Source organism: Xiphophorus hellerii, chromosome 15 (assembly GCF_003331165.1).
Source record: "Xiphophorus hellerii strain 12219 chromosome 15, Xiphophorus_hellerii-4.1, whole genome shotgun sequence".
Lineage (NCBI taxonomy): Eukaryota > Metazoa > Chordata > Actinopteri > Cyprinodontiformes > Poeciliidae > Xiphophorus > Xiphophorus hellerii.
The window spans coordinates 14,515,612-14,637,507 of record NC_045686.1 but is presented as its reverse complement, the minus strand read 5'-3'; the positions used below and the strand labels follow the sequence as shown (position 1 = coordinate 14,637,507).

At 39.3% G+C, this 121,896-nt stretch overlaps 8 protein-coding genes across 12 annotated transcripts; 6 read left to right on the top strand and 2 right to left on the bottom strand.

Annotated features, from left to right (window-relative positions):
* Positions 1-12,508: 12,508 nt before the first annotated feature.
* On the bottom strand, positions 12,509-36,119 carry tmem200a (transmembrane protein 200A). Its single transcript, XM_032585834.1, has 5 exons — positions 35,094-36,119; positions 17,681-17,809; positions 16,927-17,144; positions 16,671-16,834; positions 12,509-15,531 (listed from the first exon to the last, which is right to left on the bottom strand). The coding sequence occupies exons 2-5, from the start codon at positions 17,800-17,802 to the stop codon at positions 14,419-14,421; spliced, it is 1,617 nt and encodes a 538-aa protein (XP_032441725.1). The 5' UTR covers positions 17,803-17,809; positions 35,094-36,119; the 3' UTR covers positions 12,509-14,418.
* Positions 36,120-36,996: 877 nt separating this feature from the next.
* Positions 36,997-44,302, top strand: tmem244 (transmembrane protein 244). Of its 2 annotated transcripts, none has more exons than XM_032585839.1 (6): positions 36,997-39,323; positions 41,733-41,818; positions 41,941-42,017; positions 43,115-43,204; positions 43,423-43,467; positions 43,704-44,302. In XM_032585839.1, the coding sequence occupies exons 1-6, from the start codon at positions 39,192-39,194 to the stop codon at positions 43,799-43,801; spliced, it is 528 nt and encodes a 175-aa protein (XP_032441730.1). In that variant the 5' UTR covers positions 36,997-39,191; the 3' UTR covers positions 43,802-44,302. The 2 variants fall into 2 exon arrangements, with proteins under 2 accessions (XP_032441730.1, XP_032441729.1); XM_032585838.1 differs by having other exon boundaries at positions 43,079-43,204.
* An 83-nt stretch (positions 44,303-44,385) lies between these two features.
* Positions 44,386-49,001, top strand: fkbp6 (FKBP prolyl isomerase 6). 3 transcript variants are annotated; one of them, XM_032585837.1, is made up of 8 exons: positions 44,386-45,396; positions 46,248-46,365; positions 46,459-46,548; positions 46,647-46,849; positions 47,227-47,346; positions 47,421-47,618; positions 47,819-47,928; positions 48,777-49,001. In XM_032585837.1, the coding sequence occupies exons 1-8, from the start codon at positions 45,340-45,342 to the stop codon at positions 48,865-48,867; spliced, it is 987 nt and encodes a 328-aa protein (XP_032441728.1). In that variant the 5' UTR covers positions 44,386-45,339; the 3' UTR covers positions 48,868-49,001. The 3 variants fall into 3 exon arrangements, with proteins under 3 accessions (XP_032441728.1, XP_032441727.1, XP_032441726.1); XM_032585836.1 differs by adding an exon at positions 48,081-48,164 and having other exon boundaries at positions 44,386-46,365; XM_032585835.1 differs by adding an exon at positions 48,081-48,164 and having other exon boundaries at positions 44,386-46,548.
* A 2,912-nt stretch (positions 49,002-51,913) lies between these two features.
* arhgap18 (Rho GTPase activating protein 18) lies at positions 51,914-71,503 on the top strand. Of its 2 annotated transcripts, XM_032585525.1 has the most exons (19): positions 51,914-52,295; positions 56,988-57,011; positions 61,518-61,755; positions 62,890-63,022; positions 63,790-63,869; positions 63,971-64,123; positions 64,618-64,672; positions 65,237-65,355; positions 65,824-65,895; positions 66,008-66,101; positions 66,533-66,624; positions 66,905-66,982; positions 67,081-67,240; positions 67,321-67,403; positions 67,900-68,106; positions 68,231-68,365; positions 69,192-69,313; positions 69,403-69,458; positions 69,598-71,503. In XM_032585525.1, the coding sequence occupies exons 1-19, from the start codon at positions 52,159-52,161 to the stop codon at positions 69,687-69,689; spliced, it is 2,130 nt and encodes a 709-aa protein (XP_032441416.1). In that variant the 5' UTR covers positions 51,914-52,158; the 3' UTR covers positions 69,690-71,503. The 2 variants fall into 2 exon arrangements, with proteins under 2 accessions (XP_032441416.1, XP_032441417.1); XM_032585526.1 differs by lacking the exon at positions 56,988-57,011 and having other exon boundaries at positions 51,916-52,295.
* A 1,081-nt stretch (positions 71,504-72,584) lies between these two features.
* sel1l (SEL1L adaptor subunit of SYVN1 ubiquitin ligase) lies at positions 72,585-82,456 on the top strand. Its single transcript, XM_032584684.1, has 21 exons — positions 72,585-73,128; positions 73,275-73,312; positions 74,176-74,368; positions 74,833-75,000; positions 75,381-75,486; positions 76,860-77,022; positions 77,127-77,180; positions 77,271-77,330; positions 77,422-77,503; positions 77,611-77,765; positions 78,345-78,401; positions 78,495-78,563; positions 78,792-78,869; positions 78,993-79,055; positions 79,194-79,281; positions 79,370-79,518; positions 79,642-79,807; positions 79,913-79,987; positions 80,744-80,916; positions 81,052-81,180; positions 81,323-82,456. Exons 1-21 carry the CDS (start codon positions 73,041-73,043, stop codon positions 81,617-81,619), a joined length of 2,451 nt encoding a protein of 816 aa, XP_032440575.1. The 5' UTR covers positions 72,585-73,040; the 3' UTR covers positions 81,620-82,456.
* Positions 82,457-82,525: 69 nt separating this feature from the next.
* On the top strand, positions 82,526-90,111 carry LOC116733821 (phospholipase B1, membrane-associated). The gene is made up of 15 exons (XM_032584685.1): positions 82,526-83,853; positions 84,900-84,990; positions 85,079-85,137; positions 85,290-85,357; positions 85,461-85,504; positions 85,592-85,712; positions 85,833-85,884; positions 85,969-86,049; positions 86,146-86,211; positions 86,308-86,399; positions 87,421-87,502; positions 87,817-87,918; positions 88,176-88,271; positions 88,671-88,742; positions 89,168-90,111. The coding sequence occupies exons 2-15, from the start codon at positions 84,924-84,926 to the stop codon at positions 89,306-89,308; spliced, it is 1,143 nt and encodes a 380-aa protein (XP_032440576.1). The 5' UTR covers positions 82,526-83,853; positions 84,900-84,923; the 3' UTR covers positions 89,309-90,111.
* Positions 90,112-91,807: 1,696 nt separating this feature from the next.
* chga (chromogranin A) lies at positions 91,808-100,508 on the top strand. The gene is made up of 8 exons (XM_032584686.1): positions 91,808-92,071; positions 92,319-92,368; positions 93,886-93,979; positions 96,492-96,560; positions 96,679-96,765; positions 97,874-98,092; positions 98,763-99,172; positions 99,796-100,508. The coding sequence occupies exons 1-8, from the start codon at positions 92,026-92,028 to the stop codon at positions 99,877-99,879; spliced, it is 1,059 nt and encodes a 352-aa protein (XP_032440577.1). The 5' UTR covers positions 91,808-92,025; the 3' UTR covers positions 99,880-100,508.
* Positions 100,509-103,352: 2,844 nt separating this feature from the next.
* ccn2a (cellular communication network factor 2a) lies at positions 103,353-105,762 on the bottom strand. The gene is made up of 5 exons (XM_032584688.1): positions 105,482-105,762; positions 105,108-105,324; positions 104,773-105,024; positions 104,466-104,677; positions 103,353-104,363 (listed from the first exon to the last, which is right to left on the bottom strand). The coding sequence occupies exons 1-5, from the start codon at positions 105,542-105,544 to the stop codon at positions 104,067-104,069; spliced, it is 1,041 nt and encodes a 346-aa protein (XP_032440579.1). The 5' UTR covers positions 105,545-105,762; the 3' UTR covers positions 103,353-104,066.
* Positions 105,763-121,896: the final 16,134 nt, after the last annotated feature.

Below are 121,896 nucleotides of genomic sequence, written 5' to 3'. Positions count from 1 at the left end.
GATGCAAGAATGACACTGTCTGATGGGGTCTGGACACGAAATTTGTGCTAACATGAATCTGTCTGACCTAGGATGGTTGCACCAACGGGACAATTACACGCCATTGTCCTTCTGCTGTAAGAATCAAAGCCTTCTGTGCGCTGGGTGTCAGATGCTCTCTTTGGTCCTCTTCCTGTAACACACACATGCAGTTCTCACACATACACACGGAGGGGCTTTTAAGCTCTGTGTAGGCTGCTCTGTGGATAATTTATAACTGTAAATGGAGTCATGTGTGTGTGTGCATTTGAGAGAGGGGATGTAGAAAATACAGCAAAGGAAGGGAAACAGGGAAAGCTTTCAATGGCATGTCTTTGTGCTAAAAAAGCTAATATCGCTTCAAAATGTCTTGAAGTGAAAATTCAGATGTCATACTTCTATGCTTTTCATTTTTCTTTCCTGTGTGATTTTGTTATGTCAAAAACAACATAGCTTCCAGTTGTGAAAAAGACTTTATTAGCCGTTTGATTCAAAGCAGATGCTCCAAAGCTGTGACTCAGAGATCAGTCGTTCCCAACAACTGAGCACGAAGAAACTGTACATGTGCAGTGTGTGAACACATTTGCCTACAGAATAATCATTAAATCACAGAAAACACTACAAACACAAGCTGTGAGCACAAGGTAGTTTAACTGTGGGGTATGTGTAGTTCAATAATAACATTAAAGTTATATCCAAACATATAAAAGACAAAACGTTTTCTAACCTTTGTAAAGAGCTGGGGAGTTAGGCAGTGGAAAATTTAATCTGAGATCATTTAACAGATAAATAGTTCAGTTATGGAGCCATTTCGTACCCAATGTTTCCCAGATCAAAAAAGAAAATTAGAGGCTAAAGTGAAGGTTAAAGCTCTGCGGTTTTTCTTCCAGCAAATTCTGAAAACAGAGCAAAATGAAATGGTTTTGCTTTGTGCTAACATGAGCACAAGTTGTGTCTGGGCAAAAGTACAAAAATTGACACAATTTTCTCTTCAGTGTTTGTTTCTTTTTGTTTTGTTTTGGGATTTTTTTAGGTGAAAATTTGCACTCTAATCAAAAGTACAAGAGCTGCACTTCAAAAATATAAATATATCGGTTCATGTTTTTTGTCTTTGCATTGGCTGTATGGATATTTTGTAAGAGTTCATGAAAAGTCTTCTGTTTAAACTTTCTAATCAGTGTTACCAGGGTTACTATTCATCCATGGTCTGCTTCCCAGTTTGTCATGCTAAGTGCCTGATAAAAATCTATTTCGTGTTTCTGAACATTTTGGTGCAGCAGTGGAGAAAACAGGTAAACACTGCTAAAGGAGAAGGAGAAAGACCTAAAAGGATGTAGTGGAAAAGCTTTTATTAATTGATCTTTTTCTTGTTATGTCACAAGAGGATAGTGTACTTTATAAAGAGTTTGATTATACGTCGACTCCTTAACTCGTGTCAACGACTTTGATGTTAACAATTCTTTATTCTCAGTGCTTTAAGTATTTAGATGAGACATATCTCACAAAGCCTGGCAAGTTTAAACAGATGTGGTTGTTACACTCGATAAATGCGACATTGCATGCAGATTAGACTGCGTTTAGCGAACAGATCGTATCCCATTGTGAGGTAATTACTGCAGGCAGCTGGGAAACTTGCCGATATGGTTCATTGTTAAGATAATCAAAAGAAATTCAGACCCTTTATATCCTCCACACACTAATCTTTGACTCAAAAGCCGTGCAAAATATTTTAAATAGAGACATCATTACGGTCACACTCTGATGGAGATGTGAGAAATTGATCTTGGTGGCCTTAAAGGCTTCAGGATATCTTTTATATTTCTAAATTATTGCACTTTAATACTGCATTAGATTACCTCATTCCATTAAACACAACAAATCTTCCTTCATTTCTATTGAATTCAGTTTTTTGTAGAGCATTGATTCATAGCAAATGCCTTTTTATGGTTATTTGCAAGATAAACACCCTATTTACAAATGTACAGATGTATTTAATCCAATCATGTTGACATTTTAAATACACTTCAACTGGATCCCAGTTTTGATGCAATGAAGAAGTTAGCATTAGCTTGTCTCTTGCTCATACGTTGGGTTCTTTGGTGGCCACATCAGTACTCATCGTCCCTATAATCCACAAAAGACGGTGCTCTGCGCCGAGGCTTGCTTTCACATGTTAGTTGAAGTAAGAAAACCTCAACATGTCTCTGCAACAGTTTGCACAGTCAACGCAAGTCATGTTGGTGTCATGGACTGAAGCTGCAAAAGCCCATTTTTTCAACCCACCGTCAACATGTTTGGACAGAATTTGGGATTCATTGCTCCATTTGGACCTCCAGTCATTTGCTTGTTTTTGCATTTTATTCTTAGCTTGGTCTTCTATTGCTGTCCATCTGCCTGAGCATGACGAGAAGAGCTGTTTGTTTGGAGATGATGTGTTCCACTTTCGTGATTCTGCTGGGATGGTATTTACAGGCGTAATCAGCCACCTGTCATGTGGAAGAATGTGCGTCGCCTTCATCTGATCCCTGCGGATCTTAGACATGGATTGTTCTCCTGATGGTAGTCCACGTGAAATGTCTCTAATATGGTTTGTAAAAAAATGGCAATGAGATCAGTGAACCCTGCTAGGGTGGTATGTTGAAGGACGATATTGTTATATTACGCAGGATTTTTCTCATAGTTTATGGTTTCTGCAAAGACACTTTACCCTTGCTGCAATCTATCATAATCACATGCAGGTGTTGGTCCGATCAAATTAGGACTTTCTAGAACTTTCAGCACCAACTATTACGAGCTTCACTTGAATGCATGTTGTTTAAGTTGCATGTATCATGAAACATGTTTGGGGAAAATGCATCATGAATTCAAACTCAAGTACTTTTTAAAAATTATTTATAGGTGTACCTTGTGTATCCATCAATCGAGTCTATTTGTATAGCACATTTCAGCAACAAGGCAGTTAAAGTGCTTTACATTATTAAAAAAAAGACAAATATAAAAAGTCATAAACACAGCATACAGTCAACAATTGTGAAAACCAGAGACATTACATTTTAACAAGTGCCATCATCAAAATCATCAGTTGCGTGTCAAATATATTGTTCAATGTTCCATTTATTACGGTTCAAAAGCATCTCTGAGTTCCTTTAAAGCAAGGTTTTTAGGAACTCAGTGTTTCAGTGTAATCATTATTCTTTGAAAATGAATAATGATTGTAAAATGAGTGTAAAATTGTAAAGTGTTGGAAATAAATCTCTTACCCTAATTATTTTTTACAGCTGTTAAAATATCATGCTTTAAATGAGATTTAGAGTAATCAGTTCATTTTTCAAATTTTGAGCTCACAACAGACCTTCCCACATGACATCCTGTGATGACTATTATGGGCTATTATATTCTTTTACATCGTCGCAACAAGATACTTGACTGATGAGCACAATTAAGCACCCCAAAGAGCAAAGGGAAGCTCGGGCGCACTTACAAAGGATGGAAAGGAGAGACATAAATTGTGAGAAAACGAGGAACGGGAACTAAAAGGACAGCTAAAGAGAAATAAAGAAGGAGCAATGCACCTTAGGTATCGCATTTGTGAAGATGAGAGCAGGAATAACATACAGAATAGCCTGTTAGAGGAGGAAATGAAGAGGAGCACGAAGGACAGGGGGTGTTGGTGCCCCGAGGTCGTTCCTTTCAGTAAAACTAATTTAATTGCCTCGTTAAGAGAGATCTGGGTTCTTTCCTCTTGATTGGTTGGCTAAACAGACAAGTCCTGCTAAAGCAAGAAATACAGGATCCATTTGAACTTAAAACATTTGAAAAACACACAGCGGCCACACAGACTGGCACAGATTGCTTTACATATGAAGGAACATGTGAATGAGCATATGTGTTTAGGTCATAAATTTCCATATATGGAAGGGGAGACATAAATGTGGACAAACACACAAAATTTGTCAGACAGACGTTTGCCAGCTTTATATTAATGCTCTCCTTCATTTACACACAAACACTGTAATTCTGCATTCACTGCAGTTTATAAATGAGAACTGAGACCAAACAGCTGTCAGTGTGTGTGTGTGTGGGTGTGTGTAGTGTGCAGTGTGTTTCAGATACAGACAGTGATCTGTGTTTAGTGAAAAAGCTTTTAGTTTCAGGAGTCTTGAGGGGAACCCAACTTGAAGATTACACAAACTCACACACACACACACCCACACATGCACACACACCACATGTTTTCACAGCTATCTTTGCGAGGACTTTCCATTGACTTCCATTCATTTCTACATCCTAAACCTTATGCTTACCCTTACCCTAACCCTACCCATTACATACCTAACCCTAACCAAAATTCAATTCACACCTTAGTTCTAAATCTGACCCCTGACCCAAAAACAGCATTTCCCCTTGTGGGGACCAGGCTTCGGTCCCCACAAGGAGCAGTGTGTCCCCACAAATTAGTATATGTCAGGAAAATGGTTCCCACAAGGTATTAGAAACAAATGCACGCCCTCACACACACACACGCAGACAGCTGTGTGACCTCTCTATCACTCCACCTACGCTCCTTCCCTGCGTACCCACGGACAGCTTTGTCCACAAACTCCCTGCAACATTTTAATTTCCCACAAGTCTCTTCCGCTCTCTGTCTTCGTTCCTTCAGTCCCTATCGAAAGACGGTTCAAGTGAATGCATTGCTGTTCATTTCCGTTGCGCTGCACATGTGTTCTTGATTAAAACCAAAGCCAGAAAATAGAGAGACTGCATAAACATTTGATTAATAAACTTTCATGGTGGAAATTTGCCTTTGGATAAAACCACCAATAGTTTGCAGACTCTTTCCAGTGAAAGGTAAGCGGTTTTCAAAATTCTTTGCAAATTAAAATGAGAAATTATTGTGTGCCTTTGTATTTAACTCCATGTTATTTAATGTGAGTCCAAGGCACATTTGTGGTCATTACTATAAATGCATAGCATAACGAGCCATTAAAATTGCGCAGTCGGCAAACATCACAGTCTATTACATCAAGCACATTCCTTACACGCGGACTTGTTTTCACTCCTGATCACGAGACAAAGATCGTTTATAAGGCTTGAGTATCAGACACCGAGTCCGAGTCAAGTCTTGGAAAAAACTAGCTGGTATATCTGGTTCTGTTTTGCTGTAGTTGCTCTCATACTCGTCTGACAGATCAGCTCTCTTGGCTACATCCACTTACAGATCCCATGCCAGTCCCATCCAGTTAGGTGTCCCACAGGGTTCTGTTCTGGGCCCATTGTGTCATCTTTCACTGACAGCTATCACTGTTATGCAGACGACATACAGTTGTATATTTCTTTTCTTCCCCTTGAAGTTTCAAAACAGCACATTTTGCTAAAAGTCCTGGATTCAATTAAAAGCTGAATATCTGGGAGTTATTTGCAATTAAATTAAAGGAAAAAAATGGAAAAAAGTGCTCTTTGCAGTGGAAGACATGGCTGTAAAAATAAAGTTGATCGTTGGGCTACTTGCTGTTTTAGTAAAATGTTAGAAACCTTGGGGTGACCTTCGACTTAGGTTTTACACTTAAAAATCATGTCAAATCTCCGGTTTGATCCTATTTCTATCAATTAAGAAATACAGCCAAACTTAACCCCATTGTCTCTCATCCTGAAATGGAAATCTGAATTCATGCTTCTGTTTTATTATTATTTTATTACTATTGTGATGCACGTTACACACGTCTAACCAAGACTTCCCTGGACTTGTTGCAGTCTGTACAAAATGAGGCGGACAACAAAATGAACTATTTATCTTTTCCCCTGCACTTTACAGTGATGCACATCCAAGTAAAAACACACCAAGGGTTTAGGTAGTGTAAAGGAAAATGATTATTTTGGTGTTTAATGCAGTTAATCTTACGACATGTGTAAAGGTATAGCCAACACTCTTATTTGGAACAGTTTTCTGTTGAACATGTGGGAACTGATATAGCAGACAGTTAAACAAGCAGGGCCCTTTTGCCTCCCCCATACACAGAGCAATAAAGTTACATTCCGATGGGGCAGAAGAGACTTTTTGGCGCCAGGGATCTTCCGTATCAGGCAGAGATGACCACGGGGTAGTCCGCCCTTTGCTTAGATAAAAAACAGACACCTTTGCTATAAATCAGGGAGTCCCAACTTTCTCTGGGGGCCTGAGGGAGTTCTAATTGGTCGAAGAGCAGAACGCCTACTTTGCATATATTAAATAGGGAAACGCCTCTTTAGTTAAAATTCCAGGTCAGCACCGGAGAGTCGCAGAGTTTTTTCCATCTTTTCTCCACGTTGGGCGCCCTTTTGTCTGTCTTTGTGTTTCGTGTTGTCTGTTTACCCTTGTCTGTATAAAATGTATATCTCTGTATCTCTGCAGCTTTGTTGTCGATTGCTTTTGTATGAATTAAACTCTGTGATCTGTGACGTCATTGTGCCTCGCCGTCTCCTTGCCAGCTGTGACGACATCTGCTCGGGACCCGGCTAACAGGAGGAAAAGGAGAGCCATGCTTTTTCCAAAATTTAAGCTAACCTAATAACTTTCCTCCTTAACAGTAGCAAAACAAAATGCGGGAATGTCACTTTAAAATAAGACTTTTAACCTGCAGCTTAATATTTTACTTGTTAAACGGGCTTCGAAAACGTCACCGAATTGCTTTTGCATTGCAGAGGCATTTCACTCGCAGATTCTCATACACATAACACTCAGTTCATCTTTACAATCAAGCCAAATTATCCATTTGTAAGTGTGTACTTCCTGTATTTATCTGCCACAAATTAATTTCAATCAGATAATATTGATTATCTAATTAGCGGGGATAAACATCCACACTGAGGAACCAAGCGGGTGATGCGTTGCTGCTCTAAGAGAATTGTTTCAGAGCTCTTCTCATTAGCATCTCTTTCCACCTGTCTGTCTCAGCGCCACTCACTGCAGAGAAACTAACATTTTTAAAGCCATCCTTAACACAAAGGAGGGAAGCTGAGCCCAGGCAGATACAGGGGTGGGAGAGAATGAGGGGATCAGAGAGACAGAGCCAGAAAATATAAAAAATATGAGGGAATACGTAAACAGGGTGCAGTGTGAGGGGAGGACATAATTGAAAAGCTCAAGAAACGGATGAGGGGATGATGAAGGTAGAGCGCAAACTAGGTAGAAGTGAAGATGGGGGAACAATGAAAGATGAAGGAGGCAGATGGGTGAGGGAAGAGAAAGACAGAAACCAAATTTCAATATAAAGCAGATGCAAAGCTCGCCGGTGACTCACCTGGCGCTGACGCTGGATGTGTTTGGTTTAATCAGCTTTACTGAGGAGGAATTGGGCTTGGTATGAATCAGAAAAATCTCACACATCACAGTTGTGTGCACAAAAACTTTGTATTTTATTTACTATTTCAAGATGGCTTCTGCCATCTTGAGATTCTTGAATTTGCAATTTCATACCACCTTTAATTACTTAGACTGAAGAGCAGAAGAAGATTCGTGACAGTGCCGAAGATGTAGCACCAAGTTGAAACTTACTTAGACACCAGTTTTCATGTGTTTATGTTAATCAACCTCAGTTCTGTTCAAGCTTGATTTGTGCATCTTCCACTTCAAAGTGACGTTGAAAGCAGAGAGGTAATCCATAGTCTGAGAAGCAAACATAAAACAAAGACAGGATAATGATCTCTCTCTTCAGGTTGAGAAACCTCAGCATTGGTGGCAGGTTTGGATGTTTTAGATCAATTACTGGCATTTCCCTGGGATCTGTGATTACATGCTGATGTCTGCTGGAAATTAGAAATTAGTTGTTCCTGAAATACATGATGGAAACTTTTAAAGCCTATTTCAGGTGTTGGATTATTACATCAGCTTGTATTTCATTCTTGCTGCCAGTGAAAATGCTCACATGTCAGCTTAGTTACAAGGACATGAGGACAGGATGGATTTTCGACCAATGTTTGCAACTATGTTTGTATAATCAGCTCATAGCTTTTCCTCCCATCAGCACATCGAGGTCAATGCATCACATAAACTCTGCTGACCTCAGTCGGTATTTCTGTTATCTCTGTGGCAGTCACAGAGTCAATTGGTTGAACCCCACCAAATTACTGCTCGGTTTAGCTTTTTCCTGGAGGGTGTAGGGGGGGTGGAGGGGTGAGCGTTTCTTTTAAAAGCTCGATTTGTGCTCGTGTGTGTTTACTCCTCAGGCAGGGGTCCAGAGCACATTTCACGCTGCTATGGCAACTGGGCCGGCACCCCCCATCTCTCCTTCGTGGCAAGTGCGCTAACCCACAGACAAATGAGCACACGCTAAGACAAGCACCATAAGGCTCTTCTCGGTGATGCACTCAGTTTTCAACTTGATTACAGAGGATTTGCTACACTGGGACAGGAAGTGACACGAGAGAGGTTAATAGGACAAACAGTGGCAGAGCCACTGAAGCACTTGTGATGTTAATCTGTAACTGTATCTGAACATCTACAAACACAACACATTTCGAAAACGTTCACTTGTTTTTCCACTTGATTAAAAAAAAAAGAAAATAAAGACTTGAGCGTTCACTTGCTCTGGACGCCAATATGTTTCTGAGCGGATGACTCACTTCCATTACTAATTCAGCGTTGCTCATCCAAACCACAACGCTCTGCTTTTATCTGTGACAGTTCTGCTGATGCAGTACACCCCTGCTGCCAGCCAGCCTCCACTCTGCACACCATTTCATTTGGCCTCCAGATGTGTCGTAGTAATTAGTCTGTTTAATGGCTGAGGATGTGAGTGAAGTGCCCACATTGCTACTGTTTAGTTTTTTTTTTAGGGGGGAAAGGGGAGGCAAAATCAACAGGAGCCTAATACACAAAACACCTACTTCTCCCCCCCACCCTCTCCAGCCAATTAGAGAAAAAACACAAAAGGTTTCAAACAAGCAAATAAAAGCTCATGACGTGAAACTTAATTTAATGTTGGTTTTGTGGCTGATGTGTTTACATCATCTTTTTCTGCGACTATGATTTCTTTTCTTTGTGACTTTTTAAAAAGCCTTTCAAGACTTTATTTGGCTGTCACCAGCTGAATGTAAATCATTAGAAAAGGTCAGAACTGACAGGCTTGTCTAGCGAACCTGAAATGAACTTTATAAATGTTATTTCACATAAAGTGCACATTTCTTTGTGCATGTCTATACAGAAAAACAAAACTTTGTTGTAGTTTAGTAAAAACTGTATGTACACACACACATAGTTTAGATGACTTAACCACAAGGTGAAATTTGTGTCAGTTTGTTTTATTTTCTAAAGAAGGAGCAAGGAAAGTCAGTAAATCTTTTTTTTTTTAATCTATTGTAAAGTTCTCAGTTAGATTACAATATCCAACACTGCTGCACTTTGTTGATTTGGTTTTTTTGACCAAAGGTCTCTTTTAAATTCATGTATATGCATCTTTTACTATCACCAGGCTTGGCCTAAAGCCTAAAGGTAAACGTATGGGGCAGTCATCATCTAATACAACAGATAAAGTAAATATTGAACATTTCAATATTTTCTTTGTTTAAATAATTCTAATTTAAAGCTCACACTAGAAGTAGACAACATCCAGTGGATCAACACAAACAAAGGAACCAAAGCAAATTTAAAAAATCAGATTGGCACAGACAATAAGTATTAACACGGTTGTCCAAATCTTTACTCAAGCTCAAGGTTTTCTTCTGCAGTGGAGAATTACAGCATGAGTGTGCACCGAGGTTTATTCCTTATCTAGTTTTCGGTGAAAATCTGCTATTTCCAGGTCTTTTTGAAGCCCCCTCGAGTGTCTAATAAAACAACTCTTATTCCTTTGACTCTCTGTGAAAAATCTCATGAGGTGCACCTGGCGGTGGCTGCTTTCTGACTACAGCTCCAACAGAGCTCACTCCAGAAGTTTAGAAATGCAAAAGAAAGCATTACCGTTAATATAATTTGATTCCTCTCACCACTTATTTATTTTCAAGTGTGCAGATTACTTGGGTTGTTGCCAAAAACAAACGATGTTAATTGTATGTCAGTGGCCCCATCAGAACGCTAGAGACCGAGAAAACACATCAATGTGTCCGACGCATATTTTACCCACTGTTTAAATGCAGGGGACGTCTCGTGTAAATGCACTTTTGAAAAATTAAACATTGGGCTGACTAGAAATTACTTAAATGTCAACAGCTCTTCAAAGTGTGCGAGAAGGCCTGGGAGATGGGAAAGGTCTGCCTGTGGGATACTCAGATGATGGAGAGTGATAAAATGAATGCAAGTGGTGCTGAAGCACGGAGAAAGAGAGACAGACAGAGAGGGAGTTGAGATTGGTCTGCCCCCCCCCCCTGTCGGAAGATTGAGGATTAACCATGGAAAGGCACTTTTCTGGATTAATTTCAGTGGCTAGAGTGAATCATTTTGAAGCACTTTATTCAGATGCGTGCGCATCATTTAGCCATCTGTTCTTTCGGGACAAACTTAAGTGATGTCATTCGCAACTAAACTTTCGATGGAAGAGGTTGATTCCCGTATTCCCTGCCAGCTGTAGAAGCCTGAGGGTAGTGCATGGAGGATACAGAGAGAACAAGTTGTTCATTGAAATGTCTAAATCTGTGTGATCATTATTATAATTATTGTTTGTGAGATAACGAACCAGAATGAACTTTTAGAGTCTGATCATATGAGTTCAGATTTCTCTGGCCTCCTCCCACAGTAGAAAAACATGCATGTTAGGTTAAATAGCTTTTCTAAACTCCAGTTAGGAGCGATGGTGTTGTCCTGTGTGTCTCTGTATCCATGTGAGGGACTTGCGACCTGTTGAGTCCCTCCACAGCCCTGCATCGATTAGCAGGTAAAGACAGTGTAAACGACGTTCAGCTGATGCTGTTCTAACCTTTATTTCATTTTTTACCTAATTTCTGTCCGTTGGTCTTTTGTCATCCACTCCCACACATCAGGTAATTCTTTGTACTTTCCCAGATAATTGTTTCTCATTGTTTATTTGTTCCCTTTCTCTTTCCCCCTCCAGGGTGTTTTCTGTTTTCTTGGTAGTCGTCTGTTTTTGGACTCGGTGTGTGGGTGTTTTTTTTCTTCATGTTGTTTTTCTTGAAAGAAAAATCTACTCTTTTTTTTTTTAAAGTTTATTCAAATTCCTGTGACATGCCGTAGTAAAAATGCAACAGGAATGCAATATCACAATGTTTTTCTGGTTTGTCTTTGTAGCTGATTTCAGCAAGTTCTTGTGAGATGTGTTGCGTTACTAGGCTAATGCATGTTTGCAAAGTAATGATGTCCAACTAATTTGAAGCCTTATTACACAAGAACATGGATTACATGCAATACAATTGCACACAAAGAGAAAGGAAGATGGATTTCTGTGAAATGTAATACCAAATACTGTATGTGTTACCAGGAGGCAGAGCCAAGATCCCAGAGATGGCCAGAAAGTTAATTGTACCATTGTCTGATACAGAAATAGGAAAACAGCCTAGCATCCCCTGGGGATCAATGCCTCTGTACCAAAAACAGAAAACTATTGTGAGTCCAGGCCAATAAAAAGGCAGACTGGGGTCCAGTAAATCCCAAAGGCAGCTACGTTTCTGCAAGCTCCCAGTTCATGCCTCAAAATATGCAGACATGTTAGTAATATTAAAAGGTTATCCATTTTAACAGGAAACACAATTCTATTTATCTAAGAACGCGTACGACTTGAGATTTTTACAGTCCGTTCTTCTCTATGACACTGACAGATTAACAGGCAATTGCATAGTTAGTTCATAACCTGTAACATTTGAAAATGTCAAGCCATTCGTCATCAAGAGCAGAGACGGAATCTGGGAAGTTTCAATATACAGTCATATTCAATAGAGGATTATTGAAAAAGTGTACTTATTTCAGTAACAAACTGCTTTTTTAAGCATGTATTTTTGCTATTTATGATTATTTTCTACTTAAAGCTTATGAAAACACAAAGATTTAAGATTAGAATATTACACCAGAGCAAAAAGAAATCACACTTTTAAAACAGAAACATGGACTAGGTTTCATACTTGTGACTTTAAAAAAAAAAAAAAATTATTGTAATTTGAGAAACCTGATCCGAATGCATATTCTAATTTATTAAACACGACTGAATGTGACAGCTACATACCTAGTGTGTTTAATGGTGACAATGACATATTTCCAGTAATTTCTATCTTATGATACAGACTGTATGTAAGGCTTATCACAAACATACTTAGCAGCAGAGTACAGCAAATATTTGTATCCTTCTGCTGCTGTGGCTTAACAATGAGAACAGAAGCATGGCCCAATATAAAAAAAAGTTTCACCAAACTCTTTAATAAAACCAAAAAAAAAAAAAAATCTACAAAGATATGGTTTCATTATTAGTACAGGTACAATAATTTCCAAAATTATTATAAGGCTTTAAGTAAAAAGCTGGATGGATGGAGATACTTATGTTTTAATTCTCTTCATTTTTTTTATTATTAACAGTTAACATGTTAACACGGATGCTCTTCCACCACATATGGTGCTGCTGTAAAACCAGACATGCCAGCTGCTGACTTAAAATTCACTTCCTGTGGTTTGAATTTTCTGATGTCGCAGCAAAATCAATCTTTCACTGTCATCTGCAGCCCACAGCCGCTAAAAAGCATCCATTTCTATGTCCCTGCAGAAACAGATGTTATTTTAAGTAAGAAGAACAACGCTTTTCAGAGAAAATAAATTTTATTCTGAGAAAAAAAACAAAACAAAATTGAACAGTGACTCACAGACCACTAGGAACTAGTTCATCTGAAAAAGATTCTCAACACACATCAGACTGTAAAACAATTTTACTATTCGACCTTAGTGGTTCAAATGTAGCGGAAAATGCTACAATAAAAGACGTTTACAGAGGTGTCAACAAAGATGGCCGCCATAACGCGTCTCGTGACTTTTATCTAGCAGCCCAAACCAAGTTTAAAAAAGATAAGTAACATCATCAAGAATTGATTTTATTTCAGTAATTCAGTCAAAAAAAGCGAAACTCCTCTTATCATATGAATCCTCTTTTTTATCGCCCTTTTTCCTTCCACTCAACTTTCCATCTACCGAATTGGATACACCTCACCTGGCAGTGATTTTTTTGTGACTTTTTTGGAGAATGTCTGCTGGATAATTATCAGTCAACGTCATGATTGTGTGGCTTTCTTCTGTGTCTGTTGTTGATGTTTATTTGTCGCAATGTTTGGATATTCATATTCTAGTTTTCCAATAAACATAATTTTGCTTTATAATTGACAAGAATTAAATAAGTAAAGGTGAAATAAATAAAAACATTAACAGAAGAAGTAGCTGCATTGCTCTACTTTCTGTTTTCAAGGACAGTTTCAGCTGCTTCATGAATTCTTATGTTCCATTTGCTTTCAGTTTAATGGAAGAAAATGCGCGACGACAACTTGTGATGGGACAAAAATATTTACATGTGCCAATCTTTGGAAACTAATGTGTGAAAAAAATGCTTCAAATGGTGATTTATGAAAACACGACCAGAAACACTGAGGAGTCTTCAGTCTCACATAATTTCTTTTTAGTCCTGACTGACATTGCCATTCCAGATACAGCTGGAAGTACAGTTAAAGAAAAATATTCCCTTAAATCTTTTTTATTTATTTTCTTTGTAGATGAGATTGGGTTCATATATGGTTATTAAACCATAGCCAAATGACTTAATAAATGTGTGCATTTGGTTTTATGAATTAAACAGTAAGGCAGGAAAAGATCTTGTTTCAGAGATGTTCATTTCTTTCAGGAGTTATTGCAAAAATGTTTCTGAAAATATTCCTCAATCAATGACACAATCATTACTAATAAAACAAGAGATTTTCTGCACTCCAAGTGGGTTTGTGGCCATATGTAGAGATGACTAATCCTGAGTAAAATCTAACCTAGCAGTTAGTTGAAAATGCCCCTAGCAGAGCCACTGCCACAGATACCAAACTGTTGGTATTTGCAGCCATCTTTGTACTGAAGTTCCTGGGAAAGGTCAATAGTACATGGCCACAGGGCAATGAGGGCCTCTTTGTTGTATTTATTTGTAGGCCACCGTCTTCATTTAACTTCGCTGTCTGAAGCCTGGTCCAGATTGTTAAACACCACAGCATATTCGTGTAATTTGAAGTCGTTGCATTGATCCCTGCAGGGAGCTTCTCCTTCAACAAGAGTCAGCTGTAAAGCAGCACCTCTACTGCCGTAAAGTAGGCCTGTGGGGTCAGACAGCCATTTAAGTGCAAACCTTCTTGCTGTGCAGGTTCTACTGTTACTTACTGGTGCTATTGCTCCTTGTTCCAAAAACCTGTTTTAAAATCACAACTTAGTCTCATAGTCATCAACTAAGACAGTTGGTGCTACCTCTTCCTTCAGAATCGAGTTTCCGAGCTTCCTCTCTTCAGCGTGCTGCTATTAAACTCATCCTGCTCGAAGCTCAGATTATTATGCGACCTGGATATCATGAGCAGCTTCTCTCGCTTGCTGTAGTCGCGTCTGTCTGTCGGGGACGCCGACGCGTCCGAGAGCCGCTCCGCCTGCTCTTCCCGGTCCTCCAGGCGCGTGTATCCCTTGCTGCTGCCTCTGTTCCCGCTGTGGCTGCGGCTGCTGTTGCTGCGGTCGAGCCGCGGCCAGCTGGGGTGCTTCCGCTGTTCCGAGCGCACGCTCAGCACGCTGGGCCCACGCTCCAGGTCCAGGGATTTGGAGTGGCTGTGGCTGTTCAGCATGTGCAGGGAGGAGTTGGAGCCAAAGTCGCTCCTCGCCGCTCCCGGCGAGAGCCAGCAGCCTGAGGTAGAGGAGGGAGCCGGGGAGAGGCTGCACGAGGAGAAGGGAGAGCAGCGGGAGGAAGAGGACGCCGAGTGGCTGCGTTGCAAGCCCGGTGGCTTGGAGGCCTTGGCGACAGATGCTACCGGCACCACCAGAGACTCCATGGAGCACAGAGGCGCTGGCCTCTCTCCCTCCCTCCTCTCGCCTCCTCTGTCCTCTTCGGTAATTGCCTCCATTTCTGGTTCATCAATTACGCAGTTGTTTAGCTTAATAACGGGGAGAGTAAAGGCAGAGATGGAGGAGGAGACAATAGACCCCGCATGGTGTCCTCCCTTCTCCCCGTCTCCGTCCACTGACCACTGGTGTCGCACTGAGTCGGACTGCGACAACCCAAGCCCGGCGCCGTAAAAGGGCCCGTCTTTGTACAAGGGCGCCAGCAGTCCCGCAAAGCTGCAATCCAACCTGGCCTGCTCTCTGTGTCTGTGGAACTCTTCATCCCCAAGCAGCACCTCCTCCTCCTCAGTGGACCCAACCCTGCTTCCAGAACGAGAGGAGAAGCCCAGGAGGGAGTTGCTGGCCAGGCGCGCTGCTGAGTCAGCCCCAAAACCTCGACGATCGCCCACGTCCCGCGCACACACGCTGCTGCGGTGATGGTACTCCCTCTGCCGGAGGCGATGGATGTCGATGACCGTGGAGTACATGTCCCTCATGTGGATTATCTAATGCAGAGGACAGCTGGGTTAGCTGGAATCACCTGCGGTCGTTTGCCACATTTAGGCCTCGTCCACATAATAGCTGGATCTCTGAGAAACCGAAGATGTTTTAGGTGATTTGGCACGTGAACTCTATTTAACATGACTTAAAACGCTTATTAAAAACTCTGACCAACGTGGAGATTTGAGAATTCTCCTTATTCGCATTTGGGTGTGTGCAATGGAAATCGGAGACTTAGAGGTCGACGCATTTCAAGCCCTTTTTGCTTGTTCGTTTGCACAATCCCAGCTGCACCAAAATGTTGAGCTGCAGAGGAGGAAGACCACTTAGAGGCCTCCTCTTTTCCAGCAGATGTCCCTCCCAGTGTGCAGGCACAGTGCAGCTCAACGTCCACATGCGTTCGCACACTTGCTTTGACATGATTCCCAATTAACATTATCCTGTGTTTTATTAACTTTATATTCTAACACGGTATTTAAAAGTAGTTCAACTTCTCTGCCTGTCCACGCAAATGAACTTCCTGGCGCCATATTTCGGTCCTAACAGCAAGTCGTGGTTGTTTTTGAAGGATTGTGATTGGTTGACATACATTGTAGCTTTACGCTACACTGCCCCCTTTGGGTTTGACATGTTTAAAACAACGCCCAGTGGCGTAATTCAGCAGGTTTGCGTGGATCCCGTGTGTACGATATTATTTATTCAAACGATCAGGAGACCGATACTCGTTTATTTAAAGACTCGGCTACATGTGTACGAGGCCTCAATTGCAATAGATTACTCAGCACATTTGGATAAGTAGGAAAGGGAGATGCTGAGAAGAGGGGTTTGATCAAATCAAGGAGGGGAAGAAAAGACCAGATGAGACGAGAAAATGTCATCAAAAGCAAATTGCAGACATAAAAGTGAAAGCAGGTCCAAAGAAATCAAATCTGGGTGTTAGTGGGGTTGCGGTACATGCTGAGAGCAGAGTACATGCTTTTCACTTTATAAAGAGACAGAAATAAGAGAAATGGGAATATGGGACTGGCAAGGAATAATTTAAATCATTACTTATCCACAAAGTAAAATCGGCTTGCAAGCGTTATTTAACTTATTTGATCCAAATGGAAAATTGATGAATGATCTGAGAAAATTTCACCCCCACCTTAGTCTCCCTGTCTCTGTTTTCATGAAGTATTGCATTAGCGCAGATGAAGATAAAAATCCCTATGCCCATGGTGAAAGGCCCCAGCATCTTCATCCTCTCAGAGTGAAGGTGTTGTTCCAGAAACCGCATCAGAGCGCCGCCCGTCTGCTTTGAAGGCGAGTCTAAAATCAGAGGACAGAGAAGAACGAGTAAAAAGAGTTTAAAGGAATCAGGCTTGGAGCAGCTTTGTGAACTCACCCAGAGCTAATGTTACCTTGAACATTATGGCTTGCGTTGGTCACACCCTTCCCCACCTTCACTTCGTTTCCTCCTCCTGTCGGTACGGCTTTATTGTGCGGCCAGTAACCTAGGGTCGCCATACCGATCCCTACTGCCAAGATGATGAGTCCCAGGAAGAGAAAAAAGCCAGAAGCTGAGTAGAGTCGAAGCCTTCCTCGGACCACCACGACGTCTGTGCGTCGCTTCCGCTTTCTAAGAGAAACATTAGAGGCATAAAATATTGATTTATATTTTGGTTCAAAGCAACCATACTATCTTCTACTCTTTTGTTGGTCTTGGACAACATTTCTGGAACATATTTGTAAGATTTTGCTTAGAGTTCAATGGCTTTTTCAATCAGAAATCTAAAGCAGCTTTTGTGTTTGAGAGAGTTGGATATGAGGCTTTTTCATTTGTTCATTTGTTTCTTACTTTCCAGGTAAATTTTTAATCGCACACTGCGGAACATAATGTCAGGTGCGAGTAAGAATGAGGTAAAAAGGCAAAAATCCTGATGAAATATTCATCAAGACCACTTCAAAGTGTATTCTTTGAAGGAACATTTGAGCAATTGAGAAAGTTTTATAAGGTTTCAAACTTGAAATTTACTGAAAAAAAAGCTACCAAGCCATTAACAGAAGCCCCTCATTTGTCAAAAAAAAAAATCTGTTGCCGAATTCTTTAACTCAACAGAAAAAGTTGCTCAGCAGAAAGAAAATTTGTGTTTGAAATTCCTAAAGAAACATCACCTGGGCGCGCCCTCGTTAGCCAAGCCTTGTGATGCGGGTGGTATGGGCCGATGCTGAGAGCGGGCCGAGTCCTGGCGCTTGAGCTTGGCCAAGCCTGTCAGTACACCTGCTGCTGCAGTCATCCTTTACCTGCAGACACACATCAAGAGGTCGTTGAGTTAATTAGTGGTGCTTAATTTAAAATATATATATATATATTCTAATCATTCAACATGACAGATGATAAATTCACTGGAAAAGCCGTTTTCTAATCAGTTTAATTCTGCAAAATCATGCCATCCCAATACCTGAAAGTGTCATTGCTAAATCTACAACGCACCAGGAATGCATGGAAACAAATGAATACATTCATTTGAAATGAAAATGCAGTTTTTTTATGGTTAGAGTAGATCTAGGCATTTTTCTTTTACAGTCTACAGCAGGGCAAACAGATATTTGCAGCAACTTCAAACGCGTTCACTCAGCAAACATGAACTTGGTTGAGTCGTGCTCCTGAAGTCTGCGCCCGGCTATCAGCAGAAAAAGACCATTTCTTTCCACCTTTCTGCTTAATCAAAAGCCATAAATCAGCCAACTTCAGGATAACCAGTACATAGAAGACGAAAGCTGATAAGAGGAGAGAGAAATTTCTGCAGAACAGTGATAAAAGTACATCATTCCATTAATAATGGTTGAATTCATACAATGGATGACCAGCCTGGAACGTTTTATCCATTATTTATATTTTCTTTGAAGCTGTCCAGTCTATTTTCTCTTTATCCAAACTACACTAAAAGATGCTCACTTGCTCCCATCTCTCCATTCTATAATATATCTTCTAAACATAAATAAATGAGTCAAATTCCTTTAAAAAAAATACTGGTTGAAACCACCTTTCTGTGTATTATTGATTGTGGTGATATACAGTAGTGTTCATGTATTCATGTATCCACTTTAAGGAGCCTTGATTCGGTGCAACTGACTTCTTCACATTTCAGTTCAAGTGTAGAATCTGACTCATCACTGCATTGTCTGTGACGTGGTCGGTTTAACCAGCAGCAGACGGCGGCATTGGCATGTTTTTATTTATCAGGATCAACCAAGTGAACTCCCACTTTACCCCAGTAATCTACTCTGTCGGCTTGAGTAGGCTCTCATCAGTTGTTTCTGAATGTTTCTAGGGTTTTCAGAAATTTGAGCTTTTTTTTTTCGCCGCACCATGCCACATTCACATCCGCGAACATTTCATGTGTTTCATAAAATAAACTTTAAAGGGGGAGTATTATGTAAATGTGTTTGTTATTACATATTTATTTTATTTACTTCTGATTTGTGTGGTTGTGATCTGGGCCAAGTCTCCCATGTGAAATAAATTTCTAATCTCAATGGGACTTCCTGGATATATAAATGTAGAAAAATAAAATAAAAAAATTAATGGATGTATATACTTGTGCGAGATACAGTAGCGTTGTTGCACCCCAAACTGACTCCCACCTTTTTTATACCCTAAAGGCGCAACATGTTTTGCAGGCATGAATCTCTTAAACCAGGTAACATAAAGCAGAGAAGAAAGGGGATGTTAGATACGACACATTCGCATCATTCTTTGTAGTAATGCGAAGAATATTAGCAATACAGTAGATGAAAAGGGGCTCCCGGCGCGTTACGCATCTAACAAGCGTCAGCTGGCTGTGCAGAGGGACTCTTCTACCCGGCACAGCATCCCTCCCACTAAATGGAGCGGCACTGATCTGAATAACTTCATTGTACCTGCAAGCTTCGAATTGAGAGCCAGGGAGGACACTGAAGCACAAAGACATTTCATTTGGCATCCTGAGGGGCAGACGTCAAGAAAACTAAAAAAAAAACTGGAGTCTGGATGTTGCAGACAGACAAGAATTACAAAAATTTAAAACAGGTACACATATTAGCAAAGAGAAAACAGACTACCAGCTGCTTTGATGAGCAGATATCCGTGGATGTGCATCTGCAGTGTTCAGAATGCTCTACAGACACAAGGGCACTTAATAATCAGAGTATAGCCTTTCTCACAACGCTGCCGAACTTTGTTGTAAGGGATCATAACTGCATTTGTCTGTGTGGTTCAGCCAGTGCAAATGAAACGTACATGGTGCACAGATTTGCACAGCGAGCACAACAATTTGCGCTTATTGCAAGCAATGTCATGTTTTAGGTAGCCAGCCTCAGGACAACATGACTTTGCAGAAGCTGTGTAAATTTAATTAGAGTTCTCCTGCAAGGGGGTTTTTAAAGATAGAAAAGTACAAATAGTCACCAAAACCAGATCAGCTCCTAAGTCCCAGTCAAACCTTGTTTTTGTTACATTTCAGTTTTTGTTGCTTTCCTTATGTATCATTAAGTTATGCAAATGTAACAGCGTTTAAATGAACCCTCAGCGCTGCTCTCCACCAGCTCTGATGTCTATTAATAGCTATTAAAAGAAGAGAGCTTGAAAGAAACACCAGATTATGTTTAAGAGCCTTCATTTGGGTTCAAATATTCTATGATCTGGTTTCAGACGAACATTATCTTTGTCCTTGTGGAGGATTAAATTGACTGTTTTTAATTCTGAGTAACTTGAGTGTTGCATTCCACCAGAAATGCTAAATATTTATCTTGAATGTCTAAAATTATTTGTACATTTGCAGTTGCTGCATTGTTCATGACATTGTCGTAAGGCCGGGAATCTACATTTAAATACATAATAGCAAACATTGTTTCACAAAAGTGTCATCCCTCAACAATCCCAAACAGCTAACGGCACGATAACAGGAGCCGTTCGCCATTAGGGAATTATCAGAGGTCGTGATCACTCAGTTTCCTTGTGCGAACATTTGGCTCAGTGCTTAGAGTTTGTGCATTGCAAAGTTGTTTTATGTGTTGTTGTGTCCTTTGGCAGGGGGCTTGACCTCATGCATATATTGGTGTCTAGTCCATTCATCAATATGTGTGAGTTCAGGTATTTCATCAACAGAACCCTCCAAAAAAAAAACTCACAATCAACAATTTTTTTATGCAATCTTTAGTCCTAAATTGAACTCTGGACCAGAAAGCACGACTTCATCTTGTGAAAGCAGTCTGTGTCATAAGCGGAGATCGAGACACTCAAGCTGTCAGTCTGTCATTAGGCGAACATGAGGAGAAAAAGAAGAAGAAGAAGAAGCAGCGCTCTCTCTTATACATTTTAAGCAGGTTAGACTTTCATAATCCTGTTAAAGTTTAATGAATATTACAAGGAAATGAAAGTAGAACAACCAGGGCAGTTGTTGCTTAGTTACATTAACCTCATTCTAAAGGTATTTTACCATTCTGATCTCTAAAGGCCCCTAAAACCAAACTATGAAGGCTTTTTGAATCACCTTAACTTCATGTAGCAATGATCAATTATTACAAATACTTAACAAGTGTTACCAATTCTTTGAGATGCACACCGTTCAGTATATGTGTGTTTTCAGGGGACAATTATTGCTGCTTGCTTGCATTCAGTGAGAAAATTCGGAGATAACGAACAAAGGTATTGTAAAGAAGTATTTCCTTCTTACAATTTTTATTCTGCGTTGGCTTCTTGTCACACTGACATCCTTCAGGTGATCAAATTTTTCAATATTGCACACAACATTGTGTCCAATATTAAATTTAATGGTAACTGAATTTCTTGAGGGAAACCAGCACCCCCCCATGTGGAAATCTGCACAATTAATCTCAAATTTATTGTTATTTCATCTTCATTGTAATCAGAAATATTACAAAGAACTGCTTGGTCAGCAATAAATATCTAATTACTTAATCACTATGTAGTCAGGTGTGCATGAGGTAACATTTGTTGTTGCTAATAGGTTGTTTCATTGCCCCGACAGTACAGAAACAACATTTTAAATAAAACCTGACTGAAATGAATATTGATTTTTACCCAAGAAGCACATGAAGTTATTTTTCCCTCGAATCCTCTCATCGAAGTCTCAGCACAGCTACCCAGTTGGTTAGACTGATCCTAGTTTTCAAATGGTCATTTGAAAACTTTTTGCGTGGACTCGGATTATCCTTGTCTGATATTAAAATAAGCTTAAAGGTCTGAACATTTCCATCCCAGATCTAGTTTCACGTTGTTTATCTCGCTTCCCCTCCCATCTCGTGTCGTCTTCTCATTCTATTTTTATCCTTTCTCTAATTTTAAATCAGTCTAATTTGGTCACTCCTTGTTCTTCTTCTTTCGTTCCCTTTCTCCTCTGCCCTAAAGGAATAATCAAAGCGCTAACAAATCTAAGGAAGCCAAAAATTGCCTAGCACCCGAGGGTCTCTCCTCCTACCCATCTTTTCTCCTTCAGCCATATATATATATATATATATATATATATATGTATATTTATCTTGTCAATCATCCTTTCAGTTACCAAAGAGGGCTTTATCACAGATGGTGAATCACACACAAGGATAAACACAAGCAGCCACTTTTCTCGGGATTGATCTGGTTCAGCTCTCTCCTTTTTGCTCCTCGATGTGCGTCAAACATGAACCCACACAGCGTTTTCCAGCAACAGGAGAGATTTCTTTCGTTCACTTGTTCCAGGAATAAGAGGCTAACGGCTGACAATAGAGAACAAGAAAGAGAAAATTGACTGAGTGAGGAAAGGAAGGGGGAACAGAGAGGGGACAAGGAAGTGCTTTCATCCTTGCACCTGCCAAGGTGCAACAATGAGTCATGACCTAAACCTCGCCGAAAAAAAGCTCCTCCGAGACAAAGTGGAGGCAAGCAAGGGAAGCGAGATCTGGCGATCAACAAGATAAGAGAGAGAGAGAGAAATGCCTTTTTTTTGGGAAAATGAGGGGAATCAAGCCTGGTGCGTTTTGTACTGTAGTCTTAACGAGTCTGGAGTGAGAAACACGCAGAGCGGAGAGGAAGAACTGTTGCTGAAACAGACACGCCAGAAGCCTAACGAGAAACCACTCTGGCTCTGACACAATGAGCCGAGAGCCTAAATCAAATGGAGAGCCAATATTCAGAGAGCGAGCTCGACGGCTAACAGACAGTCAGTTCATCTGCGCCCATCATGCATATTAAACGTTCTCCGAAGGCACAGGATTTAGTTGTTTAAAAATAACCACATCCCATCAGTTCTGCGATTACATTATGCTTTGTGTTTGAATTCATGACCCTTTTCTCCCCCTTAGCTAATAAAAATGTGAAATCTCCATTTGGTGAATAATGAATTAGCCGTGCGATCGCCTCAGTATAATGAATAAATTGCTCTCGTTGTTAATCTGCGCACACTCACAGTCAGGCAGGGATGATATTAAAGCCATTCGACATCCTCAAACATTTTCTTTTACACAACTCACTCAAACATCTTGAGAAATGTTTCCCACCCTGTGTTGTATCTTTTCCTCACAGCGCCGTCACCCGCTGCATTTCAACACGTCTATGTTTACCCTGCACTTATTATGTCTTTGAGCAATGACAGGTGTTTTTAAGGATTACCACAAATTCCCAGTTCCATATGACACATCGCACAAGATTATTGTCCCTATAGCAACTACATCTGCTGCTAGGTGACATGTTTCTATAGCAACGAACCAGCTGTGTGCACAGGACTCACAACTACAGACAAGGAGTAAAAGTGAGCCATCTCTCCTCTTTATCTTTGTTTTGCAGTGAAGAGATGTCCCTTTGTTTCAGTTACAATTCAAAGTGGGCCTGTCTGAACTTTACGACGGCTCTTACCAGCTGCTTACTGCCTGCTTAACTTTATTAAGGTGCTTAACCTTTGTCACCAAGAAAACATGAAACGCAGCGTAAACAATGGGCAGCCTGACATAACAGACGACTTCGCAAAAAGTCTATGTGACATTGGATGTTTAAAGGTATACCACATATTTCTGGATGGATGGATGGAATCATAAAATTGACATTCTTGTATACTTATTTTTATACATCCTGGACAATGTTTCCTACTTTTCCACACTCCAAAAGATGTTCAAACACTTTCTTCAAAACTCGCAGAAGTCACATTTCAGCAGCATTCTTAAAAAAAAAAAAATTGAAAAAGTGTGACACAACTGCAGTTAGCCTCGCAGCACAGCTGGCTGCTGCAAGACACGAGGAATGTGAATCATGAACAAATCCTTTTAAATATGAGTCCCGTTCTGTAACTTTTATGGTGTAAAATAAAAATTTGGAATGAAACGGTTGCCATCCTCTTATCAGTTGGAAACGGGTACGGCTGAGAGGAGAAGGAGGAGAAAAGGAGGCGACGCCAAAGGAAACTGACAAGAAACAAGGGGGTGGGTGTACAGAGGCGCACGGATCTGGCAACGGATGCGACGTGAATAGAGGTGATGGTGAAAGAGAGACCTAGATTCAGGTTGTTAATTACATCTCTTTTGGATTTGCGCCAGAGCTCTAGATTTACGCAGTCTCCAGCTCCTTGCTTTAGGAAGAAAAGTGGAAAGGGAAGTGAGGACAACAGTTGGGATAGTACTCAAAAAAGGAAATGGGGGGGGGGGGTGGAGAGGTTGAAACCAGACGGAGGCAGCACGAGGATAAAGACAGAAACGGCTATTCTACATGTGATTTTATAAAACACACTGACAGACTTTTCATTCTCTGTACACAGACTTTGTTATTTGCTTCAATAAACTGCGTGCACAGATGTCATAGAGTAAGGCGAACTGAGATTTAAAAGAAAGAGAAAGACACAGAAGGTGTGACAAAAGCCTGGCAAAACAGAAGCTCTCCACTGAAAGACGTGCTTCACAAAACATCCCAAGCAAATCTTATACCTTTAAGTTTAACTGCCTGGGAATCTGTCCAAATAAGCACTTCAGATTACACACCAAGCAACTCACGATTTTAAAAACCAGTGTTTTAATTCAATTAGAATGATAGGAATCGGTTATGCTTTATGTTTAACATGTGCGTCGGAGAACCCAAGTAAGGTTTAGTTTTCAGAGGCAGATATTGAGAGGGACACCGAGGTAGCTGGAAGGAGACCTTTTGTTCCAGAACAATAACAACTAGATCTGACAGGAGGGAACACACAAAGCAAGAATAACATCAGAATCTGACAAAGAATAAACACCCAGGGAGTAGTTTATGTTGAAAATATGGCTAAAAAAAATCACAGATTGACATCAAATATTGTCCTTTTTCAACATGTTTTGGGGTTACCTATTAGAAGTCCAAATATAGATCTGAGTTTGACAAGATAATACAAAAAAAAAAACAACAACCCAGAACTGGGTTCTGAGTTCGAACTCAGAATTTTGAATTAGTAACGCGCCGTCTTTACTTGATGAAAAATGCAATTACCCTCCCTCACAATAGTCAGTAGAATACAAGTCCAGACTTCCCCCTTTCACTAGTTGGATATATTTTTATTGCTAGAGAATTAATGTATTTTAATTACAAAGACATAACCCTGCGACAGACTGGCGACCTGTCCAGGGTGAAACCCGCCTCTCACCTGGAACGTAGCTGGAGATAGGCACCGGCAACCCTCCCGACCCCATTAGGGACAAAGGGTGAACAGAAAATGGATGGATGGATGGAAGACATACTGCACCGACATACATTTGCATTATTGCCGCAGTATTACAGCAGAATAAAATGACTAAATTCATTTGCACAGAACAAAGCGAAGTCTAAGCACAGATTCCTTTTAGACCATGGGAATCATTAGAACCTGTCCCAGCTTTCATTGGGCAGCCATTGTATGCCAGCATGAAACACACACACCCACCTTAACTCTTAAGGGCAGAACACATAAACACCACAAGCTGTGTAAGAGTGCTACCCCTCTATTAGTTTATACTACCAACCAACCACCGGTGTGGGTGTGTTCAGCGAGGTTCCAATAGATTTGAGCACATGAAGTTCTTGTGTTTTCATTCTTTGCCAGGCTCATCGTATGTTTGATTCTGCTTCTAGCCATGTATCGCGTATCAGGATTTTGAAAAGTTAGCTGGGAAACAAATAAAAGGATCTGCCACTTAATTGCCATTATTAGGTTTAAATGTGTTTTAATTAGATGAGTTAGTGCCAGAATGGCTCAGATCTTCTCTAGCTGAATGAAGCAAACAGTAACACAACTCTCCTCCCTTTACCACCTGTTGTTATGGCCTCCCACCTCTTATCTTGCTTTAAAAAAACAAAACCTAAAGTCTGCTGGTTTGGAGTTTATGGTGGGAAACTAAAGGAAGGCAAATATATATATATTTTTCAGAAAGACTTGGCTGTGAGGGGCACGCTTGTAAAGAGGTGGATTCCAGACTGGTAGTCAAAGCAGATAGCTCAACTAAAGGAACCAGCTAACATCAACTTGTTTGACTTCTTGCAATACCCGTTCAAGAGCAATAGTCTTGTTTACATAAAAAAACAACAGAGAAGTCTATCAACATGACTGCAAATATTTCTGAATATACACAGCACAGGAAACTCTTAAATTTTCCTCCACATACAGGAAGAAACGAAGTGAGTGCTGACAGTCCTTAGAGATGCATGGGGCATCAATGTTGCCCAAATTAGTGGCCATTCTGCTTGGGCCTGGGCCTAGTACACAATACACACTCTGACACTTTTCCATTCACGAGAACTCGTGCACACCCAGCAGCAGAAACGTGAAAACTCTACGTAGAAAGGAAGATTCAACTCCACCACCTTCTTGCTATAATGTTTTCCTTCAGCATCGCAAAGTTTCTCCATCCGCAAAAAAGTCAAACACTTCTTCTCAGTTGTGTTCATAACGCCAAAGAAGCGGATGTCTCACAGAAAACATCAACTCCACATCACGTTGTCTTGGTTTGAATTTGTTCTACAACCTGTGTGACGGAGATCTGTCTCTTACACGCGGTGTGAAACTACCCAGGCTTTAAATATAAATAATTTATGACTGTGTGCTCACAGGAGTATGATTAGGAAAAAATGTGTCAAAAGCTATTACCTAAGTGTTTTAAGGGGAAAAAACCCCAAAATGGGCAAAAAGTTATCAGCAGGTAAAAGATGTGTAAAACCTAGAGCTTGGAAATCAGCCATAAAATTTCAGATGTTGCTGATGTTTTGTGGTTATGTTATGTGGTTATGTTTTCCAAACATAAGGAAGAAGAAGACAGAATCATGTTTAAAAGTGTTTAATGAAAAAGTTAAGTTTCCATTAAGGGAGCACAAAGGAAACACCAGCAAGTAAACATGTGGAGCAACAGCTGGATCTGAATGAAGTATTTGCACTGAAAACTGAATGCGATGAAACTGAGTTTGGAAATGAACTAAGATGAAAATAGCAAGAATTTGTTACAGTTGGAAACAGGAAAATGGCTGAACAGATTAATCACGGGGAAGTAAATAACCCCAAAACACAACATAAGTTCTAAAGAATGAATCGAACGCAGAGAACTGATTAAGCCATAAACACCAAAAATGAAAAAAATCTACATTTTCTGTATTTTCAATATAAAATTGTAAATATTTGCAGAGAAATTTGTGCACCATTATTAGGGAATTCGTCAAAGCTGACTTTCCTGTTCTGTCAGTGAGTATCATCAGTCAGGGAAATATTGTGCCACGCAGAAGCAGAAAATCTCTACCCTGGTAGTCAGATGTTTTGTTCCTGATTCACTTTAACTACAGTAAGAAGGTCAAAGGTGAAGTCTAGCTGCACAGATGTTGCCCAAATGAGGCTTCAGTCATGCTTTTTACTTAATACTGCTGTATGTACTTTGCTTTATTTAGCCTGGAAGAGAACATGAGGTAACCCAAATCCTCTAAGGGTCATCATTCAGTCTTTATAATTTAAAAAAAGTCCAAGTCATTTAGAGGCATCCACAGTTCCCACAGAGATTTCTCACTGATCCAACACTAAGTTTGAAATTTAAAAAAGACATAACTAGCACTGGATGCACAGCATTTGTCTGACAAGATACAATATTTCTTTATTCAATTTTTAAAAAAAATATTTCCAGATTGAGAGATTACAGATCTCAGATTTCCTTTTTCTGGACAATTACAACTCAAATGTAGTTGCAAGGTCAGTAATCTGTAACTTTAATGGTGGCAAGGTGAAAGGACATGATCTGCCCTCTGCCCAGAGAGGGCAAAACGTGAAGCGCATAGGGGGGGGGGGGGGACTGTCTGGCAAGGGTAGAACAATTTCCCGTTAGCTCTTCCAACTCTGTCGTTCTTTGTGTTTGTCAGTGTTGTTTCATTTTAAAACTGATCTCGGTAATTATGCAGCCGCTGCGTTGCCATTTCAGCTTAGACGACTGGCAATTCTCGTCAGAACGAGTGTCAGGGACAAAAAAAAAAAAAAAAAAGCAAGCCAAGGCAAAAGCAGATAATGAGCGAGCGCTTGTGCTGTTCTCGTACGGGCTGGCGGTCACGGGTGAGTCATCTGTCTGGAGGATATGTCACTACGTGTTTTCACACTGACCTTTTGGAAGCATATTTTCTGATGTAACCACTTAAGTGTCAAATCCTGCACTCCCTTCAATATCATTCTATTTTTTTAACCCTCATTAGATTGATGAAACAAGCTGTTTTTTTCTTAAACGACTCGTATCGATCACACTTAATAAGAAATACAACCTCATATGAGGAATGGAGCTCCATGCTACTAAATTACCCTTCGGATTGACAAGCCCCCTGTTGATTCCAGTCAAATGACAATTTTTTTTTTGTCATCCCAGCAATCCTGACTGCCAGCTGGCCACACGTTTGTCCAAACTACTCCAGGCATTTAACCAGGAACCAATAAGCCCCATCTGAACTGAAGCAGTAACGAACATCTAAGGTTTTGATATCCATATGCTCTCTTTTTGTTGTTGAAAAATTGCAAATCTCATCGGTGTTTCTTTGAAAAATTCACACTCTTGTCATCTTTTTGGGCTCTTAAGAGTGACAGTGAAGAAACTGCTGACCTATTGCGACAGAGGTTCTTCAACAGGATTATCCAGACTGCTTGATATCACCGAAGGAGGATTAGCAAGCAAGTCACTTGACTTTCTAATGATTCTTAAATCCAAGCTCTCTGAGGATGTCTTATTATGATTCATTTGGCTCAATGAGTAACTCTGTTTTTCTGTAAACAGGTCCCAAGGTTACAGTGACTCTTGATTTAACATAATTCAGCTAATTCTGAAAAAATAAACCAACAACTGAGCATCTGTTGTTACAAAGCGCCTCTCCGTTTAGAGGTGCTGGCTTATCGGTTCTTCTTTTATTGTTTGACTTTCTCCACAGAAAAAGGAATCTGCTGGTTGTACAGCTTCATTTTTTTGTTCATTAGTGTTTTTTGTCTCAATTTTTAATTAGAAAGATCCATCCAGGGAAAATTCATTTAAAAGTCCATTGTTATTACAATTATGATATATTTTGTCTTCAAATTGCACTCCTCAAATTAGTGGCTAATTTTAAATTACATTTGGAAAGAATTTTCAAAAACTGTGAAAAATACAAACAAGTGGATTCAGAGTGCCCAACAAATACCCAACAAAATATGATAACTTAACACAGACTGGTATCAACCTGTACTAGTTCATAAATTATGGACTACTTATTCTTAAACATGGATTTATACTTTTTTATTTTCTTTTTTCTTCTTTTGCTCTCTCCTTTGGTTTGTTGCTTTGTCGTATTTCCTTCTAATTCATGAAAAGCACTTTGAATTGCCTTGTTGCTGAAATGTACTATATAAATAAAAGTACCTTACCTTACCAACCCAAATCTAAACCAATGATGTTCCAGCGGTAAAGGAAATTTTTTTAAACTTCGTAGTACAGCTCTAGTTCACCTGTCAATTTTTAGTTATTTTAGACACTGCAATTTTTTTTATTCATTATGTAATTTTCAAAACTGACATAATCCTTGCAGGGTCGGTGGATGAAGAGTAGGGTACGATCTGGACCAGTGTTGCCACTGTGTGTATGTGTTTACATGTGTGCGCGAATTGAGCCATTTGAAGGGGGAATAAATGTGTTACATTATGCAGAAGAAACTTAAACATGCAATTGTCCAAATTCAGACTGTTGTAGGTTCTCCTGACTTTTTCACAACATGTCAAAGCAGTGTCCAATCCGGGGCTGTTGCAGCTCCTCCTACAGCCATTTGATTGGGTGTTGGTGAATTCCTGTGGAGAGACTTGTTCCAGGTGTGTCTTACACATCTTGATCTTCACGCTTTGAACCTTGCAGAGACTAAATTTAAATCAGGCATATCTTGCGCAAAAGTTAAAATCTATTCATAGTTGGTGATGCTTTACAGTTAGTATTCCTGTGGTTGCCCATCATATTTCCTGGATGCTGTGCTGGGTCCAAAACGAAGAAGGTTATTCCGATTAAATTAGACTCTGTGCTGCTCTGTTAGTGTAAAACTGAATATTTTGTATAATTACACGTCCCTCCAGTATGGGGATAACTTTGTGCCAGGGGCTGGTGATGCATTGCCACTTTAGTGCATAACCTTGTCACAAATCTTTATTCATCATTAGAAATCCATGCAGCCTGAGTTAATAATTGATGTCTTAAGCATGGTAGCATGCACTTAAACTATCCCAGTCATGTTGAGTCATTTCACTTTTAATGAAGCTTTAATCCTGGTCTTGTTTTCAGGACATAGTCAGATGGATGGTGAAGAGCTTTTTTCTTTAAAAGGATGGATGGTAGAGCTTATTAACGATAGATGATCTAATTATTGAGTGTTGCAAATGTTAGAAAAGAGGCATTTGTTTTTATAATGACATCAAATTGACATTTGATTCAGTTTTACAAAGTTGTGTTGTTTGAACATCCAGTTCTGTCCAACATATGGACAGAATCAGATGTTGATTCTGATTCTGTCAGAATCAGAATCAGGCGAGACTGCCGAAATCTGGCTTTCATGGACCCCTTTCCTTCATTGATTTATTTCCTTTAAATAAATAAATCTTTTTGGAGGCAACAAAAAGATTTGTTTTTGTTGCCTCCTACAAATTTTATCTGAAGGAAATGTCCTGATTATTTTTTGTTTTGTCTTAACTGTTCATTAATTGGATGAGAAGATGCCCTATTTTTCTTCTTTCCCTAATATAGAGTGCCTTTCTCATTCAAACTGTTAATAGCACCTTTGATAGAGAATGCTTGCGACTATATTCAACCACACGCAGTGTAAAAAGTAGTAGATTGATTGTCAAATACATCAGTATAGCTTAAAGAGTGTCTCTTAACATTTAAAACTGCACTACTGGCATGAATGAAAAGCAAACTAAGGCAAGACATTGATTACGTACTAAAAGGGAGATTTAAATTCAGTATTCCAAAATTGCAAAACGAAATTTGACAATTTATAAAAACAATGAAGCTATTCTTGCTGTTTATAAAGAGACATGCACTACAATGTTTTCCATTAATTTGACCATGTCAGTGTTATGAAAAAGCAACAGATGGTTTAGTTGTTCCAAATTATTTCAACATAAAACCACATCGATCTGATTCAAGACACAAAGCAGCATCTTTTACAAAACAAATTCTTTACTTTATAGGCGAGGAAACTCATTTCAACTTTTTTTATTTCAGTCTTTTGGTCAGGAATGTTGGACCCACCAAAAACATCTGCTTACGACATGGAGGAGCTGAGGTTCCACTCAGAGGTTTTCTCCCTGTCTGTGTGACTGAAGGCCATTTCAGCTCCAGGATATTATTCTCTGTCATGATTCATATGCCATTACGCTAGGTGAGGGCAGGAACACAGATGAACCAGTAAATCAACAGCTTTGCTTTTTAGCTGAGCTCCTTTTTTCACCACAACAGACATCCAAGACATATAAACTCTTTCTATTGAGGCAGGGAGGAACAGTTATGTCAACGACAAACTGGTTCAAAGTAAAATGCACCACTGAACTTGCTAACATTTTCAGAAATAACAAGATAAGGCTGCCTGATCTTACCCAGCTGAAGGCTGAAAGCCGTCAGCGTTCAGCAAGGAAGAACACCTACCGGTCAGACCTGGGAATAGCATGTACTGAACACATTGCCTTGTTTGTCCAAAGCTCAAATGCTAAATGTGATTTTATGGTTCGGCTGCACAGCGGCGCAGTTGGTAGCACTGTGGCCTTGCAGCAAGAAGGTCCTGGGTTCGATTCCCGGCCCGGGGTCTTTGCACGTTCTCCCTGTGCATGCAAATTATTGGTGAATTGGTCTCTCTAAATTCTCCCAAGGTGTGTGTGTGCATGGTTGTTTGTCCTGTCTGCCTTTGTGTTGCCCTGCGACAAACTGGCAACCTGTCCAGGGTGAACCCCGCCTCTCGCCCGACATGTTCGCTGGAGATGGGAACAGAAAATGGATGGATGAATGGATTTTTATGGTCGTATACTATAACTTTGTTATAAATATATTCAAAACAGCAACTTGAGAAAGGTAAAGACCTCATTTGCTCGTTAAGACAATGAAGTAATCCAAAAATGTTTTTAAACCACTGCTAACACATTTTGACCTGGTTGAGCCTGGTTGTGTTTCTGCACTAGTTTAGTTGCCAGATCTCAGTTCAATCTTTAGACAGCTGAACGGCTATTCAGTCCAGAGAGCAATCACAGAGGCATAGCATCAAATCAGTGTGCACCTCTGTTCCAGCATTCAGTTCACTTTAAGTAAAATCAACCTTGAAACTTTCCAGATTATTCGGAGAACCTGCACTGAACGTCTGTACAGGCTTATTCATCATTATTTAAGAACATTAAGAACATCCAATTAATATCCATTACTGTCTTCTTATACCTGAAATGAATTTTAACAACTAACCAATAAAGTTTGGTGCAATTTTATTTGCAATTTTATGTGCTCTGCCCCTCTTAAGATTTGGCCAAACTCATAAAAGTTGGCACAGTACATTAGTCTCTTGGTAGAAAAAGAAAAGAAAACAAAAAAATCTGCATCAGGATATCACAACTTCTCACAGAAAATAGATAAGCTTGGAAAAAATGTACATTTAGGCCAAAAAACACTTGATTTGATCAAGTACAACCAATATTTAATACTTTAGACCTGAGGAGTACTGAAGTGTTTCAACTGTTTATCCAGACTCCAAAACTGCACGTTGAATTAATAGATAGAAAACATGAACAGCATTCAATAAAAATCCACTCTGGCTGATTAAATGTTAGCCTGTGGAGCCAAAATAAAATTAGAAATAGGGAACTGATGAATCTGTGCACCATCATAGAGCAGTAATGAGCAGAATGTACCCTAGCGATGATAAGATCTTTGCATTGGCATATCAGCAGCCACTTCTAATCCCTCTTGATCTAACTTTGCAAGATTGCCCAACTTTAAATAGTCCCACCTAAAAACTTACTTATTCCAAAAGAAAAATAAAATAAAATCAGAATCTTGCCACATATCACATATTTAAAGGTCACCTAAAATATTAATGAGCGAATTTCTGTTTCTACACATGGCAGTTTTAATATTTTTACTTGTAGGATGTTAAATCCCATGCCCAAACACTGTTGTAGCTGATTCCCTGGGACCAACAAAACAGCCTGCTAGTCTGGAACAGGTTTTCTTAAATTACATGTGTTTACAATTGCTAAAAACTGGCTGAATATTGGGAACTGGCTGTGAAAACATTGCATGTCTAAACTTATGAGTCAGTCCAAAAGGGAAATGTCCCGGTGGTTTATGTCAGGCAAAGGTCAGTGCTGACACTCTCTTAACAAGTGGTAACAAAACAAACAACCTTAAATGGAAAAAAAAAAAGATAATTTCACACAAAGACAAACACATTTTTATTTTATTTTAAAGTGGAGTTAGAGTGCTGGCCATATATATGAGGAGAGAAGAAGAGGATGAATGTTTATCTTTTAACAGCACACTGGGAACAAAAGATAGGTGAAAAATCTCCAACGCTAACTCGCTTGAGAGCTGCGGAAAAGAGTAACATCTCGGGGTCACAAAGCCACCATAGCAACCATCTACATGCCAACCAGCTGTTTCCAGCTGCATGCCAGAAACAAAATAAGCATTTTCTGTATAAACATACACATTTGGAGTTTGCTCAACTCTGCTGGGATTTAGACTGGAACTGTTTGCTTTTGTCAGATGAGACTAAGATTGATCTTTTGAGAGGCAAACAGTCCAGGTCGGTTTGGAGGATTGTGATGCTCTGGGTTTGTTTGCTTTACAAAGGCAATAGATGTACAGTGTATGACACCATGAGCACTTTAAAATGTAACAGAATTTTAAATAAAAAAAATGCTTTCTGCACCAAATTGAGAAAGTGTTAAAGCAGAAGAATCAATGATGGCTCACTTGAAAAAGGGGGATATACAAAAGGGGCACCAAAAATTGTGATCACATCTAAAGCAATTTTGCCTTCACAGATGATTTCCTTCCTCACTGAATAATTAAAATCTCACGATTAAAGGTTAGATTTTCTAGAACTTTAATTGAACTTTAATATGCAACTGCAATGAAAGGTACTTTTATCTACTGCAATTTCGAACACATTGTTATCTGTGAATGTCTGAATGTGTTTAGTCGTGTGTTGTATGTTGCACACACATAAAGCTGAACTAAATTCAGAGCTACAATGGAACGGTTTAGATCAAAGGATGTCTGAATGTTTGTATGTAGACCAAAGATTTCATTTTGGTCTCATGTGGCCAGAGCACCTCCTGCAGTGTGTTTGCTTTGCCCTCTATGTGGCTTGTAGCAGATCCAAAAGGGGACTTTTTATGGCATTCTTTCTCTCTTTTTATTTTTTCTTGATACTCTTCCAGGAGGGTCAGATTTGTAAATTGTGAATTCTGGTGGGGTTTTTTTGTTTTTCTTCAGAAAGCCACTTTGTTCTCAAATAAACCTTTGAGGCATTCACAGAAAAGACGAATGAATGGGATTGAATTACTTTTGTTAACTCATTTGGTTGGGCTGGATTTTATTTATGAGTACCAGAGTAAAGGGGGACTGAACACATATCTGTAGAGTGTTTTATATTTTTAGTTTTGCTTTCCACCTCACAATTATACACTACTTGAGTTGATCATCATATAAAATTTGAATAAAGTTTGTGGAGTTAGTACGACAACATGTGGAAAAAATAAAACTTCAAGGGTCACGTTTCTCATTAAGAATCGTTAAAATATAGAAGAAATCCTAAGTTTATATATATGTGTTGTATGTTGCAAATATATATATATATATATATATATATATATATATATATATATATATATATATATATATATATATATATATATATATATAAAGTATATACGTGTATATATATATATACAGTATATACGTATATATATATATATATATATATATATATATATATATATATATATATATATATATATATATATATATATATATATATATATCATAAAAAGCATGCAGGGCAGTCAGCTTTAATTGTTGGATCAGAAGTTGGATCAGAAGCCCAGTCGGTTCCTACCTTACTGAAAGACAAGTTTCCACTGTCTGTGTAATCAGGCATGCAGAGGGATTACGCTTTGTATCCTGGGGGAAAGTCAAAAGCCATCTTCCACACTGAAGCCTGCTACTTCCAGCGAGATGATGCCACGCCGTGGAGAACTAAGATGACAGCTCGCTCCCATGCAGCCTTTTGGAAACAGCAGCAGCCGTCACCCGCATCCCAGCTCCTTCAAGGCAGACCAACACGCGTCATTTCGACAGTTTCCTTGCCTCAAATTAGGACTTGAGCGATAAGAAGCGTCGATTTGTGCGCGGAACACTTTTTTTACGCCTGGTGGAGAGCACAGTACGCGCGTAGAGGAGATGAGGGCGGAGAAACACGCTAATTAAAGGAAATCATTTTCCCCCTCCTCGTTCGGATTATTTAGATGAGTAAAAGCTTGCATTGTAATAAATAGATTACAATGCAAAAAAAGAAGAAGACGACGATGAAGAAGCTAAAGAAAAGCGGTCAATGTGACGCCCTCTGTGTTTGCCTGATGCGTAAAAGTCGTTTTGTGGAGCGTTCGGGTCCAAAACTTGATTGCGCGTCCAAACAAAAAACAAAGTACTATAAAAAGGTCAGATGGAGAATTTCCGTTTTAAGAAGTCCAGGTTCAAACGAGATAATGGTTTGTTTTGTTTTTATAATCCAATGATTAGAATCGAGCAGCAGCTCCATCCAGGTCTTCTGAAAGCGTTTACACTCGTGAGAATGCGCGAGAGAGGAAGGAGCAGAGAGAGAGAGAGAGAGAGAGAGAGATGTAGAAGGGGATGTATTATCTGCATGTACGCCCAGGAGGAAGAGCATGCATGCGTGTTTCATTTATATTTAAGAGGAATAACAAGTCAGGGAGCAAATCCTTGCAGGGAGCAGATAACGCCAAAGAGAGAACGCTTTGTGACGTCTTTGTTAATATCCATATCCTTGGAGAGAAATAAATGCAGCAAACACAAAACATATAAAATACAAAAAAGTCATTGTGAAGCTAAAATTGTGTATGACTGTACAAGTAATTTGTCTACTTGGCTGCAACGCACAGTCTGTGTCTTATCTATCCGTTATTTCCAGCACTGCTTTGTTCAACTTTCCTCCCTCCTTTCTCCTCCTCACAAACTCATGAACACACCAACACACCCAAACACACCCACACACACACACACGCACGCCCACCCATACACATCAGGGCAGCGGCAAAAAAAAAGCGGTGCAGATGTTGGCATTCGTGTCATTTCCTGTGTTTACATGCAGGAAGTGATTCAGTGAAAACACAGCAGCTTGTAGCTGAGGCGAGGGAATGTTAGCAAAGATGCATTATTTCAACAACAAGCTGTGCGTTAAAGAGAGAGCCAGAAACTCCCTATCATTTATTTTAAGTGGCTTGGATTCGATTCATGAGAAAAAAAGAAAGAAAGAAAGAAAGACCCCAAAGGCAGCTGAGCACGCACATGGACAAACGGAGAGGTTAGGCTTGGACACGACTGAGGCGTTTCAGTTGGTCTGTAAAATGTTTTCCTTGACCTTAAATGTGACAGTGACATTCACACCTTTACACTTACTAAAACGTCCCCCATCTCACACATTCGCATTCTGTGAAATGCTAAAAAAACAAAAATAGTTAACAAAATAGACAGGATCAGCAGAAAGCTGAGATCCCTGCTGAAGCCTCTGGTCAGTTCACAGCTTATGTATTTACATTCCATGCAGGAAAGAAAATGAAAACATACAGAGGCGACAGAAAGGAGCAGAACACGAGGAAGATATAGACAGAGTGTGGGAAAAAGGCAAAGTGAGGAGGGGGGAGTGGGGGAGAGAAACAAAGCGTTGCATTGTTAGCTGTTATATTTGTTGTTTACAAGCCTGCAGAGAGTCGTGAGAATTGCAAAAAAAAAAAAATGTTGTTGCACTTATTGTGTGCAGCTGTGGATGGGAGTGTTCAGTGGAACAATTAAAAGGAAAAAGTGTTACTTAATCGAGGAGTGATAAGTGAAGAAAAGACACCAGAGAAACACAGGGGGAAATAATTTGAACAAAGTGTTGTTCTGAATGGTCGTTTTTGGATTTTAGAATATTGAAATGAGAACATGGGAAACCAAAGAGAGATGCACAAGGGTCATATTGACTAATGCATTTCTCTCTGTTAGTGTGCACCCAGTAGTTTAATTAAAGCACCTCTACCCCTTAGACGCCCCTCATTGACATTTACAGTGGGTCAATGAGCCTTAATGTTCCCCAGAGTATCTCTTCCTCTCCAGATGCTTTACTTTTTACAAACCTTAAAATAAATCCAATCTGGGAGAAAGACGTTCCTGTCTCTGCAGATGGAAACTTATTGCTTAAACTCCCTACTTCTGTAAATAGAGACTCCCGTTTACCTGTCTCTATCAGTCCCCTTTTTTAAACTGCAGGCCTCCAGATTTACTGTGTGATTTATTTTTCGGATTTTTAAGTGATGAATCAGACAAATACCTCCTCAAATTTTTCCAGCTTGGAAAAGATCTAAACAGAGATCACACTTTTACAATTTTCTTGCTTCCAAAACTTCAAGGTTATCCTTTTCAGCTTATTTACTTCCAGCTGCCACACATCCACTTTACCTGTTGTAGCTTTCAATGTTGCAGCTGATTGGTGACTATAAAAGAATGTGTTAATTACTAAGCTTTAGTGGTTTTATGTTTTTTTTATTTCATCTTTAGAGCGCTCTACTAGCTCTTTTTGAGTCTGTCTCTCTTAAAAACTAGTCGGATAGTGTTAAGAAGTCCAGAGATATCTTTTTTTTCCTGCAAAGAAAAAATTTGGTAAACTTTATGGCAACATAAAGTCTAATTAATCCGTTAGTGGATTTGCTGGCATAAATTTGCATGAAAGGTGGGGAACAGCAAAATTTCTAAGTGATTGTTTTTTATTTTGTCCAACAAATCCAGAGTATTGTTTTTTATAAAATCTTGATCCAGGTATGTAATTATCAGTCTGCTATTGTAGCTGCTGCTTTTTCACTGCTTGTTTTTTTTTTTTTTTTTCATTGCTATTACAGAAAATACCTAAAACACATGCATCTCCGGATAAAACCACATCAATGCTGTCTGGCATCTTGACAATATCCAGCATGATGCAGAGGAATAAAATAAAGATTAGCGTGAGTCGCTCCTCGTCAGTCGCAGAGCAACAAAATATGGCACGGTTCACACAGTGTGTACACACAGAGGGATGCTCGACTATGACGCCTACCTTACTCCTCATGGAACCCCCTCTTCCTTTTCCTCTGCTCTGCCGTCACCATGGATACAATGATGCAGGTTACCGTGGCAGCCGAGTGAACCCCAAACCCACACAAAGGAGCACGTGCATTTGCTTTACGTACGCATGTTATGACGTCAAACGGTTAAGTTTCTTTTGGCTATTTCCGGAGGGGACGGGGGGCAACAGAAAACGGCAGTGTTCATATTTATATTGGTCACTATGGTTTCTGTGTTGAGAAATCACTTTTCGTCGCTTCACACTTTTCAGCTTTAATCTGGGCAAATAATAGGAATAAAATCTTTATGATCCAAATTCCATCTATAGTCGTCAAAACTGTGCATATGTGAGTCTTGAAATGAATTGTTCTTGTGTTTATTCCACTGGATGGAGTTTTCTAAAGGTTTGCAGGCTATCCTGCCATCTAGTGTTCATGTTGCTTATGGTTGATTTAATGTTCAGATCAGGAGCTTTCAAGCTTGCAGACATGATCAGACATCAAAATAAAGCCAAATTGTACCAAATTCCACTTGTAAATTATATTTAAGGCAAATGTTTGACTGTCATGCATGGCATAAGTTGTCTTATTTTATTCTCTTTAAATTATTTAAATGTCTGACTCCTGTTGAGGATCAAACTGAAGTTTGTGTGCCATTGCACATGTGAAACAAAGCATTGAAGCCAACTACCTAATTGTGGGTTATGAGTATTTGTCCACACAAGCATTATGTGTCTTATCCCATGTGGGATTTACTCCAACTTCTTAGCAGTAATCTCATTTCATCCAATCCCGCCTTCCTTGCTTCCCTACAAGATGCTCTCAGGGACTCATAAACACACATGAAGGCTGCTTTTACTCATTTAGACCGGCAAACATTCATGTTGTTGGACTACTGCTGTCGTTGCTGTGGAGTCACACTCATAAAACGCCATGGACCCTTCTTCCTCAAGACTACACCCAGCGACACCTGGGTAAGGATAGAAAACCATATAGCAGAGAGCTATATAAAAATGGAGGATTGAAGAAAAAGTTACTTATTCACAAATAAAATGTTATCATAGTTTCAATGTTGGTTTGAGAGGACTCTGTGGACATTTGTATCGATACTATTGATGGTAAACATCGGTTTTAGCCAACGATTATTGTTTTAGTTGTGTTTATATTAATGCATGTTACCCTTGCATGTATTAGGTAATTCCGTTTTGTTAACTTTAATTACAGAAGTTAATCCTCATTATACTTGTAGACTGTAGCAAACAGCAAACAAGTGTATGATACAGTGTTTTTCAAACATCCAATAATGGATAGGTTTTTATGAAGGATTCTGTCGATATAACTTGGAAGAACGTTAGAATTTTATCTGAAAATTTTGTTCCTAGGTTTTTTTTTTTTTTTTTAAAGAAAAGCTGCAAAGTCTATTATTGAGATGGCAGACAAACAAAACAAAGAGTTAGCCAAAGGTGTTTAGCTGTCTGAAGGCATTAGCATTTCGTGGTTTTACAAACACCCACACATTTGTAGCTGTTAAAACCAGAGTCAATTTGGGACAGCATTCACTTTTGCCTTATGCAGTTTATTTCTTTCAACTCTTAAACCTTTGAACAGTGGTGTGCTTACTATAGTCTAAAAAATGAAATAACAGCAAAAATGTTCAAACTGAAATCGTCAGTCTGCTATATTAGCATCATGCAGAGGAATTAAACAAATAATTAGTATTGCAAATGTAAACTTATTTTTAGGTTAGGTGAGATTTTTCTGGAAATGCTGCCTGCTTCCAGCTACCTGTTGGCACCTACACCAGTTGACCATTTTGCATTATCTTCTGTCTAAGCTACAACTAAATGTGAATGAACAGTGAAAAATGAAAGACTTAGAGAGGCAAACTAACTTTGAGTGTGTTTGTTTTGGCTAAAACTGGGCCTGAACAAGTTCAGCTCCCATTTTTCAGAATGGGAGCAGAAAAAGCTTGCATTCAATTTTGACGTCTAAATTTGACCAGCCAGCTTGACAAACACAGCTCCAGAGTTTGGCGAGTTGTGTTCATGCTTTGAAAAATGCATGTTATGAGCAGGTTATATAGTGACATTTTTATTTACCTGCTGTAGGTGTCTTACACATTCCCCTATAATCCTCTAAATACAATTTATTTTTAATCCAAGGTGCTCAATTTCTATTAACTTAAACATGCTAATTGTCACCAATTAACGATAAACACAACAATTATCTTGTGCAGTTTCTTTGTTTATATTTAATTTTCTTAATCCGTACATAGTTTTATGTTTTCATAGAAATGTTAATCTTAATAAAATAAACATAATACAAGGCTTTAAATGTAAAAGTAAAAATATCAGACCCTACAATACAATTAATAAGTGATAGATGGCTATATTTGACCTAGAAAACTGTAAGGTCTACTCTGTTCACCCTGCATCACAGTAGACATTTGACTTGTCCCAGCAGGAAATCACAAGTGTAACTAATAAGATTACCGGTGACCCCCATTCCATCAAGGTGCGCCGATAAGCCAGAGAGGCCTGGCACCGAACCACCCGAGTGGAATGGAGCTCATTAATAAAATAATTAGTTACACCTGTGTTTAGCCACCTGAAATGTCAGCCACGAGAAAAGGGCTTTTATCTCTGCTCCCGGGGAGTCATGTAGCTCATTTCCTGTTAGGGCTGAAGGCAGCCATCTATGAAAGCAGGATTTAGCTGGACATTGACTGTCTCCTGTCAGGAGTGTATGTTTTCTAGGTCACTTAGAATAGGGGAAATGGAGGTGCATACATTTTCTGTCAGCTTGGGGCATACATAAGACATTGGGTGTATATGGATTAAGTATTAAATATGTCAAATCATTGTTTATATAAAGCAGATTTGATGTTTGGCTTCTTTTATTTGCTTGTTATTTACGCTTAGTACAGAAAACAATGGTATATAGAGTTAAATTCAGCTTTATTGTACCTCTAAACCCAATAAATAGTTTTTCAGGAAGACATTTCCAGGGTTTCCCCCAGTGTTTTATAAGCCTGGCGGGCCACCAGGCTTTACTTGTGCCCCCACCAGCCTAAGCTTTGCTTATTTACTTAAGTATTTTTAAAATATTTGCATGTTTGAAGATTTCATTGTTCGTGTTCAGGTATTAATCTTCCAATCTTTCAATAACACATAATTATCAAGTGATATTTTCATATTTCCTGTCAAATTTAAACATTTTTTAACTAAAAAGACACGACGGGGCGCTGGAAGAACGACTGCCCTAGCACCCAACCACTGGGCTTAGCAAGATTTCTGGGGGAAACCTTGTATTTATTACATTTTTACTCAATATGACACTACCAGATAGGTCACCATCGCTCTCACTGCCTTCTCTCTTCGCAGGTTGTTCTGCAGAATCTGCTAATGTGCATGGTGTGCTTCTACTCTCTCTACTACATTGTGGTCAGTCTTTGCATTGGACTCTTCAGGTACACACACTCACATACAAATGGTGATGCCAATGGAAAAAAGGCCAGGTTGAAAAGGAACAGATAAAGTTCTTCTAAACAAACTGGACATGCTTGACGATGTTCTCTTGTCATTTCTTTAGGGTTCACGAGATCAACAGCTTGTTAACGCCATTTGACTACACGACGCAACCATCATGGCAGAACCCCAAATACTTGGGTGAGTTGCAGTTGTGGATTCAACAATAGATAACACATGAGTATTTAGAGAAGTGTGTTACTTCCAATTCTCCTACCACTCATGCTTGACAAAACATCATAGCCGCAAATTTATTAGAAACAGCTGTTAGAACACAAATAGCAACACTGCCAATCACTTGGCAGCAACTCAGTGCTTTTTGATGTCATAAAGACGACAGGCTGAAGTAATGGAAAAGAAAGGAGGTTTAAATAAATTTCAATGTAGCATGGCTAATTATGCCAGACATTGTTGATCAACTGGGATTTTAAGCATAACCAGCTGCTAGGTTTTTAAAAAATGGTATGAAAAAGAAAGAAAATCCAGACAGCAGGCTGTTGTGTGGATAAAAATGTCTTATTGATGTCATAGGTCAGAGGAGAACGGCAATGTTCTAATGACTGCTTCCGAAAACGTAACGCAACGCGCCGCAAATCGTCTCCATCTTGGTTTTAGAGCATGTGAATGGGTTTTCTTCATCCAGTCCTTGTTTGGGATGAGGTCGAATGGGAATGGCAACTTACATAGACGTGCAGCCAACAAATCTGCAGGAATTGTGTGATGTTTTTATTTCAAATTCTCAGATGTTTCCGACAATTTGCTACATCAATGCTACCAAACATAAGAGCAGTTTCAAAGGCTAATAGCGCTCTGGTAGGTGTATGTCTTTAACTAAGAACCATTTAAACAGAAATAGTTTTAAGTGCAGATCATCAAAGAAAGCACCACTGATATTTGATATGAAAAATTAATGATAAGTCCCTTCCAGTGTTGAGGTTGCTAAAGATTGATGATATATTTTGCATGGATAGCCGGCAAGAGCAGTTTCTATAATTGCTGCTAAAATACATCCACACACTTCAACAATCCAAGAAGTAGAAAACATTTGCATATTTGGCAGACATTGAATTAAAAAACAATACATTGAAGACCTTTTAGGGTCAGTTAAAGACACAGAGATCCGTTTCCATTCTGTAATGGCATGACAAGAGAATGTCGAACGAAATTTCTGTGTAATTAAGTAAAATATTTCTTCCTTCTAGTTGGGGTCATTTCCACAGAAGTGACTTATGTTTTAGGAGGGCTGGTGTTCGCGTGGATTGTGGAGGAGTGGGTCTGGGATTATGCAATAACTGTCACGCTGCTGCACGTTGGGATGACTGTAGCAGGTAAACACACACGTGCGCACACAAGTGGATGAGTAGGCCAGGACAACTGATAGGATTGCAGACCTGATTATATAAGCAGCTGTCATTAGCAGAGATACACACACAAAGAGTTAAAAAAAAATAATTAAGAAATTGCACTAGGATAAGACAGTTATAATGTAATAGTTTTGATATTTGTTTGTCATTTTCAAACCCATTATCTTGATGCGTTTTTGCAGTGATGTCAGATTTCCCTTCTGCCGAGCATTGGTGGATCGCTCTGGGTAAGGATTTTATTTTCCTATGCATGTCAACTTCTGCCTTCTTATCAGTTTTTCGATCCCTTTTGGACAGCACACACAAAAAAATCTCTCTATCGCTGTCTCTCTGTCTGAGGAAGATATGACATTTTCCCCTGACTCATCCAACACACCTCCAAATTCATCTGCTGCTGCTGACCTTTCAAGCTCCCTCTTTATTGGTCGCCTTCTGCCATTTATCTCCTTCCATCTCTCTGCAGGTTCTGGCCTGGTCATGATGATATTCGGAGGGCAGCTCCTGGCCTACAAACTCTTCAGGAACAACTTTGTCTATCCTGCTGAACTGCAGAACTTCTAATAAAAACAAGGAAAGCTTTTAACTGGCTTAATGGGTAATCCCAGGTCAGAAGTGTGCCAGTCAGTTCTCTTTCTGTTTCACTGTTTAATTCATGTTTATAATGGTGTAGCAAAGTAAAGCCTTTCGGATAAGAACATAAAAGAAAACGTGCATGTATATTGTTTGTACTTCATAACATGGATTAGGCAGTAGGTTGCTCCGAACTGTTAAAATGGCTTCACTTTGCCTATTGAACGCCACTTTTTTACTCATTAAAGGTATTATTTTGTATTGTTTATTTTCAGACATCTTTCAATAAGCCAACTTTGACAGAACCAGGTAATATTTTATAGCTGAAACATTTGTACGGTTATATAAATCTATTGATAATTATTTGCTAATGTATATTTCTGACATCATTGTACTTAGGAATATAACTCATAACAGACTTACATTTTGTAATAAAATATCAGGTGTACATAAAGAAAGACGTGGGCAATAAAATCTGTTATGTGGCAATGAGTCAGAATGTTTTATAGTTCAATTTCTTTGCGTTTAAAAATGACTGCGTTCAGCAGCATTATGAAAAGTTTATCATGTTCTAGTAGTGTGTTCTCTTGTCTTTCTCATTTTGAAAAGTGGGCAAGAGAAATGATTCATACAATGATTCAATGGCTGCATACTTTATAGAACTTGTTTTAGGATTACCACGAGTGGTATGAGCACCAGAGGTGCTGTATGCGCAGTGTGGTATGCTAATTTAATTATAATAAACTGATGCAGACAGACAAAAATAAATGTATGTCCAAATTCTAAACGTTTAGCTTAGTGCTTTACAATGATAATTAACATAGCTCAAATCATTAAGATGGAATTAGTCGTTGAATTCAAAGTACTTACACTGCGTCTTTCTTACAGCCAAGTGTAAAACAAAAATACTTTACAGGCATAAAACCATAAGAGACACACACATTAAAATGACTACACTAAGGAAGAACAAATAGTTATAAAATTGGCGATAAAACTGAAGAATTAGACAGATGTAAGTTTACTAATCATAAGAAATTCATCATCCACATAAGGTCCAACCAATTGTTTCTCCATCTATGGGTCCATTTTGCTTCATTCCTTCTGTCCAGTCTTGGTTCCCCGCAGTTTCTGTATTTATTGCATTTTGGGTCGTCATGATATGTTGTAAACTTTTCAACAAGTTAAGGAAACATAATTTGGGGAGGGGGTATTGTAATTTAATCTCAATTTGTTAAAATAGTATTTTGAGTATGCTGTTAACTTGAGACGCTGAGTGCAAAGTGACAACTTGATATAAAAATATTTCCATAAACCCTGAATCATTAAGATGATTGGTCAGTAAACTGAGCAGGAAGTTGTTGAACCAGCCCTACTCGTGCAAGGAGTCAGCTGAACCAATTAGCTTAAACCAGAAAAAAACAGAAGAAAACATATTACTCCTCTTTACATCTCGAGTAACATTTTTTATACTGTCTGGACAACTCTGAAGACGGTTGTAGGATTTTTTTTTTTTTTTTATCAGACGCTAAATGTCAGGAAACGGGTTAGTACCGAGCATCGGGAGGCGGCTAACGATGAGCACGCTGGTAAGTCAACATGTTGGGCTAATTAGCATTTCTAAAAGATCACATATAAACCAATACACTAAAATTAACGTATATCCCCTTGTGTTAACGTTACTACGTTAAGCTACGTGGTTGTAGATAAATTTCAATGTATGCGCTATATTTGCTATATAGCGCGGATGATTGCTAAACTTAACTTTGATGCTAATCTGTAACCTCTTTACATGAGGAGACTAAATCGGTTCCCATAACAACTTCGAACTTATTTACTATTGTGGGAACCTTTGTATTTAAGCATTACAATAAACTGGAGTCTCGCATATGGACCACTTCAAATAATATTAATTGTATATTTTTAAGCACATTATTTAACGCCCAATTCCCATTTATTTTGGTTCTGGTTTTTTTAACAGCTGACTCTTATTAAATATGACCCTAATTGAACCAATAGAGCTCAGAGACCTCATGTTTATATGTGTTTATTGGAATCATTAAAGGAATTTGCTGATAATAGATTTAGTTTATCATAAAAGTCAGAACAATTACTGAATAAATTTTGATGGCGCCTACCGCTTGATGCATGGCCTGTCTCAATAAAGGTTTTATTGCTTTGAGTCAGGCCCAGTTGGATTTAGAACTGAATAGGAATCCAGGACCTATAAAACGGCACAAAACAGTTTTTTGAAAAAACAAAACACTTTGTAAAACTTTCTTTTTTTTTTTTAATTAATAGTAATGTGGAAGCTACGTTTGAAATACTGGTTCTTGTACTGGACCAGAAGGAATTTCTACCCTAACCTTTTAATAATCCAACACCTGTTAATTTTATTTTGATAGTCCTAGCTATCTATCCTTCCGCCTCTATTTTATAGAGTCCTTTCGATCAGCTCAGTCGGCGGATGTATGACATCTTGGGCGATGGAGGAATCCTGAAGGAGGTGGTCCAGCCTGGAGAGGGCCCACCTGTGCCTCAAAACGCCTCAGTAATAAGTAGCTACAATGCAAAAAAACAATCTAAAACCTTTATATGGGATTCATGCTCTATTTCTCAGCTGGTGTTTAGCATGTTGTATCCTCTTCCAGTGTATTACTCGGGTTACTTGGAGTATTCTAATCAACCTTTTGAAAGCACCTCACACCTCCAGTACCCTCCAATGATGAAGCTGGGAAGGGGTATGATTTATGTATTTATTTTTTTTAAATTTTTAATGTAACTTTCCATCTTTGTCTGATTAGAAGATAATTTTTTCTATCGAAATCCTAATTTGCAGATGTGACTCTAGCCGGACTGGAGCTGGGGCTGTTGACCATGAAGAAAGGGGAGTTCTCTCGGTTCCTGCTCCAACCGCAGTACGCGTACGGAGAAATGGGCTGTCCGCCCTTCATCCCGGCTGCTGCTGCTATTCTGTATGAGGTTCACGTCCTGGACTACCTCGACTCGGGTCAAGTGGATGAGTTTATTGCAATGAGCTCGGTGGGATTTCGTTGAAGGACTCTGTGCATAAAGGCTTTGTTTTCCCACTTTAATGCGGGGCTTCCATACAGTCAGGAAAAGTGTGGAATTTGATTAATGAACATGGGAGATTTGGAAGCAAACGGAAAAAAAAAACAAAAAAACATTCTGTTTTCAGGCTTTATTCCCTAACTTATTGCACATTAATTGTCTATCACTCCATTTTATCAGAACTGATAACTGTGGAAATGTTAGACTAGAAAAGAATAGCATTTTGGGGCATTAAAGAGCTGCAGGAACGTTGTAGAGTATTTTTAGTCGAGTTACAGAAATCCAAGGACCGTTACTTCAAGAACAAGTTTACAACAAATCGTGGATCTGCCTGCTTTTGTCCCCAGGAGGAGCAGAGCAGCGTTCCTCTATCCACACTTGTTGAAGTCATCAACACACTTCGCAGCTTTGGCAACCGCTTCTTCAATCAAAGCCGATACGACCACGCCAAGGATCGCTACAAACAGGTACTGTAAAAGTCAGTCGGTGTCTGGTAGCGAAGCACTGTGCCTCGTTCATATGTGCTCTGGTTTGCCAACAGGCGATAATTCTCCTGAGAAATTGGGACTCGCAAAATGAGCCTGACAAGGAGAAGATCCAGGTGGCTCTGCTTCCGCTCTACATGAACCTTTCGCTCGCCGAGCTCCGACTGGAGAATCCCCAAAAAGCCCTAAAGTATGGCAAAAAGGCCTTGGAGATCGACTCAGCCAACACAAAGGCCCTGTTCCGCTGTGGACAGGTCAGGATGGAGCTTTGCTTTTGAAGCATGGAGATAAAACTTCGCAGTGTCTGGAAAGCGGGAGATAAATCTGCCGTTAAGCAGAGAGCCTGGATTTTTATCTGCTTCCTCAGTTGCTTCTGTTAAGAGTAAACTTTAGAGCAGATCAGCGCGTGCAGCGATTTATTTGTTGGTTATTTTGTTTATATTTTTTCTCGCAGGCTTACCACGAGCTGCAGGAGTTTGAGAGCGCTCAGGATTGCCTCATAGCGGCTCAGTCGAAGAAGCCGTTCGATAGTGACATCAACAACCTCCTGAAGAAAGTAGCGCTGTAAGCCGATATTGTTGCTTAGAGTTTTTCAGGAACTTTTTTTTGTCGTAAGCGTATATACCTCTGAAAGCTGGGTTTGATACTAAAATCTTTGATTTCTGATTGGGCTTCTGTATGTAGTTTTTCTTTTTGTTTGTTTGTTTTCATCCTAGGGCTTATAAAGATGGTTTGGATAAAGAAAAAGATATGTACTCCAAGATGTTTAGGGAGCTGAGGAGCTCAGAGCAATGATTGTGGTGAGGAATCCCGCTAATTAGCCTTTTGACTTTCTGCTTATCATGAGAAATATGGAAAATGTGATTGGGTTTGAATACCTTCCCAAGACACTGCATAAGAAGGGCTTCACTGTGATTAGTTTTTGTGTTAAAAGTCTTGCTAACTGACTGAAACTGCAAATAATGTAACTGAATACCTGATCTACTTCATTTGCTGTTGGTAAATGTATGCCTAAAGAAGACTTGGAGAGCTCCAGTAATATTTACTGAGAACTCTTAAAACTTGGTTTAGTTTTCATCAGTCATCCACTTTTATTTTTAATAAGTTGTTGAAGAAGTTGTCTGCTTTTGGGTCTTACTTTACTGATTAAACTGGAGGCGAGTTATAGAAATCTTGAAACTTGACATTATGATTTCAGGTGTAAAAATGAACTTTTATGAGAAATTACTAAGGTTCTTGTTTTTTCCTGCTAATTTAGTTTGGGAAGAAGGAGCTCACACAGTTTCCACTGTATCAAAACCTCATTGGACTAAAGAATTTGGACAAATTAACCAGCCCTTGTTGACAAATGACGGGTGTTGTGAGCGTTTTAAGGAAATTTACTAAAATCATGTTTTTATTCCCTTTTGCAGGTGTGAAGATTTAACAGCTTGCTTGTTGTTCATGTCCCCCTCTTCCAGCTGTATAAGTAGTTTTTGCTCACGTTGTTCATTCATTTCTTAATGAGTAGGATTGTTGCTTTTTGGTTGCTGTTCTTTGTAATATATATGCTCATGTTTTCTTTCTTGCCAAAGTCAGACGTTTGCATTACCTTGAATCATTCCTGAGGTTAATTTAAATAAAATAAAAAAAATGCACTTTTCCTGACTTCTCAGATTTTCCTTTCGGTTCTTTAAATGCTGAGTAAAGTATGGAATATGAGTTATTAAAAAATCCAAACAATTATGGGACGGGGTGGATATTTATTCTGAATTATATTTATATGAAATTATTTATGTTTAGTTTGGTGCATCAGAATGTCATGTTCAACTGGACTGTTCCTGTGTTTGAGTTGCTGTTTTTGGGGATGTAGACAGTTGACTACCTTCTGTTCTGAAACTGGGTCCAGGCTGGGTGCCATACAAAGCATTAATACTTTAGATTTTTCACTACAAGAAATCAGACTGATCTAAGGTTGGAATAACATATATTGTAAGATTATTTTTCAACCTGTACAGACTTTTTGAAAAGTGTCGAAAGTTAGTTCAGATGCCCCCCCCAAAAAATCTGTGAAATACCTCACAATGATAAATCTCATGTTTCGTAATGTTTTGAACTTGAAAGTAACGAAACCTAAATGTGTTTATGTCAGGTGTATGAAAATGAAAATCCTGGAAAAGTCTAAAAGTCAATCCAAATCTGGAAGAATCAGACATTTTTAAATGTAATATTAATGGAAACCTTGAGTACAAAGAAGAGAGTTGAATTTTACAAACCCTGCTTTAATAATGCAGCCTGTTCAAAAGAGTCGCAAACACACCTGGGAGACTTTGTTTGGACCGACTCAGTCTGCATCTATTCTCCGTCGTCCCACGTAGCTGTAGACATGTAACTGAAGCCTCAGTTTTTCATTTGGCTTTTCATTGTCCTCATATCGTCAGTAAGGGGAGCTGTTTGAGCTGTTCAGTTTGTTTAAAACTGTCACAAAGTTTCTTTGCGTACCAACAAGTATGAGGAGTATACCAGAGCCACAACTCACAGCAAACCTCTAATATTTTTGCTTCAGTTTAAACGCCAACAGAGGGGATCTGGAGTTTTGTTGCTTTTGATTTTACATTTCATTAAGATGAATCATTTCATTTTGACAGCAGTCATCAATCTTTTAAACAGTGTAGGCCTGATGCCTCCTTATTTACCAAATGCATGATTGTGACCTTTTCAGCGAGGCTGATAACATCTTTAAGAAGGTATGGGAGTTACTGGGCCAACTGGGAATACTGGAACCAAAGAAGTTGGAGTGACAAAGGATCAGAGACTGGGAGGAGCAGAAAAAAAAAATAATCTGATTGACCTTGCTGGTTAATCCGCTTGCCACAGTGTCTCTGTGTGAGTGTTTTACCACCATTTACCAGAACATGGCCTGTAACCCAGACGATTGGACTTCGAGACAGACGGACAGAATGGTCTCCAGGATCACGGAGTGCCTCCATTTTAGGTAAGCAGGTCTAAGCCAAGCTGTTTGTGTTTCAAGGCTTCTGTGTACAAACCAGTGTGTGAACATGCAAGTCTGGCTTTAATCACTGTCCCATGGCTCTGACCCATGTGTTGTTCCCCAGACTTTTTTTTTTTTTGTAGTCAGTAATGTTCTCAAGGATTAAAATTATTTAATTCTTAATCCACAAAATCTTGTTTCTTCGTACAAAAATAATTATATCCAATTGAGTTTTACTGTACACTTTTTGCTTTTGCTGCTCTCTATCTTGTTTTTTTTCCTGTTTTGTAGAAATTGAAGGATTCTGGTTGTAGTTGGTGGTAGAGTGGTCAGCAAAATAGTTTTAAACACACATCTGTGCTCATGTTGTACAGTGTCACACCACCGAGTACGTTTCTAGTTGTTGCAGATGGAGGTTGGACTTCATAAACGGAGGTTTCATTTAACTGGACTGATTAAACAATTGTGCAGAAATAAAAATCTGTCTTTGCTTAATAAATAAAATAAACTGTTTTTGATGAAGATGTTCAGTTTATGAATTTATACAAAGTATTCATCCTGTTGGGATGCCAACAGGGCTAGTGTTTTGTTTAGGGTGATATGGCTCACCGCCCAGGGTGCCATTTCATTTGGGGGGAGCAGACAGTTCAAACAGGCCAACTTGATCATAAGTTACATTTTGGTTGTTACAGTATAAGCAGTTTAAGAAAGTCTGGCCATGAACCACCAGAGACTATGACGCTAAAGTTTGTAGCTAAGCTGTAACTTTTTATCGTATGATAATGTGAAGGGATATTTCACCCCCTTTTTTTTTTAAAGAAATCCAGACTACATTTGATAATATGTAATTTAAAATATGAAAGACTAAGACACATGACTGATCTCTACTAAAGAGAAAATATTTAAAACAGTTTAGAACATTGTTCTGATTTTCAATACTCAACAAAAAACTTAAAACTTGTTCAATGTCTTCTTGACACTGGGTTCATCTTAGATTGAGACGAGGATCCAAACCAGACTATATAGACAAGCCACTCAACGACCTTGCATGAACAGTGGATTATGAGAACTATGTATTCTCTTGTTTTTCTGTATGAGCATATCAAGGTCCCAGCAGGTTCAGTGATGTGGTCAAAAACACTTTGGCACATTGAGGTTTTTTTGTGGGCTAGTCATTGAATTATTCTAATATATCTTGGGTATGCCAATAAAAGTCTAATCATTTTAATTTGCTCATGGCATGCATTACATTTTTTCTCTTCAATTTAAAACTATGACAGTACAGCGAGTGAAAGAAATTGCACAGTTAAATCCAAGCATATTCATAATCCTGGCAGATTTAACATATTTTTAATTTCCAGTGAAACATCATTTATTGGTTGAGTGAAGCTTAAATCTGCCAGGGGTACGAATAATTTTGGGGTTCTCTCACTGCATACATGCATACAGTACATGCCTCTGGGATGCGGACTTCTGCCAGCAGGAAATTGTCAGTACTCTCTTCCACCAGGAGGGGGCGGTGTTGTCTCTGGAAAGTTGACCTGCTGATTCGGCCAATCCCTGATCTGCGGTCAGCGTGTAATCCAGCCCCAGTCCTGCTCCTCCGCTCCGGGAGAGGACACACCAGAGGAAACGAGACAAGGGGTCCGGACGGAGAGGAGTTTTGAGTCCGCATGAGTCGGTAACAGAGAAGTCCAGCAATGGAAAGCCTCCGCAGATAGGACCTTAAACACACTCAGAAGCGGAGGCGGAGCTCATCTATAGATTATAGTTCGGATGTCAGCCGTGTACGAGACAGACGGAAGAAGAAAAAGGGGAGAAACATGAGTCGGCACCAGTCTCAGGGAGTGGTTTTAACGGGTTACCACAGCAACGCCGAGCTGCTACCGCAAACGGAACTATGTGGTGGTTCCACTTCCAGCTGTCCGGCTGTACCGAACCGGGAGCCCGACTTGCTCAGGTGGGAAATGTGACCTGGTATTGTCACTTTAATTCATTTCTTCAGGGGGAGCCGAACGGAGCTACGTGTGTCTTGTGTGTTTACGAGCAAGTGGGCAAAGGTCAGCGTGATGGCGCACTTTTTCTCATTTTGCAGCCTGAGTGGCGTGGATGTGCTGACATTGCAGGAAAGTTATACTTCTCGGCATGCGAAGTGGATCCTGCAAAAAGCAGTCAGAGCAGTGTGTAAACCCGCTAAGCTGCACCACAGGCAGGCACTTTTTATTGTAGCTCCTGGGATCACGCAGCTCCACCCTTGGGCTCGGGTTTATGTTTTTCCTTTACCTCATTTCTAATCAGCAGGTTCACCTTGACTTTGTCACACTGTGCTAGATTATACAAAGGTGGCTAATTTAAAGCTTCCACACACACCTGCAGGTCTATGGTTAATTAGATTTATTGTTCCTTAAGTCCAAGGTTGTGTAATTCTTGTGTAGTTTGACATAATTATAGACTCATTCTGTATGGATGATTTGAGCGGTATGGTCATTTATTTCTGTCTCTGTGAAAAAAAACAATAAATGAAAACCAATATTGGCTGAAGGAAATGTCGGTGCTCATATTAAATGAAAACGGTGTACACCAGCAATTCTATGGTGACTAGGAATTTTAAGACTTTTAATGAAAATAATTTAAACAAAAAACATTCCTTGTCATTTATCTAACTGTGGGACTTGCTTTAGCCATGACTTATTTCAGAACAAAACTATGTATTTTGTGTATTTCCACATCTACAGCCATGTTTTATTTATTAAGCCAACACAAAGTAGTGCATAATCGTGAAACAGTAGGCTGATTATTGCATTTATGTTAAGACCTCATAGATCATCCATGAAAGCAAAGTATGGCACTAACCTGGTCACTGCTTTTTATGGAGTGGGGAAAGTGTCAAGAAGTTCCATTTAAAGTTTACTGGGTGCCTTCTAGAGAAAAAGGCATAAATGGGGAAGAAGTGTTATAAAACAAACTTTGAACTTTCTAGCAAAACCCTATATGTACGTGGCTGAAAACTACACATCATCTTGACCACATCAAACCTAGTGGTGTTAGCATCATGCTGTGGGGTGTTTTTCCATCAGCACAGACAAGAACCAGAAGAGCTTTGATAGGAAGACAATGCCTGAAGCTAAATATGGGGTAATCCTGGAGGACAACCTACTAGAGCCAGAGCTACAATGGCGTTTGTTAGACCGAAGGATTTATGTTAGAACGTCCCAGTCAAAGTTGTCACTTCATTCCATTGAAAATCCATGGCAAGGCTTTTGTGAAGAGTTTAAAGGGAGATAAAAACTTTGCCACAGCTCCAAAACAGGATGCCTGAAATAGTGAGAATATTGCACTGTTGAAGGAAAGAGATGACCAAGCATACTGACTATACTAAACATTTCATCACCCAAAAAGGAAGGAAAGAGCGCTGAAGTGTCTTCCTTCATAGCTGGCTGGAATATTTCTCTTCCTATTTATTCTGTGGGCCTTCTGTCGATTTTACTAATTCAGTGTTATTCTCTTGAAATAACGTTGTTAAATGTTGTCCGTACATTTAGACCCCTCTTCGCCCTCTATTAAAAAAAAATCACAAACTTTCAGTACAGACTTGCTGATTCAAAATTGTGAATCAATTATTCTTGCGTTGAGCGACGACCTTAATTTTAGGACGTTGCTCAAATTGTTACATACAATTTGAGTCCTACGTTTATACGATATCCTCATCTGTTCATCCTCGTGCAAGATGTGAAGATGGCGCATCAGCAAAACAATCTGTGATGTGGTAAAGTTTAGAAAACAACTACCCTTTTGGTTTATATTGGTACATCAACCACTGTGAGTGTGCGGTAGATAAAATGGAGATGCGTGTGTTCCAGATGGCTTGCTTACCTTGCTAAAAAGAAAAGAGTCACATTACAGACTTCCTTTGTCTCACCTCTGTCAGCAGAGTGTGTGAGTCCCGTCTAGGCTGACCTGTGTGAGGCTAAGTTTGGAGGCCATTGTTCCCCTCGGGTCAGGAAACGTAAAACAAACAGACTGCAAGCTTCTGGCCTCGCACCAGCTAGACATCCTACCTACGGAGCCTCGGGTTGCGTGTCTGCTCGGAGTCTTGCACTCCGAGGACAAAGACACGGTGTTGTCTTTGTCCTTTAAATGGAAGGAAGTGTGGAAATTGGGCAGAGAGGTTTTGTTTTTCGGTTCCCTGCAGTGACCAGAGTTTCCAAAGTCTATTTGTCTGACTTTAAAGGGCTAACTTAAGCTCAATCACTTGTATTAATTCGGACGCATAAAATGGAGTCAAGCAAGATGATCAAGAATGGTAAACTGTCTGGGATGTTAGGAGTTTTCCGTCACACAAGGATGAATTGTATGTTACAGATTCATCCGATCTGAAGGGCAGATTGTATACTGAAGCATTTGGTCATCGTTGAGGCTAGTAGCTGTGGCGGTGGGGGGTGGGGAATGGACAGAGACATGCTCTGTCTTCAAATGCGCCAGCTGACATCTGTTGATCTAAATGCACATGCTAAGTTTTGAGGCCATTGTGGACGGGGACAAGCAGTACTTATCCCCTTCATAAATTTCCTACACTCTCCCATTCTTTGCTAGTAAACTGTAGCTGTACAATCACATAGCTATTCATGAAGGCTATTTGAGAAGCCCTAGACCCCGTGTCCACTGAAATGGACATAGTATATTTCTAAACCAAAAAGAGCAAATTACTTTATCATTTAAATAATGCTTGACACTGATTGCTTGCTGATTAACCAATGACAATGAAGAATAATTTTAACTTTGTAGGAGAACACATCCAACAAGACATATCTCTGAAACCAGTGACGGCAAGAAGCAAGAAGCTATCAATCAACAATCTTTTATTTGGATTTTCCACTGGTTGGCATTAATTCATTCCAGGTCCTGGTTCTGGTTAAGAAGTCAGGGTTTGATTATATTGTGAAGTAAAACTGACTTATTGTTGATTGTTTAGGGAAATGAAATCAAAACTGACTTTTTCTGCTCTGTTTGGAAGAGTGTGTGTTTTTTATTTATTGAACTTTGGCTTGAAAGGAAACAGATTTGAATTCTCAACTAAGTTATATTTTAACTTTATCAAGTTACTAAGTATGTTAATGATTAAACTTAAGAAAAAAAACTTGAATTATTTTTTTATGTTTACTTGTAGATCTTATTTGAATAATAGTGATCCTGGAAAGTCTTAGAATTGATGTTCTGGAAATTGCAGGTCTCTTGTCATTTCTCACAATTTTGGTTAATACCGTGTTATTTTAAACTCTATGCTAGCAGAGTTGGCACTAATAACTTAATTCCCTTGAGAATGCAGACCCTTTCCTTAATTCAGATTTGAAATAGATGGCCAAATTTTAGGGTTATGGTAGGGTTCAGCTTGTACAGAAATTGGAAGTTCATAAACAGATCAACTTTAATAAGTTCAACCTTCCTGTTAGCTACTGCTTAAAAGTAGCACCCTGAATGAACATATCTGTAAATTCACCAACAAGATTCTCAGGGCATTTGTAGAGGTTCATAGCACCACAGGTCCCCCCAGTGTACCTAACAGTAGACACGATATGCCTCTTCACATGCTAGATCTTCTTAATAATTTTTGCTTCCAAAAATTCAATCTTAGCGACATCTGATCAAATCACATGGTCACAGCTGAAGTCATGCAGCAATTGGCAAGCCTGGCAGGTTTACAGTTACCTTGTAAACTGCTTATAGTGGTTTTCATAGAGACGTGGTACATTTTGTCATAATTTTTAAGCTTCTCACTAGTACAAAAAACTGCAAACGTTTGAGTTTTCGTTCCTCAGTAACAACTTTCACAGTGAGGAGTGTTTTTATCGCTAAATGTTAGCGCTTTGGTTAAGCCCAGTATTATTCACACCCCTTGCAGGTTTAGGTTTCGACTTGATTCTGAAAGAAAGTCTGTGGAAGAAGTTAAAGATTAAGGTGATGGCAACATCAGACGAAAGTCTTTATTCATCTCAAGTAACAAGTCAAAACTTTTAATGTTTTTCTCACAGTGAGATAAAATCAAAGTAACAAATTTAATCTGCATTGTCGATGTAAGCTTCAAAGAAAACTGACAATAGTTATCAGTAACAGGAAAGCCAGGTGGAAACACCTTCACCCAAGAAGTCACACAAACTGATAATTGGCATTGAACAGTCTGGGCAAGGCGTTTCCTCAGATCCCAACTTATGTTCCTGTCACCAGTGTTGAAATTATTGTTTGCTAGATGAAAGGGTTTCCTCTCTGCTCCCCCCACTCACACACCCAGACACACCGACTTGCTTACACCCTCCATCTAGCTGATCAAAGGTGTGTGGTTGAAGAAGGTACAAAGTTTAGAGCAACTGCGCATCCAGCTGCATCTCCGTTGTCCTTTTTCGGTCATCTCTACTCGGAAGTGTGAAACTGTTGGCTTTATTCACAAGAGCAGCACTCATAACCTCTGTCAGGTTTAGGACTGTAAACATATTGTTGTCACAATAAACCTTTAAACTTATAAAAATTGTGCCCAGTGTATTGATAACCTTATTTCTAAAAGGAAGACTTGCATGCACTCTGGCTTTCATTTTCTCATATGTTAACATGTTAAACTCCCGTTTTAACACAGTTTAAATTCATATTTTCTATACAACAGGGGGAAACTTAAACAGTCATTAAGGTAGGAAAGTCTTGTCCAATCAGAATGCTTGGATGGTCTGTATCGAATTGAACATTTTGCTTGTTTCTTTTGTCAGCCTTGGGTTTGTTTTTGACTAACCATGCTTGTACCTCTGTTATTCTCTTATTTAGGAAATACCTATCACCCATGTCTATCATTTTTAATATAAAATAAGGTTAAAAATACCTCTCTCATTAGATCAATACACATATTGTTAAATATCAAACTTTTAATTATGCTGTCTCCATGTTGCGTATGCTCAGACGCCACAAAAACCCTGACAAAATTTCCTGAAATTTGTGACTAGGCGAGGGATGGTATGATATTCTCTTATCCTCAACATATCGCCGCAGTCTTTTACACTAAAAGCTAACAAAAACATTTAAAATGATGTATAGTCTTTTATTTTAAACTGAAGAGCAAGATCATTTCCTCTCCTGCTAAAATAAAATGACTTCCTTATGGTTTGTACTTTTATGGTGCTTCATCTTCTGACTCTCTGCATATCCTATTGAGTGGAAATGTTTCAGATGGTGGAACAGATTTGGTGTGTCCCCGCCTCTAGTTGGCACGACTCTCCGGCACATTTTGAAGCGCACCGAAGCCTGATGTTGATCAGATCTTAGATAGCCGGCCCACTTCCATACAATCAAATTAATCTTCTTTTCTCTTATCAACTATTTCGTCGTCTGACTCTTTGCTTGTGGAAGCTTGTTCAGTCACATTTGAATTACAGTCATGGATGTTTTGTCCATGACTAAAATACATTTTGTAGCTAAAACTTACTATGTTGGAGCTTAGCTTAGCTTAGCCTAGTGCTGCTAGGCACAGGCTCCTTGTTGTGGTGTAACTCACTCACGTAGCCAATGTAGTGTGGCTTTTTCTCTTGTGAAAAATGTTGTAACCATAGACTATAATGGATATCAAAATATCAGAAATGTGTTTAAAAATCATACTACCTTTGTTGAATAAATTTATGATGGGATATATATTGTTATTGAATTATTTTCCAGTCCTAATTTGTTGTTTGACAATCTGATGAAGAGGATACTCGGAGCTATTTTTTCCAGTTCTTCCACGGTAATCCCCAGAACAGAACCAGCCTTCTTTATTAGGTTGTTGAGCTTTTTGAAATTCCTGGTTTCTGATGCAGCTATGCCCCAACAGATTACAGCAGAAAAGATGACATTCTCCATAGCAGACATATATGTTCTGTCCCTTCTTGTAGACAGCATTAGTCCAGCATATTATCCAGATGAACACTGAGGAATTAATTTTCCTCAACCACCTCCACTTCTTCCATGAAGCAAATAATGTTTGACCTAATCCTGTTTCTCCTGAAATCTACAATCATGTCATTTGATTTGCAGTAGCGTTACTTGGTTCAGATAAAGACAAACTATAGGATTGAAATAACTGCCTATTCATGGCATAATAATGTTTTTTTATTTAATTCCAAGAAGTTTTGTTGGTTTGACTTTTTACAATCTACTCCCGTCTTTACAGCTTGTAAAAAAAAAAAAAAGCAAAAAAACCCTTCTTTCTATCTTAACAGCTTTTCCCCACTATTGTTCCTTATTTTTGGAACATTATTTCTATTTATTACATGCACACTCGAGGTACAGTTGATACACTTTAAGATCTGTTGGACAAGAAAACGCATGCTTTATGCAGTCCGGGAAGAGGCAGAGTTAGTGAATCATTCTTGCTCATTATTTCCTGACTTTATTCTGCCCTTTTATGCCATCCAATGAAACATGGTAACTTCCAAGAGACTCATCTAGATTTCTGCCAGTAAGAGTTTTTATTCCTGACTCGTCAACAACAGAAAAGTTGTAGAAGTCAAACTGCAGACTCTGAGGTGAACAGCTGAGGATCCGTTAGCTGTTATTGTATTCTTCTTTTTTGAAAGCATGCACATGTGATGGCCAAATTAATGAATGAGAAACTAACACGGCTTGATGTGTCCATTTGCAAGCCTGATTTATAATTTAAACAAAGTACCTTTAAAGCTTGGTGAATGTAAATGATTAACTCGCGTTTGAGTGAGCTGGCGTGTGTTGATTAGATTTAAACCAAATATTCTGCAGTAAACCAGCAAAACATGAACATTTTTGCAATTCCATTCAAGTGAAAGCACTTCAGCTGGAGCCACACAGATCAGAGCAAGTTTATGTAATTAGGAGCGCAGAGGAGGACACGGATCACATAAACTCAACTAAATCTCAGTGGGTGGATGGAGATAAGAAGAGGAGGAGGAGAAATATTTGAAATGAAGGAGCTGTGAACGAAAAGGAATGGTAATGATCTGGGGTTTAATCTGATGTCTGTCAGAGTTTTACTGTAAGTTAAACAGAGTTTGGTGGAGGGTCTGCTGTGGTATGTGGCCTCACTCTGTGAACTTTCAGATTAATGCTCTCTCCTGGTAATTCCAAGTTAATTAATACAGTACATCAAGTCACAGTGCTGTCCTTCTCATGCATTACCTTGATGAACTTTTATAACTCCAACAAAATGTTTCTTTCCTACATAAAACCTCTTGTGGATCAGTGTGCAGCATGGACTATTTTCGAACACCAGAGCTTACAGTCCGAATTTTTTATTTTAAAGTGAAAAACTTGCCGGTGTTTTTCCTGTAACTTGTAGTAACCCAAGTCTCACCGATTCCTCCAGTTTATGTTGTTTACGTGTCCCAGGATTTTCTTTTTAACAACTAGGCTGACGAGTGTGGTTGTTGGTGATGGTGTGTTTGACTAGATCATATGCAAATAGATGGACACGACAGGTGAAAACCCGCGTTCAGCAGCTGTTGATGGAAAAATGACGGAGGCCACGCAGAGCTGTGGGAAGCTACATCATCTGCTCTGCAACAGCTGCAACTGCAGGGCATGAACAAGCCTGTTCTACCCTTGGCAGCAACAACTGTCATTACATGAAGCATTTGGGATGAATGACAGAGTGACACATCACAGTGGAGAAATTTTGCCCCCATGCTCTTTGCATAATTATTTTTATATAGTCACATTTGACGATTTTTGAGCATAAACAGCCTGATTAAGGTAATCAAATTTAAGTTCACACTTTGACAAGGCCTTTCCAAACTTGTACTGATTGTGCTTAAGGTCACAAACTAATGGCTGGCCATTCGTTTTTATACAGTACTAGATGCAAAACAGTATGGTTCTATAAATTACAACAAGTCGTCCAGATCCAACAAATCACTTTGTAGACAACCACACCGCTACCTTTGTGTTTTACTATCAGTATGATCCTTTTACCAAATGCTGAATTAGGATTGTGACAGAAGTAATGGAGCACAAAATCCTCAAAAGTGGTCCATTTTGGTCTTGTCAGTCCATAGAGGATTTTACCAAAAGTTATCATTAGGGAATCTTTAACATCCTGAGTCCTTGATACACTTTCAGTCATTTTTGTAGACCAGCCACTCCACTGTTAAGGTTCACGACTCTGTTTAAGGATAGTGGTTCTCACTGTGGTTTGCCTTAGTCCCAATATGTCAGAAACATCTTTCCTAGTGCGTTGCAGATGCCAGTAGCTTTGTTCTTGAATTTCTCTGAAATGGTGCAGGAAGTTTTGCTTTTTGAGATCTTTTCCTTGATTTCTTATTGAAATAATCAGATATGAGTGTAGCTCATGAAATTTAACTCAACTTTCAACATAGGATGGTAACTCAGTTATAATTTATAATTTTTGTTTTCCGACAAAAGAACAGGTTGATTCAGGTGGCTTTTTTTCGCTGCTAAAAAACTAAATCATGATTTAGAAATGGCTATTTGGATTTACCTGGATTATTTTTTAACTTTTATTAAAATTAGTTTGATCTGAAACATGCAAGTATAACATTACTCTTGTATTTGCATTCCTTTTATTTTTAGCTGTGCAAACATCGTTGAGTTGTTTGCTAAATGTTGTTGTTTGTGCTTGGGTGGTTTCACTTGCTAAATGATGTCACTCTGTTATTCTTAGCAGGGCCACTCTGTCTTGTCTGTGCTAAGCAACATTAATGTACTCCTCAGCAATGGACCGACTAAGATTTATGTGTTTATCTATAGTGAAGCGAAGGTTGAGGGGCACAAGGTGTGCTATTTTTGTTCCCCGGCAGATGTTACCGTCATTAGCAGCCTGGTTGAAAATTCAACATGTTTATTGGTTTTTCTGTGCTTTCGACCTTTGGCAAACCCTCCTCTGTTTGACACACACTCACAGATTTGTGTTGAACACATTTACTGCAAGTCCAAGAAGACATGACTGAATGTAACAGCTTTGACACAACACAACACTTCTAACCAAGGAATGGAATAGTTTTATGATCGGTGTGTATCTTTTATCATGTCTGATAAACATGGTGCAAAGTACACAGCTACAAGTGAAACAAAAATTCATTTCCAGCTGGAATGTTTGCAAGAAGTTTAGCTATACATATGCACATATTATATATTTCTTCTTCTTAATCATTTTTTTCCTCTTTTTGTGTTTATTTAACAGTCGCAAAACAGGCCACTACAGTCTTGAACATAACCAAAGCACACAACAACAAGAAGATAGATATGGACCTTCGTTGGTCACCAGTGGTACAGGAGCGAACAACACTGAATCAGGTTCAAGTTCTGCTGCTCATCCCGGGTCTCAGCCTTCCTCCAGCCCTAAGCTGGGCTCCAGTCCGAGGCACAGTCCCAACTCCAAACCCAGAAAACAGCCCACATGCCAGCGCAGCTTCTCTCAGGTAAGAAGGGAAGGAATATAGTGGGTTGGCTTGTTGTTAACCATTTAAACTTTTGTAGTCTACAAACCAGTGCATGATATAGAGAAAAAGCTATTTTTGGTGAAGTAGATATACTTGAGTGAAGAAATATTTAGGTCAGTTGTTTAAAAAAAAAAAAGTCAGGATGAGCACAAAGAAGAAGAATGCTTTTTAAATCTAACCTGCATGTTGAGGCACATCTGTGACTAATTTAGTCTACGAAAGAGAGAGCAATGACTTTGAACAGAAAACAGGAAGGCTGAACATATTATATATGTTTTATCTGTTTCACCTCTCAACCTGTGTCTGTTCTCGATTAGGCTAGATTTTTAAATGTCAACACAATATCCTGAAGCAGGTTTAAAATATTTAAAACTGGAGATCACTAATTGGATTGATGTATCTCTAATGTTTCATCTATCGCAAGTCATATCACCATCAACATCTCTAATGCATTTTGTATTTAAATGTTTCACAGTCCTATATTATGTACTTTGGGGCTAGCTATGCCAGGGGTTCACACTCCTGTTCAATAGGGGGCGACTGTGAGTTGTTTTGTTAACTGTGTGACCAACAAAGTGGTTTCTCTTCATGCTTTGACACATTTGTGTCTGTGTTCTCAATTGTGCAAATGTTTTTCAGCATTTTTCTCAGTGGGTCTTCCAGAAACAACCATACTTGCTTGTAGTTTAACTTGAGCCGCTATTTGTTCTTGTTTCCTCAGCGCAGCTTTTTGAATGGGAGTTTATTTTGGGAAGCTCATTAGCCAGCCATTTTTAATTATCCTAAGTGACAAATGGCTCCATTAAAAATTAATTCTTTGCGTTATAATGAGTGTCATAAAATTTAGGAGGATTACGTAAAAATATATTTTTGTTTTAATGATGGGAACTCTGATGATGGGAAAACTGCATGAGGCTTGTTCTGACAGGCTGTGCTTGTTTTTTTTTTGTTTTTTTTCCTTTCTACCGTTAACTTGTTGCGTCAGGTCCTGAAGGGTTTTTCGTGTGTGAAAATATCAAGGAAGACAACCTCAGCTGAGGACGGAAACGAGAACAACGTCTCGAAGCTGTAAATGTTCACATCCCAGTCCCTGAGTGTTTGCACTTCCCACAGGACTCCCTGGATGAGCTGGAGATGGACGACTACTGGACGGAGATTGAGAACATCAAGAGTTCAGGGGAAGGACATGGGAGGGGGGGAGGAGAAGGAGAAACTCAAGAGGAGGAGCAGCAGAAAGCTCCTGAAGGTGGGATATTCTATTTTTATTGACGGGATGTAAATAAAACTTTATTTTCCTACATGTCCAAGAATATGCAGATATTTTTCTACTGGTAGTTGGGGCATGTGTGTGTAGTTCAGTTTCTGTCATGATCTGAATATTAGATATGAACTTGGAAAAATGCCCTTTGTCTGCCTTATGGAAACATGCTGGCAGCAAGCTTGTTTGACATTTTGTATTTCTTTTAGCGAAACTTTGTTGCCGAATCAGAACTTACTGTCTGAACTGTGCATGTGATGCATCAAAAAGACTGTTGCTCTTTAGTTTTTGCAATTTTTGTCCTTGAATTGGATAATTTTGTTTCATTGGAGACATTTACTGAAACATGCTTTAAAGCTGAGGACTAAGTGAAAGTCAGCTATGACGTATGCAGACTGTTTTCATGCCATTGCTCATTAGGAATTAAATATTTGTCTGTCTTTTTCCTGTTATATTTAGCCTACTAGTCTGTTGTTCTCAGGAGGCTTTTTCCTGTATGATTTCTTTGTTCACTTATCTTTGTTATTAATCTTTTCCATGTAATAGAATTATTTAACTGTTTTCCACCAGAACAAACTATGCCCATTTTAGTCATTTTTATGTAAAACATATTTTTATAGGCTGGAAAAAGAAGACTAAGTATCGAATATTATTTCTCTATTTTATAACCTTTCCCATTTTCTTTCCTTCCTTCTTCGTCCTTTTGGTCCTTCGTGTCCGAAACCATTTTAAAATGACTTTTTCTCCTTCTTTAGAAGGAGAGCATGAGGAGGCGTGGCTTACAGAGACGGGGCTAGTACGACTGGTTGACGATTCCTTGGCAGCTGAGGATCATGTGAGCAGATAAACAACCCGTATAGATTCACAGATCAATGAGAATCGGGACAATACACGAGCAAATATCTTCCTCTATTTTTGGTTCCTATTGGTTGACAGGAAGAAGACAGCGCCGTGTTCCTGTCCACCCTCACCAGAACGCAGGCCGCCGCTGTGCAGCTTCGCGTGTCGTCTTATCAGCAGACACTGCTCCGGCGACGCAACCGCCAACACTTCCCTGATGTTCGGGATATATTCAGACCTCATGAAAAGGTGATCAGATGAACGTCACAGCAGCATGACAAACACGCTAGAAACCTTAAAATAAAGACTTTGAAAAAGTTACAATTTTTTCCCTGCCTCTCTATTGTAGTTTCTGATCTTGAGCATTTATACATATATATAGTATATCAGTTCGTTCTTTTTGTAGACAGTTTTCAGATTTTACTTATTTATTTTTTTTGACTTAGTTTTGTAATTTCGTTTACATTGAAGATTTTCAAACAGAAAAAGTATATGGATTTGGCTCAAATATACACGTACATTTTGCAAAACGGGTGCAAAAGAGGAGCGGCAAAAACAAATGAGATGGATTAGCAGTTCTTGCCAACAACAGGTCCTGCTATGAGTTACAACATTTAATTTCCTTTAAGAATAAATACACTATAGCAGTTTTGAGTTGGGTTGAGTTGATTATATATATGTAGCGTGTTGCTCTGTGTTATAACGTCTTGTGCTGCACTGTCTCACTGTTATGCTTGTTACAGAATGAAGAGCCTCCAAAACTGAAAGAGGAAAGTGACAAAGATGCAACTACTGTTGGTATGAGCAGCTCACTCCTTTAAAATAAAACACATTCTGGATTCTTCAGTATGGATTTTATGAAACCGGGCCCAAATAAATGTCTGCCTTGGAACTGAGATTTAGTCTCAGCGTGAAAGAAACCAAATCCGTAGGATTCTGTTTAATATAGTCATCTATAATAGGAATTGAGTCAGGATAGAAGCAGAAGTCTGTGCTGCATTTTAGAGGAAGTGATCTCAATGACTGATGCATCAAAGGAAATGTTTAGGGAAGCTGATTAGATTCAGATCAAAATACTGACTTGCGTCTGAAAAACAGGGCATGAATACAGGTGAGCGTAGCATTTCTGCAAATAGTTGGAAGTTATGCGACTCCTTGTAAATGCGGGTTAATTTTCTATCACAGTAGTTGAAAGTCAACAGACCCCTCTTACTTCCTTTTTGTGGTCTGCAATGACTAACACGCAGGGAGATGAAACGACACTTTTTTTCCTGCCTCGTGGTTTCAGATCATCAGCACAAAAACATTCAAATTGAGCCACCTGTTGGGCATATTATTTTATTTCTCCGTACTTCTCTGCAGAAACGGAGACGGAACTGAATGTAGAAGTGGCGTTTTCGGAGCAGGCGCTCTCTTACCGGGACAATAATCAGAGGTTGAAGGTCAACAGCAGCCTTAACTCCTCTGATGACAAACTTCCAGTGAGTCATAAAATTGTACACAATGGCTGTAGCGTATCTACATGTATACTTATGCTTTCAGCACGTCAGCGTTTGTTTAAAAGCTTGAACTTTGAATATATACATACCACATTAAGAGCCTACGTAAATTGATCATGTTTTGTATTCAATAGTTGTTAATCATTAACAGTAATTATGTTTTTTTTTTTTTTTACATAGATAACGTTCGAATAAATAGCAACATTACTCTGCTTTGTTACATCATGTTGATTACAAGCAGAGAGCAAGGTTGTCTGTTATTCCGAGTCCTCACTGACTGTAGTGACATCTGGTGGTTGATGTTTGAATAGCAGTTAAACTCATTCATAAAGACAACGTTGTAGAGACTTTGTACCTGGTTTAAATGCAGGCATTTTTTTCTTTCTTTTTTTTTTTTTTTAGATACTGAAAACTCTGTGCCCTAATGTTATTGCTTTTGTTTTGCTTCAGAACTTTAAGCTCCTTCAGGATAAAACGGGTCAGACCAGAGTGGGAGATCTTTCTCCTTTGGATATGAAAAAGGTAAAAACCCCGTAACAGGGTGATCTATGGACACACAATTAAAGATCAGGTTTTTTTAGATGGCAGACTGATAGTTTTGTGTGTATATTTGTTTTTTAACACAATCTTTCAGGTGCACAGACTTGTTCTGGTAGAGATGACTGCTCTGTTTGACACAGCTGGGATAGATGTCAAGGCCAATAAACCTGGCAGAGTGAAAAGCAAAGGTATTGTTGTCCAAGAAGCAAAAAAAAACAAACAAAAAAAAACCCCGCCAGTGTGTCCCAAAGCTGTTTATATCCCCGGAAATTTCTCATTTCTCAACAGCAAACTTTTCATTAGAATTTTATGTGTGAGACCAACATAGTGTGGCGTGTAATTGTAAAGTGGACAGAAAACAGTACACATCGTAGTTTAGAAAAGAAAAGTGTTTGTATTTTACCTAATGAGTGGATCAATCCTTTGTAGAACTTTTACTATTGCTATTCTTGCTGTGCTAAATAGCTAGTTCAAACCCCATTAAAGTATATAGATTTTTGCAATTTAACATGAGAAAATATGGGGTTTCAAAGGTTGTGAATACTTTTGCAAGGCCCTGTAGCGTGTATTAATGTGTTTAAACACATTTTGTTCACTCTGTATGTGTTTGTGTGTGCAGAAAGTGGCCTTTTTGGTGTTCCTCTGATAACTCTTTTGGATCAAGACCACCGACAGGTTTCTGGGACCAAAGTGCCACTTATTCTGCAGAGGGTGAGCATCCTGTCATTCATTCATTCACTTAGAGCCATGCAAAGGTTATGATAGTAATGAAGGACAATGTTAATTACTCATTTTTAATCTAAAGTTTTAAATCTTTTTAATTTCTCTTTAGGATAAATAAGTTACTTTTGAGCTGAATTGAATTGAAACCACAATACAATTGCACTATAATGTGTATTGTAGCTCTCATTGCTTTCACGGTTTGATATAAAACTTTTTTTTACTTCTTTACCCTTGTGGATGTTCTGTAATGCCATTTGTCTATTTTCAGCTCATCAGTCATGTAGAGGAGGAGGGATTAGACACTGAAGGTTTGCTACGTATCCCTGGATCAGCCACTAGAGTCAAGGTATTTTGTTGCATGAACACTATATATTTCTAGATTATTTTACACTAGATTTCACCCCAATTCACATCGCCTGCTGGTGTGTCTTCACCCAAATTCAGTCACTGTGCCAGGAGCTCGAGTCGTCTTTCTACGACAGGACGTTTCAGTGGAAGCAGGTGAAGCAGCACGATGCTGCGAGCCTGTTGAAGCTGTTCATCAGGGAGCTGCCCCATCCACTGCTCACTGTGGAGTACCTCAATGCTTTTATTGCAGTCAACAGTGTGTATCAGGTCTGTTTTCACGATTTATGTGACATAGTGTGAGGTCTGACCGTGCTGTTGTGCTTTGTGTTGTGAAAGAGCTTCCCACAAAGAAGCAACAGCTTCAGGCTTTGAACCTGCTGGTGCTTTTGTTGCCTGAGGCCAATCGGGATACTTTGAAGGTAGGTTTATTTGTATAGCACTATACATGCACAAGGGAACTCAAATCACTGTACCGAAAAAATTAGATGAAGAGAATTGCATTGAAAACCTGAAATATGGTATGCAATACTATGCAACAGTACAAGCACCATTTATAATAATAATAATAAAAAAACATGTTTAAAACAAACAATTAAGGGATGATTAAAGAACTTCAACAGAAATTCTAGCAACTCTTTATTCTGAAAATGTTATGTAATTACCAGATGACACAAGGTATTCCCATTCTGAAGTATTTGCAATTTACAATATGTCAAATGCCATGCAGCTAATTAATCTTGATAAACCTATACTTCTGGAGGCACAGGATACATGATCAACCTATCAGAGGTGAAGGTTTGTACTCCATGTCTTAGTCTTTGAAGCTAGTAGCACACTCCCCTCTAAATTCACATTGCAGATGTGTCTTTCTTCAACAAAAGAACTTTTTTTTTTAAAGTCAATTTCCTTTTGCAGGCACTGGTGGAATTTTTCCAGCGTGTCATCAATCATCAGGTCAAAAACAAGATGACTCTAAACAATGTCTCTGTTGTCATGGCACCCAACATCTTCATGTTCAAAGGCTTTCGATCCAAGGTGACGGAGCAGCAGGAGTTCTCCATGGCAACCAGCACAGCCAACATCGTCCGGCTGCTCATAAGATACCAAAATCTCCTTTGGACGGTAACTGAAGATGTTAAACATGACTGTAATCAGCAATGGAGATGCTTTTTAATGTGTCCTGATTGCTCCTAAAAACAGCATCTTCTAAAAGACAGTTTTATCTCTCTATTACCATCTACTTCAGATCCCAAAGTTCATTTTGACTCAGGTCAGGCAACAAAATATGGAAAACCAGCGAAAACTGTACAAGGACAGAGCTGTAAGGAAGCTGCTGAAGAAGATAACCACTGACAGACCAATTGATAAAGCTATCCCAGAGGTAGGAGAGGATTTCTGGAATAAGCTGCTTTTATTTATCTATTTTTAGCAATATCTAGTAATTATTAAGTAATTATCAAATAATTAACTCATAAAAGTGGTCACCTTGTGTAATTGTCATTTTTGAAATTCTTTTCTAAGTTGAAACAGAACAAATTTATCATTTTGAAAGCAGAAAGTGGAACATTTTGATTAAGTTTTAAAAATGGGTTGTAACACTGACAACAAACACAAAAAATTGGGTGGTCATTATATTAAGTGAGATAAAAATTATAGTAAATTAATAATTCTGGAATATTAAAAGTTTTATGGGGCTCAAACACAATACAGCCAAGTTCAAAATAAGAATCCCGACAGTGATACCTTCTGGTCCTTCCACAGGTCCAATATTTAGTCTAATGAGGAACAGTGACATCTAGTGGTGATGTTGTAGAATTTTACAGAAGCGTTGAAGCAAAATTTCAAATTGTCAATCATTTCCAGAGCACTACAAGCCTTTGCTCAGCCCTTTTCAGCCAAGCAGTTAACACATCTTATTTGCAGTCTTGATTTTATCTCCAATATGATAAGGTATCTGACTGGCACGGAGTAATTACACAGCTTACACTTCGTCTTTTCGTACAATACTGAGAAGTGGCTGTCCTTGAAACAGATTTGTAACAGTAACAGTTGTTTGGAGAGTGTAGCTATTTATTAAACAGAGAAGTAATTTATTCCTAAATTCTCATTTAAGAGACAGATGTTTTGGATTATAACCTTGAATTTATGTGTGAAGTCAAATTTATGGTTTTGACCCTTAACTCTCCACATCTGTATTTTTTCACCAGGAGAATACTCAGGGAATTATTCGAGTTCAAGCACCACAGTTCAGTAAAATATCCATGGCGATTCAGCTTACAGAAGATTTGCAAGCTGCTGATGTACTAACTCGCTTCCTAAGCCAAGACAGGTAACGTCTACACCTATACTCAATTTGCTTTGCTCCAGTAAAATGTAGACTACTGACCTGTAGCTCTCTGTTTTCACCTTTGTTTCCAGCTCAGTGTCAGTGAAAAAGGAAGATTTGTGTCTCTATGAGATTGGTGGAAACATCAGTAAGTTCAACTCCCAGCACTATAGAACTGAGCTGTTTAAATTTTCATTCACTTATCTTTTATACATGAAAGTTACAGTGACTGCAGCTCCTGATAATCCATCTGTTAATTATTTCTCTCTGTCTGCCCTTCTCTAAAGAGGAGCGATGCTTAGATGGAGAAACATACATGAAAGATCTTTCCCAGCTGAATCCTGCAGCAGAGTGGGTCATCAAAGCAGTACAGCGATGAATTCTGGCCTGCAATGTCGTCCTGCGGGGTCCTGGCCTACTTTAAATTTCCTGCTGAGACAAAGCTGCGGCTGGTTCTCTGGAGTTTCTTGGGAATCCGGATGCAATGGGGGAATTCTTCATCTGCAGCGAAGCACTATTTGGTTTTGGAACCCATAAGAGAACGCAGGCGGTTCAGTTGCAGTTTATTGTGTGGGGAAAAACTTTACAGAAAAACCATTTTTTATGTAGTTCTTTGCAATGTAATGATTCCCAGGGAGATTTTATAAAGAATCGTCTACATTTTTACCGAAGCTGCCCTTCCGAAGCTACAATGTATTTTACTGCAACTTGAAGTGATAAACCAGCAAAAAGTTGTGCATGATTGTGAAGTAGAAAGAAAATCAAACATTTCATCTTGATTAAAAATATCTAAAACATAGAAAAAAACTACTGTACAGCTATATTTATTTCAGTTTACACTTGTGCCATACTTTTTCTGTTTCGGGAAGGGAGTTGAAACCATTGCGAAATGTTGAAAATTGGGGATAATATTTTATAACCGTTCTTCCCCACATCGTTGTACCTGACCTGTCTGTCGTGTCCCTTTGTCTGCATAATGCTGTTTGCTCCATAATGTTTTCTGACAAACCTCTGAAGGTTTCGCAGAACAGATGGTTACTCTGGATTTATTTAACGGTATCAGAGTAAAGGGAACTAAATATAACTGCACTTTATCATTTGCAAAACATGGATCTGTTTTCTTTCACTTCACAATTATGTTTCACTTTGTGTTGGTCTATCACATGAGGTTATTGTAAAGTACATTCAGGTTTGTGGTTGTAATGTTATTAAAGCATAAATAACTTTAAGGGGTGTGTATACGTTAGCAAGGGCACTAAACAGAAACCACTTTTGAAAGACTTTTTCCATTGGAGGAGAAATTCTTCCTATTTCCATACTGTGATTTATTGGTTGGCTTTAACATTTTTGCTTTAATTAGATGTAAGACATGGTGCCGTGCAATAATATGATCATTAGTAGATTCCACATCTGTCAGATAAATTATTTTAGGCTTATGGTTATAGAGAATTTTGTACTTATTTTTCTTTACCCATTTTATTAAAGTTCATGACCACTTTATTGAATCTTGTATGACAGCAGTTGTCCAGGAAGGTTTCTAATTACGTATTTTAGGTGAAAAAGCTCCACTTTTTTGTTGTTTTTCTTTCCTTTTAGGTATTCTTAAAATGATCAAATGGATTCAGTATCATGTCTTAGATTTTCAAAGGCATGCAGTGAAGACATACGAGTAAAGTTATGTACGAAGAAACCTTTATAATCTGTGAGTGTCTCAACGTGTGAATATGATTCAATCAACAAAACTGCACAGATATTACGAAAGAAGCTTTTTTTTTTTAAGTGAGCTTATGCAGTGATACATTTGCACATAATTAATTTTGAGCCTTTGTGCCTTACCACTAATGTCAGGTTCTGTGTACTTGCAAACCTTTTTGTCTGGGAAAAGAAAATGTACCGTTTATCTTTTTTTTTTTTTGCACATATTGTGCTTTTAGTAGCAGCTTTATCTAATAGTTTCTAACATTGTCACATAATATCTGCATTGCTATGTCTAACTTCCCAAATGGTTCACTTCTACAAAATCATGGAGAGTTAACAAAAATGTGATGAACCTTTTTGATTTGTTTGTAAAGTTTACACTGTCACTTTCTGTAATGTATGATGTTTTTGGTGATTTGTTTTCTAAAAATGTATTCGCTGCCTTTTACCACCATGACTGCCTGTAAATAAACGTGAAGTAATTCATTACCACAACTTCTGCTATAATTATTTATTTGCACTCGCGTTTTCAAAGTTCAGTAACTATTAAGATCTGGTCAAGGCAACTTTAGGAACTCTGTTTCAGATCTTCATCAACGAGTGGTTATTTATTAATTTGTTTTATTTCATTCAAAACTTGGCTCGGAAATTTAAAAAATCTATTTTGGTCGTTTCAGGTAAATAAAACATGACTAATTGGATTCTCTCCCAATGGCAGCTGGAAATTCAAGTTTATTTTTAAAAATAGTACAACGGTACCAACGACTTGTAAACGTGAGAATATAGCCAGGTGGCTAGTTTCCATCTCTAGTTCCATTGGCAGGTTGATGAGAAATCACATAAATACAAGGATAAAGAACACAAAATAACACAACAGAATCAGAAATGCATAAATCGAACTTAAAATCCATACATATTTGCATATAATTAATGTTGGTTCTTTGCAAGAACCAGTTTAAAGATGTTTCCTTTTTTTTCAATGAAAATAACTTTGTAATGCCATGTTCTGTATGTCATTTGGACAAATACTCTCTTGATGTCAAAAGCTGATATACTGTGTATATTCTATTCATAAGCTAAAGCACACAGAGAATGATGAGAATATTGAAATGACAGAAAATTTAGGAAAAAAATAATTGTATTTTATCATTGTAATGTTAAACCATTTCTAACATTGGTTACCTCAAGATGCCATATAAAAACATACTTTTATTAAAGAGGAAAGTAAGTTTTTCTCCTAAAACTTATTTATTTGGATTTCGTTGTATTTTATCTTAAATATGAAAATAGTGTATGGACGACTATCTGATATTCAATTACTTAATTTTACAAAGTATTTTAAGCTTAAATGTCAGCACTGCTGTTGTTGATTTGCTAAAGAAACTGAAACATGGCTCAAAATAACCTTCCCCAAACGTTCATATTCATGTCGTCTCTCTTTCATGTTTTGGTGTCGTGGACCAGCCCGTCACCTGCAAAGATAATTGTGTATCCACTTGATTCGCTGAGACATTTCTGGCCATCTCTGATTGGCTTCTGTCATTCGAAGCGGGTTCTGATTGGTGGAAAATTCTAGAGTAGGAAACGTTGATCCATAGTAAGAGCTTAACATGGTTAGCTAAGTGAGGTAGTGCTGGTTTAAATCTAAATGTCAGACCTCAAAGCGTTGTCTTTCACTCTATTGATATAAAATCTACGTATGGACTTGCTATTTTATCAGGAAGCTTAGTAATAGGTTGATATTTGGCCATTTTTTTTTCGTCTATGCGGTAATGTAGAACTAGCCTGTTAGCTCTGCGTCGTTTCAGTGGAACTCCTCAGCTCGCTAGTTTTGTTGCATTGGAATTTCTTAGCTTGTTTGACAGTTGGGGAAGCTAAAATTAACCACGTTTATATGTAGCGATCCGGCCTCCGTTCGACCAGGTTTGTGTGTGAAAGTTTATTTTGTGCTAGTTTTGTCTCTGTCCGAATGTTTGGTAACAGAAACAGCAACGGCTGCAGCTAGCAGACGGTTAGCCCGTTTACATCAACAATGGGTTATAAGGGAGGTTTGAAGACGGCTAAAAGGCTTTATTTTGTGGCTATCCTCCTCCTCGTCTTCGCTGATCGACTGGCAGCAGGTAAGAGATGACTGTGTTTGTGATATGCAGACGTTTAGAGCACGTTTCCTGACCATTGAAAGCAGCTGTTTTATCTTGGTTTAGGAAGTTGATCAGTCAATTTGGAGAGCCTGTGTCTTTACTACTGCCCTACTAATGTGTTTCAGATGAAGATCAACACAGAGACGATGGATCTGAGTTAAAGGTGCGTCAGGAGATATCGGATATTGATCGAAAGATATGTCAGAGCAGGAATACGTAATGATAGACACGATTATTTACTGTTTATCTTGTGACCTGTGCAAACCATGTCGACCCTAGTTTGTTTTGCTTCCACTTCAAGTGACCGTAACGTTACAAAAAAACTGCATAAACCCGAAATGTTGCCTTAAAAAAACGTAAACCTAGTTGTAAAATGTAAATGATGCCTAGTGAAGTCTGTTGAGTTGAAGCTTCATGTACATTAGCAAACTGTTTGGTTAGTTTCCTTTTCCCTTAAATGCATCTTTTCTAAGAACTCCCACCATTATTTTTTTTATGTTCAATAAATTCTATTCATAGAATTCCCATGCGAAAATTTCTATCTATAGTTTGGACATTACAATCAAGCAATAACAAATAAAATCAACTTTTGCATTTGAGATCACATACTCGGTCAGATTTTGAGAGTCAAGTTCAAGTTCACTGGGGGAAATAAACACATCAAGCAACATTATATACTCTGATGTATTAGTAGAGGCATTCTTTCATTTAGATCAAAATTAGAGCTGCACAATATATTGAATGGTAGTCACTGATTCAATATCTCAGCTTTAAAAAAATATGCTTGGTGATGATATTTTGGCAGGATATTGTATTTCAAGTAACGTGCATTTACTGTCTGGTTGTGTGAACACATTTAGTCAGTTGGGTGGACCCTTGTGGTGTAGATGTTGAGGTTATTACACATATGAAATGATAAGTTCCTCTTTCTTTTTTTATGAAGTGTACTGAACAGTTCCTGAACGCGCCACTGACGTTCTTGATGTTTTGGTGATCTCTGTTCAACTTTAATTTTGTTTTGTGCAGTCATATCACGATCCAGACTCTGATGAGGAAGACGTCCATATTGTATCAAGGATTCTGGCAGCCGCCGCGGCGACGCCTCGTGTCGACGGCTCCCAAGCAGAAGAGGAAAAACGGTCACTTCGAGAGACGGAGGAAAAGGAAGAACTACCTGAACAGCCGCCGCCTCCTCCTCCTGAGGAGAAACCTAAAGAGGGTGAATCACATTTACTTCAATTTTAAAAAAAAAATATAGTAAGAAGAAAATGAATTGCATATTTCTATAATACTTATTAAAATAACTTCCCCTTTTTAAATTTTTTTTTTATTTTGTTCGCTTGTGTAAGTCTCTGCATGTCAACCTGCTTTCTCTGTTGCCGACGCTAAGAAAGGCAGCATGTGGTTTGAGGACAGGAGCACTTTGGGTAAACGGTTTAACCCCATGAGAGTTTAACAGCGTCCTGCACCTGTGGCTTCTGTTGCAGTCTGTTACGTCATTTCACTCAGGGGTTGATTTCACCTCTACAGTTGTTGTTTTTATATATAGGTAGAGATTAATTAATACTACAAATACTCAGCTCTTTAATTGTAAATAGAAAACAAATAGGGATTTATCTGATTTAGTTGTAATTATCACTGTGATTTCGAACTAGTTTTTAGCATTTTATTATGTTATTTCAGTTCCTGTAGTGAATGGGGGCACAGCTCATGGCGAGCCCTGCATCTTCCCGTTCTACTTCCACGGGAAGGAGTACTCTGACTGCACCACTGACGGGCGGGGGGATGGACGGCTATGGTGCGCCACAACCTATGACTATGACGAAGACAAGAAATGGGGATTCTGCGAGAGTAAGTGTTCAGCTGTGGTTGAACCGTCTCTCCGGCTCCGAATTTGCAGTTTCAAGTTGTAGGAATCAGGATTTTGCTGTGTTTATTCATTTTCAGGTATCATTTTACTGACAGAAATATGGACTGTTGGATTAAAAAGTGAGCGTATTATTACATAGAAAAAGAGGCACAAAATGTAAAAGGACTGCATTTGAACAATAAAGTCGTTTTGTGTTTGTAAAATGGAGAGGCCATCAAGTTCACAACCTGGTCAGGGATGACGGAAATCAGATTGAACAAACTGTAGTATCACTTCAGCCCCTCCCCTCTCCTGTCAGTGGGTGTTATGAAATCTGAATTTCATTTTTTTCTCATTTCTTTATGCTTCTTTTTATCTTCAGCGGAGGAGCAGGCGGAGCAGAGGCTGCAGGCTGAAGAAGCGGAGGAGCAGTATCAGACAGTCCTGCGGCTGCTTAATGGTTCCACCAGGAAGGCTCAGAAGAAAGAGTGAGTTTATTACTTTCAGTATTTCTCCTCTATTCTGTTTAGGCTGCCTTTTGGTCTCCAGGCTCAATATTAACTTACAGTTTGGGTTAGATTGGATTTGATTGTAGGTGTTAATTTATGTAATATTGTCTTAGCAATTTATTTGAACTCCTTTTTCTTACCACATGTATTAATCATACAATTATACAAGTATTGCAAACAAGTTTCCTGCCACAGACTTGACTTTTAAGCCTTGTTCATACATTTTCATTTTTATTCGTTGATAACTAGTTCTGGCATGTGTTTGGCTGTTTATATCAGTTGAATCTGAATAATTTGAAGGTACATTATTGCCCCAACAACACTGATGGTTCAACAGCTCCACAGAGTGATACTCTCACTGCCACGCTTGACTGTCTGTATAGTCTTCTCATGACTTAAAGCCTCATTTTGGCTCTTCCAAATGTGCTTCCTGATTGGGTTTGTTTGACCCAATCATTAAACTTTTTTTCAGAAGTCATCTGACTGGTCTTTGTGGGCAGCTGCAATTTCCATTTGATTTTGAAGGAGACTCTTTTGAAGCATCTCAGTCGGCACCCTTTCACTAAATGCTTATTTTGCTTCATTGTGGATGGTGACAGTGATGTTCTAGCATTTTCCAGTAGAAGATCACTTTCAGCTTTGGTGGTTTTTGGGTTGTTTTTCAAACCGTTTTTCTGAGTGGGGCTTTTAGTGAGACAGTTGAAACTGGGACCCAGTTTGGTTCTACACACACATCAGAAATGTTTTGGCTAACATTGAGGTTCTTGAATCATTATCACCCAAACCCTGCTGTAAGTAAGAATGATTAAAAACCAGGTCCATGTCAAGAAATCAACAGATACTTAAATAAACTTTACCAAGTGTTGATTGCTACAACAAACATGTAGTGAAAGTCTAGCTAAGAGACATTTGACCCATATATTATTGACGAGGTATGTTTTAATTTAGATCCAATAAATGAGAAAACCCAATTTATATATATATATAAATAACTGATTCAAATGTAAGATCTTTCCATAATGAAAAAAGAACAATTTCAACAAACTTAAACCATCTTTTTTTTTTTATATGGTTCAAAACATTTTTAATGTTTTGCAAATGGTCTAGAATTGTAGTGGCCTTTGTAGAAACTACTGTTTGTATTTTTTGGATCTTCTCGACTGTCATCATTTGAAAGCTTGGGTTTTGGTTTGAAAGCCTTTTTCTGTTTCTGTTTTACTACCAAGCACTGATCATGTGACGTTGCACATCCTTATTTGCTTTGGAGGCCATAACACTGCTGGTCACGCACATTTTATGAGCTGTTTTTGTTCCGTTTCACTTGCATCACCTCTGCTTCTCTGATCTCTCAGGTTGTACCAGAAGCTGTTGAAAGTAGCGGAGAAAGGCCACCAGAAGGCCACGGAGAAGGTTGCATACGCCATGCTGTTTGGAGATTACATGAACCAAAATATCACCAAAGCCAGACAGATGTTTGAGAAGCTGGCTGTGGAGGGCTCACCTAAAGCTCAGATGGTAAAACGTCTAGCAAAGTTTAAATACCGCCTAAAGTTTGGAGGCGTTTTGAGCTGCCGTCTTCAAGCATTTGTGTAAACTTTCTCCCTGTCATTTCTCCTCAGGCTCTTGGCTTTCTGTATGCAGCAGGACTCGGCGTTAACTCAAGTCAAGCCAAGGTGTCTTTTCTACACTGCAATTCTGTCTTACAGTAAATCTGGCCATTGCATGTTAATTACATTGCTTCATGCTGACGGTTTGTTTTTCAGGCTTTAGTTTATTACACCTTTGGTGCATTGGGTGGAAACCTAATAGCGCATATGATTATGGTGAGTTGACTTGCTCATTCAATTGCTGCACTAACGGACATGTTATTTGCATATTCATAATAGATTAAATATCTTCCTACATTGTGATTAGGGTTATAGATACTGGGCCGGTGTGGGTGTTTCTCAGAGCTGTGAGTCAGCGCTAACGCATTATAGAGTGGTGGCAAATCACGGTAAGCATTTTTTTTTTTTATTTGATCTTTTTGCGCTTTTATTTCACTTCTGAGGGTAATGTCTTTTAAATCTGCTTCGTCCATATTCTGTCCCTGTGCTCCCCTAGTGGCGAGTGACGTGTCACTGACGGGAGGCTCGGCAGTGCAGAGGATCAGGCTGCTGGATGAGGTGGAGAACCCAGGCTCCACCAGTGGGATGCTGGAGGAAGACCTCATCCAGTATTACCAGTTTTTGGCAGAGAAAGGAGACGTTCAAGCTCAGGTGTGTTTTGCTTTAGTTTGAGGCTCTTTTCAGCCACAACCATTAGCATTAGTGTTGGAGCAAATAAGGCATTTCATACCTCTTGAACTTTTTAATGTTTTTTCATGTTAAAACTGCAAACGTCAGTGGGGGGATTTATGTGATATATCAACAGAAAGTAGAGCATACTCTGGCTCTGTTAATGTTACTAGCAGAAGCTCAAAAATACACAATAAAATCCACAAAAAGTGAGATGAGGTGCATTGTGTTTCTCTACACAAATGTATGCTATGCTTTTTCGTTTAAGTTTTTACTTGCACAAATTAAAGCCATATTGTCTTTTCCTTTCACTTTATAGTTAGCCGCTACCTTGTATAAGCTTAACACATGGATTGCATTGAAGTTTGTGGTTTTGACGAGCAAATATGCGAAAAGATTCAGGGGGTATGCACACTTTAGCAATGCATTGAAAAAAACAAATGCCAAATTAATATCCAAACCTCTGCATCCAACATGGAGTCGATACTGGTCAGAATGTTGATCTTAGTGTTACTTTAGTGCTTAGTTATTTGAAATCCAATTAATTTATCTACATTTCAGGTTGGTTTAGGTCAGCTTCATCTACATGGTGGACGTGGAGTGGAGCAGAATCACCAGGTAACATTAAACCACCAGGACCGCATATGAGTCTGTACTGCAGCTGTTTTTTCTCTTGTTTAGCATGTCTTTGCCCTCTGTTCTCACCAACAGAGGGCGTATGACTACTTCACACAGGCTGCGAATGCTGGGAACACACATGCTATGGCTTTCCTTGGAAAGGTTGGAAAGATTCTGTCAAATTACTTACTGATGGTTTATCTCCTCTCTATCTATACTGTTTTTAATTTCAATGTCTGGAACACTCTCAAATTGTTGTGCGGATTGACAATAACTCTAGAGCTGTGTTAGCCAGTAGTTTTGTACCACCATTTTGACACAGGCATTTATGCATGAAATCAGTTTTTTTTTTTTTATATTATTTTATTTGTTTGATTCTTTCCCCCTCAGATGTATTCAGAAGGCAGCGAGTTTCTCCCTCAGGACAATGAGACAGCTCTGCAGTACTTCAAAAAGGCCTCTGATATGGTAATGTAAAAAGCCCTCACATTTTTAAGTGCATATATATTTAATTGACTTGCTTTGAGTGGCTACATCTGATGGGGACAGAGTTCTGAATATTTGTTCTGAGACGACATCGTTATTGTTCAGGGTAATCCAGTGGGCCAGAGCGGACTGGGGATGGCTTATTTATATGGAAGGGGAGTCCCTGTGGTAAGAGACGCATTTTACAAAATTTCTGTAATTATTTCTTCTTGACTTTTGATGTGTTTTTTTTTTTTTTTATTAAGCTTTTAGAACTAACTAACATTTTCAGCAGCTACTTTAATTATTTTTTCTTTTTGTCCTCAGAACTACGAGTTGGCTCTAAAATACTTCCAGAAGGCAGCAGAGCAGGGTTGGGTGGACGGACAACTCCAGCTGGGAACCATGTATTACAGTAAGATGGAAAATATTTAAGTTCACTGGTTTTTCTGTATTTATTTTGTCCTCTTTTAATAATATATGTCCGTCTGTCTTCCTTGCAGATGGCATCGGTGTGAAGCGGGATTACAAACAAGCGCTGAAATTCTTCAACCTGGCATCGCAGGCCGGCCACATCCTGGCTTTCTACAACCTGGCCCAGATGCACGCTACCGGTACCGGCGTGATGCGCTCCTGCCACACCGCAGTGGAGGTAAGCAGCTGGTCTTAACTACACGTATTAAAACATGCAATTGTCTTCCGATGGATTTGAAACGCTTATGCAGAAATGAAAATGTTCCTATTGTAACGTGGTGTGTGTGCTTCCTGCTGTCAGCTTTTTAAGAACGTGTGTGAGCGGGGCCGCTGGTCCGAGCGTCTGATGACGGCCTACGGCAGCTTCAAAGAGGGAGAGACGGACGCCGCGCTGGTCCAGTATCTGCTGCTGGCAGAGCAGGGATATGAAGTGGCTCAGAGCAATGTAGCCTTCATTCTGGACCAGAGTAAGAAATCCAAGATGCATTTGTGTATAACCTGACTATTCCTTTGAACTGATGATGGTGAGTCAAAGTTGACGTTTTGTTGCTCCGTGGATTTTTACCAAACAGAAGGAGCAAATATCTTTAGTGACAATGAGACCTATCCTCGTGCTTTACTCCACTGGACAAGAGCTGCTGCACAAGGTAGGCTCTTATTCATTCATGCATCATAAATTCATAATTTAAGTTTTTTTTTTTTGTTTTGTTTTTTTTTAACTCATGCTGTGACAAGCTATTCTGCATTACATGCTGGAAGAAGCTGAGGTTTAAGAGTAATTAATCATCTCCTATCTTTAAAACATCTGATTGAATTCACAATGTTTTAAGAAATGAAATACTCAATAAAAAATATTTTTATTTAGATTTTGCGCTGTGAAGATTCCATCATGTACCAGTCTGAACAAATGTTTTATAATTGCTACATGACTGTGACATAAAACAGTAGCTGTTTTATGTCGCAGCGACTTTAAAATAAGGTCTGGGCCTTACTAATCCAAATAGAAATGAGAAACGAAATAAAAAATTCAATAAACAACAACAAAAAAAGAAACTGCTAACACTGGTTCACTAAACATCAGGGGTAGTTAAACATCATAAAATGGATTGGGTACAATTGTACACTCAGAAGGAGATTGGACTCTCCAATGACAGTTTAATCTGCTGTCTTGAAGTGTTAATAGTCTTGAAGTGTGACCTAAAAATAAATGATAAAAATAATAATTTATTATGTGAAACTCTAATTTCATTGATTAGATTAAGGTGCGGGCTGTGTCAACTCTTCACTGCTTTACATTTTCAGATTTTCTGTCGTGTGTTAATCAGAACGAATGTCAGACATTATGAGAAGTTTTCTTCTCGACTCTAGGAAAAAGAAAAATCTCATGTACTTTTCCTTTCAAGGTTACACTGTGGCTCGGATTAAACTGGGCGACTATCACTTCTATGGCTATGGAACAGATGTGGATTATGAGACGGCAGTCATTCACTACAGGCTCGCATCAGAGCAACAAAACGGCGCCCAGGCCATGTTCAACCTGGGTTACATGCATGAGAAAGGTCTGGGTATCAAACAGGTGAGCCTGCGCTACATATGAACTTATAATAGCAACTTACTTATGTACATATTTACAGATTCATAAATCAATGGTACCAAATGTATGATTTCTAAACTAGAAATCTGGACGTTTAATGGTTTTTTTCTTCTGCAGGATATCCATTTAGCAAAGCGCTTCTACGACATGGCAGCAGAAGCCAGTCCTGATGCCCAGGTCCCAGTTTTCCTGGCCCTGTGCAAGCTGGGCCTGATTTACACTCTGCAGCACCTGCAGGACCTTAATGTAAGTGCTTCAGCCCTGAAACATTAACTCCACTGAATCTTCAGCCTTTTTTTTTAAAATATATTATCTGTGAGATAAATGATTTTATTTATGTCTGCCCCGCTCTCGCCCGCTGCTCCCGCTTTGGCTTGACCTCTGGAAGCTGAAGGAGTTGATTACTCAGGTGGACCTGGACCAGCTTCTGGGCCCGGAGTGGGACCTCTACCTCATGACGGTCATCGCCCTGCTGCTGGGCACGGTCATCGCCTACAGACAGCGGCAGCATCAAATCATCGTGGCGCCCCGCCCCCCGGCTCCCACTCCAGCGCCCCCTCCCAGACCCGCTCAGGACGACGAGGAAGAGGAGCCGCAAGCTCAGGCAGAGCCTCAGGATCAGGAGGAGACGCCCGCCCCAGGCGAGGCTCATGAGGAGGAGGAGGAGGAGGAGCAGCAGCAGTGAGGAGAGGCCAGGGAAAGACGCAGAACTGATTAAAAACCTGCTGCTTTGAGCATGTCTCCCACTGCTCTCCTCCACGTTATTAGAAAACTCTCATTGGCTGCTGAAACTGTTCAGTTCTCCATTCGAGGAGTGATGAAACAAACACAGGACCTAGGACTTTTTTTTTTTTTTTTTTTTTCCTGTGACTCGGGATTCTGCCAGAGGCAACCATGGCCTCACCATGGAGCTATGTTGCAGTTTCCTGATTAAAAACATTTTAAAGTCAGCTGATTAGAAGGATTCTAATTTCTGCTTTAGTTTCTTCTCACACGTCCCTGTTTTGTCAAATGTTTTTTCGCCAGGAGTCGATCCGCTTCAGTCCTAAATAAAAGCAGATCTAGAAAATTAAAAGGGTAAGGGAATGTGAATTAAGCTTATTTAATGTTTTAGTTGCTAGAGACAAGATTCTGCTTCATTTTTTGGTTGAGGCAATTTTTTTTTAACAGTCTTAAGTTAATTCTAGCTAAATTTCCTTCAGTATTTTTGCCGGAATCCATAAAGTTTTAATTTCTATACTATAATATACAAAATCCATCTGCTTTTTTTTATTATTATTTTTAGAGAAACAATAAGGATGTTGGACAATTTTCTTTAAAAAGCTGAACTACTGGAGTGACTGTTTGGCTTTCAACAATGAGGAGCATTTGAATTTGGTCAACAACAAAAAAAACAACCTTACGTCAAAATAAGATCCTATTAGAAACATTTTGTGGGAGAATATTTGTTCTTTAAACAATGATGCAATAATAGGTTTTTAAATTCATATTAAATGGCAAGTCGAAAACATGCCAAACTACAGTTTAGTGTCTTTTTGTTATTTATTTATGATATCAATCATGCATGTCAATCAGACATGCATGATTGATATCATGCATGTCTACTCAGTCAGTAATAATTGAAAAACTACAACTATCAATCATATTGTGTTTAAATTAGTTTTTTCATTTCTTGTGTTTTTGTTTTTCTTTAAAAGTGTTTTAAGCCCACACTTCAAATCAGCTCTCTGTCAAGCATGAACCAAAAATTAGATTATACATTCAAACAAGATTTTAACATATTCCTCCTACTCTCTCTACTCGCGTTATGCTCTTAAGAAACAAAGCTGCTGTGCGACTCCATGACACGTTTGAGGACGGGAAGGTTTACAGAATTCACCAGCAGGGCAAGTCATGTTTGGGGAGGAAAAAATTTATTTTTTCCAAGAACAGGCTTAGACATAATAAATTAATAAGTGATTATGGATATTTGACGGTTTGTTATTGACATAATCTCTGCCGGGTTTTCATCTACTAGGCAATTAGAAAAGGGACAAGTTAAGAATTGGCTACGAACATTAAACGTATAAGAATGGAAGAAAAGTCTTCTTAAAGGTAAACTATTATGCTTCTTTGAACAGATTAGAACAGCTCTATGGTTACGGATGCTAGGTGAGTTGCTAGGTAACTGCACTGTGCCTGAGAGCTTTTTGAAATGGCTCTTTTTCCAGATACCAAAAAAGCATGGACTTATTGCCAAAAAACAGTTGGGTGGTTTTTTTTAAGCTCTTCGGTTGTTTTTAGAAGCAGTTGAGACACAACTGGAAGCATAAAAATGTGAATTTTTCATAATTCTCTTCTGAGGCCTTTATCTCAGCCTGGATTGGTTTACATCACCATTTGAAAGCTTTCGCTCTCAATAAGGAAAAAAAAAAAAAACACAGACTATCGATAAATACATTATTCTGGTCCAGACTTTCTCATTGGTCCCTCAGCTTGAATTGGTGGCATTGACACAAAGTGACAGTGCTGTAAAAACAGAGCATCACATTGTGCTGTGTGTAGGGGTGACCTATTGTCTGGTACATATGCACTGCTATGGAGGCGCTTTTGATCGCCGTGGCATGTGTGCTTCTGTCCTGCTCTGTCAAAGGTAAGTGCTAGAACAAGCAGGGCTGTGCTTGTTATCATTTTTTGTTATTGTAGCAAACTTTTTAAGATAATTTTGTTTTTTTTGTTTTTTTCTTTAAGAAAGAAGCGTAAGTTACACGTATGAAACAGGCCAAGGATTTCATGACTGATGTCTTTGGGAATGTTTAGAAATGTTTTAAATCTGTATTGTGCATATTTTAGAGGATTTAAATTTGTTTCAAAGGTGACGACTGGTGGGGGGAGTATCAGGAGGGGATACGACACTACAGTGACGAGGACCTCAATAAGGTACTGTTTGCCGCTTGTTTTGAAACCGGCCAACAAACGGCTGTTGGGAACAAAAGCATAACTGCTGATTAGAAATCAAAGGTTCTGTCACCTGGTTTTTGTCTATAAATCATTCCAGGTGGTAGGTAGCTTTAAAACACCCCAATGATTTATAAACCAACAGCATTTTAAAGTCTGTTCTCTGAGCTGCGGGGTGAAAACTGGGGTGACATGCTGTATTTTCCTGGTTTTAGTGAGAACACAAGCAGGAAATTTTAGAATGTTCCATGCTTCCTTTGCTGAAAAGCTTTTTTGGAGAAGCTGATTTGACTTCCTAGCAGGACTTGACACCTGCTCACGCTGCCAAAGGTCAAAGCCCTGGGTTTATCACCACGGTGTTTCTGTGCTTTATTGGAACCGCCCTGGACCAGCATAATGAGTCACTAGACCAATCATTTTTAACATATCTTGTGCTTTCTGAAGCACATTGTGATTTTCTGTGTTAAAGGTGCTATATAACTAAAATTAATTTTTGCCGCTTACTACAAAACCAAAACACCTCAGCAGTACTTCAGGCTGATCAACTTCATTTAATGACACTTTCAATGCAGTAATTAATGTAAAATGTTCTCCAGGCAGGGAATGAGTAAATATACAGTAGAGAACATTGACACACTGTTCAGTAAATGGATATGTTTGTAATAACAATCTGTTTTTTTATTAGTCCCAGATAATATTTTAATTTTTATGAAATTGAATCAGAGGGTTTCATTAGCTCTAACCTTGAGAAATAAACAAGTATATCGCACTGTAGGTGAGTCTATGTGTATGGGAGTTTCCCTTTTTGTGTTTTTTGATGATCTAATTTACTGAGATGCACCTATAAGTATGCTCTGATAAAATATGGCGAATGCACAACAAAGAAGGTTTAAACCAGTTCCTGCATTGATGATGATGATGACGTAGTTAAACTGGCTTTTAAAGCTAAAAGATCTCTGGAGGACAGAAGCTTTATTATTCAAAAGAGTGGAGAACGTATGCCATTCCGTTTTATTTAACTTTTACAGACGTTTCCAGAGAAAACTCGACCCATGCGCTTCAAACATCCTCCGTTCCAGTGTCCTGACATGACCCCGTCTGCTACTGTCCCCTCTTCAGGTACGTCCACTTCCCAAGTGACCCCTCTTTCACTCCTCAGTTCAACTGACACCCTTTTTCTGTGACTCTCTTTTAACATTCGCTGCAGTTGAATTTGTGAAGGCAGCGGATATAAAAGTCATCGCCGCCTTGGGCGACTCCGTGACTGTAGGTACTTTTGTTTTGACGCCTAACAAGCGTATATCTAAAATCTGAAAAAAGTAAACCTGCTTTGTATGAACACTGAAACACTTGCTAAACATCAGGATATGAATTAATCCATAAAAGTAACTGGGAAAAACTACCATTTTGATTTTCAGACAGCCGTAGGTGCCAATGCCACCACTGTGCTGGAAATCCCAGTAGAGTTTCGCCATGTGTCGTGGAGGTGAGATTTACCCCTCACAATCAGAATATGTTTGCTTTAGTGGTCCTGCATATCAACTCCTTATATTTCTGTTGTACTAATAATATACATGTACCCTCTGAAGTATTGGAGGCTACGGTACTTTTCAAGACGTCATAACTCTGGCTAGTAAGATGCCGTTTCTTACCGTTATCTCTTGTCAGATCAGTTTGATACCACGGCTTTTCTTAACTTATTCCTAACTTTGCATTTTAGACATCATCAAATTATTCAACCCCACTCTGCTTGGCGCTTCTCCTGGAAAGACTATCCATGGGAAGGGGGCTGATATTAGTGAAACCGGCTTTAATCTGGCTGTGACCGGACATAACACCTTGTAAGACCTTGTCACTCTAACAGACGCTGATCTGCCCTAGTGAAGGCATCAGTTTCTGTGATTTGAAAGAACTGAGATCTGTAACTGTATTGAAATCTGATTTATTTATTTTTTTCCTAGCAACCTCCCAGATCAGACAAGAGAATTAATTGACACTCTGAGACGACATGAGGTAGTGTGGGTACAAGAAACAAAAAAAGAGAGAAAGCTTTAGGACGGCCTTCTATGTTTTAGACCGTGCTTTGCTCCACTTTAGGGTCTTAACTTTGACGAAGACTGGAAGCTTCTGACCATTCTCATAGGCATGAATGACATTTGTGATTACTGTAAAGATAAGGTGAGTGTTTTTTTTAATTTTTTTATTTGTTTGTTTGCTGAATTTAGTTTAAAGTAAAAGCATTTTTGCTGGATTGTTTCCCCTTTTTCTCCCCAGGCTCTGTATTCGGTGGATAACTTCATTCACTACATGACCCTCTCTCTAGAAATGCTTATGAATGAGGTGAAGCCAAAACGAAAAGAGGGACGTGATGCATTTTGAATTTGCCGACCATTTCTTCGGAGTGAGGGTCTAGTGAGTCTCCATGATGTGTTTCAGGTTCCTCGTATGATCGTCAACGTGGTGCAGATTTTGCGAATGCATTTTCTGAGGGAGGTACAGAGGCCTACCCCTGGGTGTCGTCTACAGCGGTGAGCCTGCAATAATCCCCGTAGTAACAATTCTGGGCTTTTTATGATTTATTTAAATTGTCATTTTGTCAAGAGTGGGCTGATAATACGTGACGCAGCTCCAGTGATTTGATTGTAAGCAACACTTAGTTTAGGAAGGCTCAGCTGGACTCCTACCATTCATTCATCATGTTGCTGAGGCCAAACAGCTCAGTCTTTGCTTCATCTGAACCGTAAGCAGGTTGCCGCCCATTTCAGCCGTTTATTTGAAGGCGGTGATGTTGGAGAGACTGGTGAACTTGAGTCTTAATGGTTTCTGGCCTGTTCTTAAATGACCTAACCAAATGTTATTGATCTGAGCTTTGGTCTGATTCTTGAAGCAATGCCATAGTTCGTGACATAATGGGACAATGACTCCAAACACACATATAAAATGTTGCTTGAATGGATAAATTTATCTTCCATTAAGCCTCTGGAACGGTCAAGACTTCAACTTTTAAAAATGTACGATTTGAGCCTGAAATCTTGCCCTGTGTTAGCAAACAAACGACTTTAAAATGAACTTTTAGTCTTATGATATGAAGACTGGTGAAAAATTCATTCAGGATTGTGACTGAAAAACTACACGGTTCCTCTACAACTTGCCAAATGACGCAGCAGACGTAGCAGCGCGGGGTTTACGTATAAATTGTAATGGGAAATTTTTACTTTAGATTTTGTATTCTTTTTATATGCATGTCATAGTTAATTACAAGGTGAAATAGAGCAGAGAGTGTCTGTTAGACATCAACAAAGTGGTGCAACTGGTCCAGCTGCTGGAATGTGAAGGTCGTCTTCAGGAGTGAGTTGAGTTGAGCGTTTTAGTTGATGCACAAGTTTTTTAAATGATCTTTGGACACAGGATATGCAAAGCCTTGCTCTTTTTGTGTCTATTAAATCTAAAGATTTAGGCTTTGAAGTGTCCTACACATTTTTTTTTTTTTACTGAGTAGATGTTTATGGTGTTGTTTCGATTTATTGGCCCAGTTTTTATCTGGTTCAGGTCCTTCTGCCCGTGCCTGATCGAGCCAGTGTCCAACTCTCCTGAACTTGAGGAGGTGATTGAGATCAATCTGGAGTTTCAGGTGCCATTTATTACTCTCACTGTGCCAAACAGTGCTTTTGTTTCGCATTGATATTTATTACAATTTTGTTAGCCCTGAATTAGAAACACAGATTTTAGATTAGCATTAGAAATAAATGACAAATAGAGTAAGTATTCATGAGTCCTGCATTCATCTTTTATAAGTAAAAGCTAGTGGGTGCTTTTGTGCTTTTACAAAAAGGATTATGCAGTCGCAGATCTTTCCTAGAACCGTGGGTGGATGCTTCTTTTTGAAATCAGAAGAATTACATTTTGAATGATTGAAATTCTGTTTTTTTTTTTCCTCTTTTGCAGAGGAGACTCGAGAAGCTGCTGCACAGCGATCGCTTCCTCAGGAAGGATTTCGCTGTTGTCCTGCAGCCCTTCCTCAAACACGCCGACTCCCCACGCCTCCCGGTAATCTACTTCACACAGCAAAAGTGAAAACGAACGACAGCACCAAAAAACAAACAAGCAAACAAAAAAGAAAACATTCATATTGTTGTGATGTGAGCATCTGCTTTCAGGAACACAAAACTTTCCAACAAGGGGATTGAATCATCAGGATGCCTGTTCAAACAGCTGGAGCTTTTGCTAATTGAAGCTTGTGATTCTGATTAGTCAGAGAGTTTGTTACTGAATCTAAAGAGTAGATGTTTTATCCCTCTGAGCAGAACGGGAAGATTGATATGACCTTCTTCACTCACGACTGCTTCCACGTCACCATAAAGGGACAAGAGGAGCTGGCTAAAGGACTGTGGAACAACATGGTGAACTAATATGTACCCCGACTGAATGTTTGTTTGTTTGAACCAAACATTTAGATACATCTTCAGCAGATAGAAATGCTATAGAAACAGATATGTTTGGAGAATAATATTTGTTCTACCACCGGCACTGAAGCACAGCTAGCTACTCCGGGAAGTTAGAGAGTAGCCGTTAGGCCGTTGCTTTAAAATGTTGATTATTTAAGGCCTCGTTCTTGATTATTTATATTGCGCTATGTTTAACATCTACGCCCTCTGGGAAAAAATTGCACATCTCCTGCAGAGATATGCTATTTCAAACTCCAAACTGCTGTTCATAGTTGATAAAAATATCTTTCTTTAATTGAAAAGTAAACACCGAGCTGCAGCATGTTACCATATATTTCTGTATCCTCCACACAGTTTCAGCCTGAGGGAGGGAAAATGATCGTGAGCAGTTTTTCTGAACCCCTCAAGCTCATCTGTCCACCAGAGGTGAGTCCCAGTGAGGCGCTGAACTGGACTAGTTCAATAGGAAACCCTGCACCAGTAAATGTTTCACCACATGATCACTGAGTAATAAAAAAAAAAAAAGTTGTACATAATAAATTTGCATGCAAATATGTTATTTTCATACATGTTTGAATTTTGTTTTGCTGAGCCGGGCTCCATGGTGTTGATTTTATTTATGGTTTAAAGGAGATGCAGTACTTTCTGTTTGGCACACAGGAAACAGAAACGATTGTGGGATATTTTTAACAGTCTCTCTGAGCAGCTACTGGTACCCGAATCAGGAAATTATTTGCAAATTAGTGTAAAAACAGCCAAAGTTAAGAAAAACGGTGCATTTTTTTTTTTTTTTTAGTTTAATTGTAATTATACCTAATTATATGTGCTTTTTATTATTCGTGTGCCTGCAGGAACACCCGTACATCTTCATCCGCCCGGTCGCAGCCAAGTCGAGTCCGTCTCTTCTTCACTCCAAGTCCACATCACCGGCTGCCATCATCCTGCTCCTCTTTTTCTTCTTCTTCTTCACAAACATCTCTCGTTACTCATAAGTGTACTCATTTCACTGCTATTTATGAGTTACAATCAATCAAATAAAATCCCAGTAAACGATGCTTCAGCTAGCGGCTGTATGTGGAAAAGCGTAAATACTTTTGCAAGGCGTTGTATTCCAGCTCAGACCTGAGCTTCCGTAGAGAAGCACAGCTGTAATCTGAGCAAGAACGATTTAAATATGGAAATGCTGTCATTCTCTTATCCACCAGAGATCTCTTCAGACAACTCTTGTCTTTTCAAGCAGCATGTGATTTAGTTGCATGTTTGCTCCTCGGATCTTCAGGCTGTGACTGGCCCACTTTCTCTGTTCTCTCCAGAAATTGCCGTGCAATGAGAACTCCTGCAACACAAAGCAAGCCACTGTAAAAAGCATGCAGATCTCAAAAATCAGATGAAACCTTTTGAGTCGTTGTCATTTGTAAACTGTGGTTTCATAGGATGACCCAGACTACGTTGATGTCTGGCTAGACAGAAAATTAACAGAATGTATTGAATTAGTTTATTTATTATGATCACAAACAACGATGGAGGCTATTGCGGATTCTCAGAAGTAGTACATTTACCTCTTGAATGAATAAATGCACAACAGAGTGGATGAACTGGATAGCATAGCAGATAATGATGGTTTATTGAAACTTGCTGCAATGTACACAAGTCTGACACATTATACTGTGACTGAGTGGATATGCAGCCTTTTAATGCGTTCTTGTTTATTTTCCCTTTATTTTAAAGGACAAAAAAAAAAAAAAAACAATTATGAGGTTATTTTGTATCAAATAAATCAGTTCTGGATCTGGAATATGTACGTTCACTCAAATTTCATTTCATTTCTTCTGGGAGGGTCATCAGCATGAATTTCAATCAGACCACTTAGCTGTCAGATTTTATAATGATGCCGTTCAAAGAAAAGCCTCTTCATGTTTGAACAGGCCCACCGCCGGTTTATGCGGGACAATATGGATCCGTCTCTGACGCAGGCGGGTCTTTATTGCCGCTCTGCAGGCACAATGGGAACTTTGGGATCTCTGTGGATGGTGCTGCGGGGAGAATATCCACTCCTGGAAGCCTCTCTTTGCCATTTAGTTTTGATGAATCTCCCGCTGACCAAAAACAACAATAGCTCACAAGCAAGCAGTTTCCACGATTTATGTGTTTGTTCCTTGGGAACACAAGGGGCACTTATGTAATGATGATAGTTATAATTCAGCTGGAAAACTGTTCCCTTCACAGCTGCTTTGTGTTTCCCTTTCACATAAAATCCCAATAAAAATACATTTTTAAAAAAATTGTAGCTGCAGCATCACAAGATGTGAAAAGATTTTTAAGAAGCACTTTATGTGCACGGTTTATGTTTATTCATACAAACTGACAATTTCATAACATTGACATTCTACAAATGGCTGTAAAACATGAGAATGCAGACTGTGAGGCAGCCTGCAGATTATTACCATGATAATGGTCGAGACATTATGCTCATGCTCTGTTTGCACATATCTCAACCCGAATAGGTTCTGAATGATGGTTCTCTGAAAATGACGCTTGTCATTGTCACACAATGTCCTTTCAAATTATGTAAGAAGTTGAACTAATGATAAAGATGATTACAATAAAAGGCAACATGCGATTTTAAAAAGCTTTCGCAGTGCAAATATCACCAACAGGATTTGACTGCAGAAGGGATCATTCCTAATTTCTCCAGCCACTGCTGATTATATGAAAGATGGTGTCGTTAAACGTGGAGACACAGCTTAAAGTGAAGAAGTAATTTTAGCCATTTTTCTCAAATAACCCTAAATTATATTCAGTTTAAACTATTAAACTGAGCTTCAGCGGCACCAGTTACAGATATCAGTGACCTTTAGTGAACAAAAAAAGAAGCGTGGAACTGAAACGAACACACGCCACGGGTTTCGGATTTTGTAACATTTTTAAAATTAAATTTTCACAGTTATGTTCTGTTTTGTGTTTATCACAGAAAATCTTAATAAAATGTCCTGAAGTTTATATCATTAGAAGATATGAAACAAGTCCAAAGGCTATGAATTATTTTGCTCTTTAGTGAACAGCTAAAGAACTATTAAGCTATTAACTAGAGAGCTATTTGCTATTTATTTGTGCATCACCTCCACAACTAAATAGAATTAAAAGCAATTTGAAGATGAATAGCAAAGTTACTCAAAAGCCTTATTCTACTTTTCGTCATGATTTACTACTGTTTATGTGTTTGCAAATATTTGTTCAACCTAATGCACCTTCTCATTCCAGACCTTTTACAAAAAAACAAAAAAAACTTTGGAAAAATCAAACAAAAATGCTGAATGGCAGCCGGTTATTTCACCCTTACCTGTTCACGCCCTGAAACCTACAGAGGTAAGCTCACGAGGAGCGATGTTATCCTCTTGTCCCAGGATGATGTCATTTCCTCCCTCCACCTCGCCGTATAAGAGCGCTGCTGTTGCGGGGAAGTGTCAGCAGACAGACCGGAGGAGGACGGGAGGCTGCCAGGTCGCTGGAGGAGAGAAATATATATATTAGCTCTCCAGAAATACCGAAAGACGACAAAGTTTTTTTTTTGTTGTTCAGAATGCGCCTGTAATTGGCTGTTTTATCGCCGAGCTTCTGATTTAAAAAAGAAAAAAAAAAAAAAAGAAGAAGAAGAAAGCTTCGCTGTTTTGCTTTATTCCTGGAGAGCTTAATTCACCTCGTTTCCAACATGATCGGGAGCGGACTGCTTCTTCTCACTATTGTGTCCAACTGCGGTAAGAAATGCATAAGTAGCCTTGCGGAAAGTGAAGCGGTTCTGACGATGAATCCAAAAGACGTGTAGCTGCAGAGGTTCAGCACCAAGGACAGCGACAAGCTGCGCGTCTCTAGTCAGCGACGAAGTGCATCCAGCGATTCACCTTTTTGGCACATTTAGCCCCTGTTACTGTCGTTGTTTTTAATGACAAAACAGCTGAGACAAAAGGGGTTTTAAACACAAGCCTGTTCTTACTTCTCTTGCAGTTCTGTCATTGCCAGTGACTTCAAGTCAGCTGGAGAATGAGGACGTGGAGGTGAGATGCTCTGATTGTACCTGTGATAGTAAGGCTTTACATAACACGCCCAACTTCTATTGTATCACCCTTTTAAAAAAAAAACCCTACAGCTGACTGTTTTAAATTGAATGACCATGAAAAATCACAATGTTTCTGCGTATTACACTGAAGTTGTGCAGTGATTAAATATACTCAGTCCTTGCAATTGAACTCAAAGCACTTTCTCCGCTTGGGGAGGTTTGTGAAATCAATACATACTAATTGGAAACCCGCAGAGAGTCTTGACCTCCAGGATTTAAGATGGCAGGAGTCCAATTACCAGGGCAAAATGTTTTTTTTTTTGTTTTTTTTTGTAAAATAGGGATCCAAGAATGGAAAGAAAAGATATGGAAAACAATGTTAAATGAAAAATTACATGGTCAGCAAAAAATATATTTGAGAAGACGCTCTAGTACAAGGAATTTGGAGCTTTTATTGATATGGTCTCAGAATGATTTAGGTATCCTGGCCTCTGTAGGTCATGCGTCAGGATGTGCATAAGTTAAAAAAAGAATAAAAGGCTCCCATGTGAAAAGACAAAGTGGCTATAAGAAGGATCAAAGGCATTCTGATTGCTATAGGTGCAATAAAATAAAATAAAAATAAAAAATATAACAAACATTTCAAAATGCAATATTTTGCATGGCGGTTGCTATCAAATCAGAATCGGCCAGGCCTTTAGAAAGTCATTTTGACAAATATAGACGAACATATTAATAACTTTCTCTGTTGTTAGAATCAAGGAACTTGATGAAACAAAATCCAAATAGACCTTCAAATTGTTGAGTAAATTCAATAAACTGTATCCACATCAGCTAAATAATTAAACGTTTAAATATTCTTAGTATGCCTATATTTATCTCAAATTTAACAGCATCATCCCTCATAACTGGGTGGTATACATGGATATTTAGCTTTCAGTTAGATTAAAAATTTGCTTTTTTATTATTTTTTTATTTTTTTACCCCAAATGTCAAACTCAAAGTCATTCAAGTGAAAATGTTGAAGCACAGATTTGGTCAACTTGAAATACTGTTCAGCCATATTTGGGCATCAGTGGATGTCTTTATGTAGAAGTCTTTTCCCCTTTTGACATTTCAGCCATATTTTTGACTTTGTTTGGACAGAAGGCAATGTTGTCTTGTCACAGTATTTTGCTCTGGCTAAAGTAATAAGTTTTACCTAAACAAGAAAAACATTCAAGATCTTGTTTCAGTTTCTTATTTTACTTTTGGTGTTATTTTTTTTCAGTGGAGCAGCTAACAGCATTTATGTTGGCATCTAATATTTGTCAGCATACAAACAGTACAGTTTATGCTGCTGCTTCATTTTTTAAATGTGAACGCTCTGCTGAGTTTAGTCGCCACTCGGGGCACAGCAGTCCAAGTTGTCTGCTGCAGCCAGGTGAGATACTGACTGCAAAGTTTTGCACAGAATAAAAAATCTGAACCAAAAGCAAGAAACATTTTTTGGGCTTTGTTTCTCCTTGTGCGCAGGTGATGAGATGTATCGTCGAGGCGCTGGCTGATGTTCTGTCAAGACCGAAGCAAGTTCCTGTCAGTCAGGAATGTCTAAACACGCTGAAGACCGGTAAGTCAATAGAGAAGCAAGACTGCTGTTAGATTTTCTGGGATGCGCAAGGAAATAAATATTAGTTCCTACCATTTGATTAAAGCATTTATCAAAGTCTGCATGACTATTTTCATTTATGGAGATCTTACAGCTGCAACTGGCTTCCAAAGTAAATTACATCTATCAAATCCTCACAGCTTAGAGTTTGCTATATTGTTGATGTTGTCTTGTTGCAGCACATTTTGATCCAGAATCAACCTCCCATATCTTCACATGTCAATATTTGCTCAGTGTACCTTTTTTTTTCTAAATCATCAGACTCTGAAGGCATCTTTTGTCTGACTGGACAAGTCCAAGTCTGTGACTTTCTTCTCATCCAAAATGTGAGTTCAAAATCTCATCCTGAGTGAGATATAGTGAGATATCTCACTCAGGATATAGTGAGATTTTGGACTCACTATAGATTCCTTTATATTTAATATTTTTAGCCTGCTGTTTGCTCCCCTGAGCATATTCAGTCGCCTATTTTCAATACTGAGGGAGAATTTCTCTAATGTCGCTGTTGTTCCACATTTTCTCCAACTATTGCTTGCTGGTATTAAGTCATGGTAACTGAACAATGATGCGGAATCGTACATGCAATTTGCATACCTTTAAAATAATGTCCTTCTAATCCTTTGTAGCATTTCTGCAAACTATGCCTGAAGCTAAAGAATGGAAACGAGGAAAAGTTGGGAAAATCTTAAAAGGAATCGTAAAATGCTTCAAAAAAGTGCTAATTTAAGGATGTGCACACGTTTGCAAGGTTATTGCATCTTTAAATTTTTTCTATCTCCCTGGGAACAGATTGTGTTGTAATCACTATTTTTTAATCAAAGCTGAATTTTATTGACAAAATGCTAAATGATAACTGGAAAACCCTGAATTATCACAGACAATTAAAAAAAAACAATAATAATCTTTCTTTTTGTTGCTAATTAGTCTTATAGTAACCTATGTATGTCCTGCAGTCAAGTTATCATTTCTTGTTTTTATAGATAAATGTTAAGAAAACATCTAAATAAATGATTATTAGCTTATTTTGGAGAGATTATGCCCATAAATCAGTGAGTTTTGCTCGCAGCCTTCTTTTGAAGGTCGTAAGTCTTCAGTAGGACTATATTAAAAATATTGCAATGCCTCATTGCTCCAAGACCTGCATCTTTAATAAAATAATCACTTTTTGCTTTCTTGCTCTTTAAAACACTCACTTTGTTTTTTATTAAATCTAAGAACGTAAGAAATGCTTTTATTTGCTGTAACTCCAGCAAATAAAAGGAAACACTGACGCTACATTCATCTGGTTAGTGTAACTTTGCCCAAAGCATTTCATTAAATTTTAATGAGATTCTAGTGTCTTGTAGCTGTAGTGTCTGTGTGACGCAGCTGCCGTTTAAACTGACCTAAATGAATTATTTGATCATTTTGTGGTTATCGTTGTGGTCATTAGTGGCAGAGTTTGAAATGAGGGACATGGCTCACCGCCTAGGGCAGCATCTGTGAGGGGGAGGCTTTAGTGTAAGAAAGCATGACTGTACATTTTTGGCTGGCCAATGACAATGTAGTTGCTACATGATTCTTTTGTAATCATCTAAAGTGGCCTAACCTGAATCTTCATTGAATTACTGGGAGACTTACAAAAGCTTTTTCCTCTATTTTCCAAAACGCACAAGTTTGTTTTCTACAGCTTTTCAAACGTGGGTTAGCAAAATCTGCTTTGTGGTGAGATCTGGACTTTATTTTTCTCTGGTTGCACATTTTGTGGGGGCTAAAACAGGGAGCCGCCGCTTGGTGTCCTGCTCAAACAGAAACCAGAACTAACAGCATTCCTAAAGAAGCCGGACTTCACAACCTGCAGTTGCATCAGTCTGAGCAACGGCCGCACCGAAAGGTTAATGGATTGATGCGGTCACGGCTGGATGAAGACCCGCTGCAGAGCAGTATACACATCAGGGCCACTCGCTGAAGACTATTCAGTTACATAGGCATTGTTTTACCTTCATGTTGTCCTTGCTGTTTAAAAAAGAAAAAAAATCAATCGGCACTCTGAGCGCTCTGTGAGCGAGGGAAACAGCACACCACCAGATGGACGAAAAGAAAAGAGAGGAGGAGGAGGGAGGAAAAGAAAAATCTGAGAATCGTACAAGAGAGTGCACAGCACGGTGCAGGAGCGGCTGCTGCCTACGGAGTGCAGTGCTGTTTGTGGGTCAGCAGAAAGTCCACTTCTCGCTGCTGCTGTAATTCACAGAGGGAGTCTCCATGAGCCAAGTGATTCATTGTGTTTCTGCTTTGAAAGCAGTAAATTCACTGGCAATTAACTTCGATGAAAAATCCCCAAAGCGAATTGCTGAGTCTTCTACAGAAAAAGAAGTCAAAACAGAACCAGCAGATTTTGCTGCCTTTCTCCCATTTTCGTCGGCTTTCACGTCTCATGTTTTCTCTTTTTAAATGAAACACCTAACTCTAAAAACTCGTTTGCATGTCCGTGCAGACGAGAAGCTCCTCACCATCCTCCGGCACCATAACTTTCTGAAGGAGCTGCAGGAGATCGCTGCTCGAGGTGAGCCACTCGTTAGTCACAGTCAGTGTTTGTGTGCTGAATGCAGGTGAAGAAGGAGAACCAAGACTAAAGCGTTCAATCAGTCATTCAATATTTGTTTATTGATTGACTGTTTTAGGTGATCATGAGAGAGGTCAGCTGCTGAAAAACAAGGAGAAGCCAACTTCAGGCACACAAGTCCTTCAAACTACAGCTGATGGTGCAGGTGAGTCTGATCAGCGACTCATGAGAAAGTGCAAATAGCAAATATTGAATCAATATCTTTAAATATGTCATCTGTCAAACCAGCTGTAGGTCTCAAAAGTATTCAGATCCCTTGAACCTTTCGTACAACCACAGGCATCTGTACTTTTTTGTTAATATTTTATTATTTAGCAGAATTTGTATTTTACAGATTTAACTCAAGAAATTAGAATATTTTTGAAAGATTAATTTATTTCAGTTAATCAGTTCTCTTACACACACAACAATGTTTGCAAACCTTTATTTCTGTTCATTGAGATGATTTTTTGCTCACAAGTAATGAAAACACATCATTTAAGATTACAATGTTATTTGATAAATATACATTTTTAATTTAGAAATGGATTGAAATGAATTAGTTTTCAGTTTCACTTTCAACTGCAAGTTTCTACCAGCTTTGCACATCAAAAGAATGAGTATTTTTCTGATTTCTCTTTGCAAAATAGGTCAAATTCAATCAGATTGGATGGAGAGCATCTGTGAACATCAACCAATAACTCTTGATTTACAGTTGATCTGGACTTTGACTGGGCCATTTTAACACCACAAAAAAAAAAGGTTTTGCTTCATCTGAAGCCACTTGGCTGCAAACAATTTTATTCAGGGGCTCCCGAGTAAAAGACCTGAATACAAATGCAAGCCACATTTTTTTACATTTTTTATAATAAAGTAAAATGAAAATGTAAAAAAAAATCCAGAGTTACTGTATGTTTGTTTTTTTCCCCTTTTGGTTTCATTCTTTACTGCTTTACTGATTCAGTCAGACAGTGAAAAAGTGCTGAGGTGAATTTTAAAGTCTGCTGATGTTTTCTGTGGACAGAATGAGGGCATGCATAATGTGTTCCCACACTGAATTTCACCTGGCTTTTTATAGGTACTGCAAGACTCCCTGTTATCCACAAAGAGGAAAACAGGCAATACGAACAAAAAAAAAAAAATTGTGCTGATAGTAGAACATATGAGCTTGACAAATACCATGCGGAAATATCGCTGCGATGAAGTGGAGGGAGAAGCTTTTAACATAACAGGAGAATCAATCCCTTTCAGTGAATTAAAGCCTCTGTTGTTAGATCGATCCATGTTGGAAGCTCTGGGAGGACCCGGCGAGCGATCCATCCTGTCCCAGAAGAAGAGGTCAGGAGACGGCGGAGAGCAGAAGGATGGGACCGAGGAAGAGTCACAGGAGGACGACGAAGCCGAAGAGGATGTAAAGAGGGACGAAGACGAGGCTGAACACGATGAGGACCAGATAAACTCGGAGGAGAATTCAGAAGAGGAAGATGAGAGAGGCAAGCCAACTGTTGTGTCTTTAATTTTTTTTTTTTATGGATCTTCTCAGAGCGATCCCAGGCGAGATGCAATCTCATTGTCAGGGCTCGATAGTTCAGGTTGTCAGATTTATTTTCACTGAGGATATGTTGTCAAAATAAAAAGAAATACACCAATGACTAACGATGGAGAGCTCCATCTTGTATGCAAAGGGAGGTTATAAACTGCCTCGCATAAGACGGCAGCTGCCATCACACTCTGCTGGAGGATTGATGGAAGTGCTACCATATACATGATGAATTTTACTGTTTCGGCAGAGGGAGTGGAGCCAATATAGCTGCCAAAGCTGACAGCACACAAACAGAATTGATTAAGTTTGTTCATGTGATAAAATTCAAATGAGGCCAGTGCCCGTAATTCTGGCTGGAAATCAGTCTTAGAGATCATGATAATTGTCAGAAATTGAGCTTCCATTCTCAGAATTATGAAATACATTGCAGAAAATAATCCATCACGAAGATATCGTATTGGCTCACTTACTGTTAATTCACATAAAGCATAGACTGCACTTCTGGAGACAGTGCTGCCAGCTGGCAAGGGGTAGTTTATTACAGAAAGTGGAATCTTGCTGACAGGGTGGACTCCTCCCCGTCGTTTCTGCCCCCTAATTTTGATGTGTCATATTTCCAGGTGATCAGTCTAATAAAAGAGAGGATCCAAAACAAAAGACGGTGGGGACAGAAACCGAGGAGAGAAGCGACAAGAGGTCCGCGGTCTTCTCACAAAAACACGATGGCAAGGAAGAAACGGAGGAGCAGACGGCAGTAAAAAGAGGGAGCAGGGAAAGCCTAAATCACGTAACCCAGAGGGCCCGGAACTGGCAGCAGAAGAAGAAAGCAGGAGGAGAGGAAGAGCCTCGGTTGGGCATCCAGCAGGAAGTGTCTCACCATTCGAAGGAGGGAGCAGAGGAAGAGAAGCAGAAGAAGAAAAGAGATCCAGAAAGAACTCCAGAGGAGAGGGAGCTGCAGATGATAGCGCGAAGATCGCCGGAGGAGAGGAAGGTGATGGAGGAAGAAGGGAGTGGCACCAGGAAGTCAGAGGTAGGCTTTACCCTTTACAAAAAGTTTTAACTTAAATACACATTTTCATATTCCCCCTTTTCCTCTATACTATCACTATTTTGGACCATCACTTAACTTGGTTCATTATATTTCAAATCATTTCTGCAGCAAAGTTACAATCCGGATCCAGTTGCACACTAACTGATTCAGTCAGATCCATCTCAGTACATTCCCTCTTTATTTATCCATAGATCAACCCAATAAAGAAAACATAAAAACATGCAGTCTGCTCCTCTGCCAGCTTTTCGACCCACTCGTGTATTCATAAAAAGAACCAATCATGATTCAAGAATCTTGGATCTTACTGAACAAAGCAAGTGTTCTGTTAAGCACGATGGTGTAATTATATAAAAAGCTGAGAGCATATTTTTAGATGCTCAGCCGTTGCGTCACTTAATGGCTCCTGCTCACTGAATGGTTTTAAAGTCAAGGCCAAAATGTAGGATTTTTTTTATGTAACTTGACTTGTGAGAGTTGCAAAAGGATCTGCTTGTTACGTGACGGCTTCAGAAAAACAGCTGCCATGTGCTTTTAGCCACAGTTGCACAAGCGTTACCTCACTTTCCTTGTGTGTTTTCTTGCCCCCTTCATTATACCCGCAGGAGCCTGAGATTGAGAGTCTGGCAACCATCGAGTCGGAGCTCGAAAACGTGGCCCAGAAACTCCACGAGCTGCGGAGGGGCTGAACGGGAGAGCGGCACAAAATCCGACACCGCGGTCTGCCTCCTCGTCCTTCTGCGCTTCACCAGACGCCTGGTTTCCATAGATAGATTGTGCAAATGTGTGACAAGGTTTTAGTATCTCTCCCTGTTTTTCCTCCAAGATGCTGCTCTGCTTCTTTAGAGTTTTTTGGGGGTTTTTTTGTTAACACGGTTTCTCTCACATAAAGTAGCACACAGTAGATTGGAGCTAGATTTGCATTGAAACACATTCCCACATTGCAAAGACAAATTCCTCGAGATATGTTTATGTTTTATGGCAGTCATCTGCTCATTCTGCACATGCATTTTGTCTGCTTGTCAGATTACAAATGATTGATGCGAAAGGTTGGGACTAATCTGGGTAGGATAAGACTGAGATCGTACGCTATAGCTTTGTGTAAGGATATAAATCTCTCTCTGGGATGGTAATTTGCTTTGAAAGGAAAACAAAAAGAGAAAAGGATAGAAATTATTCCCTGATGTGATAGAAACAACTAACCCCAATCAAGCCAAGGCAATAAGTTTAGATTTTTAGCAGGAAAAATAATTGTGTTTTATTCTAACACTGTACTGAATTTCTCTAAGAAAATAAACAAACTGATTCTGGAAGCCTCTTTTTTGATAAAGTTTCTATATGCGTGAAAAACCCTACTGTGATAACCGAGGATACTGCTGAATGTGAAGAAGATTAATGCATCTTAAACTGTGGAGGTTGCCGCTTTTGCAGGTTTTCGTCTCAAAGCAAATATTTACTCATGGAGGAATCTGCTACAGCAGGAGTGAAACTAGTATTTTGCTGCAAAAACACATCATTCTCGAGAGTAGCTGAAAGTTTGCACTTGTTTGTTTGTGGGCGTTGAAGCCGGCATGACTCATCAGGATGACACATTGGCTGTGGACACAATCTATTCAGGCGCAACACACATTTCAGCCATTAGCTTTGCCATCGAAATCCACACTTTATTTGTCGCGAGGATTAATGGGAAAACATCTAGTGACATTTTTTTTTTTTTTTTTTTTTGAATGAGACTTTGCAACGTGGGCAGGAGAAAAAGTGAAGTGCAAAAGTTTATCTCCTTTTGGGACTCAAAATAGAAACTGTGGACGCAGCTCAGAACAGGTTCAGAAAGGAAGTTTGTATCTTTCTTTCACGAGGCAGCAGAAAATATGGACACAGTAAGTCATTAAAAGCCAGGTCAGGTAGCAAGACTCAAACTGTATATCTATGCAAGCAAATAACTGAGAAAGTGGCGGTGGTTTTCTGCTAAACAGTAACTCAGCATTGCATTTTCCTCATTATTACTAAATCCTATTCTATACCAGTTATTTTAAAATTAAAGCTGGACGTATGCTGCCGTTTACAGCATCCTCTTCACGACTCCATCTGATGTTTGCCGTGCATCAACCCTGTGAAAGATTTGTTAAACTCAATCTGAGTTTAATCTGCTTGAAACCTTGAGACAAAATGTGCAGAACGCCTTAACAATTCCATAAATCTTTATAGACACACCGCAACCCACTTACTCTGTTTACTGGTGAGAAAAATCAATTCCTTTCTGAATCTGCTTTGTTGGAATGCTGCACACCCAGAGGGACGAGTGCCAAACTCAAACAGCAAAACAGAAAAACATGATGCTCTGTCCTTTTAGGATATGTTATCTCAAGTCAATTTAAGAAATCAACAGTTAATGTACTGATTGAAATAAACCTATTTGAGGTAAATGAGCAATAACCAAGCAATCTAGCACCTCCCAGAGCTTCCACATCATTTCACATAATAGTGTCAGTGGTGCCGTTGTGATTTGGGGGCCTATCTGTAATCAGGCCCCCAAATCAGTCTCTGTTTAAGGCCTTAGATGATCTTGGAGCGGCTCTGGTCATTGCCCACAACCAAAATCAAACCCTGGACTCCTTTTGCGTTTGTTGAGCTTTTGTTGCAGGGAATTTTTTTCAAGGGAAACCTTCAGTCTCTACATCACAGAGAAGCTAATCTGGAGCTAAAACAGTTTATTCTGTACTTGACGTGGAGCATGAATCAGTGCAGGAAATGTTTTAGACACAAGATGGCGACATCATACCTCCCTTTTTATTGGAAGTGAGTGCTGACAGTGGAGTCAATTTAAAAGGGGGCTATATTTGCTTTTGCGCCCAATCAATGTTCCAGCTCATAGTAGATGGTAAATAGTGTCTGATTGTGTGAGTTTTTATGCACAAGGTTGCAATTTTTTGTTTGCATTTTTGTTTTGAATTGCAGAATTGTGTTACATCTCCCCTCCCCGAGAACATGCCATCGTACACTACTCTATAAAGTAATGTTTTCCCACAGCATAACACTCCTGAGTTTGTAGTAAAATAATTGTTATTTTAGTCAAGATGATCAAACTAAACTGACAGTCTGAGCAATGAGCTTTTCGACTTAATCTGAGTCGAAAAGTTCATGTCGACTCTTAAGAAGCTCAACAACTCTGATTTGTTAGTCCTGTTTAAAGTACGCCATAGGGAAAACAGCAAATATGCAAGGTGATCTGGTGAGGTGAAACCAGAAAGTACCTTTTTGGCAGAAAACTACCGCTGTAGATCACCATGACTACATCATACCTGTGGCGAGCTGGTGGCAGCATCAAGCTGTAGGGCTTCTGGGAAAGAGAAATTGTTGAAGGGAAGATTGATGGAGCTAATAACAGTACGCTCCAAGTTTAAAACCTGTTAGAGGTTGCCAAAAACCTGGGCACTAGAGTAGAGGTTCAGCTTCCAGCAGGAGAGCAACACTAAACATGCAGTCAGAGCTACAACAGAGTGATTTAGGTGGAAGTATACTCATGGATTATAATGGTTCAGTCAGTCAATTCTTGAAAATTGTCAAGCTGTATGAGCTTGAGTTGTTTTGCAGAGAAGAATGAACAAAATATTCAGTCTCTGTGCAACGCTGCTAAACAAATACACCAAAACAAATCTGCACACACTGTATCCTTTTTCTTCCTTTCACTATTAGTACTATTTTGATCTGTAACTACTTCTTTGTGAATCACATTAGATTGTAAAAACCTACCTTGAGGTTTGTTGGTCTAATGTGACATAATATGAAAATAATGGTATAATTTTTGTTAGTGGTTGTTGGTCAGTGGAAAAATAAAAATGATCCAACAGCTTTTTGTTCATATTTAGAGTTGAACTAAGTCAGTGGTTGTGAGGACAGAAAAACTGAGTTTGGTTTTTATAAAAATATAAGATTTTATTTTCTGCTACACAGTGAAACATGCAACATTTTTGTCACACTTCTCAATAAAAACAGTACCAAAAAAACCCCACATCAACATATACTATAGATAGACTTTTGAAGCGCAGAACAAATTGGGATCTTTACATTAAATTAAACTGTACAAATATTTACAAAAAATACATATGAACATGTAAAAAAGGAATGAAAATACAATCCTTCCAGTCTGTTCTTCTACTTCTTTTTTTTTATACAAAATAGACCTGAATTAGTTACAGTCAACATGCTTTTTTTTTTGTTTGTTCTTTTCTCAGTGCCATTGCAACTGCGTTCCTTATCTAACCATAAACTCAGCTGTTTCTCAGTTGGTTTCTCATCCACATGTTGGACCAAGGCTCTGACCTTTCCTCCACTCTCTAAGGGCACACACACACACACACGCACCCACACACACAAGGTCGACATTCAGTCCTGCACTCACATACACTCGCACAAGGACACATTCAGACCTGTTTGGACACTGGCTCGCTGTGGTCGGCATGCTCCCTCTACAGCTGCTGAGAGTTTACAGGTCTGGTCTTTGGACTCAGGGAGGGGGCAGGGGGCTAATTAGACACCTCATTTAGAGAGGAGGTCAGCGTTTAAATATGCTATAAATATGCATAAAGAAAAATGGATGGATTTGTAACAAGAAAAATAATGTGGAATGGGCGGAAACCACACAGTAGGTTTGTCATTTAAAAAATAAAAAGTTATAGTGCATAAAATCTTTTAGAGCTGCAGTGCAGCCCTCTGTCTGAGTCTATTTGGCTGACATGCTTGAGCCATTCAGAGTCTCTGGACTACTTTTACAATGGGAAAAATGACATGTTCAAAAGGCAAATATACTGAGCTGCAAACTGAGATGGAGTTCTGTTTCTTTTCAAGTCATGGGCTTGGACTGTGCCTCTGCGGCTCACGCCATGTCGCCGATCATCTTCTTGTAATACATAGCCTCGAAGATGTCGTTCTCCCCGGGGCAGTTGTAGTGGCAGGCGCAGGACTTGATGAACATCATGTGCTTCTTCATCACCTGCCCATCGGGGCACTTGAACTCCATGGGCAGGGTGGTGGTCCTGTGGGGGGTGCAGCAGCGGCCGTCCAGGCAGACGCCGCAAAACTTTGGCCTGTAGGACTTGGTGGTGGTGCAGCCTGAGATCTCAAACTTCATGGGCTTGGAGACCCTGGGAGTGCGGATGCACTTTTTCCCTTTCTGCAAGTGGAGAATGAAGGTTTAGCGGATGCTCTTTGGTGAAAACATTGTGACATTGTTTTATAAAAGTTCTTCAAGAGCCATATCTGAAGAAGAACTCACCCTGATGCTCTGCTCCAGCTGGGACTCGCATGGTCTCACCATGCACAGCCGGGTTTGCTTTTCAAGCCTGCACTCGTGATTGTCATTGGTGACCCTGGTAGATATCCCAAGGCCACAGGTCTTGGAGCAGGCACTCCATTCAGTAGTCTGAACCAGACAGTTCTCCCTCATCATATTAGGATCTGGACCATAAGTCTCCTCCTCTCTGTATGCTGTAAACACATAAAAAGACCCTGGATTAGACAAGAGCTCTGAGTATGTCGTATTGATGTGGAAAGACTGAGAAAGGACATTTCTCTCGACTCACCGGCCAAAGCAGTGCCTGCGAAGGAGTTCTTTTGGGGAGATTCACATATCCACTCCTCGCAGCACTTCCCGGGCACCTTGACACGTTTTGGCATGGGGCAGTCTGGGCTGGGCAGACGGATGTCCATGGAGCAAAGCGGGACACAGCCCACAGCTCCATCCAGACAGGTACACTGGTACTTGCAGCTGCTCTGGAATGACTCTCCATTTTTGTACACCATACCGCCAAACACGCAGGTCGCTCCCTCCCGAGCTGCTGAGACAAAGTTCAGTTTAAGATTCATGCTTTCAGGACCCCTAAGGTGACAGACAATCGAGAACAACCTATCGGCTCACCTGTGCACACTCCGATGCGTCTGTTGGTGGGGGCTCCAAAGTCACAGTAAAGACCCTTGTGGGGGTCACAGACATCTTTCTCAGTGCAGAGCTCGCCCATCTGTTTGGCACACACCCTGCAGCAGCTGCAGCCATCCAGCACTAGACTCACTCCCGGGGGACACTGAGGCAGGGTGGAGGGGCAGGAACACTGACCGCTGCACTCCTGACCTGCAGCCTGGGACCAAAGACACATGCACAGGTAAACATCATGAGCACATGGCTACGCTTGGACAGGGATAAGCAGCTATTACACTCATGATGTATGGTGATATTTGAGATTAAAACTCATGTTTAGAAAGTTATAATAGCATCAGTTAATTGTTTGATCTTACCATGTAGGAGAACATGATGCACAGCACAGGGAGTAGGATCGTTTTCTTCATTCCAGCAGACATCGTTTCTAGTTCTCAGTTATAAATTCAGATTCTTCCAAAGCCTTCGTGGACAAAGTCTTCCTTTAGTCTCAGAGCCTGAGCCTGTGAACCTCCTCCGATGAAGTTAATCTCTTGTCAAGTCGCTGCTCCGGTCACACTCTTCCTTGTTTCTGTTTTCGGTGAAAGCTGGAGTTCAGCTTCGGTAGAGGAGTTGATCTGAGTTCTGACTGCACACTCCGGCTCCCTTTATACTCCCCGGCCCTCGCGGCACGTCACTGGGGGCTGAATGGAGAGCCAGCCCTGGACAAACATGGACATACTTGGCATTCTTTCCTCGCTTCCTGACCCCCACTCCAGACATCCCACATTCCTGCTGTCTGAAGGCAAGGCTCTGCTGCTTGGGCCAAACAACACCATCTCTCTCCGAGAAGCTTTCATCTGGGATGGAAGGATAAGTCTGGTTTAGAGGCTTGGGACCCCACACTGGGAATTCCTGAAGACTGACTTCACAAACAGGCTGCCAGCGCCTATAAATAATACATTTTATAAAAAGACAAGAAGAAAGAGGAAAAGACGGCAGGGTTCAAATGTGAAGCCACAGATAAGTTTACATGAAAGAGGAACAGTGAACAAAAACAACAGGTGGAATCTCATTAAAATGCAGGCATAAAATCATAAATTAAATGGCTTGATGTTTAGCAGGTGGTTAAGACTTTAAGGCCTCAACAGCATTCCACCAACCTAACTTCAAAGGTGCACAGACACCGTGTACTTTGCTAAATGAACATTAAGCAGTTACACAAAGGAAATCATTTGAGCCATTAAATTGAGCTGGTTATCTGTCAAGGTGCTTGTTCCAGTAACGAGGCTATGAAATGGTGTTTTGAAACTTAGTCTTCTGCTCTCATGCTGTCACGTCTGGGAAAATGCTACAGTTCTGTGCTTTAAGGTTATTATTTGCACATTATGATCTCTTCACCATGTTTTTAAGCAATAATTCTTACACTATTTCTACAAGTTATTGACCTAGATTATTTTTTTTTTGGCGAGCAGGGACCAGCTCAAAAGCAGTTTTGTTACAGTTCATAAAGCAGGTATCTACAAAAAAGTTGTGACAGAATCACTTCTGGATGTATGCCCCCATTTCAGTTTTTCCAGCATACCTGGAAGACGAAGTGAAATGTAGTTTGCTGCATTCTGCAAGTTTGCCACTAGGTGTCAACAAATCTCACATATTGTCTTTTTATACAACCCGAGACTCAAAATCAATGTACAAACACATGACAAGTGCACACACATTCATTGCAGCTGAAATCCTCTAATATGACAAATATTAAAACACTGTTATTACTAATTTACAAAGTAATTTCTGTCCCATTAAAAAGTTAGTATCATGTATTAATGTAGCTGATTTAATATTGTTCAAATGCCTGTATTTCATATTACCATCTTGCTGGCACTGAGTAACTTTTCATGCCTTTAAACTGCATTTCTACCATTCCAACATTTAATGATTAGGGTTAGGAGAAAATCCTCAATATATCTAAGTGGGACCCTGATGTAATACATTCATAGTTCAAATTATGAATTACAACGCAATGTTTTTTTTTTTATTATTATGTAGACATAATACCTGAGTCAATATTTTGAAGAACCGCCTTTTGCTACAACAAGAATTTTAGGGGATTTGTATACCAACTTTTTATCTGGAAACTTAATTTTCAGTTCACCTGCTCAAAGAGAATCTTTTAATATATATATTTTTTAAAGTTTTGACAAAGCTTCCCTCTCATGAGGATTTCATTCTGGGTTTTGACTGCCCCATTATAACCAATGAATTTGCTTCGATTTACTGTTGGCTTTTCCACTCTAAAGTACACAACTTTAATTTCAGAAAAGCTTATGCAAAGGAGACTCTGAAAGTACATGTCATCTACTACCGATTCGAGTTGTCAGTTTGTGATTCTGAAAACAAAATTGGATCATTGCGGCGTGCTTCCTGTTTTTCATTTAAAATGAACAAAGAATGCAGTCACGGTAAGCTGAGCTGGTGTTCAGAAAACGTTCAACCTATTGTTTCGAGGTAAAATGCTAAAGACTAACAATTTCAGTCTGAACTGTTTTTTCCAAAGGACATGCTTATACATTTGAACATCCAGATGCTTTTCTCACTTCTTGAGTGGGGAACATTTTGCTAGGGTACTTTGTTTGAACTTGTGGCTGGAGATTTTATCTCACATTGAACAGGACATCTTGAGTCTGACTCCTGGGTAAGGCTGAAAGGTAATAAGAAACCATGAGTCGACTCCAGCGAAAGTGCATGCACGCCAGATATGACGGGAACAAAGACTACATGCTCTTTGAGTTCTCACCTGCCTAATGAGGTTTAGTCTGTGATGGACTTGAAATGGCCAGGTGTGCCCCATGTTGGGCCAGGCTTATTTTACTACATCAAACCCAAAGTAGAGGTTTGCAGGAAAGAGGCTAGACGGAGGTTTGTGTATTTTCTTTACCTTTTCTTTTTTTAAGAGAAAAAGAGGGGATCACACACCAGGCTAGACTGAAACACTGCTCTGCTCCTTCTCCAGCCAGCAAATCGGAAATGAAAAACTCCCAGAGAAACTAGGAGCTGAAGGAAAGGAATGTAAGAAACAAGCCAGCAGACTGGGTTGTTACTAGACAGGAAGCATCCCCATATAAGGAGGCCTGTGCTTTTCCTAAAAAGGATATGTTCTCTTTCTGTGCAGGCTCAGTACAGTAGAAACTTCTACCTGACTGCCTGAACATGGCTGTGAGTGAAAGTGTGGTGTGTGTGTGTGTGTGAGGGATTCCTGCGTGTCTCTAAAGCTGACAAGAGAAAATGTGTGTGTTGTATGTCAGCGCAGCTTCAGGAGCTGCACTGATATCTAACGGAAGCAGCTTGATGAAGGAACGTGTTCCTATCACACTGCAAAACAACACCCAGACACAGCAGCCGCTGTTATCTAACATGTTGAGTAATTTACAGTAGTTGCCGTCAGGCCGTCTATTTATCTTCCACTGCAGGACATTTTCGCGAGCTTTTTTAATGACTGTCCTCTTAAGATAAAATGAAATGTTTTTGTTTCATGCTTTCTGTTGTTTGCGTGTGTGTGTGTGTGTGTGTGGGGGTGGGTGTGTGTGTGGGGGTGTGTGTGTGTGTGTGTGTGTGTGTGGGTGTGTGTTTGTGTGTGTGTGTGTGTGTGCTACCATGAGCCTGTTCTCCAAAAACAGCTTAAACCAAACAACAATGACAATGCTAAAAAAACCGCAAGAAAAATAAATATACAATCTTTGGCCAAAGCAACAGACAGAAAAAGAGAAAGCAACAGAAAAAAAAAATTGAAACAAAAGCAAGAAAAAGTATGATTAAATTTAACCCTTAACTTATATTTTATTTATTTATTTATTTTATTTACAATGACTTAAAAATGACTATTAGTTTAGTAGTAGACAAACAGATTCTAAATAAGGTATACATAGTTCATGCTATTTATAGTACATGTAGAAGACATAAATTTAGATCTGCACTGTGCAAATTTGCTAAATTACCAAAAATGGAATATAACTCGGACCATTAGATGGCAGCAAAGTGCTTCCTATTGGAGCTCTGGTGTATACAGAGTATGCCTCAACAGACATAATGCTGTTGCCTGTTGCATATTCTCAACAGGCGGTTAGGCGGTGTGTGCTCTCTGTTCTGTTTAGTTCCGGCGTCGTCATGACACAGGACCAAATTGCTGTACAGTTAAATAAGTTAAAAACAAACGAAGAAGAACAATACACATTTAGACACACAAGTAAAAGGTTCTATATTAAAACAATATGTAAAACAGAAATACTATCGACTATAAACAACTAATACGAAGGAGACCAAAACCCAACATTTTACAAACCATCTCAGATTGCATGGTAGAAGTTTGTCTTTGGTAAACTTCATAATCTATGGAGATAGATAATTATAAATACAGTTTTTATTGTGCCTCATTTCCAGTAATTCTGAAACCCGCTTAGTCAGTTTTCGCCACGGATCACTCCAACTTAACCCCAGTTGATTTCCTGCTTGTAGATGATTTTTTAGAGTCTCATCATCACGTAAAGTTACCACCGACTTCAAGTAGATCACGCCAACTTACTTTAGGAAGTTGGTTGTCTGTCTTTCCCAGCCCCTAAAACTTCACCCTAAACTACTTCCTTCCTTTTTCCACCAATAAATGAGAAATATTTAGATGAATCATTCAGAAAACATTTCCTAAAAATACTTGGAGCGTTGCTTTATGACGGGGATTGAGCTGGAATATGTGTGATTAACAATGAATCTGTCTATTGGATTGGAACATCCTCCAGCTTGTTTGTTTAAAAATGAGGGTTCAAAAAGACTAAAATTGCCCAGTTACCACTGTTTTTCATCTACATTCTTCAATTTTTGTTACGCTTCATGAATGATTTTGATTTTTTTTTTTTTTTTGCACATTGAATGTTTGAGCTTTGTCTGTAGGACTTAACGTTTCCTGTGGATATTAGTCCAATGACTGTATTTATTCTCTCTAGTTTCCAGATCTGATTATGTGGATGGGATGGTTGAGGTGGCCAAAGGAAATACACAGCTCTGTGTGAGGTAGAGTCGGATATGTCAAGGCTAAGTATAGATGGATGTATTTGTCTAAGAGAGTTGCTTCAGGTTTAAATCAGAGCTGGATGTCTGGTGGTGCTGTAATGGTAGTCTGCTCAACTTTGTACTTGTTGGCATCGGTTCTATTAAAGGAGGTGAACTGTCTGATCTTTCGTCTTGTTCAGATTCAACACAATAGACAAGAGAAGACAAGAGAAGGCTGGTCCGATTTAACTTGAGACAGTGAGAAAATAAAAGTGTGTCAATTTATTCGGTGTATGTAAACTTCTGATGTCAGCTGTACCTGAGCACAGTAAAATATGGATGGAGTTATACTTTCATGTCAATGAAAACTCTGGCCCTACCCTCTGAATTTATGATCCTTCAGACCAGTCAACATTTTTCTAATTTCTTATTATACAATTGTGGTCAGCTTGTGTAATTTATAGCCTCAATTTTCAGTTTTTGTTTTTTTTTTGTTGTTGTTTTGTTTTTGGGGGGGTGGGGAAGGGATTGCTGATAGGATTGAGACCTGGCATAGTATTGCAACAGCAACCAAACTGTTTAAGTTATTAATGTTACCTCTAACAAGTCCGTCCATTCTCTTCTAACCTCTGTTGTCAAAAATACATTTGTTTACAGATACTTTCTCTTTTCAAACCTGAGAGATGATTGTGTTGAAAATCCCAAAAGGTCAGCAATTTCTAACATACTGGTACGAACTATTACCTCTGACTACATTAGTAATAAATCTTTTCTCTTTCCTATTCTGATGCTTGGCTTGAATTTCAGCGAGTTATCCTCACCACAAGTGAGGCGAGTTGCTTTCATGTAATTGGGTTAATCCCTATTTTTCTTAACAATTGATCAGTCCGTACTGGAATCAGTTTCATACGGATTCTACTTTTTTGCTTTCTTTTTTCTTTTTTATATCATCTGCTAATAATCTTCAATAATGCACAGTTACAGAGAAAATCAAACAAACAATTGACTAAGTTTCTAAATTAGCCCTCTAGTTTCCATCACATCTGAGCTCACACAACTCAAACGGTATTTACAGGCCCAGGCCTGTCTCCTGTCCTAGTCCAGATTTACACAAGCTACTACCCGCCAGTTATAGCATGGTGTGATATTCACACTCATTCATAGTTACCCCGTGACATCACAAGCCCGCTAAAGCAAAATAGCTGGGGGTTTCCACCATTAGGTTCTGTGGAGAAGACCGACTTTGTGTCTCACAACAACACTTTCCTCATTTAGTCTCACCTTCGGGGTCAGAAAGTGGAAATTGCACAGCTCTCCGTGGATCGTGATGTCAAAGCCTGATGGTGACGTTACAGAGCGAGCCTCTGTGCCTCTTGTGGGCCATCCCATCACTGTTTCCATGATTCCCAAACACTGCCCGCAGTCAGCGGAGGCACACTCTTACCTTCCCGTGATTTCACAGATCCGCAGGAAGAAAAAGAGACTGAAAACAAAAACCGAAGCAAACATGTTGTTTTCCGTTTGTGCTTCACGTTTGCTCATTTTTGTTTAATCTTCATCTCGTCCCCTTTTGACAAGACTAGAGCAACAAGGGTAGGATTCAGAGATTTAATGACATCTAAATCCAGTTTCGAATTTATCAGGCCCATCTGGTTCACGGTAATTCGGACTAACGAAGCCTTCATGAAAGGAATAATCTGTTTCTGCTGATTCAGCCGTGCTAACGCTCTAAATATACATTACATGAAGGTGCATTCTGTGCATGCAGAGGTATACCTTAGACATGCTAAGCTGGTGGGTTTTTCCCAAAGCGGCTCCACATTTGAAACTTCACTTGTGTTGCCTACATTCAGCTGAATTAAACTGAATTCCATTAGTGGTTGCTGGCAATCTATTTGAAGAATGTTCCATGGCTTTAACTTCAAACACCCCATCTATATACCACTGTGCAAACTGAACATGAGACCCAAAGCTCAAAATGATTTTCCTGCCTGCGCATTTTTCCCCACTTTGAACTATTTTTCCACTCTTTAGGTTGGAAATCATCGTGGCTGCAAACAGCAGAGAACACTCGTTTTTTTTTTCTACTTATTTATTTATATTTTTTATGATTTAAGCATTCCACTTGTAAAATCATAAACTAAAAGGAATGCAGAATTCGATCTGCCAAGGCAGTAGATTTAGTTTATAACATTCCAGTGTCGTTTGCAATATTTGTGTTTGATCAGCAAAGCAAAACAGGGTGAAAAAAAAATAAAATAAAACAGAAAGTCTGGGAAAGTGAGCTGTTGCTTTCTTTTACAGTTTGAAGCCGGTCTGCAAAAACAGTTGTGGGGGGAAAAGTCTTAAATGTTTTGGATGGTGATCTGTGGACATTTAACAATGAAGGAGGCATGCGCCAGTCTTTGACAGATGAAAGGGTTGGAGGCCGATGGAAACTTTCTGAGGTTCATCCGTGAAGAGACAAGCAGTGGAAACTAATAATGGATTTGGAGCCTGTGGTGATCTATTGAGATTTAACAATGGGGTTGGTGGGCAGATGAACTGTGAAGATGGAAAGTGTGCCTATTTAAAGCCCCGAGCGGTGGAAAACGTCAAGCCTGGAAACACGCATCAGGACTAATCTTTTTTGCACATAGCCTGCACAGAATGGCTGGGTCTAATGTTACTTACGGTAATGGGCTGAGATATGATGTATTTTTGATGTCAGCGGGATTTTTGTTTGAAGGTGGATTTCTGTTTTCGGTTAAATTTTCTTTTTAATCATTTTGTTATGGCAAAGTGAAGAGGGATATCAGTTTCATTACCTCTGGACAAATCGTTTTCGACCGGTTGTAAAAGGAAATTCGCAGGTGGAAAGTTGCTGCGGACCAAAAGTCGGGAAACATCTGCGCAGATACAACGAGCGGAGCCGACGGGTGGCTGAAATCTCAGAAACAGAAACAGAAAGTGGAAACTATCTATTTATACAGCAGCCATGGAACGTGTTTAGACTAGAGACACTGATGAGAATTGGGGGCCGTAGCTCTTTCAACAAACAAAGAGGAACTCGTCTCGGCGGCAGATTTACTGCCACACACAGCGACACGGAAGTCAGATGGTCTTTACCAAAACACGGCTACATGTGGGTCCCCGACTGCCTGGGCTCTGTTTTCGTGACCTCTCAGCTGGAAGTCAAAGGGTGGGTTTCTAATTTTAAACGTACTGTACACATTAACTCCGTGAGCTTCCTCTTTGTGCCTCCCACTGAACATACCAGCAATCTCAACAAGTAGTGAAAGCTGTCAACAGTGATGAGGACATTTCTCCAAACTGTGCTTGGGACCATGAAGTGTTTGTGACCCTTACAATGGTCTGTACTTTACAGCTGATATCCCCTTATTCTACCGTGGGACAGGCCACACACAGAGCTACAGTAGAAAGACTACTAAAAGCAATTCAAAGTCTGTTTAATAAAATCTTCGAAGCTGGGAGAGTTGGTTATCGCAACAGAAGTAGTTTTTTTTAAGTATTGACCCAAAGGAACTGACTTCACATTCAGGGAGCACTTTGATATTTAATTAGGAAAAACAAATTTTTTAAAAATCCTTGTATTATTTTCCTTCCACTTCTCTCGTTTGTTACCAATGGCAATGCAGTCGACAATGAATGTGATGTGACTTTCCAAGATAAGTCTTTTAATCTAAACAACACACACTGAGCTGACTTTTTGGGGCCACCGCCTCTCTGCAGGAATGTCAGTTCCCCCACATTAGCTTGGCACACGACCGCATACCTCGGCTAATTAGCTTCCTGTAAAAGCGTTGGATGAAAACATCGACTTTAATCACATGCTGCTGCTTCGTCTCATTCACTGCCAAAGAAAATGTTACTCCAAGCACAGAACCCCCCCCCCCAAAAAAAAAACAAAAATAAAAAAATATATAAAGCCAGTTGCTGCTTCTCGGACAGGTGTTTCTGCGATGTGCAGGTCAAGATGTTACCTTAGCATTCCTTCACAGAAAGAGTGTTTTTTACTTTTAATTGACTCAAGAGATTGTTTTCTTTTACTCTGGGTGCATTTGAGGTGTCAAATTGGTTTTTAAGAGCGTGTGTTTACTGTCTGTTTTACCGGATGGTTATTTACCGGTTGGCCGTGGTCTCATGCAGATTCATGAAAGCTCCCTGTATTTTCCAGCTGTTGCAGTTTGCTAGCTGTCACTCTGCAAACAGCATAACTGCACTATGACTTGTTGATGAGTTTCTGACTTACAAATGCTTGTTAAAAACACAAGATTTTGTCTATTGAACAGAATTGCTGTAAACAGTAAAGGTTCCCTCTGAGATTTCTGTTTACAAGTCCATAGATGAGATATAAGATCTAAATGCTTTCATTTGAGATTGCAGGAGGATGAACAACAAACAGGTAATTAGCTATTAAAAGCCAATTACCTGCTAATTAGTCAGTGTTTTCTAATTGCTGCATGAGGCAAAGGTGGTCTTTGTTAACTTGTTGCCTCTTTGTCACAAAGACTATAAAACACTTGGAAAGCTTAAGTCTTTTCCTCTTATCAATGATGCAATTGCCAAAGCAAGCTGGTGTCATTTTTGGTGAAGAATTGACAGGCGTTTTATTTATATAATTGTCTACTACTAAATAAATACTTTTCGGAGTTGGATGGCCCAAGCTGGGCTACGCCCCGGGAAGGGTCACCATTTAATCACAGAGACAAAACATGGAGACAATCTTGGACATGCACACACTTCACATAAGGGCCTCACATGCATGTCTTTGGATCCTGATAGGGAAACCAGATTGTGCAAAGAAAACCTGTGCAAGAATGGTTAGGAAATACAAACTCCCTAGGGAGGATTTTAATATAATTGAGCACATTGGCATGGGTAACCCCAAATTCCTCAACACCTACTAAATGAACCGATGTAAAAAAAAAAAAAACTGGTTCTTGAGGGATTTACAATCTGTTCCAGAGCTTTGGAGTAATTTGGATCATGAGATAAGTTTTTATTTTATTTTTAATTTTTTTTTTTTTTTAAATAGAGCCCACGCCAAGTTCAAATCTATGAGTCAACCTCAAAAATGCTGAATTGGACATTCCCATTAATGCAGCTCATATATTTTTGTTAGGCCCTCCCTGCTCGGTCAGCAGCCATGTCTGATCAACACCAGAAACTTCAGTTCGCAATGCAGCATTACTGTTATAAAACCCGAAGCTGAGACAAGCTTGGCATCATTATTGGGTGAAAGTTGTGAGACTCTGCCTAACTTCCCTGGAGCTGGAAAAAGACATAATAAACACAGGATGAAAAGATACAGACAGAGTCTAAATGAATCTCTTCCTCATGTAAACAATTAGCAAAGATGACTTTTTGTTAAGGGTCAAACAGATTCGCTTTCTGCTCTAATTACAAGGTTTTCTTCTGTTACATAAGCTATTTTCTGTTATGTAATCTAATGAAACAGCTTTAGCACAGCTGCATAACTAATAATAATATTTGTGTGTGTCGCTTTGGTATGGAACCAGCTCGCATGTTTAATGACCTATTCTGCCACAAACGCCAAAAAAAAAAAAAAAAAAGAAAAAGAGGGAGAACTCTCCAGAACAAAAACACAATGTTCAAGCCACAAAGCCACTTACTGGTGAAGTGTGCAATCAGGGCATCTCACCAACTGCTGTGCTTTTGGCTTTGCCTGGGAAATCTGGTCAGACGTTCTGGCATTACTGGGGAAAAAAAAAATTAAATAAAATCCCAGCATCTGTGTGATCCTGCGAGAGACGGAACATTGGATAAAGTCAACACTAGATGGGTTTGTTGCAACTGAGCGCAGCAGAAGGAAACTGTTTTCAGATGACTAATGGAGTGGACAAAAGGTGAAAGATAAGTTCTGGGACTGCCCGTATTCAACAAGCAGCTGTAACAATGTTACTTTTTAAGATCCGCGTGAGGTGTGGTCAGTAAAATAAAGTATGAGGCGGCATCGCTAGCAATGAGAGTGAAAGTTGCCTTTCCCTCACTTGTGGTTTCGGTGTGAACACCGGAGATCAAATTGTTCCCAAAAAGCTCTTTAGAGGATTGTGCTACTCTGTACAAAAATGGTCTGGTCTGGGTTTTCATCTGAGCTAATTGTTTCCAGATATGAAGTTTCTGCAACAGTGGCTAACAGGACCCCTCCCTGTCTGTCTGCACCTCTGCAACCAAAGGGCCATTTGCCATCTGCCTACGAGCTGCAAGGTCAGACTGAAGTCTACACCTTTTCCCCGCATATATGTGGCGTGTTTCTACCAGTCCGATCACAATCAGATCTTCTCTGAGTGTCTGTTGTTGCGTCCGGATTTTCCTAAAAGTTGACAACCTCACTCTTTTTGAGATCTTCTACAAATCGCGAAGTGCCGCACAAAACCCAGCACACAGAGGACAATCTGTCCACCCAGAAAACTATTTACCACTGTTACCTCATTCTGCTTTACCTTCCCACAATACCTTCGCTCCTGGAAACTGACAGTGGAAAATATTATCTTCCTATCATCCTCTTCTTCTTCACAACAACAACAACATGGATTATTCCACAGCCAGGGGAGTCAAAGGTGAATTCCTCAATAAAGTGAGGAGGAAGTGATGACGCAGGAGGAGGGGGTCGTCACACACCTACACGGCGAAGCAGCAGCAGACAACACAAAGTTTCACATGTTTCTCCTACCTAAGTCCACACAGACAAGAAACACATAATCCAAGTGAATTGGAAAATCTCTGAATCGGTGTTATGTTGAAAAGTGTGGAGAAAATAACAAAATATGTTTCATAATTTTTTTTTTTTAAACTAGACTGACAATTTGTTAAATTGATTCAGATAAATTGTATTTTCCAAATTTCACTGATGTAGCCATTTTAAAAAAATTTATTTCAGTATTTTTTCATATCATTGTTCTGTACAGCGTGAGATTTCTTTATAAAAATGTATTTAGGAAGTAGTTACCTTTCTGAAGCCAGCATCAGTACCTAAAGTTAATGTAATACTTCATAACTAAGCTCTAGCTGAACAATAAATCATCTACTCAGGGTAACACATTTTTTAGCAAATGTCTAACTTAGTTTAGTTTTTTTAATGCCGCAAAAAGATTTTTTTACACTCGGAAGAACAGACAAGCCGCCAGTCCATCACGGGGCAGCATAGACACACACAGGACATATAACAATGCACACACACTCACACCCAAGTGCAACAATGTGTTTGAACTTTGGGAAACCTGCTTGTTTTTTTCTGCCAATATGCTAAAGTTTATGAGGGTCAACTGAAAACGATCTTGAGAGTCAAGTCAAGTTTATTTGTACTTAAGCAACAAGGTAGTTCAAGGTGCTTTACATCATAAAAACACAAAAATACAAAGTAATAGAACACAAAAATCCAATGGCCTTGAATTTTACAATTACATGTGGTCAGTTGTTTAATAAACTGTGGTGCAAATGTGTTAAGTGTGATTTCAGTCTGAATGATACGACCCTTCCCCCACCAGATCATATCCCGCTGCCTCAATCAGGAGCCAAATAGCAGCATTGTAACATCATAGTGAGAGGATTATGACTCATCCCAATGTGTAATGTTTATAAATCCTCTTCCCCCCTGAATGCAGGATCTTTATCCATGTGTCTAACAACCAAATGTGATTTGTGCATCACCAGCTGTCAGCTCACTGTTATTTCTCCAGCTGAACTTCGCCATCGGTATGATGCAGCTCTGTCAGAGCAGAGGTGGAGGAGGTGATGACGCATGAAGAGCTCATCACTTAGGTCCCTGTCAACTCAGTTGCAGCAAACTGGGATTTTTAAAACCTGATGTAATGCATTCTGTTGTGAAAAACAAATTGCAGTATTTTTCTAACAATGTTGCGTTGTGTTATACTCCAACTTCAAATGTTTGTGTATTTTCCAGATAGAAAGTGCCATTTTATTGCACAATCAAGTAACTGTTACCTTCAGTTGTTATACATATATCAAACATATCAAACAAAGAAATGTAACTTCGCAATTTGATGGATTGAAATTGGCCTCTGTCTCTTTAAGAAGCTCCTGTTCTTTTTGACACTCAGCACAACATCACTGGCTTCTCGTTATGCAGTTTGTGAACTGTTGGATTGGGAAGTAGCTTCTATATAAACAGTTCCACTAGTCACTGCTGCCGCTAGTCTGAAGGAGCTGAGTGGGGAAAGCACTGAGGAGGACTTTACATAATATATTTACAAAGAGTGCCTGAAGATGAAGCGTGGAGGCCCATTGGCTAGAGAGTAAGTTATCAAGCTGTAAAAGCTTGCAGGACCAGGGTCTCCTAAGGGGTCTCTCTTACCGCCCAATAATTGAAGGGTGCGACGGTTATGTAACTATGTGGTGTCATGTGATTCTGTGTGAATGTGAGGCCTTGTCCTGGTGGGAAGAGTCTTTTACAGGCCATGTCTGACAGGTAGGTGTTCTGCTGAGTGGGTCAGCCCTCTGGATGGTCATTACACATTTTTCCTTTGTATCCTTTGAGTTAATTATACCCTTAAAAGTTTCCAAGTCGTTATCACCCGATCTGATTTTACTTGCCACATTTTCCATTTGTCTCTGTCTCCTCCTCCCCACCCTTCATCTTGTTTCTTTTTCACTAAGATCTCTGTTCTATGTCACATGTCTGAGGTGTTCCTTCTCAGGGACGGCTTGTCTGCACCTTGCACGACTGACTTTCATTAGGTATGTGCAGACTCGAGGCTGTGGCCGTCGTTTAAGTGCTGCCGTTTGTGGGAAACTGTATTCCCTGTTACCTTTGCTTCTCACGGTAACTGTTCCCAGGTATGTTATTTCCCTGCTTCTCGGACATGTGGTTTAGCGGAGGGCGGTGGGTCGCTCTCCTGGCTCGGAGTGTTTGTGCAGGTGCAGGATTTACCCGGCACACCGCCCTGCTGAGTGTTTTGGAGGTGCTTTTCGGAGCAGCTCACCCCGTAGCGTTAGAAGGTGCCGCCTATATGTGGCATTTAGTGGGACAACCCAGAACAGGCATTTCCTCGGCTTGATGGAAACTGAGCAGTTACAGCAGACAGAGAGCGAGAGACTCATGAAAGCAAGAAATGTTTTAATAGCAAGAGATTGATAGACGTTTAACCAAACATTGTGAGGTAACCAACAGGTATGTCCACTGCCTTGCAAGAATAATTATACTTTCCCAAACTTTTCCACATGTCACATAAAAACTGCAACCTTGAATGTATTTTATGGTAATTTTACGTCTTTGTGTTGTGGCAGAACAACACAAAGTAATGGATAAATGTGATGTGGAAAGAACAGGACACGTAGCCTTCACCTTTAATTTCTTTTTTCTACAATAAACATTTTTAAAGTCTGGCATTCAGTGCTATCATTACAGTGACACCCCTAAGAAGATCAGACCAGTTCCTTCATGATTAGTAAATACTGTGTGTAATTAGTTATTATAAATAGTAGTGGTATTAATAGAAATAAATTTGATTCTGAATATGCTGACCCATTTCATCCGGCTGTGTTGTGCAGGCTTCAAAAGTTTATTATAAAGAATATTTGCAAACAAACAGCACATATACTGTAGATCCCCACAGCAGATAGATCAAGACGAAATCTGTGATGTTTAGTAGATTGATAAATTATAAAACAATATCCCAAGGTTTAAACATCTTACAATCCACTGTTCAAGTGTACAGTCTGACAGGTAGGTGACCGTCCTCCTAAACTATCAGCCAGAGCAAGGAGAGCGTTAATCAAAAAATCAGTCAAAAGGTCAGAGCAGCAGAGATCCAGCACTCAGGTGGAAGTCTGTTAACTGAACAACATTTTTATGGATAAGTGGCAAGGAGAAAGCCATAAGAAGTTCATGTTGCACTTTAGTCCACACAGCATGAGCCAGAAGAAATCTGATGAAGAGGAGGAGCAGGAAGGTGCTCTGGTCAGAGGAGATGCAAATGCACATTTTTTGCCTCCATGCTTTATGTAGGAAAAAACTAAACACAACACAAATGAACACACTATACCCAGAATGAAACATGGATCATGTTGGGGAAACAAGAGGCTAGATGCAGGGCAATTCTAGAGTTACACTTTCTGTCAGGAAATAACTCCGAATGTATCTAATTCCATTCTATTCTTACAATCATGTTCAATAAATTATAATATGCATTCTGATGAAGCTTGTTCATGAGATTAAAAATATCTTTTAAATGCGACAAAAATCCAGCAGGTGCTTAGAATACTTTTCACAGAACCCATAAATTTCTATTAAAAAATGTTTTTATTGCTCTGATGTAACATTTTAATCTTAAAGACCATGTTTTTATGGTAAGTCATTGGCTTACCATTTTTCTTATTAAACAGGTACTGCTACTATAAGTGGGTAATAATAGAAGTAGTCAAACCCAAGATTTCTTTGGGGTCTTAATAATAAAACACAAAATGCATTGCATTCAAGTAAAATTACAGTAAAATAACAAAATATATCTTAATTTTTTTATGACTATCTATCCAATAGTTTTCCCACATCAGGGTAATCAGAAAACCTTATAGTTTTAATATGGAGTTGGTTACTGTTATCCTTATTTCCAGGGTTACAGCTCATATATTCCAGACAGTGAAGGTCACTGAAAGAAGAATTAACGAGTCTCCTGTTTCACTGTCAGAAACTGCCTTGAATGCTTGATTGAAACTGTTGTGAAAGATTTCCGGGATAATGAATTCCTCTGGTCTGGTCAGCCAACGTTAAAAATCAGAATGAGGGGAAAGGAGGACTTAATGAGGCAGACGGGAGGCGTGAGGGGGTTGTCCAGTCAGCATGAAGGGCATTAAAAAGAACCGTATTTTGGATAATTGCAGATTATTGACCAAATTAGTGGACTTAGCTAGAATGAATGAGTGGCGAAACATTTACAGCACATACACCCGTTTTTATCCAACAGACATCCATCTGGGACTCTTCCATCCTATCTATGCACGGCCCAAACTGTTGTTGGCTGGAATTACAATAAGTGCATTTTACAGTGCGTTCCAGTTTAAAGCTTGTGAACCTTGGCACTGTCTTATAATGACCACACGGTCAATGGGCCATACTGTTGCTGTATTGATACAAGCGCAGATGCACACCTAATGCACACCTCAAGGCGCAGCAAGCACACACACATGCTTGTACATCAGAGCGAACTAGGTTGAGAAATCTGAAAGAAAACAAACAGGATTCCTGTGCAGTACGGTGTGGCGTGAGGCTGCTGGACGGAAAAACAAAGAGAGGCCTGTTCACGGCGCGCAGGAGCATTCCAGCTAACAGAACAGGCTCAGGGACACTGTTGACCTAAGCTACTTTAGAATGTTTGTGCAATAGCTTTTGACCACTTCATTAAAAATACCGTTTGATGCCGAGGCGGCCGTGTGCTGGCGAGGGGCAGTTCAGACTGGTCTGACCAGAGCAACACGCCGCCGCATGAAGGAAGAGCTGTTTTTGAAAAGCAGAGCGCCGACCTGTTTATCTGGAGCAATGAGCCACAGGCAGACCGCAGGTGGTCACCGTCTGTGTCACCACCACCAATTTCTTTTTAGATATTTCACTATATGTCCTGTGGAGGAATGACTTAACTGCAGTGCTCTTCTAGTTTTGGAGGCGTCCGTTCTCCAAGGCTGCTGATCCAGATGTCTGAATTAAACTCCTCGTCATGTCATCAAGTCCTGCAGAGGCATGGTAATGAACCATTCATTGGATTCAGGTGTGCTGAAGCGG

Bases quoted from the DNA above. Each gene is read 5' to 3' on its own strand.
- tmem200a (XM_032585834.1), bottom strand. From the start codon at position 17,802: ATGACTGCAGCAGCAGGTGTACTGACAGGCTTGGCCAAGCTCAAGCGC. The intron at 16,835-16,926 runs GTAACATTAGCT...CTCTGATTTTAG, and splicing joins CGCAAGCCATAATGTTCAAG to ACTCGCCTTCAAAGCAGACG. The intron at 15,532-16,670 runs GTGGGGGTGAAA...CCTCTGCATTAG, and splicing joins ACAGAGACAGGGAGACTAAG to ATAATCCACATGAGGGACAT.
- tmem244 (XM_032585838.1), top strand. From the start codon at position 39,192: ATGAAGGCTGCTTTTACTCATTTAGACCGGCAAACATTCATGTTGTTG. The intron at 39,324-41,732 runs GTAAGGATAGAA...CTCTCTTCGCAG, and splicing joins CTACACCCAGCGACACCTGG to GTTGTTCTGCAGAATCTGCT. The intron at 41,819-41,940 runs GTACACACACTC...TCATTTCTTTAG, and splicing joins CTTTGCATTGGACTCTTCAG to GGTTCACGAGATCAACAGCT.
- fkbp6 (XM_032585837.1), top strand. From the start codon at position 45,340: ATGTCAGGAAACGGGTTAGTACCGAGCATCGGGAGGCGGCTAACGATG. The intron at 46,366-46,458 runs GTAGCTACAATG...ATCCTCTTCCAG, and splicing joins TCAAAACGCCTCAGTAATAA to TGTATTACTCGGGTTACTTG. The intron at 47,929-48,776 runs GTAAGCCGATAT...TCCCTTTTGCAG, and splicing joins CTCCTGAAGAAAGTAGCGCT to GTGTGAAGATTTAACAGCTT.
- arhgap18 (XM_032585525.1), top strand. From the start codon at position 52,159: ATGAGTCGGCACCAGTCTCAGGGAGTGGTTTTAACGGGTTACCACAGC. The intron at 66,625-66,904 runs GTGAGCATCCTG...GTCTATTTTCAG, and splicing joins TGCCACTTATTCTGCAGAGG to CTCATCAGTCATGTAGAGGA. The intron at 67,404-67,899 runs GTAGGTTTATTT...TTCCTTTTGCAG, and splicing joins CCAATCGGGATACTTTGAAG to GCACTGGTGGAATTTTTCCA.
- sel1l (XM_032584684.1), top strand. From the start codon at position 73,041: ATGGGTTATAAGGGAGGTTTGAAGACGGCTAAAAGGCTTTATTTTGTG. The intron at 75,001-75,380 runs GTAAGTGTTCAG...TTTTATCTTCAG, and splicing joins GAAATGGGGATTCTGCGAGA to CGGAGGAGCAGGCGGAGCAG. The intron at 79,282-79,369 runs GTAAGATGGAAA...TCTTCCTTGCAG, and splicing joins GCTGGGAACCATGTATTACA to ATGGCATCGGTGTGAAGCGG.
- LOC116733821 (XM_032584685.1), top strand. From the start codon at position 84,924: ATGCGCTTCAAACATCCTCCGTTCCAGTGTCCTGACATGACCCCGTCT. The intron at 85,713-85,832 runs GTAAGACCTTGT...TTTTTTTCCTAG, and splicing joins GTGACCGGACATAACACCTT to CAACCTCCCAGATCAGACAA. The intron at 86,050-86,145 runs GTGAGTGTTTTT...TTTTCTCCCCAG, and splicing joins GTGATTACTGTAAAGATAAG to GCTCTGTATTCGGTGGATAA.
- chga (XM_032584686.1), top strand. From the start codon at position 92,026: ATGATCGGGAGCGGACTGCTTCTTCTCACTATTGTGTCCAACTGCG. The intron at 92,072-92,318 runs GTAAGAAATGCA...CTTCTCTTGCAG, and splicing joins CACTATTGTGTCCAACTGCG to TTCTGTCATTGCCAGTGACT. The intron at 98,093-98,762 runs GCAAGCCAACTG...TCATATTTCCAG, and splicing joins AGAAGAGGAAGATGAGAGAG to GTGATCAGTCTAATAAAAGA.
- ccn2a (XM_032584688.1), bottom strand. From the start codon at position 105,544: ATGTCTGCTGGAATGAAGAAAACGATCCTACTCCCTGTGCTGTGCATC. The intron at 105,325-105,481 runs GTAAGATCAAAC...CTTTGGTCCCAG, and splicing joins GCATCATGTTCTCCTACATG to GCTGCAGGTCAGGAGTGCAG. The intron at 105,025-105,107 runs GTGAGCCGATAG...TTGTCTCAGCAG, and splicing joins ACGCATCGGAGTGTGCACAG to CTCGGGAGGGAGCGACCTGC.